This window comes from Equus quagga, chromosome 6, assembly GCF_021613505.1.
Source record: "Equus quagga isolate Etosha38 chromosome 6, UCLA_HA_Equagga_1.0, whole genome shotgun sequence".
In the NCBI taxonomy this organism is placed as follows: domain Eukaryota; kingdom Metazoa; phylum Chordata; class Mammalia; order Perissodactyla; family Equidae; genus Equus; species Equus quagga.
Window position 1 is genome coordinate 131,526,401 of NC_060272.1, and position 144,179 is coordinate 131,670,579.

Sequence of the window (144,179 nt, forward strand, 5' to 3'; positions counted from 1 at the left end):
GTTGCCAGGGGTTGGGAGGAGGGGGAAAAAGGGAGCTGTCAGTCCATGGGTATAAGATTTCAGTTATGCAAGACGAGTAAGTTCTAGCGGTCTGCTGTACGACATTGTGCCTATAGTTAACGATATTGTAGTGAACACTCAAAAATTGTTAAGAGGGTTATCTCATGTTAAGTGTTCTAACAATGACGACAACACCACCACCAACAAAGAAGCACAAAGAAACCTTGGAGATAGAGATACATCTATTAGCTTGATGGCACATTTGTCCAAGCTCATCAAATTGAATACATTAACTATGCACATCAATTGCACCTAAATGAACCTGTTTCAAATAAGTAAATAAAATAAAATGTCTATTAAAATAACTGATAGATTTCCTGTTTTCCTGAGTGGAGCCAGACCTATATCCAAAGGTTCCTCAACAATAGAAAGGAACATTATACAGAAGTACAGTTGGACATATTATGACTGCACGTGGATGAAACTCACAAACTCAATACTGTGACATGAAAGAACTTATACAGGGGACGGCCTGGTGGCGCAGCGGTTAAGTTCGCATGTTCCACTTCTCGGCGTCCCGGGGTTCACTGGTTCGGATCCCGGGTGCGGAGATGGCACCGCCTGGCAAAAGCCATGCTGTGGTAGGCGTCCCACGTATAAAGTAGAGGAAGATGGGCACGGATGTTAACTCAGGGCCAGTCTTCCTCAGCAAAAACAGGACGATTGGCAATAGTTAGCTCAGGGCTAATCTTCCTCAAAAAAAAAAAGAACTTCTACAGCGTGATTCCACTCACATGCATTCTAAAATTAAGTCCTATTGTTTAGGGATGCATATACCGAGTGTAAAAACACGAGAGAAAGAGGAAGTCAGTGCCGTGAGCAGCAGGGTGGTCCCCAGCAGAGAGAGAGCCCTTGCGACCCAGAAGGGCGCAGCTCCGGGGCGTCAGCCGTTTCGCAGCCCCCAGCTGAGTGGGGGGTCACACTGTGTTTGATCCACTTTTATGTATATGTGTCATAGCTCCCAACGTAAAATATTTTGCTGGTTATTTTAGTTGTAATAGAGATGGCTTTACAGCTTACAAAAACTTGCAGCCTTACTTTCCACTAACACCTGTCTTTTTCCTTGTGCTTGTGTCAAGCCCCCAGTCCTCTCACGTGGAATGATACGAAAACAGGTTTAGCACAAGACGGAAGCGCTATTTTGAGAACATCAGTGACTTCTGAAGCGCCTGTAGAACATACTCATGAAGCTTAGGACTTACCTCACATGGAACCACAGCATTGCTGGTTGTACTAAAGCCTGCCGAGGAAGATGAGCTTGAGTCTTGTTGCACTATACCTGGAAAACAATAGCAAACATTTTTTAAGCTAGAAAATTGAAACTAACAATCATGCCTTTTTCAGTCTTAATCTGTTTAAAATTGTTCTCAGATCGTATTTTTCAGAGATAATCTGATTTTTCATGTATACATATTTAAATCAAAATATGTTCTTATATTTTATATATTACATATTAAACGTATTTAGTGTATCTTAGCATTCTGCATCTTAAATGAAACAATTTTTGGCAAATTCTTGGTAAACTTATAATGAAAGTACATAAGTAAATTATATACATTTGCACAAATTATTTAACTCCTGTGTATTGAATCATTGCTTTCTTTTCCCCAATAGCATTACATTTAAATAAAACTTGAAACATTTTTGGAAGACCGAAGGGGAGTTCAGGAATACAGTCATACCAATGATGGCTGCTCTTTCTATGCTAGTTTCTCCCCACTCCAGGAGTCAATTTCAAATTACTCCCCCCAGGTACCCAGTATGCACTTTTTAACCTAAGTTATCCGTAATAAGAACATAGGCAGGTATAAAACAAATATTAATTACACTTAAAACTTTTATCATAGTATCAAGGTGTTATTTATTTAGACAGAATAAATTATCCAACTACAAGGTTTTTTCTTCAAGGGAATTTTAAAGAAATTCCAAACTTTGTCATCTAGCAATTGTACGAACTTTAAATATATGGTATTCAAAATGAAGTCTTAAAGTATAATTATGATTCCTTTCAAATATCAGAGAAGAAAAAGTACAAAGTTAGACTTTCTCTAACAAGCATACCTTTAGCAACTGACATGGCCAGGAGTGTCAGCTTTTCAGCTATAAATCACTAATAAGATTGCTTAGAGGTCGAATAAGGAAATGTGTTCAGAAATGTCACCTAACACTGCACAAGGATTTTATTGCTCTGCACCATTCAGAGAGAAAATAATGAGAAAAATAAAACTCTAGGTTGAAATGTTAACTTCATAAAGCATGATGATAATATATGGTCTTTTCTTTTAGATTCCTTCTAAAAACCGTCAAGCCTATTAGTACTCCCACCAATCAACGTTTTTGGACCCTAAGTACCCCGTCCACAGAACCCCGCGTTCTGTAGTGAGCAACGCTCCGGCCTTGACTTCTCTGTAGGAGCATCTGCCCTGGGGCCACCACCATCTGATGGCTCTACACCAGCCATCCCACGTTCTGTGCCTCCTTACACCTCTCTTTAATTAGAACCTATCTTGATTCTCATCTTTGCAAAGGTACCCAAGTTCTCTTTAACTGCTTCTTCTATAGTCCATGAAAAAGTCAACCCACAAGTATTTACTGGTCAGCCACTGCTTTCCGGAGTTTGCCTATCCTCAGTTCCTTATTAGTCTACCCTCTGCCCTCCAGAATATTCATCAGCTGGTGCAGGCCCACGCTGCTCTGATGCAGTCAAATGTGAGCCACAGAGCTGGGGCGGTTGAAAGAAGAGGAGCTCAAACATACAAAAGAAGGTCCAGTGACTACTTTGTATAAGAAATGGCCTCTGTTAAGAGGCTAGAACATCCCTTCGCTTAAAGGGAACAGCCACAGTTTATTTTTACTAAGTTCTCTTGTCATTAATACCTTCATAATGAAAGGAAATTTAAGAAATTCTTGTGTTAAGTGTGACATATTCTTAGCTTCCAGATTCACGGGAAAATGTCTAGGAGATCTTAATGGAGGAAAACAAAAGTCGTTTCAACTAATAAAGAGTTGAAAATGGCTTAAAGCAGGCACTCACGGAGGATGGTCATGAGCACCCCGATGCAAGTCTGAGCGAGTCTTCCATGCTGTCTCCTCAGCTGCACGTTTCAGTCTCCCCACAGGGTCTGGGACAGCCCTGAACACACAGACACGTGTCCCCTCCGCCCTCTCCAGTATAAGTGTTAGCTGACTTCCACATCACCCGAGTGGCTTTGCCTCACGCTGCGGCTCGTGGGAACATTCCCAAACTGGGAAGTGAATGGTATGAAATAAAAAATGTTTATCTATTACAAGAACATTTTCTTGTAATAGAAAAAAGGTAGTTCCACTTAAAGCAAAATCTGTTGCTTTTAATATGATAGAAAAATCTCTAAATTGTGTAAAATAAAACCAAACAAAATGGTTCTTTAAAAGGTGTGGTATATATGTACAATGGAACACTACTCAGCCATAAAAAAAGACAAAATCATCCCATTTGCAACCACATGGATGGATCTTGAGGGCATCATGTTAAGCGAAATAAGCCAGACAAACACCATATGATTTCACTCACATGTGGAAGATAACCAAACTTACAGACGAGAACAAATCAGTGGTTACCAGGGGAAGGAGGTGGAGGGCGGGCACAAGGGATGAAGGGGCACAATTATACGGTGTATGACAAACAATAATGTACAGCTGAAATCCCACTATGTGGTAAGCTATTATGACCACATAAAAAAAATAGACGGCCTATCCTAAATGCCAAAAAAATGGCTCTTTGAACATTTTATTGAATACGAGTGGATACACACACACATACACACACTAGCCTCGGGCTCCAGGCTCGCTTATGAGAGCTACTTTCCCATCTGTGTAGTAAGCTGGCTCTTGTGTGGGCAAGTGGACCCAGCGGAGGGGAGTGCAATAGGTCCTGTTTTAGGTAACAATTAGCCCCGTACCCTTTTAGATCCGAGCTCCTCACCCTTATTCAGGTGTTCAATTTCTAACCACAGGTCGGATTGGCACTTCTCTTTGGCTTTCATTTTACTGAAAGAAGCAGAAAGAAGGGAAGACGTCATTAAGTGCTAAGTGTGGAGACTGACCTATGTTTGGAGGCCCCACAATTGCGACGTGGGGCTACTGCAGGTAGGACCCTCAGTCAAGGAGAGTTTCGTATTTGAAACACTCCAAATAAGAGAGATTTGGTAATTGCATCAGGATTTGTTTCACAGGGAACCAAAATAATGGAGCAAATAAATGAATATATATACTATTTTCCATTTGATTCACATGCCTGCTTTTGAGCAAACGTGTGGATTGAGATGCCCTGAGCATAAGACGAAATAACATGTTTATTCTGCAAGACTACTCAGACGTCATTCGACAGCTCTTTACACTGTATCATTCACATACCAAGAAATGTCTTTTCCTTTTCATATTTAAATAAAATGCACTGATCTTAGAACTGGATCATTTGTAACATATAAAGTTTTTGGCTTTACAGTAGTTAAATTTCTTGCATTGAAATTGATCCAAATGTTAATGACTACAGTTAAGTGAATAAGGTTTTAGGCGTGAAAGGTGGCCCTCAAAGGCTTCCTTTCTTCTCCTGTTGCTAAATGACTCTTGTGGAGCGCATTTATGTTGAAACAGATGTCACATTTATATTTTCACACTGGCTTGAATTTTTTTTTTCTCTTTACTCTCCAATATTACACCATCTCACCTACATTGCTGTATGCATTAGCTACGTTTATTGTCTCTTTGTATGTTTATCATATCGTCATTCACATGGTTGGAGTTTAATTTGCTCTATTTTTGTGGTAAGAACGGGATAAAATGCTCCACTAACCAGTAAACAAAATAGGGAGAGGCAGCAGTTAAAAAATACGCATATTGAAACATACAATGCAAGTTAGAAGTTATAATTAAAAATATGTAAAAACTAAGATCAGCAGACGCTTCAGAAGTAAAAGGTCTGTGGGAAATAGGCCACAATTTTTAGTTTGCCTCAACCTATTTTCATTAAAAAATGTTTTTTCTACATGTGCAAGACATTCCTTATGAGGGAATTTTGGATGTTTGTGAACCAAAGAAATTTTGCAAACAAGGAGGAGAAAACAAGAGAAACTTCATTCACAGGTGTATCAGTTTTCAGTATTATTGACACCATTTTGTGGAGATGCCAGAATCAATTAAAGCCTGTTGAAAGGACATGTGTTAAAAGCAACTAATTGCTTTCAAATTTTCATCAGTTTTCATTTCGTCGAAGAAATCTATTCTCTTTGGGGGAAAACTAAACTTTATGTCACAGGAAGAGACTGAATCTGCAACTTCACTGTAAATACTTTGCACCCAGCCTGGAAGTCGTCCTGAGAATGGCGTTGTCAGGCTTACCAGGCCAGAGCGACCGCGGCGGCCTCCGAGAGGGCCTGCCTGGAAGTCTGCTCTCTGTGCAGGGCCGACTCCCACGTGAGCATCGCTGACGCGTCCCGTTTATCAAACCGCTGCATCGCCCCCAGCGCGTTCTACAAAATCAGGTGAGTAGGTTTTCATTTCCATCTCATATTTACATTTTAAATCACATCCAGAAAAGCTTAAGAGGTGCTCGGGACTCTTATTTTTCTTGAATAGTAAATAGGAAATTTCCTTATTAAAATATAGTACTTTTCGTTGTAATTGAGGGCAGTAATTAAAGATTCTCATGAACAGTCCAGTTTTTACACTTATCACCATGACACCTTCCCCTCCCCCCAAGCAGGGCCGCTTTCTTATGAAAAGGCTTTTTGTAGGTTGAGACCTACAGAAACTGACATAATTCAGCAACTTCATCATCATGATTTTCACCTGTTCTTTTTTCCATTCTGTGAGCCTTCCTGGGCTGTGACTGACGCTCACTCTTGCTCCTGTGACCAAGCTGGAATTTCTAAAAGACTCCACTTCTTTGGTTATTTCTAAGGTCAAGCCCTGGACATCCTTTTCATCCCCGATGCTAACATATAGAAAGTAAAAGACACATATGAATGCAAAAGTGGAAAACATGTCAGCCTAAATAAAGATATAAGAAACATACTTGACAGTAAATCTTACCATAAGACTTTTAAGGATTTATTTAAAAAATTTGCTACCAACAGAAAAGAGTAAAAATCTAGAGATGCTACCAAAATGTATAGACTTGGATTTTCACAAAGCTCTTAGAAAATGTGAAGTGGCTGGCTAAACGTAAGACACATTGGGCAGGAATAGACTGCTTCTTAGGTTCAACTCATATAGTTAGAGAAATCATTAGTTCTTTCAAGGCAAAGACAGTTTTATTGACTTAATTAAGAAAGGTCACTATTCCAAACTTTATATTCTTAATCAGAGATTAATTTAAAAATTGATGTAGGCATTGAAATTCCACACTCTGTCCATCTGTAAATAACTTATCGATAAGCATATGTGCAATGCACATCACTTATTAATGTAACAGCATTAACCTCCATTCCCAGAAGGATCGCCCAGTCCCTGGGTGGTTAGTCCCATCGCTCCCCAGTAAGTTCTGTGGCCGGCAAATGAGAATTCCCGAGTACAAGCAAACCAAAGACACTTTTGGACATGCAAAGAGATAGAAAGGTTACTACACACAGACTTTTCTGAAAGAATTCCTCCAGAATGCTCTCTAGTGCAAAACAAAAACTGAATTCGAAAAAAGGAAAAATAGGACACAAAAATAGTGACAACATAACTAGGTAACATGATTAAGTCTAAAGTAGTATCAATAAATAGTAATCTGGGTCTAAAATCCCACGTGATGCTGGCATTAGGACTGGAGTGGAGCTATCACAGTTCTTGACCAAACGCAGAGGGAATATAACAAGAACCCCACTCTCAGCGTCTCCACTGGCCACGTGTGCGACCTTTGTGAGGGCAGCAGTCCTCGAAGAATAGTGACTCTTCTGAATCAGAGTCAATGCCTACCGGGAAATAAGCAAATTTCTTGAGCACCTGAGAAAAGATATGCCCTAAAGAAACCAATTACACAATTTTGAATATTTTTATTCCTAGTGAAAACTTAGAGCATCTTGTATCTTTAACCATAAGAGGAAATATCATAGATTCTTATATAACTGAACTCGATGTACTTGGAAAATATATTTCTTTGAATCTGATCGACAGAGACTTTGTTGGGCTCAATTACGATGCTTTTATACTACATGTCATTATAATAGAACTTGAAATCAGGCCGCATCTCAAATATATTTATTTGTGTTACATGATATGAAGGGCTTTTAGGAGAAAAAATATTTTCTGCTGTGGGCTTTCCTCTATGTTAATAATCAAAGACGCAAACTGGGCGCAATGCTTGAACAAATTCTTACAGGAATTAAAAGGAAATAACTGCCAATGAACAAATCACAATGAAAAGAGCTTAGACAAGACAGACTCAAACCAACACATGTGCCGGGAAGAAACTTAGTGAGAATAGCGCAGGCTCTGGGTCACACGGTCCTGGGAACCAACTTGGTTCTAGCTTCTAGGAGTTATGTAGCTTAGACAAGTTACAAAACATCTCTGAACTGAAGGCGTGAAATGGGGTATTAATACATATTTAACTGGCAGAGTAGTTAGAAGCATTCAAAATATATACATACATATATTATGTATGTGTGTGTACACATATTAGCAGATATACATGTATATATATCTCTTTTGATGCCTAAATATAGTGGGCACACAACTTTTTGCTGTATATTATTAATGCACACAGAAAGGAATTAGCTTACAGAAATTGTCATAATTTTAAGCCTCAGTCCAAACCTTAGACTTGATAAATCAGGAAAGTGAACTGAAGAATGTTTAGGAATTATAAACCCAGTTAGTTTCCTAATTTATCAATTTCGTGATGTGTTTTAAACATAGTGCTACTTGTATTTTAAAGCACCATTTCCTGTTACAATTTTTAAGAGAAGAAAATACAAATTTATCTTAAAAAAAGAAATATTCATTTGAAAGCAGAAGCCCTGAAACTCAAAGCGCAGAGAGTATTATAGGTGTAAAAAGCATACTCGGTTTATTACTGGTATTAACAGGGAAATAACTGTGGACAGGGGCCTTCCTTACCTTCCTGAGGCATTCTGCAGGAGCCTGTAATCCTTCATCCTACAGAATAAGGGGGTTCTCTCTTTGCTCATAGTGACACGAACACTCCCAGCCATTCCCCTCCCGGAGATCTTGGTGGAGCAGGGAGACCTGAAAATCTAATTCCTCATCCTCCAACAGTCCAAAGGAGCTGCTGGTTTAGGGCAACTGCTGCTGCCTGGAGCTGGAAGGGTCCTGCCCCAGGATTCCAAGGATGGCTCCCGAGTGGCAGTTAAACATGTTGACTCAACTGTGCAGGCTTGATGGGCACCCATGTGTAAAGACCCAATGTGGGGGAAAGGAGGAACCCCTTCCCTGGACAGTAGTGAGGGAGAAAAATCCAGGAGGGTATTCTAGTGATGACATTGTGATGCTGGATCATTAGACACAGCCTTTGAATTACGAACTTTCATATATATATATATATGGTCCGATATATCAGATCACCACTGGGGCCCAGGTTTGTTCCCCGGTGAGAGAACCACACCACCCGTCTATCAGTTGTCATACTGTGGTGGCTGCGTGTTGCTGTGATGCTGAAAGCTATGCCACTGGTAATTCAAATACCAGCAGGGTCACTGACGGTGGACAGTTTTCAGTGGAGCTTCCAGATTAAGACAGACCGTGAAGGAGGACCTGGCCACCCACTTCTGAAAAAATTGGCCATGAAACTCTATGAATAGCAGCAGAGTATCGTCTGATACGGGGCGGAAGGTGAGAGGATGGCACAAAAAGACCGGGCAGGGTTCTGCTCTGCTGTGCACAGGGGTGCTAGGAGTCACAATCAACTCAATGGCACTGACAACAACATGTATATTTTTTGAGCATTTAGCCCCATTTACTTTCTTTCTCTCTCACTCTCTCTCTCCCCATATTTGTAATATGTCTGTCTTTTTTTTTCTGAGCCATTTGAAAATAAGTTGCAGACACTGGGCCTTGTTACCTCTTAAATATTAAAAATAAGAGCACCTCTTACATGACCACAGTACAGGGATAAAAACCTGGAAATTCAACATTGACACAACACTATTAACTAAAACGCAGCCCGTATTCAAATTTTGTCAATTGTCCCGGTAATGTCCTTCATAACGATTTTTTTTCTGGGTTCCGGATCGCATCCAGGCTCGCTCATTGCATTCAGTTGACATGTCCTTTAATCTGGAGGTGCTCCTCGGTCTATCTTTGTCCTATATGACCTTGAGACCTTGAGGAATATAGCCCAACTACTTTCAGTCTGGGTTAATCTGACATTTCCACATGACTAGATCCATGTTAGCAGTTTGGGGAGGAATTCCATAAAACTGAAGTTCTGTCCTTATTGCACCCTGTGGAATGGCACGCACCCCAACACCATGCACCCCCGGGACATGTGATGTCCGTTTGTCCCGTTACTGCTGATATAAACTTTGATCGCTTGGGTAACCAGGTTTCTCCACTGTAAATTTCCTTTTTTCTATTTGTAACCAGTAAGTTATTTTGCGGGAATATATTTCAAGACTAAGTAGGCATCCTGTCCCTCATCAAACTTTCATCCACTAATCATCCTTACTATTATGCTTGCGAGACAGGGCTCCATTCCTTCTACGTTTATTAATTGGCACTCATTATAAGGAACAGCTTTTCCTTTTCTCTCACTTATTATTTATTCATGACTTTATTTACATCAGTATGCACTCATGGGCTCCTATTTCATCTTATTCCTTGTTCCTTAATTACTTTGATGCTCAGTGGTTTCTTGTGTTAGTCAGCTCAGGCTCCTCTAACAGAATACCATAGACTGGGGGGCTTACAAAACAGAAATTTATTTCTCACAGCTCTGGAGGTTACAAGTCCAAGATCGAGGTGCTCTCGAGGCAGGTTTCATCCTGAGGCCTCTTCTCTTGGCTTACAGGTGGCCCCCATTTTGCTGTGTGCTCACACGGCCTCTACTTTATGCTCACTTGGGGCGGGGAGAGAGAGAGAGCTGGGGGGAGAGAGCTCACGTCTCTTCTTATAAGGGCCCCACCCTCATGACCTTGTCTAAACCTAATCACCTCCCAAAGGCCCCACCTTCAAATCCATCACATTGAGGGTTAGGATTTCAAACATACGAATTGAGGGGAGGACACAAACATTCTGCGCATAACATAACATCTGGTCAGTTACCTATTGGCCAGAGGGAGACACTTCAATCGGACTCCTGTGTCCTTTCACATGCTCCAGTATTATTTGAGGACTTGATTGTTTTCTGGCATAAGATGTACCAAGTCATCTTGTACATTCTCTGTCCTGGATATGGAGTCAAGGCATTTTCCAAGGATCCTTGTTTCTTCTTATGGGGAGTGGTGTTTAGAAAATAATATATGCATGCTATGTGATCTCATTGCTACTGGCTTATTATTGCTTCCAGGCCCGCTCAGCAGAAAGGACTAGGTGACATAAACATGCACACACATGCACACACATACGCACGCCACACACTCATACAGGCATCCCTCACACACTCAGCGGCACAGACCTATACACATGCATGTAAGCTTTAAAAATAATAAAATGAAACACGAAACAGCCATTTAAAATCTCATTTCTGAGCCTGACACTGTCATAGAACCCCATCTCTTAAGAAACAGAATAGGGGCCTGGTGATACAGTGGACACACCTCATAGAATCAGGAGTCATGGTCTTTCACCACACTTGTTCACCTCAGAAACGGCATGATCCGCGCCAAGCAAAGTGGCTGCTCTATCTCTGAGCAATACCTTGAATCGGAAATGTTCTGTGTTTCAAAATCTCTAAGTTCTCCTCCTTAAGTCACAAAGGTCATTCACACTTACTTTAATGTTGGAATGAATACGGCTATATAATAATAACTCCTAGTCTGTAAAATCTAGAGACGGATGCTCGTGTTCTCTGGGGGCTCTGCAAGTGTGAGGCTTTCATTTGGTAGGGCTGGTACTGAACAATGCGGAAAGAGGCAGGCAATGGACAAAGGGGAGGCAAGGCTTCATGGGCCAAATGTAGTCCCTTATTCTCAGCTCTAGACAACATGGAAATCCTCATTTCAATTTCTATTTGTTCGTTCAATTCTCTTAGCAATATTAAATTCATACAAAGAAGGCAAGAAACACAATAGAATTATCAGCTTTATACTCATCAGGGAAATACAAATTAAAACTGTAGTATGATACTGCTACAAACCACCAAGGCTAAAATTAAAAAGACAGAAAACACCAAGAGTCAGTGAGGACATGGAACAACTAGAACTTACGTACATTGCTCGCATAGGGAGAGTGTAAATCAATGAAACTACCTTGGAAAATTCTGTAGAAGAATCTTCTGAAGCTGAACATATGCATAACTTATGACCCAGCAATTCCACGCCTTCAAACATGATCAAAATGTCTAAATATGTACACCAAAAGACAGGCACAAATTCTTTCATAAGAGCCCAAAATTAGAAATAATGTAGGCATCAATCAAAAATAGAATACATTTTTACAAATGTGAAATATTTATACGATTGAATACAACAGCAGTAAGAAAGAGAAAATATTACTACATACTACTTCATGGGTAAATCTCTGAGACATCATATTGGGGAGAAAAAGTCAGATGTACAATGATACGTAGTGTATGATTCTATTTATAGCACTCAAAAACAGTCAGAAGAGTGACTACCCTGGGGTGGATGGGGACCACTGTCACTTGATTTGTAACAATTACAAACTCACATACTCTTTTACTCAGTCATTCCACTTCTAGGAATTTATGCTACAAGTAAGCTCTCAGAGGTTTGAAAGAATGTATGGGTAACATTATTTACTGTAGCTTTGTTTTTAAGGATAGTAAATGGTTACATAAATTTTGGTACTTTGACCCAATGCAACACTAAGCAGCCACACCAAAGAAATGCACATGTATTGATAGATTGATCTCCACTATATTCTTTAAGCGAAAAAAGCAGAATGTATAACAGAGTATATAGTGTGCTATCTTTTGTGAAAAGGAGAGTATAAAAGTACATATTAGTATTTGTTTGTATATGCATAAATTTTCTTTGAACAAGTATATTAGAAATTAATAATAGTGTTTGCCAGCAGGGAAGGGAAATAAAAAAGTGGTGAACAGTGGAATAAGGGAGATCATTTTTTATTCTATACTCTCTTGTACTATGTAAATGAATTATTTCTTCTGTCTACTTTAAAATTTTTTAAATAAACAATGGAAGTTTCTAGTTCTGGTGAAGATGGAATAAACACACTCCACCTTGTTTCTCCTCTTGGATGCAACTAAAATCCTTGGACAGAATACACAGAACAGGTATGTGAGGACTCTGAAATGTAAATGGTAGCAGGTGTATTGAAGAAAGAAACCAGATCCCAGGTAAGAACAATCCAGCAGTGAGGTCCTTAGATTTTTTTTCCTTTGGTATCCTCTAGCCTGGATTCAAAGGCAGCTTGAAACCTGAAATCGTGTAGCAGGTGTGAGTGAAATGAATCCCCAAAGAAGTCTTCTCTTTCTAATCTACCTTTCACAATAAAGAAAGGATGACTCAGTGGAGAGAATCAAGAGCCAAGAGGTGGGACAAAGGGCCCAGGAGAGTTATTCCCAGGCTGTGAAAACTAATTGAGCAACTCCTGACACTTGCCAGGCTGGCTTTCAGAACCTCTGCGAATCAATGACTCCTTTTTTATTTTCCTTTTTTCCCTTTTTTGAATCAGAATGTCTATAGCTGTTATCCTGTGCCTGATTCACTATTGTATTTTGGGTGTGTTGGGGGCAGATAACTTGTCTCTAGTTTCACAGGTCTGCAGATGGAGAGGAGGAATTGTACCCTAGGAACTGTACTTAATGTATTAAACCCAAGATCTTATATACATATACCACCTGGACTTGACTGAGATGATGAGATTTTGGGATGAGATGATGTTATAATGAGATGAGACTCTTGGGAACTTTGGGAGATGACTGATGTATTTTTCATTTAAGAGAGACGCGAATAATTGGAGGCCAGAGGAATGGACTGTGACAGACAGACCCTAAAGTGACCTTCTCAATGATTCCTATCTTCTGGTTTTGGTATTCATGCCTTTGTATAATCCCATCCTCTTGAGGGTGGGGGGGACGTGTGACTTCCTGTTAGCCTATAGAATATGCCAAAAGTGATGGGATGTCACACTTGTGATGATATTACATTGTATAAGACTCCATCTTCTTGGAGACTAGAGCTATGGATTCTCCTTCAGGACCTGACGAAGTAAGTATCCACGCTGGAGATGCTCACATGACAAAACCAGATGGCCTCTAGATGTGAGGGCAGCCTCCAGCTCACAGCCACCAGAAAGTCATACAGCTGCAAGGAAATGAATTCTGCCAACAACACGAATGAAGTTGGAAATAGATGCCTTCCTAGTCGAGCCTCCAGATAAGAATGCAGCCTGACCAACACTTTGATTGAAGCCATATGAGACCCCGAGCAGACGGCCCAGCTAAATTGTGTCTGGACTCCTGACCTATGTAAAGTGTGAGATAGTAAACCTATGTGCTGTTTTAGGCCACTAAGTTTATGGTAATTTGTTACGCAGTAGTAGAAAACTGAATACAGTGGACAGAAACACACAGAACAACAGAGAGAAAAATTTGGAAAACAAAAAGGGAACAGAGCTTCAGACCTATTGGACAATACCAAAAGTTTTAATATTCACTTCACTGGAGTCCCAGGTGAGAGGAGAGTGTGCTGCAGAAAAAATATTTTAAGAAATAATGACGGAAAACTTCCTAACACTGGCAAAAGATATAAACTTCCAGATGCAAAAAACTCAGTGAATCCAAATAAATCCGTGCTCAGATGCATCACAATCAAATTGCTGAAAACTAAAGAAAAAAAGAGGGAAAAATAATGCACAGTGGTTTGAATGATGATGTTTCACATAAAAAACCATAGATGTCAGAAGACAATGGAACATATTTTATGCTGGAAGAAAAGAACTGTCAACCTGGAAATCCATACCCAGTTAAAATATCCCTCAGGAATTGAGGGAATATAGACATTTTCTCAGATGAAGGAAAACTAAGAGAATTCGTCACCAGCAAACCTGCTGTAAAAGAAATGCTAATAGAAGTTCATGTGAAATGATGCCCAAAGAAAATATATAATTTCAGGAACAAAAGGAGAGAAAAAGAAATCTAAATATCTATGTAAATATAATAGATTATTTTTCTCTTCTTAAGTTCTTTTAAATATGTGTGACAAATTAAAATCAGAAGTTATTACATTGTCTTATAGGGTTTTGAATGTATGTAGAGTTCGGATCCTTGGCATGAACCTACACACCACTTGTCAAGCCATGCTGTGGCAGGCGTTGCACATATAAAGTAGAGAAAGGTGGGCATGGGTGCTAGCTCAGGGTCAATCTTCCTCAAAAAAAAAAAAAGGACTTTTGTATATTTTCTGTATATCCTCAAATATTCCTTGAATCTTTACAAGGACGCATTCAGGTATTACTTACACAATAAAGACAACCAGACTTCTGGTTTCTGGTCCAGCATGTGAGGAGCTTAGAAACTGACACTCCATCCTAACAATAGAAAGCTGAACAAACTGAATAATCCACAACTCTTCTTAGGTCCGCCACTGAAGTGAGGTCACAGGGCAACTTCCCCCCAGATTGGAGAGACAGACAGGCAGATACAAAGAATCAGAACTTACTGGAGCAGAAACTCACAAGCAGAAACCTCTGTGGGAACAGTGCCAAGTTGGAAAAACTGAACTGTAATTGGCGGGTTGCTGGCCGCTCAGTGCGGACAAGTCTAAGAAGTAAAAACTCCTCGGGAACCCAGTCATTAGGGGGCCTTCATGCTTTTGTGAGTTTTTTCTCCAGGAACTATCAGGTTCTCACAGTAAGACTGGAGAAAGTTTCCCTCATGCTTCAGACGGGAGGAAGAGAAAAGAACTAACTTTGAAATAAGCCAGAGCACTCTGTTCTTCACAAGGCCTGCCCTCAGGAGAAACGATCTAATCAGAGCCAGACCTGCTGGGCTTTTATCAGAGTCTAAGTGACCTGAGGGAAGGGAAATACTCAATTCCAGCCCTCTCTGGTGTTTCTGTCCCACCTAAGAGGTGGGGGGACTGAAAAGCATGTGTGAAGTTCACGGTCCAGGTGCACAGGCCCACCAAAAGCCTGAAACCTAATCCTAGAGCTATAGAAGGCTTTCCCTCTCCCCACACCTCACCAAGACATTACTACAGGTCTGTTTACTCAGTACACCATGTCCAGCCATCAGGAAAAAATTTCAAGCCATACTAAAAGGCAAGAAACACAGTTTGAAGAGACACAGCCAGCATCAAGCACCAGATTCAGATATGGCAGGAATGTTGGGATGATCACACGGGGAACTTGAAAACAACCGTGAATAACATGCTAAGGGCTTTAATGGAGAAAGTAGACAGCATGCATAGTAATGCATGTAATGATGGGCATTGTAAGCAGAGAGATGGAAATTCTAAGAATCAAAAGAAATGCCAGAGATCAAAAACTTTCTAACAGGATTGAAGAATGCCTTTGATGGACCCTTTAGCAGACTGGACATGGCTGAGGAAAGAATCTCTGAGCTTGAGGATGTGACAATAGAAACTTCCAAAACTGCAAAGCAAAGAGAAAAAAGACTGAAAAAAAAATAGAAAAGAATATCCAAGGACTGTGGGACAACTACAAAAGGGTGTAAAATACGTGTAATGGGGATGCCAGAAGGAGAAGAAAGAGAGAAAGGAATAGAAACAATATTTGAAGCAGTAATGACTGAGAATTTCCCCAAATTAATGTCAGACACCCAACCACAGATCCAAGAAGCTCAGAGAACACCAAATGTCCAAAATAAAAACTACACTTAGGAGCCAGCCCTGATGGCCTAGCAGTTAAAGTTCAACGAACTCTGCTTTGGTGGCCTGGGTTCAGTTCCCAGGCGCAGAACCAACCACTTGTCTGTCAGCAGCCATGCTGAGGTGACGGCTCACGCAGAAGAACTAGAAGGGCTTACAACTAGAATACACAACCATGCACTGGGGCTGTGGGGAGGGAAAAAAAAAGAGAGAGGAAGATTGGCAACAAATGTTAGCTCAGGGCGAATCTTTCCCAGCAAAATAAATAAATAAGTAAATAAAACCTACACTTAGGCATAACATATTCAAACTTCAAAAAATCAAAGATAAACAAAATATCCTGAAAGAAGCCAGAGGCAAAAATACCTGACCCACAGAGGAGCAAAGATAACAATCACATCCGACTTCTCCTCGGAAGCCCTGCAAGCAGGAAGAGAGTGGAGTGAAGTGTCTGAAGTGTTGAAAGAAAAAAGCCACCAGCCTGGCATTCTGTACCCTGTGAAGTCATCCTTCAAAAGTGAAGGAGATATAAAGACTTTCTCAAACAAACAAAAATTGAGGGAATTTGTTGCAAGTAGACCTGCCTTGTAAGAAATGTTAGATAAGTCCAGGGAAAAGGAAAATGATATAGATCAGAAACTCAGATCTATGTAAAGAGCACCAGAGAATGAATAAGTTGAAGGTAAAATAAAAACTTTTGTTTTCCTTAATTGATCTAACAGGTAATAGTTTGTTCAAAATACTAATGGCAACAATGTATTCAATTATGTATGCTCATATAGGTATGTATATATACTAAACATACTCTTCCCACACAATCCAACAACTGTGCTCGTTAATATTTACCCAAACAAATTGAAAGTTTATGACCACACAAAAACCTGCACACAGATATTGATAGCGGCTTTATTCATAATTGCCAAAACTTAAAAGCAACCAAGTAGGTGAACGGATAAGTAAACCGTGGTACATCCAGACAATGGAATATCATTCAGGGCTAAAAGAAATGAGCTAGCAAGTCACAGAAAGACATGGAGGAAACTTAAATACACATCAGTAAGTGAAAGAAATCAATCTGTAAAGGCTACATACTGTATGATTCCAACTCTATGTCATTCTGGAAAAGGCAAAACTATGGAGAGAGTGAAAGATCAGCGGTTGTCAGGGGAGGTGGGGACGATGCACAGGTGGAGCACAGAGGATTTTTCGGGCGGTGAAACTGGTCTACACAGTGCTACCGTGGTGGAAACATGTCATCATACATTCGTCCAAACCCGTGGGATGCACAGTATTTCAGGTAAACTATGGTCTTCGGGTGATTATGACGAGTCAGTGTAGGTTCCTCAGTTGTGGTAAATATACCGCTCTGGTGGGGGATGTTGATAATGGATTTTGATAGTGGGGGAGGCTGTGCCTGTGTGGGGACGGGGGTATAAGGGAAATTTCTGTGCTTTCTGCTCAGTTTTGCTATGAACATAACACCGCTTTAAAAAATAGTTTATTAGTTTAAAAAGAAAACATAACCATGAGTAACAAAGACACGAATAACATTGCTCTGCAGTTATTTCTGTGGTGATTATGCTGCTGATTTTCCTCAAAGGGAGTGAGGAAGTGTTTCAGATACGTTATTCAGTAAATTTCTAACCACCTGCTCAGGATTCTGAAAGTTTTAGAACTCGTGTGTCAACAACAATGGCTTGAATTGGAAAACTACTTACTCTCCTTAGAAATTCAGTTCCAGGATTTAAATCCACATTGAATCCCAGGAATAAAAAGGGAATACAGTGTTAAAATGGGTAGACTTGTAAGCCTCTTGAATGCTATTGTGCAAACCTGCTGTTGAGAAATCCAACTCGAAAGAACGCAGCAAAGGAGCTCATGATGTTATGTTGTCAAACTCGTCCTGCTCCTCGTGGATCCTGAACATTGGACTCCAGAAACCCAGCACTTAATTCCAATCAAGATATTCAAGAAGACACAGGACACTCCTACTTTCCCGGGCTCCTCCACCAATTCCTACCTCAACCAGATGCACTCTGGGTCCAGGCCCAGCATTGCCACACACCTGAACACCCTCATGTTTGGAATGAAGAAAGAGTGGTTGTTGTTTTCCTCCAGTCTGTGACATAAAGACCACTCATTCTGCTTGAGAGCTTGAGGTTGCAGATAAAAAGCACAATAGAGTTTCACATTAAAAATCAAGTTGGGGGCTGGCCCCGTGGCCGAGTGGTTGAGCTCGCATGCTCTGCTTCAGGTGGCCCAGTGTTTCGTTGGTTCGAATCCTGGGCTCGGACATGGCACTGCTCATCAAGCCACGCTGAGGTGGCGTCCCATGTGCCACAGCTAGAAGGACCCACAACAAAGAATGTACAACTATGTACTGGGGGGCTTTGGGGAGAAAAAGGAAAAAAAAAATCGAATTGACTCCAGCTCAGTCCAGACTTTGGGTGAAAGAGAGACTTTGGCGACCCTCTTGGGATGGGGCTGGACCTTGTATTTGGAGGGTACATTGTACAAGATGGAGAACAACCCAACTTTCCAAATCAAGGAATGCTGAGGAGTAGGGGAAAATTATAGGAATTATGAGGGGTTTAGAGCCCCCCGGGGCTCCCCTTGGCATTGCCCTGTTCCACGAGCTCTTCTTTGAGCTCCTCTCTGAGTCCCTACTGATTGGACCAACGTGGCAGCTCATGATGGGCTCTTATGTTGCCCTCCATTCATTTCACACTTGGCTGACTCCACCTTGTCTCCCAGGTAGATTCAATTCACGTCAGCCAATCCCAAGGCTCATCTGGGGAGTCAAAGGCCGCAAAGGTGAGTCAATGGTAGGGAATCTAAGCAAACCCCCTCGGTGTACAGGTTAGGAAAGGAACCAAGGTCAAGAAAGGTGGAATGACTCACCTGAGGGCACCAAGCACCTGAGCTCCAAGCACCGAAGGGTGGTCAGTCAGCAAAGGGTTACACTTGTTCACTGTGCCGAAAAGTGAACTACGGCAAGTGTCTGGCTGCTTCCTTTGAACCCTGCTCCCGATGTGGGAGGAAGAAAGGAGATGAAATCAGAAGCTTGTCCTGGAGGCCTTTCGCCTTATCCCCCATCATGTTTGTGAATGCTTTCTTCATCCTAGATGACCCAGATGAAGTCACCAGTACAAATGTCTAGTCTCTTCTCAGCTAGGGATGCTGTTGGGTCACCTGGTCACCCCCTGAACTGGCTCTGGACGCATCCTCCAACATCCTGGTAAAGGGTCCCTGCCCTTCTGTCCCCAGTGAAACTGGAATTTTCCAGTGATAACAACACCAGTTCTTACTGTTACTGCATTAGGTGCTTCACGTTTACTAAGCCATTTGATCTTCGTGATAACCCAAGAGGGCATTCCCATTCCCATGGTACAGATGAGAAAAGCGAAAAAGCAGAGGGATTTTTAAAAATGTGCTGAGAGCCTAAAAGCTAGGACTGAAGGCCAGACCCATCCAGCCGGGCTTCTCCTGCTCTGGGGACTGTGGCCTCCGGTTCCAGCTCCAGCTCCCAGATGGGGGCCTGCCACCCTCCTAAAAGAATCCAACTTAAATTCTTTTTTCTAATTCCATGCTCACATCACACCTGGAATCCAAGCAAGATCCCCAGCCCCGGGCTCCTTGACTGTCTAACAGGGAGAACTGACACCATTACTTTGTTTCAGGGTCTTAGTCTAACAAAGAAATGTAATAGATGGAAAAGGACAGAGAAGAAAGGAGGAGGGGAGGCAGGGCGAGAGAAAGATACTAAAGCAAAACCTCCTTATGTCAGGATATCTCCTTGCTCTGAGGTATTCGTAGTGGTGCCTAGTAGCACATCAATTCAAACACACACAAATGTGTGTATATATGTATATATGCAGGGGTGTGTAGATACGTGAATATACAGATATCGTGTGTATTTCACTCCAATGGATAAAACCAGTAAGCATTCTGCGGTAGGTGATTGAGTCATTTTGAAATGGAAATGCTGAAAGCATCTGAAAGCTGCTTCCTGAATGACAGATGCAAGTCACCGGTCTCCACCAGTGGAGCAGGAAGAGGGGACTCTTGGGCAACCCGTGACCACCTGGTGGGATCTGCGTAGCCCTGACTTCTCTTCCTCCTTGTCCTCGGGGAAAGTCATGACTGCGGGGTGGAAAGTGCCCCATCCCTGCCCTGTGTCTCTGCCCATGCTTTCCCCATCCTCTGAAAACCTCATGCCCAAGCCCCTACTCACCCCCTCTCAGTTCACGCTCTGCCTCCTTACAGGGCCCAGCTTCAGTCTTGTCTACTCCAGAAGGTTTTCCCTGGCCACACAAGCTCTCAATTCGACTTTTTTTGGCTGAAACCCTATGTGACCTGTAAAGGTCTCTGCTGTTACTGTTGAGGTTGTTATGAGGGGTCACGAAGATAAGCTATGTAAGAACTCCCAGCATCGATGCCTAAAACATGACAGGGACTCAGAAATGAAGACTGCTGTGACTGTTGAAAAGCATATAGAACAGGAAACAAAGTAAAAGTAAAAATGTCAGTTTTTTTGTAGACAGTTCTCATTTTAAAGCATCAGGGTTTCTTTTGGACATCATCCGAGGAAAGGGCCAGTGAGTGCTGGCTGCGTGTCTGGCGTGGTTCTGAGCAGTGAGTGGGTGCCCGTCTGGTTTACCCCCAGTCAACCCAGGAGGCGACTTCTACCCGCACCCCTGACAAGTGAGGAAGCAAGGCCCACAGGCTTTAAAAACTCGCCCAGTTCACACAGCTGGGAAGGGGGGATGTGGGGCGCCCCCTCCTGCTCTCCCTGACACTGAGCACAGAACTCGTGGGGTCTCAGGGCTCACCTGTGAAATAGCACCTCCTTCTGTGCAGGCCCCAGGCCCCTGGCGCTTTGAAGTTCACTGACCTGTCCCTGTGACCAGTAGAGTTGAAACCCGAAGTTTGCCTGGGGCTCTGCGTGAAAACAGCCCACCTCCCACGCCCAGAACAAGGACGCCATGCCCGAGGACAACGGGCACAATCCACAGGGCTTTTTCTCTTACATGCCTTCATTCTAGCAGTTCAAATTCATTTTTAAAGTTTCCTGCAGGCACTTTCTTTGTTAAATTGGACGCATCAGACCTCACGTGAACTCTGCAGTCTTTTCTCCTTCCCTAGGAAATTAGATTTCTTAATTTTGTTTTGTAGATTAGATTTTCATTAAACTTTGTTTCCTTTGAAAGAATAAAGAGGTGTTCACGCTGGAGAAGCAGGTAAAATTCTGTTCTTTGCAGCCGGCGGAGGGAGGTTCAGCACCAGAACCCAGGGCGGATCTGGGCCGATTCCAGGCCACCGCTGGGCCCTCTGCCCGGCCTGACTCAGGAGCAAGCGCCCTGCGCAGCGCTTCGTCTGGGAGACGAAATCCCATGAGTGTTCCTGGGGTGAGTCCCGCAGCAGCCCCGCGTCCAGGTCAGACACGGCTGGCTCGCTCTGGGGTCGCACTGGTCACAATATCCCAAATGTTTGTCTGATACAGTAGAACTTGAGCTTTTCATAGATATTCTCTTTAATAGTAGTATTAAAGATCACTGAGTAAAAGAAAACTGATTCTGGGGGCCGGCCCAGTGGCACAGCAGTTAAGTTCACACTTTCTGCTTCAGCCAGGTTTGCCTATTAGGATCCAGGGTGCAGAAATGGCACCACTTGGCAAGCCACGCTGTGGTAGGTGTCCCACATATAAAGTAGAAGAAGATGGGCACGGATGTTAGCTCAGGGCCAGTCTTCCTCAGCAAAAACAGGATGATTGGCAGCAGATGTTAGCTCAGGGCTAATCTTCCTCAAAAAAAAATGAAGGCTGATTCTCCTTAAAAACCAATATAGTCATTTGAAAGAATGTTTGTATTCTGCCCATCACAGGGAACAGAGATAGAGATTTGCTAAGGACCCAGGACTTCTGGCCCTGGGAGCCTTGAGGTGGCCTCAGGACCAGAGTCTCCAGAGCTGCCCCAGTCCATTGGCTCCTCCTCTTTAGAGGACCAGAGAAAACTCAACGTGGGTGACAGGGCTTCCGAAAGTCCGTGAAGGGTTGGAGGTACTGGCTCACGCAGCTGACTCACCTCTGCTTCTCTGGCCCTCGCTGGGTAGCAGAGGACCACAGACGTGTTAGCAACTCCTGGAATAAAAGGCTGTTGCATTATAACACAATGTAAATATGCTAAAACAAAATATATCATCATAAAACTCAGAGACGCACAGTGGTGTCTCTGTCTCTAACTAGCTGGGTGACTGTGAACAAGTCACTGTGTCCCCTCTCCTTCCGCCCCTGAACTGTTTCCTTTGAAAAATGACTGAACTTGAACTCAATGGCTTCTGAGTGCCCTGCAGGCCCAGGTGCTCTGTCCTGCCATGTGTGAGTGATGGCTTCTTGGCGGCTGAGGTGTCAGGTGAGAGCAGTCACAGCTTGCGTTAATTTAGCCCTCGTTTCATGAGGTGGGTGTTAATGACCCCATTACACAGATGAGAATACAGAGGTTCAGAGCGGTTACTATTTCACCAAGGGTCCTGAGCTGGTCGAGTGGTGGAGCAGGGGTTCAAACCTTCAAAACTCATGCTTTGGGTGATACCGCGTTGAGATCCTGACTCTGCGCTGCACACTGGCGCTTACCAGGGCCAGCCCCTGTTCTAGGCACTGGGCGTGGACTGACTTGCCTAATTCTCACAGCAGTCTCATCGCCATTTCACAACTGAGGAAACTGGGGCACAGAGAGTTTAAGCAACATGCTTAAGGTCACAGAGCTGGTATGGGCAGGAGGGATGTTTGTAAGCACAAACCATAACTTAGGATGGCACTTCCCCTTCATTATAACAAAGTGTGGAAATAGTATTCTTAACATCTATCTGTAGAATATTGGCATGGAAGTTTCGAGACTTCCTCCAATACAAAGAGTTAGCTCCCCCAGAAATCCGGTCACAGGGTCACCCCTGAGCACTGCAGCTTGGGTTTATTAAGAAAATACATTAGTTTCCAGAACAATCAGCTTAGTCCTTCTTAAACGGGACTCTTCTAATCATGTTAATCTGCACTTTTTAAAAAATGTATAACATGGTTATCCAAGACTTGAAAGATGAATAAGATTTCGTATCATTATAAGTTGCTTATTTCTGGTATCCTGAACTGAAACCTAAAAATTTCATAAAGCATAAAATAAGGTCCTGTTTAAGCAAAATGGAGCTTATTGTATGGACAATCTAAGACCACCCTCTTGAAGCTTTTCAGCATTTAGGATGCAGAATAGGTTTTAAAATGACTCCAGTGCTGAGCCAGCCCCAGCGGCCTAGTGGTTAAAGCTCAGTGCACTCTGCTTCAGCGGACGGGGCCCGGTTCCTGGGGGCAGAACCATACCACTCGTCTGTCAGTTGCCACGCTGGGGTGGTGGCTCCCATAGAAGAACTAGATGGATTACAACTAGAATATGCAACTATGTACTAGGACGTTGGGGAGGGAGAAAAAAAAGAGAGAGAGGAACATTGGCAACAGATGTTAGCTCAGGGCGAATCTTACCCAGCAAAGGAAGAAAAAGTTGAGAGCACTTTAAAATGACTCTGGTGTTTATACAACACCAGCATAGTGAGGTGTGGGTGAAGTGGAGGGAGCAAAATGTGGTTTTTCATACATTTGGTAATTACTTATCGACTATCTACTAGATACTTGCGAACATAGCAACAGAAGTATTGTCCCAGCTTCTCTCTTTGTCTGTGGGGAAGGCAGGTGGTAATACATACATCACAATTGTGCGTTCAGGTGTATTACATGAAGCCAAGAATTGCAGGGTCCAAGAGAGCCGAGAACTTGAGACGGGGGCTTCCTGAGAAAGTGGTGTTTGTGCTGAGATCTAAGGACACATGTCTCTCGGCTGGGAGAAGAAAGCATTCTAGGAACAGAGTGTGTGTTCCCGGTACAGGTGCCAAGGTGTGCAGACAGGAAGAAGGGAAACGCTAAGTGGGGATGGGGCCAGAACAAGGGATGGTTAAGGACTGGACTTTCTCTAATGGTGTGGCAGGCACTGTGACCTATCCAATGCCACTCCTCTTTCCTGAAAACAGAACCCCATTTTATTCAGGCAGAGACCCCTTGATCTCAGGGAGGGTAGGTCGAGCCCTCAGCCCCAGAAGATGAGTCAAAATTGGTTGCTAATTCTATCCTCTCTTTCCCAGTGACTGGTCAGGGGTGGGCATGCCGGCAGTTCCCCCTACTCAAGTGTAAATGGAAGAATGCTGGAGGGCTCTTGGGAAAAATCAGGTTTCCAGACAAAGCCTCAGAGCTCAAGAGGAGAGGTCCTTTCTGCCCTGCTCCTCTAGTCCTAACTGCATGTGATTGTGTGGCACTGTGGCCATCTGGAGTTGGTGGCAATCCCAATGACACAAAGTCACCGTGCTGAGGATGGCAGGAGGAAACAGAGAAAGAGTTTGGGTCCTTGACATTGCTGAGCCCCTGAACGAATCCTGGAACTGCCTCCCCAGGCTTCTTGGTACGTGGGGTCCTCAAAGGCCTTTGTCCAAGTCATCGCTGGCCAGGGACCCTGTCACTCACAGCCAAAGGCAACCTAAACTGATATTCTATGGGAAGGCATTGGTTTCAGTTATGTATTGCTAAACCACAAACCATTCTAGAATTTAACGGCTAAAACACCTATTTATTATTCTTCTCTCTCACAGCTCTGCAGGTTGACTGCGCCCAGCTGGGCAGTTCTCACTCGAGGTCTCAGGGGCGGTTGTGGTCATGGGGAAGCTGGAGCTGCAGTCATCTGAAGGCCCAACTGGGCTGGATGCCCAAGGTGACCCACTCACATGGCTGTTGTCTAGGAGCTCAGCTGTGGCTGTCAGCCGTTGTGCCTACACATGGCCACTTCATGTGGCTTTGGTGTCTCACAGTATGGTGGATGGTTTCCTAGAGAGAGTATTCCCTAAAAGAGTATTCCTAGAGGCTCAAGCAGAAACAGCAAAGTTTTTGATGACCCAGCTTCAGAAGGCACAAGCCATCATTGGTCAAAAGCAAATCACGGAGCCAACCCAGATTCAAGGTGAGAATACCGGGAGGTGTAATTCAGTGGCAGGGCCATCTTTGAAGACCAGCTACCACACCACTGAGGGAGTTTAGGTGATGAGTGACATAGTCAGATGGTTGCGGTGTTGAATGGACTGGAGGAAAGCAAGATAAAATGAGGAGACCAGTGAGGTAGCTTTAGAAGGTTGTGACTGACTCCCAGTCACCATCCCCTCCCACTCGTTGTGTAGCAATGAGTCACCCCTTCTCTCCTTTATGCCAAATGATTCAGCAGTGGACAGATCCAAGCCAATTTGGGCCAAGGAGACTTGAGCAGAGCTCTGAGGGTTTCTGAGAAAGTTGATTTCTTACTCTTAAGAAAAACACCTTGCGGCCAGCCCTGTAGCCTAGTGGTTAAGTTCAGCATGCTCCAATTCAGCGGCCTGGGTTCAGTTCCTGGATCTGGACCTACACCACTCATTGGTGGCCATGCTCTGGCAGCAACCCACACATGAGAGAGAGGAAGACTGGCGCAGATGTTAGCTCAGGGAAAAAAAAACCTTCAGGAAACCAGTCTCTCTCTTCACCTGGACATGAACATGGAGTCACGCAGAACTACTTACCATTGGTTGCTGTCTTACAGCCAGTGAGGGGAACTGGTCTTAAAATGATCTTGATATTGATCTTAAAAAGAATTAATACTCTGGGTAGCGAAGCAAAGATCTCAGAAGAACTAGAGTCTTTGGTGGCTTTGCTGAGCCATAGGACCACAGCTATCCAGCGATGACCTGAACCTCACTTTTTCAATTTTTCATGAATGATTTGAGCAATGATTGTCACTGCATATTTTGCAAGGCTGCAAGTGTACTTCAAGACATTAGAGTGGGTGTCCAGAAGGACATGGGCTGGGAGTGGGAGGGGGGACCTGGGACACAAGGGGGAAGTGAACAGATGGATGAGTCAATAGACCGTAAGTATTATGCACTTAGCAGTCTGAGCAACTCAACTTTATTCCCCTACAATAAACAAAAATAATAATGAATGGAGAAGCCTTCAGAAACTTTATCTAAGGAAGAGTTGCAGGAATGGATTCAAGGGTGTGTATGCAAACCACGTTTGATATACTGTAGAGAAATGGAGATTTAAGGGATTTCCAGAGTTAATTTTATTATGTTAACGAATCTATTTGATTTTGGGTCCAAACAGAAATCATTCCACATCCACAGTAAGATATTAGTCCACTGTTTAATACACGTAAATCACTAACGACAGTGACTTACACGTAATGGTAAACATGTTAGGGAGAATATTGTAAAGGACAATTAAAGATACAATTTTGGTTTAATTTTTATTTTTCTCCTAGAATTACATATATTATAGCTTAAGAATTCAAATAAAAGCACGAGGTTTATAATAAAAAAACATTAGTCCTGGCCCACGCTTCTCCACCCCAGATTCCCATTTCCCCAAGGCAACCACTTCTTTTAGTCACTTCTTCTGAAAATGTCCTCACATTTTTAATCAGCATACTATTCTGTTTATGACGTTTTCATTTCCCATGTTTCATTAACAATTTACTACGGAGGATGAAGGTTCAGGTGTCTTACATTGCCCCTCACACTCACTTCACCAAGTCCTGTCTCCTCAGCACAGTTTTAGCCCATTTCTTGGTTGAGTTCTTTCAGAGTGTTTCATCATTAGATGGCGAGAGCCGTGGGCATTTCTTTGTCTCTCTTACTTGGCCTTTCAGCAGCAGTTGCACAGATGGCCACTCTCTCATCCTTGAACCACTTTCTGCTTTGGCTTCCAGGACACCACGTTCTGCTCTCTGCGTTTTCCTCTGAACTTCCTGATGCTCCATTCAGGCCCTTTGTCTGGCTCTGCCCTGCTGCTCCGCCCTGAGCCTCTTCCTTTTCCATTCCTCCCTTAGGCATCTCATCAGTGTGTTTAAATACCGCACAGTCTGTCTGACGACAACTCCCAGATTTACATCTTCGGTCCGGATCCCTCCCCTCCTCTCCAAACCTGTTCACACAAGTGGGTACTTGGCATCTCCCTGGCAGACTCCCAGATATCCCATACCCAGCACCTGACATTTCTCCCCAAACCTGCTCCTCCTGCCTCCTTCCTCGCCTCAGTCATTGGCAACGCCATTCTTCTCATTCCTCCGGACTCGACTCCTGTCTTTTCCTCACACCCTTCGTCTGGTCCATCAGCGAATCTTGCTCTTAATTTCAAAGTAAGCCTTCAGCACGCCACCATTTCCCTACAACCTCCCTTGCCTGCACCCCTACAAATCACCTGGGTTGATGTAAGGGGGGGGGGTCTTTTTTTTCTTTAAAGATGTGCACCTGAGCTAAAATCTGTTGCCAATCTTCTTTTTTTCTCTTTTCTTCTTCTCTCCAAAGCCCCCAGCTACATAGTTGTCTATTCTAGTTGTGAATGCCCCTGGTTGTGCTATGTTGGACGCCGCCTCAGCGTGGCCTGATGAGCGGTGCCATGTCCGCACCCAGGATCAGAACCAGTGAAACCCCGGGCCGCAGAAGCAGAGCACACGAACTTAACTGCTGGGCCTCGGAGCGGCCCCTGTAAGGGGATCTTAACCAGTCTCCCTGCTCACACTGGGCCTGGGCCCACTGTCCTCAGAGTCGCCCTCATCCTTTCCCCACCTCCACTCCGCTCTGCTCAGCATCGTGCCTGCCTCCCTCCCCTTTCTTGGCTTCCTGCTGTGAGGATCTCTGGGCTGCCCTCCCTTTTTTTTTTTTTTTTTTTTTTACCTCTTTTTGGCTTCTTCCATTGCCTCTGTTAAAATCCCTCTGCTTTAAATACTGTTGAAAAGAAAACAAACAAAACCCTGCAATTGCTAGGGAGTCCGGCTCTCAAAAGAGCTGGCTCTTGGGTTAAAGTTGATAGTGTTATTGAAAAGAAGAGACAGAGGAGTTACTCAATTTGTTTCTCATTCTCTTTGGTGGAAAACAGCAGTTTCCTCACATGGTGATTATATCTGTGTTGGTCGTTAAGTCAGAAATAAAGTGGCTATCCTCTAGGGATTAGAGCGTGCAGGAAACAGGGCCGTGTGCCAGCGCTAGGCTTGATCATCGTAAGAAGAGACAAGTGTTCCTGTTTCTTGTTTGCATGTTTGTTTTGTGGTTTCTCCTGAAATGCAAGGCTTTTCTTGATTGAATGGTTTCCCCCCAGAAAACACAGTCTCAGACAAGGGGGTGCCCCCAGCAAGGTTTGGGAACAAGCTCTCAGTAGAGGAGCGGGGACAGAGAGTGTGAGAGAGGAAAGGAAAGAAAGCCAGAACAAGGGTTTGTTTGCTTTTGTTTATTTGTTAAGTTGGAAGAGAGGAGTGGGGGGCCCCAGAGAGTGCCAGCTCCCTGGTGTGTCCTGGTTGCATCCGGACAAAAATGCCGGACTGCTTCTAGACAAGTCCACACATTGGCCCCAGGTCAGAAAGGAAGAGATGCAAGATGCGCTGAGGGAGATGCTGTCGGGTTGTGCCTGAGCAGAGCGGCTTGCTCAGGTGGCAACTACCAGTAAAGTTGCCTAAAGAACTGGAGGCAGGACAGACCTGACGTGCAGCAGGACTTGGCCCAGAGCAAGGTGTCAGGTTTGCTTTCTCAAAACTGAAGTGGCTTATTTTTCCTGGTTTGACCCTGACTGATCCACTGTTTCTAACCTTGATGCGATCAGTCAATTCTCAACACAGCAGGCAGAGCAATCCAGGCAAATGCAAGTCAGAGCATGTCACTCCTCTGTTCAGAATCCTCCCACAGCCCTCATGTCATCTGGGAAAGGGCAGATCCTGAGTGATGCTCACACCCCATAAGACCCGGTTCCCTCCTCATTCCTACCCTTACCTCCTACTCCACTCCTTTTGGTTCACTCATGTCCAGCCACGTGGGCCTCCTCGTTCTGCCTTGGACATTCTGCAAATGTTCAAACCTCAGGGCCTTTGCACCTGCTAGTTCCTCTATCTGCAAAGTTCATAGAAGCTGAGAAATCCTTGTAGTATGCAGTGCAAAACGACAAAGATATTGATTAGCTATCTGCATGGCTACCTCCCTCAATTCTAACTAATATTTAAGTCAAAAGTCGGCTTCCCAGTAAGGCTTCCCTGGTATCCTATCTAAAATTTTCCCCCTCCAACAATTTATATCCCCCTTCCCTGCTTTATTTTTTTCTCTCTAGCATTTCCCATGATGTAAGGTACTATATATTCTACTTCTCCATCTTGCTTCTCTCTAGTTCCCTTAGGAGAATATAAACTCCAGGAAGGAAGAGATTTTTGACTGTTTTTTTCACTTCTTTGTCCTCACGATCATTGTGGATACTCAGTAAACATCGGTTGGATAAGTAAATGAAGAGAAATGTCGACTCGTGGAAGTTGCCCAACCCATGAACAACCAGCAGCATGGAAAATAAAACTCAGTGAGGTATCATTTTATCTCCATTAAATTGGCAAAAATTTTAGAGAGACTGATAACATCCATCACGGGCTAGAGTGTGGATACACTTTCAAACATTTTAAATTGATTGAGCCATTCTGGAGAGCAGTATGGCAGTATTTATTAAAATTAATAATGTTCATACTCTCTAATTAAAATTCCACTTTGAGGAAACTTCCTAAGAAACACTTTGACAAGCACAGAATGATACATGCACATGGATTTACTGCAGCATTGTAACGAGGGAAAAAGTGGAAAAAACCTAAATGTTCACCAACAGGAGCATGTTTAAATAAAATCGAATGAGAAATATATATAACAAATTATTCCAAGATATAGTCCTCTACAGCCATTAAAAATACAAGATTTATAGACCAAAAAAAAAAAAAAAACAAGAAAAAAATAACAGAAAAAAGCAACTTGTGAAATAATATTGTCCTTATGATCCCAGCTATATTTAAGAAACCCAATCCAAATAAGCGTGTGTGCACACCACGTTTGCTTATGCCTCCGAAGGCCCTAGAAGGTAGCACACCAAACTGCTCTGACCTGCAAAGCCTGAAACTATGCCTAACACGTGTAAGCGCTACAGGTGTAAGAGTTGGCTATTTTTGTTTATATTTCTGTATTTTTATGATGATCCGTTCCTGGATTACTTACGTAGTTTAAAAGTAAAGACTATGTTTGTGATTAAGTTATAACACTACTTGCACCCAACTACCCGGCGAGGGCAAGAGCCATTCATTATTAATCCCTCCATCTCGAGAGCCCAGCACGTCAACGCCCTGTGGGAACTCCTGCCAGGGGATCCAGCCTGCTGTTTCCCGTCTCTGCCCGAAACCAAAACGGACCCCAAGCTAAAAACAGCCTCCACAATAGAGCCCCAGGCCTCCCGCTTCCCGCCCAGTGCGCAAGCGCCAGTAGGCGGTGCCTAACGCCCGGCCGCCCCTCCCCCTAGGGGTGAAGACGTCACTAGGCCGCGCCGCGCACCGCTTGACGTGCTTGCGGCCCGCCTTCCGGAAGGAAGCGCCAGCGGCTGACTATGGCGACCGCCGCGGAGCAGTGGGTGCTTGTGGAGATGGTACAGGCGCTCTACGAGGTGAGCTCAGCGGCCCGAAGGCCCACACAGCACCCGACCCTGGGCAGGTGGGACGACTCGTGTGGATTTGTGGTCGGAGGCCTGGGGGGCTCGGTCGGTCACACCCGCACCCTCGGCTGTCCTCGCTGGAAGGGCTCGGGGGCGAACACCGTCCCGGCGACGGAGGGTAGGGAGGGACGGGCGGGAGCCGGCCCCGAGGGTCTCGATTTGAGCGCTGGCTGGCGCGGAGCCCGCTCTGGGTCCTGTCGGGGCGCAGGCAGGGAGCGCGTGGGAGGGGGCGCGGGAGAAAGGCTGGTCCTCAGAAACCGGAGTTGAGACGGATGGTGGAATGAGGTGGTGAAAATAGAGTGGGAGGTCTCAGTTTGGGGAGGTCCTAGGGGAGTCAGGTGCTTGGAACTGTGGAGCAAGTAATAGGGGAAGGAATTGTAATAAGTTGGAGTTTGTCCGTTTTTGTCGGAGAGTGGGGTTAGAAAAGAAGCCCAATGATTTAGAATTTAGGAATATGAAGTAGTTTGTCTTTCTTCCGCATATGTCCGTTTTCTGTCTTGTCAAGATACAGATGTTTGAGTAGATTTTTAAAGGAAGAGTAGTTAAGAAGTTTTTGAAAGGCTGGTTATTTCAGGTATGTTAGATAATAATGAAATCAGAATCTCAGCCTCAGAGAATGTTCATTCATTTGACATGTATTTCCTGAGCTTCGCTGCGCTGTCCAGTAGAACTTTCTGCGTGTTCTCTGAGCTATTCAACACAGTAGCCACATGTGGCTGTTAGGCACTTGAAATGTGTGTAGGTGCAACCGAGGGACTAAATTTTCATATCATTTCACTTAGATGTATATTTAGTTACATGGTGACTAGTGGCTCTGGCATCGGACAGCACGGATCTAGACTGGGAATAGTGCAGTGAACAGGCAAGAGGTAGGCCCTGTGCTTAGAGAACTCACATTCATTTAAGTGAATCTTGGTCTTCTTTTGATAATTTCATTTAAACTTACCATTGCTGCTTACTGGCAGGGGTGATGATGGTGTCCTCCATTTCAAGACTTGTCAGAACTTCCTGAACAACAGGTGACTGAGCAGAGGTGACATAAGCGATGTCCAGCATTAGCTGAATTATAGTAACTAAAATAAGAGCCACTAAAATTGAATGATTGTTTTTAGAAATGAATAATTTTCTGTGATACGTTGTTGTTGCCCTTTTGAAGACTGCATAATTGACTGAGAGTGAGTTTTGGGAGAAGTCGTCCTGGGTGTAACATTTCCAGGAAAAGAAGATGCATTTGTGATTTTTATTAATTCACTAGACAGTACCTCAATTTTTCTTAGGATGATTTCTTTATAGAGTGGGGTGTTTAACTCTTGCCTTGGGCAGATGTTTGCCTGCTAGAATCCAATTACTGAGAAAACCAAAAGGATATTTAGACTAGAGCCCTTGTTCTTAAATGAATTATATTCAAGGGGGATCAGCAATTTTAAAAAATCATCTTAAAGATTTCTGTTCTCGATCCCAGTTTCTATGCACTGGGTATATAGAATTTGAGGAGTCTTGTATAGTGTACCCAAAAAAGAAATAACCGTGTGTGTATGTAACGTATGTGTGTAGTTTGAAAGTTATTTGTACATTGACCTGGAAGTTTACATATGAATGTGTCAGCAGTTTTCCTGTCTCCACATGCTGCAGTTTTTTTTAACTGTTGTGAATCATCCTTGCTTTCTTTCTGTCTAATGTTTGAAAATAATTTGTTTGTTTCTAAATGTCTCATTTATTTATTTGTTTATTTATAAAGATTGGCCCTGAGCTAACATCTGTTGCCAATCTTCTTTTCTTGTTTTTCTCGCCCAAGCCCCCCAGTACATAGTTGTATATTCTAGTTGTAGGTCCTTCTAGTTGTGGCATGTGGGATGCTGCCTCAGCATGGCTTGATGAGTGGTGTCATGTCCGCACCCAGGATCCAAACTGGTGAAACCCTGGGCCGCTGAAGCAGAGTGCACAAACTTAACCACTCGGCCACAGGGCTGGCCCCTAAATACCTCTTTTAAATGATTTTCCAGTGACAACCAATTAGAATAAAGCACCCTGTAACTGACTGAGGTTTAGTTGATATCTGGAATCTTCCACATGCACTTAGTGTGTCTAGTTGCATAAAACATAAAAGTCAACCTTGCCTTTATCCTAGAAACATAGAGTTGGAAAGAAGACCTGACGTGGATGTTTCATTATGGCGTCTTTATGGCTGTTGACATGGAAAACACTACATACTTTTGGGGAACTACAGTAGAAAAAAGATCTGCTATTCCTTTAAGCATTATAAAGTCTTTTTTTCTCTCTGCCATGTTCCAAGAAAGATTTAAAGAGGCTTAAAAGGGGTACAGAAAATATACTAAGATGTGGAAAATTCTTTAAGAATTGTGGAAACTGGTTTCCAAGTAGCTGTCTTAAGTCATCCGTGGTAGATGGGGGTAGCAGAAGGCTTGTGAAGCTGTGAAATGTTTGTTACGGTCATTTCCCACCAGTAAAAATTTAAATGACCTGGAGGATCTGATCGTTGATGTTGTTTGACATATTGGGATTCTGTGTCAGATTTTATTTTAAAAATTAATTTTTTTCCTTTAAAAATTTTGCAGTTTTAAAGGTAGAGTATTAGAGGTTTTCCATGTGTAGGAGAAATTGCCTAGTGTTAGAAATGGGGAAAGGAATGCGTAGAAATGAAAGGAACTTTGAAAGTAAATTTTAAGAAGTAATAGTTTAAAGGTCATGGGAGGCAGTATATGCGGGTGCATCACATTTTATGTGCAGGTTTTAGAAGGGTTTATTTCATTTCTTTTTTGTATTTCACTCATAGGCTCCTGCTTACCATCTTATTTTGGAAGGAATTCTAATACTCTGGATAATCAGACTTCTTTTCTCTAAAACTTACAAATTACAGGAACGATCTGATCTTACAGTCAAGGTAAGATTAAATCTGTTTTATTATTCAGTATATGATTATAGTTACTGCGTCTTTCCAAAAAGGATTTGTGGCCCCTCAACTATATATGTTAAAATGTTTTCTGTAAGGTAGGGAAATCAGGGGGAATGAAGTATCAGGGTAGACAAAGCATGGGATGCCAGGGATGAAGTCAGTACCCTGAAGAGTACTGTGTTACCGGGCTCTGTGCCTTGCTAGGGGTGAACAGCAGTCTGGTGAATAGATGGTGGAAGGGCAGCATGGGCAGCTGCTGCATTTCGAATGTTCATTTGCAAGATTGCATGAGTTGCTCAGGAAAAGCACCACCATTTCTGAAACCTAAGTGAAAGTGCTTCCTGTGGTCTTCATAAAGGAAATTCGGAGTTGGAAAGAATCCCGCCCCACCCCAAATCGAATTATACTGTGTTCTGAGGGCCCAGCTGAAGGCCAAGTGGGACGAACCTTAGGGAGCAAAAGTGTCTGGCGGGTCTGTGCTGAGGCCCACTTGCAGTCCATTAGTACAGGGACGCGGGGGCTTGAGGGACGGCAGCTTACCCTTCGCTCAGGTTGCAGCACTGGGGAGCTGGGCCCCAGTGTGAGGGGAAAGAGCAGTTTTGGCTGCAGCATGGTTTCTGTCACTTGGATCCTTTCCCTGTGCAGCCCCTAGAGCCTTGTGCCAGAATGCTCAGGGAGACAGGGTCTGGGAGAGATGTTTTCCCACAAAAATCTCTAAAAATTTTGGTTCACAAGGCAGCATTGAGTACAGCACAGAGATGAAGCTCTGGGCTTTACTTGCTGGAGCATTCACAGGAGAAAGTTTGAGTGGAGTGGAATTACCACAGCAATGTGGCGATTGCCTCCCTGTTTTTGCTGACTGGCTGCTGCTGTCCTGATCATCAATATTAATCATGAGACAGTCAGGCAGTGTGCCCTAGGGGACATGCAGCAAATGGTTCTTAGGGCAAATAAGTTTTGGAAACCTGGGTAAAGCAGAGTGAAGATTGTCTCATCACATGATTTCTTTTTTTTCTTAAAGATTGGCACCTGAGCTAACATCTGTTGTCAGTCTTCCTTTTTTCCCCCCCACTTCTTCTCCCTGAAGCGCCCCCCCCATACCTAGTTGTATATTCTAGTTGTAGGTCCTTCTAGTTCTGCTATGTGGGACACCGCCTCAGCATGGCCTGACGAGTGCTGCTAGGTCTGTGCCCAGGTGCCATGTCCCCACCCACGATCTGAACTGGCAGAACCCCGGGCCTTCAAAGCAAGTGCCTGAACTTAACCACTCAGCCACGGGGCTGGGGCCCTGCATAATTTCTTATGACCTTTAATATGGCAGTGGATATTTGAACCTCTCTTTGAAGGGATGCCCTAAACTTCACCACAGTTCCTCCCTTCCTTTTTTGTGAATACCTTGTGGCATTAGGCTGCCATGGAGCAGTCTTTCAATAGCATTACAGTAAGACTGGGCCATGTAGGTCAGAAATCCTGTCTCTCCTTTTTTCCCTTGGTATTTAGGAACTCCTTGTGAATGATTATGTGGCCATGAAACAGATTTCTAGCCCAGATTTGTAAGAGCTGATCAATCCTAATATTCTTAGTTTTAATTTAAACATTTCAATTAGAGTTGGAAGCAATCCTCCTCACCCCGCTACTCCCCACCTCCCCACCTAGACTGAATTGTGATGTGTTCTCTATGGGACTTAGCTCAAGGCATGCTGGGCGAGCCTTAGGAAGCAGAAGTGTCTAAAGAATCCACACATATATACATTTTTAAAAAGAATGATACCTGAAAATAATTTTAGAATAATCCTTGAAAGCAAAACTTAGCTGAAGCAAGATTCAGTCATCAGTGACATCTTACCCTGAAAGCTGTGGAAGGAAGAAAAAAACTGTGAGTGTTTTTAAAGCTTCACTTATGGCAATGTAGACGAAATGCCCTTCTCAGTTTTATAAATCTGCAGAGGCTCTTGAATACCAAGGGATCTTGAGTTGATTCTAATGTCTCTCTCCATGGTAGCAAGTGGATGGTCTGCTGGACCCATACCCCAGGCTTGTGTGGGCTACAGTTCTCTCCCATGCGGTCAGTGGCAGAGACAGATGAGGAATTTATTGGTTGATTTGTTCAGCCAGTGTTTTTGAGTGCCTCAGCATCAGGTGAAGCAGGTGAATCAGGCTCTTGGCCCCGCCCTGGAGTTAGCTCTCAGGAGAAAAATGCACAGAAGCATGTGACAGAAGTATGAGAACAGAACCATTGAGAGTGGGCCTGTCTGTAAGGCAAGAATGGCTGTGACTGTTAGGTTAATTTAGGTACCTCGTGTTATCTTGTACATCCAGACTACATTTTCCAGGTTACCTTTTTTTCTGATTCAAGAAAGGATAAGAAACTCAAATAGTCAAGGTAGTTGTCATGCATGAAGTAACGGACAAAAGAGATAGAGTGGCTTTTTATGAGAAATTTCCGAGCAACTAAGTCCCATTATAATAATAATTATAAGAGAGTCTTTTTCTATATTTCAGCTACTTCTGAATCCCTGCCAATGGCTCGTGGAAAACAGTGCTTTGTGGTCTAGATGGTCCCTTCCCATGACTGGCATCTGTAAGGACTTAGGGTCTGGCTATCTGTAATATCATGGAACGGGCTGAGCTCACTACCCACGGTCGTGCGTCTCACCTTTGTGTTGTAGACTTCTTTTTGTCTTGCTGTCAGTATAAGTTATATTTCCTACTTCCCACAGTGCAAAATCCTGAGCAGAGAGATAAAGTTTTCTTAACTTTTGCAGTCACACACAAAGCTACATGGAAAAAGAGCCTTTAGCCTGTGATGAGGAAAGAGGCGAGGGGTTAAGCGCAGAAAATTCACTAGTGATTTCCAGCCACAACAGCTGGACCTCTGTTTCTAGCTATGTGTTCGTTATGACGGTTCCCTTTCAACAAACAATTTGGGTACTGCTGGAGTTGCTGTCCAGTGATGCACTGTGCTGTGTTTTAACTCCTTATCTCCTGTAGGAAAAGGAAGAATTGATTGAAGAGTGGCAACCAGAACCTCTTGTTCCTCCTGTCCCAAAAGACCATCCTGCTCTCAACTACAACATCGTTTCCGGGTAAATTGGTTCGCTACTCGAAGGACTTGTGTATTGGTTCCTGTAGGTGTGCTCGCCGACGTGTACAGTGCTTTCTAGTGTAGTATTTCTTTCTTAACTAAAAAAAAACATTCAGAAATTTCTAGAGATCACTGCTTTAGTCCCCAATATAAAGCTTTCTTTTAGGGATGGTATGGGCATTTTTTATAGTCTCTAATTTAGGCATTACAGTTTGTTCCTTTTTTCTATTAAAAAAAGATCTTTTGTCAGAGTACTATACACACATGATATTTCAGATGGTCATTTAAAATGAAAACACTCCTGCTTGGTCCCACTGGGGTGCTCTGTTCTTCTTGTTTTTTTTTTTTTAAAGATCGGCACATGAGCTATCAACCGTTGCCAATATTCTTTTTTTTTTTTTCTGCTTTATCCCCCCAAACCCCCCCATACATAGTTGTATATCTTAGTTGCAGGTCCTTCTAGTTGTGGGATGTGGGACGCCCCCTCAACGTGGCCTGACGGGCGGTGCCATGTCCACGCCCAGGATCTGAACCCTGGGCCGCCGCAGCAGAGTGTGCAAACTTAACCACTCGGCCACGGAGCCGGCCCCGGGTGCTCTGTTCTTTATTTCCTTCATCCTGAGCGCCCACATCCATTCTCCTCCCCACTGAGGCACCCACTGTGATACTTTCATTATGCTTCCTATTAACATTTCGTGTGTTATATATTTCCATGCTATTAAAATGATATGTTTTAGTATTTTGATGTATGTGTCTTTGAAACCACACAGTCTTGATATTTTATGAATGTGTATTTTTAATTTTATGCTCTAGACTTCGTTCTGATTTTTTACAAGATTTTTACTCAAAACATTTTCCGACAAATATTTGAGTGCCTACTATGTTTAAGGAATGTGCTGAGCAGATTAGTTTATAGTAATAAATCAAAATCTTTGTTCTCCTGGGGCAGACAGACCAACAATGAAGTGATTAGAAGGTTAGCTGTGTTAAGGGGTGTGAAGAAATAGCAGAGCAGGGCAAACAGAGTGAGGGGGTTGCTAGATGTGCCTCTTGTTTGTTTCTTCTCCCTGCTGCATAATATTCTGTTGTGTGTTGTCACCGCCTTCCACTTAGCCGTTTTTCTCAAGTGGGTACCTAAGCTGCCCCACTCCCCACTGCACAGAAAATCCTGTGATAATATCCCCTTGCAGACTGAGTCTCCTGGGTGGTGTCGAACCCGGAGTGTGTGCTGATTTATGGCCGTCTCATTTCCCTGTGGGACTTTTTAACGTTGTGATCCACCTGTCTGTGCTCCCCTGAGTTTGTATATGGGGATTCCGGTTTTCCTCACAGCCCTGTCTGGCAACATTGTTTTATTTTACATTTCTCTCATTATTTGAACCTTTGAGTATCATTTCATCTACTTATTAGCTGCTGGCGTTTTCTCCTTCTGTGAATGCCTCTTCGTATCTTGTACCTCTTTTTCTACCTGATTCCCAGCTGGTCTTTTGATTAGCAAGGCTCCTATATACTTCGTAGGTTTTAATCCTTGGTCAGTTTTTGATGTTGATTCTAAAACACGTTTTTTTCCTGTATTAATATCTCTAAAATGGGGGTGGATCTTGTAGCTGCCGAGAGTTGTCGTCAGCCAGGGGGGTTGTCACTGCCTGTGTACCGATGAACCGGCTCACGGCTCTGCTTGCTGCCAGCGCTTAGTTGGGTTATGACTGCTGCTGGTAAGTCAGTCAGCTGATGGCGGGGGAAATGGCCAGACCCCTGTGAGCAGATGAACAGAGGTGGCTGTGACTAAGGCTGTGAACATCCCTTTCTGCTGCCTTTGGATAATAGCAGCTTACTTTTTAGAAGCATGTGGTTCGATTGGGGAAAGGTGAAACTAGGAGTTTAACGTAGAGAATGGGTGACACTAATTTGTTGGGTAATCTCAGAGATGAAAGTGGAGCGTCCTCCTGAGCAATGCTGGGATACTCCTGATGGCGGGGAGGAGAATACTGTGTGAATCCCCGTGGTATCCGTGGCTTCACAGGGGAGCAGATGGCCAGAACTCGGGTAATAAGCTTAGGAATGTCTTGACTGATTTATCTTGCTTATATTTTCCTTTATGTAAGTAAAAAAGTAGCGTGACAAAAATCTCTGTCTATGAACGCCTAATAGAACTTTTCATTAAATATAAATAAAAAATTCTAGATGAAAAGAAAACGTAGTTACATTTTAATGGGCACTGTTTTTCTTCCTTAGTGGTAGATAAAATACAGTTGATACCATCTGAAGTACAAGAAATCTCTTTATCACCCACCTGTTAACTTTGTCTTTGGTATCTTCATTGAACAAAACTTCTTAATTTTAACTTTAGACCTGGGGAGCATGTCCCACTTATTCTTTTAGTGGCTTCCTATAAATAACAGGTATTTTTAAACCGCGTAACTGTCAGATCGTAACTTGCTCTGCTTAGTCTTGCTTTTGCTCTTGATCTTTTTATATTTCCTCCCTGTTTGTCGTATTCCAGATTTTTTTCTGAGGTACCTTATTTAGCTGCTTCTTTCTTAAGTGAGTTTTAAGACCAAAGCAGAGATTTGCCATTCATCTATCCACCTTGGAATTTATTTAAGTAGTACAGGGTAGACTAGTAAGAACATTTGAATTAAATCTGATTTTTTTAATACCGTTTTCTAATTTTTCCTTTTAAAAATGAAAAATAAAAGCTAGGAGCCTGGTATGCAAATAGGGTACCAGAACAACACTCATGTGACCTGTCTGCCTCCAGGGTAAGGTGACAGGGTGCGCCCTGTCCCAGAATGTCTGCTGATGTGTGCCATTCTTGTCTCTTCCCCAGCCCTCCAAGCCACAGCATCGTGGTGAATGGAAAAAAGTGTGTAAACTTTGCCTCATTTAATTTTCTTGGACTCTTGGATAATCCTAGGGTCAAGGTAAGTAGCACATATACTGAAGTGGACCAATAGCCTCACTGACGTAGAATAAGGGACAAAGGCAGCATGTCGGAGAGGTCTGTGTGAGTGAGTGCCGTTATTCTTCTGACAGCTGTAGCCTGGGTTTTGACAAAGGGTAGCAAGAGGGTCTGAAGTGGCTTAGTGATGGGTGACAGCCAGAGAACTGTGTGTGCCAGACCTGGCTCATAGTCAGAGATGTGTCTAGGAAATGGCCCCATCTTCTGTTGGGATTCTGGGCCAGTGAACATTTTTGAGGAAAAGCTTATGTCCATAAACGCCAAAAAAGTATAAAGGCATCGTGTTGACCAGATTTTGATAATCGAGCTAAAGTACAACTTGTCTGTGTTTTAAGTCATAAACCTAAATCATTATGTCTGTCTTTTCTTTATATCCTGTTGTTAGAATTGTCATAGTTCTAAGAAAGGAAGGAGAGCTGGGGAGGGAGGAAAGAGGAGCCATGTGGGTTCGAGAATAGGAAATGTCAGTTTCGAACTCTTAACGTAAATCATTAAAATCTAATTTTTTTTTACTTCCACAAAGGCAGCAGCTTTGGCGTCTCTGAAGAAGTATGGTGTGGGGACTTGTGGACCTAGAGGATTTTATGGCACATTTGGTATGTTTCTGTCGTGTTTTTCAGACTGCTACTTTCGAGAATTAAGATTGTTTGATTTCAAAACTCCTTAGAAAAGATATCCTCAATTAGTTGTGGTGTTAAGCTGGTGAGTGCTATTTCTTATCCAGCTTTCTAGAACATTTCCTGTTGGGAACCGTTGGTGGGAGGTGCGTTGGTCTGGGTTGAATGTCACTTGTGGAGAGGAGCCGCAGGTGCCTCAGGTACGCTGTCTTGGTCGGCTGAAGCCTGAGCTGCTGTCGCAGTGCCCCCAGAGACGGGTGTGAGGAGGCACAGTCGGGCATGCACGGCAGGGGGATGGGGAAGGGTCTGGTATTGGGTGGCTCTGCTCTTCACAGCTGTGCAGGAGCCCGGATCTTCCCGTCTCGTTGCTCTAGTGCCAAAGGCGCCGGCCTTCGTGACGAGCCACGTGGTGCGGGTGAGAGAGCAGGAGTGCAGGGCGGCAGAACCCTATTGGGCGGGCGGCTTGCACATCACTGCCCACAGTCCACTGGTGAGAACACAGCCCGGGCCATGCCTCGCTGCAAAGGGGGCTAGGAGCTAGCTCCAGCTGGGCAGCTGCCACGTGCAGGGGAGAAAGGCAAGAACAAACTGGGAGGCGATCGACTACGTAGCTCTTTTCTTTCTAGGATGAAAATGAAGGATCCTTGATTTCCTTGTGTGGATGACCGGGGACAGGCTAACTATGTACTAGGATGAGAGTGTGATTTCATACACTGCGAACTCCCTAACTCAGAGGCATCGCAGAAGACCTGGCATTTTGTGGTTATTTTTATAAAGTGTATGTTGTTCTTTGCTTCTGGGAACTTTGAACATGTTAAATAATTGTTCAAATGAATATATTACTGGAAATAATATTCTGGCTTACAAAATGTCAGAGTGTAGGGAAAGTAGAGCAAGGAAAGTCTCTTCTGTCCTCTGTCCTCTTTTCCATTTCTGGGTCTTTCTGTGTTTTTTTCACTTTAACAATTCAGATATTTTTAAGAGAGTGCCTTTCTTCATTCCTTAGCTAGTTTAGTGGTTAAATTATTTGTACTGGAAACAGATGATTGGGGGTTAGTGTCCAAGAATCTACAGCTGTAAAGGATCTTAAAAATCTTGTATTCCAGCATCCCAGCTATTCGAAGAAGAATGGAAAGCCCAGAGAGGTTGAGTGACTTCCTCATGGACACACAGCTCATTAATTTCAGCCCTAAAACTAGAAACCAAGTGTCTTGACTCCCAATCTTAATGGCAAGATCAAAGACTTAAGCTCAAAGCAGTGTCTCCTCTCCTCTAGTCTAGTGCAAACCTGGGTTGTTTGCTTGGTTTTTATGGGTAGGGAATTATTTCCTTGATAAGTATTAGAAAACTAGAAAAGGCGTTTTTTTTTTAATGGGGTTGTTTGTTGTAATCTGATCAACAAGGCTTGCTTTCCGTGATCTGCTTGCTAGGGTAAAGAAGTTGCTTTCTTAAAAGCCTCTTTTTCTAGTGGATTTTATTTGCATGTGTGACATTGGCCCCTGCTTGGGAGTTAATCTGAGAAGACAGATAAGAGATTTATTGCTAAATCAAGACGTGGAAAAAAAAAATTCAAATCTTTGAGACAATTTTTCCCAGAGCAGTGGAAATATATTGTTAAAACAGCCCAGTCAGCTTTTCATTTGGATCACCTGAAGTTTTGAATGTATAGTAGGGTGCTTTGTGCTTCCAAATGTAGGGTCTTTAGATGAATGGTTTTCAAATTAATTTTCTTGATTGAATAATTTGGTCCATGATATAAAATTCAAAAGGTTTACAGAGATGGAGAGTGAAGTCTCCCCACCACCATCCACTCTCAAAAGACCACTCTCAGTGGTTTCTCGTTCATTCTTCCGAAGACTTTTTTTCAGCTGATGCAAACCACTTCCATACATACATTTCCCCCCTTCTTTTTACAAATATGATAGCATATCACATATGTGTTCTGTCCCTTGCCGTTGGATTGAGTTTGTTTTAAATTTAAATTGGATTGATCTTTCCAGTGTCTGAATGGGTCACCACAGTGGCGTAATGAACACATAGCTGTGTACGAACTCCTCTATCAACTGTCTTATTGGTCACTGAGTCCTTATCCTAACTGCGGTTGAAGGTTCAGACAGACTGTGGCATCTGGACAAAGGTTGGAGGTTAATTTGCATTGTGGTGGTTTTGTAACAAGACACCAAACAACAGCTTGTCTTAAGGTAACACCCTCCAAGTGTGTCAGCCTCTGATAAGCACACCGCGTTCCATTGGAACAGTTGCCCATGCTTACTTGTCATCTTCCTTTCTTTCTTTATAATATTGTCCATATTTTTCGTTTTTGGTTTTCCAACAGGATATTTTCAGTGTTTTTCCTTATTCTGGAAGTAATTACTTAAATTATTGTAGTTACATTAAATTACCTTGAAATTTCAGTGTTAGATAAGATCAGAGAAGCTACTTGAGGTCAGCTAAGGCTGAATTTTAAATCTCTAAAATACCCTCCACAATTAAATTATTCTAAATATTTAGGGTATGTTTGCCCTTTGAGCTACATAAAGCAGATGTGAGGACCCCTTTCCTCTCGTTTGAAGATGCTTGTGCATTCGTGAGGCCTGGGGTCTCTTTTCTGAACCCCAAAAGCTTGCTTTTGATTTTGTCTTTTTTTTTCTTGAAGTGTTACGTTCAGGCATCCATTTTCAAAGATGTAAATTCTCTCCGATCTTTGCTCAACTTTTCAGATCATGAATGTAAATCACTTGTAAAAGTAAATTTCTGTGTTAAAACATTCTCTCTTTTTATTTCACTATAACGTGTACATGACATTAGATGATTAATACAGAAAAAGAAAATTGAACAACGATTGAGTTAAAATTCATCTAGTTTCTTAGGCTAAACGTTCTCCTGCCTCCTAAAGGCCTGGCAGGTAGAAGTAAACAAGTTCTTATGACATTCTTACAAGGACTATGTGATCAGAAGGTTTTCTGCCTTCTCATTTTATTGTTTTAGTGTGGATTTTAGAACCAAGCAAGTGGTTTTATCAGGTTGTGGAGCCTTCCTTTCCTCTAAGGCCAATGGGATCCCAGTGTACTTTCATAGTTTCTGGTTGAACTTCTTCGTTTATTTGTTTTGTTTTTAATACATTCAGATCTCGTTTACCTGTGGTTTATCACTGGTGCCCCAGGATCTACTTTGCATATACAATGCCTCCTTGGCTCTTTGGTCTTAAACTAGATCAAAAGATAATGGCAGGGTTTCATGGTGAGCGATAGTGGCATTTGTTTTCTGGAGCCAATAGTAAACAATTGTTCATTTGTTTATTTTTAAAAATATTTTCTTTCTTTGTTTTAGCACGGTCAACTGAACCATGACTGCATATTTTAGTAGGAAGAACATTTGGTCATAAAATTCCTGGATCTGCCACTTCTTCCTCCCAGTCATGGGACTGTAGTTTTCACAGTGTAGTGGGGGAACAGCCTTCTTTGCACAGCTTAGAACATTTTGGTAAGAATCACATAAGATTCTGTGTGTGAAAACATTCACTGTATTTATGTTCTGATGAGTGTATAAATGATATTGTTTTTACTTTTAATAAAAATTGTCCAAGTCTCAAGGGACTTTTAAAAAAAGTGTGTAACACAAAAATATGGAGTCCTTAGGAGAAAATGTAGTTGGTTGATTGTTTTTAGACTGTTCTAAAGTTGACAGTTTAATGGGCTTTCCTCTGCAAAACAACCAAGAAGGCTCTAACATCTCTTCTTCTTCTGAGCAGATGTCATATAAATGGGAAGCTGAACAAGGGGCTTTAATGTGAGATAGTCCTCAAGTATTTGGGATTTGGATGACTTAATTAGAAGATAGTGCAACTTTTTTCCTTTTAAAAGAAGATCTTTTCTTTTATTCTACAAATATTGATTTAGTTGATTAAACACTTACACAGCCTATTCCACGCCAGGCTTTGTTCTGAGTGTTTTATAAGCATTAACTCATGCAGGTCTCGTAAGAATCCTTGAGGTGGGTATAGCTGTTACCCATTTGCTAGAGGAAGGACCTGAGAGACACAGCAGTTTCAGGCCTGTCCAGGGTCCACATCTGGTGATGAGGTAGCCCAGATCTGAACCCCCTGTGATGACCGCCATGGTCAGGCCCTGCGCTGGGTGCTGGGCATCCCATACTGGCCCTGCCTTCCATCTCTTACGTTCTGGTGAGGGAGCAGATGGGAGAAAGGACAGCGAGTGGCTTTCCGGCCACCTCCTTCCATGGCCTTCCCTATTGCAATCATTCCTGGCAGTGAATTGGAGAATGTAGCTAGCACTTTACTTGCATTCCATGCAAATCTATGGCCAATCAGTAAAATGGATCATACACACAGAAGACAACATCAGAAGTCGGGGAATATGCCCTGGCAGTTTTCCTGTTTGCTGCCTCCCCCTCCCTTGGGTTGAGAGTTTCTTTGTTGCCCAGAGTAGCTATCATACATCGAGAGAAGTTATGCAGCTCTCCATACTTATCTATCACAAAACCAGCTTTCCAAGGCTGACAGCAGCGAAAACCCAATGTGTTTAGATAGGAGGAGGAAAAAAGGCCAGTCTTTTTTAAACTTTTGGGATTAGGCAAGAGCCAATAAGTCATTGATTTATTGTATAGAGATTCTTCTTACCTCTTTATGGCAACAACATAAAAACGGTTATGAGTATATATAACGATGAGAATACTCCGAAAATACAGTTTTCATCCCCTGGGCAGCTAACTCTAAAGCCCTGAAACAAAGCCAGGATTGTCTTAGTGCATCCTTGCTAATCCATGAGAAGATCATTTCAGAAGTCTACAGGATGATTTGACATCCCTTTTGTAGTTAGCAAAGATAGTTTGCATCCATAGGATGTTTTTTCTTTTTGAAATGGAGCTGTTGAATGAAAGCAATTCATTGTGGCTTGTGTTGTCCATCTGCTAGCTAAATTGTGGAGATTTGGCGTAGATAGTCCCAATTGAGAGGTGCATTGCAATTTGAAGGAGGCGTCCTGTGGGGGCTCTGCCCTCACCTCTGATCAGAAGAGAGAGGCAGTGGGGTGGCGGGTCCTGCCTGAAGGGAGGGTGCTCAGCACTCAAGCCGAGGAAAGGGTAGGCCTGGGTGAGGGGTGTCTGTGCTCGGCTGCATGGGGGCGGCTGGTTCTCTGGTGCTCTGCTGCTTTCCTCGTGTTTGTCAGATTTTGCCTGAAACTTTCCCTGGCAGCATCACTCATAGATGAGTGGACAGTCAGGTGCAGGGTCGAGTCCTCAGACTTTGTGGTGTCGATGTCTCATATCTGATGCTTGAAGAGCTAAGGGCCTTTTTGGTACCATTTTGATCAAATGGAATACATTCTTCTTAACTTCATTATTGTAGAAGCCCACATTTATTTAATGTTGATATATTGAAAGTGTCATTTTTACAAAATGACTATCACCGATTGGTAATGGAAATCAAATGGTAATTCTTGTGTTTTTAGCATAATAGACTATGTTGGTACACATTTAAACTGACAAATAGGAAGAAGCATGCTTAGTTTTTTATCATCACTTGATTGCCGTGGGATAGATAGTTGATTTTCACAGTTCTGTAACATCCTTGAAGAAGTCTATAAATAAAATGGGCTTCAATTTATTTTTTTTTCTGGATATTGCTGCTGAATGTTCTAATTCCTCACTATATCTCTCTTGCCTTCAAATTGGGGTTTAATTTAGACCATCTGTGTCCTCTGCTCCCTCGCTCACTGGCTGGTTCCCACCCCAGCCTTTGGTTTACAGTCTAGTGTTCTGTCTTCAGTCAGAAACCACTGTGGATGTGTTGTAGTTCTGAGTGTGGGAGGGACCCCGGGGCTTCAGACCAGTAGGTGAGAGGCACAGCGTAGCCTTGTACCCGCTCTCCGGGCCTCAAGCTCTCCAATGACAGCTGCCAGGTGCCTCTCTCAGCTACGTCACTTTGTCAGTGGCAGAAATTCTGTATTTCTCCCTGATCCAGTGCTTATCAGAGTATCTGTCTTTATGTGGTATTACTAAATGTTTGATTAATAAATGAATTAACCAAGAAGAGTGTTGGACCCCGCTCATCTCCTTTTTAAAATGCAGTCCTTTGTGAAGTTGCAACTTTTATATTTCTTAATTTTGCCTTTTACAATAGTCCTCCCTTATCCAGTGGACGCCTGAAGTCACGGATAGTATTGAACCTATATATACTATGTTTTTTCCTGAACATACATACCTTTGGTAAAGTTTAATTTATAAATTAGGCACACTAAGAAATTAGCAACAATACCTAATATTAAATAAAACTGTTATAACAATATACTGTAATAAAAGTTACCATAGATCTTAGCAACCTCAGCATATGATTTTTTCCTTTCCTTATTAAGTTGAGAACTCAATTTTTTTCACTTAAAGGAAGCACTTTACGGCTTCTCTTTGGCATATCTGAATTGCCAGCATCACTGATCTTATGCTTTGGGGCCATTATTAAGTGAAATAAGGGTTCCATGAACGCAAGCCCTGCAGTACAGAGACAGTCGATCTGATAGCCGAGATGGCTACTAAGTGACTAACGGCGGGTGGCCTCTACAGCGTGGACCTGCTGGACAGAGGGATGATTCACGTCCTGGGCAGGATGGAGGGGGATGGCGTGAGATTTCATCGCACTAATCAGAGTGATGCACAGTTTACAACTTATGAATTGTTTATTTCTGGAGTTTTTCATTTAATATTTTCGGGCTGAGGTTGACTGCGGGTATCTGAAACCTCAGAAAGCGAAGCTGCAGACGGGGGGAGTGCTGTCCTAGTCAGAAGCATCACAGTAAGATTAGCTTGCCTCTGACGAGTCAGTGCGTGGGTTTACAGATTTTAGATGTTTTATTCAGTTGTGCTAAGAAGTTGTTTCTTTGTTTCCTGTGCCTGAACTGGCCTTACTCACTTGTCCCTTCCTGGAAGGTGGTGGAAACCCTACCCTTGACACTTAACCCTGTCTCTGTCCTTACAGTGGAAATACTTAGTCCACTCAAAATCAAGCTTTGTACCCAGCTGGGTTAAGTCATCTCTTTTGTGTTTCTCAGTCCTTCGGGTCTTGTCCCTCTCCCGCTTCCCACTAAGAAGGCTTCTGGGGGTGAGGTGGCATCCCTGTCCTTCTGGAGCAGGAAGGGGCAGGGCCCGGCCTTCTCCCTGGTCTCTGCAGTGAGGCGCCAGTGCTGGTGCTCCCTGAAGGGAAGGCTCATGCTGAGGGGCGGCAGTTCACCGGTCTCCTGGAGTGATGCCCCCACCCATGGGACCCCGACATCTGGGTGGGAGGGCTCTGCCAGGCCATCAGCCCTCCCCACCACCCCTCAGTGGGGAGCGTCTGAGTCCCCTGCAACTGCCTCAACTTCCAAGTTCCCCTCAGGGCACGTGCCGCGGCTCCCTCTTCCATGGTCTCAAAATGTGTCTTTACCACCTCTGTTTCCCCTCTTCTCTCATGAATCTGCAAGACTGGAGGGGCCTGGCTGCACCCTCCCTGTGTCACCTTCTGAGTTCTCCTTGCACAGGGCATGTGGAAAAACTCTCATCTAATTCTCAGGCTCGGGTCTTGCTGTTAAAAGAGCTAAAGGAAGTTTTAAAAATCCTTTTGTCTCCTGGGAGACGCCTCCTTTGAAAACCACTTTGAAGTTTTCAGGTTCAGAGTCAGTCAGCACACTGTTCATGCTAGACGTCGCTGGTCCCTCCAGCCCAGGGTGTGAAGGCTCCTGGCTTAGCCTGGCAAGGTGAAAGGCTGCAAGGAACTGTGATGTAAGAGAGGGAAAAAGTACCAGTTTAGTGGTTATGATTTATCCCCATTATTACATCAACATTCTTCTTAAGCTGCTTCTATAAAAGGACCATGTTTTCTTTGTACTGTGAACTTGATTCCCCAGTACACTTAAAAAGAAATTCAGACAGAAGCTCAGTCCTGCAGAGTGATGGCAGGTGCCACAACTAAGTGCTGACACAGACTGTTGGAGGGGTGACCACCACCGTTCCGGCTCTCACTGTCTTGATGCAGAGTGTGCCGGGTTCTCTTCGAATGAACTACTTTTCTTTTTTCTTTTGTTTCCTTTTGAAAGCTAGTTGATATTTGCCTGGTTTGGTACCATCTGCTAAAATGCAAAAGGGTGTTGATAAAACAAATGTCTTACACTGATAAAGCCTCAGTGTTGTTGGCTGAGGGAAGTTAAAGCAGGTAAAGTCACTGGGCCTCGAGTTCTTGTGGTTGAGGGATATGAAAGCAAGACCCGGAGTGGGAGCTGCCCCAGGACATGTTTTTTGGAGAGATGAGGAGCTGATTCAGTTCACAGATTCTATAAATTGTTTTGGCCCAGAAGTATCTTAGTAGATTGTATAATTTGTAATTTAAAGTATAACTTAAAAGTAATTTCATTTTGGCCATAAGGTGAAAGTATTAATAACTAAACTGCTTTACGTTACTTTCTTTGTTTCGTAGTTGAATAAAAAGAATTATAAGGCAGTTTAACCATTTAACTTTTTATTATTGAAATAGATGTGCACTTGGATCTGGAAGACCGCCTGGCAAAATTTATGAAGACAGAAGAAGCCATCATATACTCGTATGGGTTTGCCACTATAGCCAGTGCTATTCCTGCTTACTCTAAAAGAGGGGACATTGTGTTTGCGTAAGTAACCTTTACCTACATTTCAAATCGAAATTCCTTTGGAGATAGTGTTGACCCTCCTGGGGAGTTCCTTTGTTAGAGGTCATCTGCCTAAAATAAGATTTATTTTTTGTTTTTAAAGAAATATTTAGTCACCCCAGCAACTAATTCTACACAGTTTGAGAGACCATCACTAGAAGGATTCCTAGAAGTGTCGGTACTCAGTTATCGACCGTTATAATTTTATTTATTGATGTCAAGAAGGCCAGACTTACCCAGGTTGAGGCCACCCATCTTCCTTCCCTGTGTGGCTCTGTGACAGTGTGGCTTCCTGTGAGTCTGTGGTCACAACCCATGTGGTCACTCACACCATGTGGCAAAGTCACTCCTCTTCTCAATATCCCCACCGCAAACTCCTGGTCTCTGCTGATCTTGCTTTATGGCTGTTAAGAACATAGGAGCCATGAGGTGGGGACTGCTTAACTTTCCATGAGCAAATCTACACTTGTGTGCTGTGCACTGGATGCGTGGACTGCTGTTTACCATGGAGCGGAGTAGAGCGAGGGCAGGTGTAGTCCAGGCAGCTGGTTATACCCGTCAGAAGCACCTGCCTCTAGCCTAAGCCTTTGTCATCTTTTTTTTTTTTTGTGAGGAAGACTGTCCCTGAGCTAACATCTGTGCCAGTCTCCCTCTATTTTATGTGGGATGCCACCACAGCGTGGCTTGGCAAGCAGTGCTAGGTCCATGCCCTGGATCTGAACCTGGGAACCCTGGGTCACAGAAGCGAAGCACGGGAACTTCACCACTACACCGCTGGCCCAGCCCCTCTGTCATCTTTTGAGTGGGCTATTAAATGCCTTTTTTAATTTTAGGTCTCAAGTTTACTTTTATTTCGTTTTTTTTCTTTTTAACACCACAGCCAGAATAATCCTTTTATTTGTGCCTGCTTCTCACTCACTCTTGGAACTCCTGCTCATGCAGCAGGCTCAGGCACATGCTACGGTGCTGGCTCTGCCTGGGGCTTTTCAGGACTCGTGTGGCCCATTTTCCCCATAGCCCAGCAACAACCTGGGAGCATTCCAGCATGTGGCCTGAGCCTGAGTAGTATCGTTTCCTGATGTGAACATGAAAATGAATGTTTTTATTAATTTTTTGCACATACTTAGAAATCAAATACAGTTGTGTGCTGCATAACGACATTTCAGTCAATGAAGGACCACATATATGACAGTGGTCCCATAAGGTTGGTACCATGTAGCCTAGGTGTGTAGTAGGCTGTACCATGAGGTTTGTGTAAGTGCAGTCTGTGATGTTCGCACGACCACAAAATCACCTAATGATGCATTTCTTAGAACGTCTCCCCATCGTTAAGTGGCACATGACTGTAATAAGAAAGACTCAGCAGAAGCTCGAGAACTGCTGGTTTCGACAGTGTCTCTAGGTGTTCAGTACAGCATAGTTAACAGACAGCTACAGGGGCATCCAGTCTCACTTTGTACGAGCCCCGCCGTGAATCCCTTCTTGAGATTTAAGTCCAGAGAAAGTTTACAGCTACGCTTGAGCTTGTGTGCTTTTGTCAGATGAGAAATACTGTATTGCCCTTTTGGTTTTACCTGCTAGGAAACCTGGGCTAAATTCCCTTTCAAACGTTACACCCATTGTCTTACAACTTCAGTTTCTAGCGAGTCGTTAGACAACTGAACTATTTCTCTTATACAAAATTTTAAATATTCTGCCTGAAATTAATTTGACGAAAGTAGGAACACTAGAGGTGAAGATGCCGTTTAGTAAATTGCTTGATAAATGGTTTTTGATAAATTTATTAGACATAGACAACATGTCTGATGCTTCGTTTCTTCCTTTTAGTAACTAGCGGTAGTGTTTTGCCAATAGTAGGTCTCAGCACAGTGGTTGTTCATGTGCTTGAGTCTGTCCTGGTCACCCTACTAAGTCTATGTTCGTATTAAACATGTACTTTTTCTTAATGAAATGTTTTATATTGAGATCATCGTGGATTCACGCTTATAAGAAGTAATTCTGTGTGCTTTTATCGAGTCTACCCCAGCGGTCACCTCTTAGAAAACTAGAATACAATTTTACAGCTGTGAGATTGACACTGATGAAGTCAAGAGACAGAAGATTTCCATCACCACAAGGATCCCTTATGTTGCCATACCCGTGTCCCTCCCACCATACCCACTGCTTAACCCTGGCAACCACTGATCTGTTCTCCATTGCTATAATTTTGTCGTTTCAAGATTGTCCTACAAATGCAGTCGTATCAGTGGGTAGCATTTTGAGATTTGCTTTTTTCACTCAGCATTATTTTTCTGGAGATTCATTTAAGTTGTTGCATGGATCAAGTGTTTGTTCCTTTTGATTGCTGAGTCGTAGTTCCTGGTATGGATGCAGTGGTTTGTTGAAGCATTCTCCTCTTAACGACAGCTGAGTTGTTTCCAGTTTGAGGCTGTTACAAATAAAGCTGCTGTAAACATTCACGTACAGGTTTTTCTGTGAACGTAAGTTTTTCTTTCTCTGGGATATATGCCAAGGAGTATGGTTGCTGGGTCGTATGGTATTACATGTTTAGTTTTTTAAGAAATTGCCAAACTGTTTTCCAGAGTGGCTGCACCATTTTATATTCCCATCAGTGTACAAGTGATCTAATTTCTCCACATCCTCAGCATTTGGTGTTGTCACTGTTTTTTTATTTTGGCCATTCTGGTGGGTATGTAGAGATACCTTATTGTGGTTTTAATTTACATTTCCTGGATGGCTAGCGGTGTTTACTTTGTTTTGGACTTTGTCTAGTCTTGACATCAGGCTAATACTTCCTAAAATCAACTGAGAAGTCTCCAGAAAAAATTTTCTGGAGAAATTGTGTAAAATTGTTAATTCCTTAAACATTTCATAGAATTCTCCAGTAAAACCACTGGGCCTGGAGATTTATTCTTTGGAAGTATTTTAATTATGAATTCAACTTCCTTAGTATTCATAAGGCTATTCAAATTATCTGTCATATTGGGTGAGTTGAGGAATTGGTCCATTTTGGACCATTTTCAAGGAATTGATCCATTACTTCTGAGTTGTCAAATGTCTGCAGAGCCTGCAGCGATATCCCTTGTTTCATTCCTGACTGGTGATTTGTGTCTACTCTTTTTTTTGTCAGTCTTGCTACAGGCTTATTAATTTTATTGATCTTTTCAGAGATCAGCTCTTTGTTTCACTGATTTTTCTCCATTGTATTTTTGTTTTCAACTCTATTGATTTCTGGTGCTATTTCCTGCCTTCTGCTTATTTTTAGCTCATTTTGCTCTTTTTTTCCCTAGATTCTTGAGGTGGGAACTTCGATCATTGCTTTGAGACTTTTCCTCTTTTCTAATGCAATTAATGCTGTGAATTTCCCTCTCAGCATTGCTTTAGTCATGTCCCACGAATTTTGATGTGTTTATTTGCATTTTCATTTAGTTCATTGTATTTTATTTCCCTGTAAACTTTCTCTTTGACCCATGGATTATTCAGAAATATGTTATTTAGTTTCCAAATGATTAGAGATTTTTAATTTGTTGCAGTTTGTTTTATGGCTCATGATGTGGTCTGTCTTGGAAGATGTTACATGATCACTTAAGAAAGAATATTCTGCTGTTGTTCAGTGGAGCTTTTTATAAATGACAGTTAGATCTTGTTGGTTATGGTGTTGTTGAGTTCTATAATATCGTTGCTGATTTTCTGTCTAGTAGTTCTGTCAATTGTCATAGTTGTGATCTATTTCTCCTTTCATTTTTATCAGTTTTTGCATCTCACCTTTTGCAGCTCTGTTGTTTGGTGCATATTTAAGATAAGTTTTCGTGGTTAATTGACCTTGTTATCATTATGTAATGTCATTCTCTGTCTCTGGTAATTTTCTCTGTTCCAAAGTCTACTTTATCAGATACTAACATAGGCGTTTCGCTTTCCCTTGATGATTGTTTGCATGTATGTATACACTCACTACCTATATTTCATATAGCATCTATATGCCCTCCTACCTATATCATTACATTTGAAGTAAGTTTCTTACAGACAGCATATGGTGGGTCGTGTTTAGTCCCCTCTGCCAATCTCTGTCTTTAAATTGTATATTTTGGCCATTACTTATAATGTAATTATGGGTGATGTGTGAGGACTTAAATCTGCCATTTTAGTTTTTGTTTCTTGTTTCTTCTGTTTTTTGTTTTTCTGTTTTCTTTTTCCTGCCTTTCTTTGGGTTAGTTGAACATTTTTATTTATCCGTAGTGTTTTAGACTGTTTCTCTTTGTGTAGTTTTTTTAATCATTCCTTCCTCTAAATATATACATAAATTATCACATTCTACTGGTGTTATCATTTTAGCAGTTCAAGTATAGAAACCTTTACCTTCCTTTACATTCCTTTAGTTTCCTTGTTTGTCATTGTTTTACATGTTTCCTGTATATACATGGAGAACCACATCAGACAGTGTTATAATTTCTACTTTAACCATTGAAAATAACTTAGAAAACTCAAGAGGGCAAGAAAAGCCTAGTGTGTTTATCCATATTTTTACTTACTGTGTTCTTTCGTATTTCCTGATAATCGAAGATTCTTTTCTTTTCTTTTCCTTATTTTTTCTATGTAGAGAACTTCAGTTAGCCATTCTCTCAGTTTTCCTTCAACTGTGAATATGTTGATTTCCCCTTCACTCCTAAAGAATATTTTTGTTACTTATAGGATTCTTGGTTTGCAGTTCTTTTCTTTCAGCATTTGAAATATATTGTGACACTTTTTTCTAGTCTCTCTTGTTTTTGATGAGAAATCTGTTGTTACTCAAATTGTTTTTCTCTTATTTGTGAGGTGTCGTTTTCCTTGGGGTGCTTTCAAGATTTTTTCTTTGTCTTTAGTTTTCAGAAGGTTGACTTTTATTGTTTTGGCATTTGTTTGGATTTATCTGTTGGAGTTTCGCTCAGCTTCTTTATTCTGTAGATTTAAGCCTCTTGCCAAATTTGGGACATTTTCAGCCATTATTTCTCTGAGTACCTTTTTAGCTCCACCCTCTTTCTCTTCTCTGAAAGCCCACTGGCGTGAATGTTGCATCTTTTATTGTATCCCACAGGTCCCTGAGGCTCTGTTCTTTTCTTTCTAGTCTGTTTTCTGTCTAGTTTACGTTGACTAATTTCTGTTGTTACATCTTTCAGTTCACTGATTCTTTCCTCTCTCTCCTCCATTCTGCTTCTGAGCCCGTCCACTGAGCTTTTCCTTTTCGTTATTTTGTTTTTTGGTTCTAACATCTCTACAGGAGTCTTCTTTGTATCCTCTATTTCTTTGCTGAGGCTTTTTGTTTTTTCATTTGTTTTGAACATGTTTATAATTACTCATTGAAATAATTTTATCATGATTGCTCTAAAATCATTGTCAGATAATCCTGACATCTCTGTCATCTCAATATTGGCATTTGTTGATTGTTTTCTTTCATTCTGTTGATATCTTCTGGTTCTTGGTATTGTCATAGTGATATCACTGGCAAATGATATTTGATTGAAACCTGGACATTTTCATGTTATGCTATTACGGTTTCTGCTTTATTTAAACCTTCTGTTTTAATTGGATTTCTCTGACACTCTTCCACAGGGGCAGGGGGGCACCGCTGCCTTTTACTGCCAGGCAGAGGTACAAGTCCGGGGTCCTCACTCAGCCTCCATTGACACCGAGGTGGGGTGTTTTCATTTCCACAGCTGTTGATGAGAGTCTCTCCCTGGAGCCTTCTCTGACACAGCCGGAGCCAAGAGAGAGAGGATGCTCCTCACTGCATGGAGGTGGAAGTTGTGGCTCTCCACGTGGTCTGCACTGACACCACAGTGGGGGCCACTTGTTACCGTTCGGCAGGGTTAAAAGTCCTGGCTCCCTTCTCTGACACCACCCTGGGGGGTGTTGGCTTACCTTCTGATAGCTCCTAAGGGTTAGTCTACGTTCCCCTCAGGCTTTGCTGGTGTTGGGGGGAGTGGGCCCAGGTTTTTCTGTGGTTTGGCTGCAGTGGAGCCATTGTTGTTTGCTGGGCTGCCCCTTCCTGTCCTGTTGCCTGTAAGAGCTTTTGTGTCTGTGCCCTTTGGCATTTCCACTTGGCCAGTTTCATCATCTCCAAGTTGGGAAAATGCAGGAAATTCATTTTATGTCATTTCTCAGCTGCCTGGCCAGTCTGCCTTTTCTCTCCACCTTTCAGAGTCGTCTTATGTTTGTTTTATGTGTAATGTCCAGGGTTTTTTATTGTACCTAGTGAGGAAAATGGGGAAAGTATGTCTACTCCATCTTCCCAGAAATCTTGCATATACTTTTAAATAATACAACTGAATTACAAAAATATTAACCCCTAATTAACTCCTCTAATTAACCCAATTTAGAAGAAAGAGCTTACTGAAGTTTAATCTGCAAGACCCAGAGTTCTCCCCTGGGTTATGTAGAGTCAACGATCCAGTATTGCTTCTCATGAGAAAGTAATGGCAGAGTAGCGTGCCAGTCAAATCAGAGATGTTAGTGATGGCGAGATGCACCGAAAGTTCATGTATTTCTTAGAAAGAAAATTACTAGGAGTATACTGATATTCCATCCATTGTAAGATGCATGCTGATTTCTGAGAGGTTAAAATATGCTAAGAGTGTGCTTCTGGGAATAGAACCAATGCGGTCGTTATGTGAAAAGGACTTGCAGAGGGAAGTGCAAACAACAACGTATAAATGTTCAGAGGTGGTATTTATTTGCCATGTTCAAGTTAACAAGTGGATCTTGGTCAGCTTGGAAAAGCAAGCACTCCTTTCTGAGAATGTTGACAAGGCCCTTTAAACCCCACTTTGGTGGGTCTCTCTTCCTTGCAGAGATAGAGCTGCCTGCTTTGCTATTCAGAAGGGATTGCAAGCATCACGCAGTGACATTAAGTTATTTAAGCATAATGATATGGCTGACCTGGAGCGACTACTAAAAGAACAAGAGATCGAAGATCAAAAGGTATGATTCTTTTGAAGAAAATTATACAGTTCTTTTGTACTTTCTAGCCACCTAAATTATATATGAAATGGTAATTTGTCATGAAAACTTGCCTGCAGATCACATTTGGATATCAAGGGCGTTCCTGCTTATTAAATGTACTTCGTGTTAGAGAGCCAAGTCTGATTGTAATTGCCTTGTCATTGCTGTAATTATATATGGCAAATTTGGGGGAAGGTAATCCAGGCAGCTTTCTAGAAGAGAGGGAGAAAAACCTTGTGCACTTTTGGGGTGGGAGGAATGTATATTCTCAACTCTACAGAAGTAACACCAGAACTCATTAGGGCGTTATTGAGATGTACCTAGTGAATTCAAAACAGGCTTATTCATATCAGAATGAATCGTATATCAATTAACTGGAAGAAACAACGGCAGCAGATCTGAGTTTATGAATTTATGAAGAAAGTGAGACTTTTTCTCCCCACTCCACCTTCATCCTGGAGCTCTGAGCAGCTGCTACCTGTGGGAAACAACTGCCCCAGCCAGGTTTCCTTCCGCCTTGCAGCTCATTTACACTTCTTCCCCAGCCCCTGCGGAGCCCCTTGGGGAGGGCGGAGAGGTGGGACTAGCTCTTTGGTGTTCTGAGTAGAGAGTGTCGCAGAGGATATGTGTTCAAAGCATCACCGTTAGATTTATCTTTTATTTTCCCCTGATGACTTGGGCGGAAAAGGTAGTTCTGGTCTGTGGTTCTGCAGCAGGAACCATTATGTGTGGACTGTACTGGGAACCTGGTCACCACATCCTTTGTTTCAAGCACCACTTTCAGGAGGAATTTTTCAGTGCAGCTCATTTATTACCAGAGTAACTGATAAAAATGCTTATCGTGTTTATTAATTTTGTGTTAATTTCCATCTTCCCAGATATTTGCGTTATTCCTTTAGGATTCTCTCATCTTTGTTTAGGTGACAGCCTAAGAGCAGCACTTCATGAATATACACATTCTCGTAATGAATATGCATAGACGCTTGCTATTTTATGCTGGACGTGCTTTAGGCCAGTGTTTCATAGTTACACAATTTGGAAGAATCTGTAGGGAATCTTCAGATTGAGACCGTTTCACTGATGAATTTCTTTCTACAAATTGTAAAAAAAATGGCCTTTGTTCTGATTCAGTAATAGAATGCTGCCAGATTGAAGAACACTGCCTTGGAAAGTGTGACCAATGAACCAGTCTGCTGTAGAGTTTATTTTACCAAGTTAGTATTGTACAAATTTGGAAAGCATCATATTCAAGTTTTGTGTGTGTGTGTGTTTTACAAGATTTATAATCAGTGGAACTTTTTTTATGAGTAACAAGAAATACAATTATCTTGAATTTTATTTCCATTTTATAGTTTTTACCTTTTTACTAATTAATTTTTACCACATTTTCCTGCCAAAAAGAGGCTTCCTAAGTAACTTTACATTTTGGTTTTTAGAAATAATTCTTTTTCACTTTCATTTTTGCATTGTAATAAATGTTAAATGCTTGTCTTTCCTTTGAAAGTGAATTAAAATGTTGCAGTTTAACCCAGATTTGGGTCAAACGTTTTTTGGTCAAATTCACAAGTATTGTGGTTCATAAATGGTTTTCCATTCCTTTTCCTCTAGGATTCTCTTGTTCCGTATTAATTTTTCTTAAAAAAAAAAAAAAGCACAGTAGTTAAAAACAGCAGTCCATAGAAAAAATACAAATAACTAGGAGCAAGTAAAAAATAACCTGGCCTCACTAATAATGAGAGAAATTAGGCTAGAAGTTTTTGCCTGTCCAATTAGGGAACATTTTTAATAGTAATAATCAGAGCCAACACTGATGTGTGTGATGAGACAAAGGCCCTCCTGGAACTCTGGGGAGAGTTTCAATTGGCACAGCTTTTCTAGAGGGTAAACGGGCAAATAGTCGAGGATTCTTACATATCCATGCCCTTGGACCTATATTTGGGGTGCTGTCTTCAGAGGATAATCACAAGTGATGTCAAAGAGTGAAGGATAGTCACAATGCGATGTGAAAGGGACAAAATGAGGGAAACAACCTAAATCCAACATTAGGGGGATAGTTAAATAATTTCTGGTATGTCCACAAGTGTAATATGATATCTCCATTAAAATCATGTTTTAAATAATATTAAGATTGCGGAAATGCTCACAACATAATATTTTTAATACTCAGGTCCTGAAACTGTTGCAGTGAAATCTTGATTTGAACAAAGTAACTTATAAAGTTACGTATTTACAAGAAAGACAAAATATCAATGTGTGGTGTGGTGAGCTAATTTGTAAATTCTTTTTTGTAGTTTTCAATTTCTCAAGATTCCTACATTGACTATTTTAAAATCATAAGAAAAATATGCCTTTCATTTTTGAAAGGCAGGGAGAGGCAGGATGCCCCATGTCCTTATCCGTGACCCCCAGCAGACCCACGGCCTTTGGGTTTGAGTTGACGACAGAGTGAAGACAACCAAGAAAACTCAGCCATGCATACTTGTGCACACTTCAGCAGACGCTTTTCTAAGTGTAATGTCTGTGGGTTCTAAAACACCCCTGAAAGCAGAGTTTCTTGTTGTGCATTAGACAGAAGCTTAGAGGCAAGAAGCCTTTGAATCAGAAGGTAGTGGCAAACTCTATCTATGGGTCTCAGTGTTTTTTCAGCCCGGCATATCTGCAGCATCTATACATTCAGCAGTGCTAGTGGTTTATCAGTGACTTGCCATCAGTGGGGTGTGGGAAGATGCATGTTGTTTGAAAAAGCCTCTCCACCCCACTGCCTTCAGACATCACTGGATGAGGTCAGAGGTCATAGTCTAGTTTTACTTGACCCTGTGTTGAGGAGTAAGGAAGGAAAAGGGTTCCATTTGGTTTTTTGGTAGATAAGGGAGAGCAGGGTTTGTCTGTTTAACTTTTTATTATGGAAAATTTCTGGCACATTCAAAGGAAACACGATAGTATAGTGAAGCCCCTTATAGCCTTCTCCCAGCTTTGTTATCAACATTCCACCGTTCATCTGTCATCTGAACCTCCATCTAACTTCCCACTCCATCTCTATGATGATGATGCTTGTCATCATTATAATTCTTTTTATTTTAGGCAAAATTGGCAAATGTTGAAATCCACAAACTCTAACCATACAATTTTGACCAATGGTTATACCCGTGTAACCCAGGCATCATGGCCCCATCATGACCTGAAATATCACCATCCCCCCAGAAAGTTCCCTTGGGCCCCTTTCCCATCATTCCGGGCTTAGAGTGTTTATTTGTATTTTAGTGTTCTCAGAAGGCCTAAGTAGTTTGTGCATGTGAGGTTGCCTAGTTCATAGTGTGAACTGAAAAATGTCAGAGAAGAAAGCACTGTTTTTTGTTTCAAAATAATGGGATCTCAAACCTTGAGCTTGAAATTCATTCAAACGATTGATTGATTGATTTTGATGACTAAATCTTATAAGGTGAAAATGCTAGGGAACATGAAACAGATTTTGTGTTTGGAGTTACTGAAATTTAAAACATCCTTTTTTTCCTTTTAAAGAATCCTCGCAAGGCTCGTGTGACCCGACGTTTCATTGTGGCCGAAGGGCTGTATGTGAATACTGGAGCTATCTGTCCTCTTCCAGAATTGGTGAGCAGCTGTGTGTATTCATTATTTTACTATTCGGACTGTTTGGCAGATAGGCCTTCTGTGTGGGTCACCAGCACAGCATGGCTGCCGACGAGTGGTGTAGGTCCACACCTGGGAACTGAACCTGGGCTGCCAAAGCAGAGCGTGCCGAACTTAACCGTTAGGTTAGAGTGCCAGCCCTGATAATCACTGTATTTTAATTCAGTTGTGACATCCTACAGGGGTAACTCAGTTAAACATTAGGGGGAAAAAACCCATACACAAACATGCATATATTCAGCTTCCCGATGTGTAAACAAAAAAGAAAAAAAGAAATAATTAGGAGTACATATAGATAAATAAGCATCTAAACCTTTGATGAGAAAGGAGTTTCTTATAAGCTTCAAAGCAAAGGGAAAAACAGATTGAAAAACATATTAATGAAAACAACTTCTATGTTAAGAAATGCTATGAATCCAAATTAAAACACGGTGCCACTGAGGGAAGAATACGTGTAGCATTTCCCCAGGAGTTTTTATGTGTTATCATACCAGTATTTAACAGATAGATTGTTGTCTATACTCATAAGGTCTTAACATCTCCCTCCTTAGAAATTGGCACTGTGCAATCTGTATTGCTGAGTTAAACTGAATCATTTTAGAGCAGCTAAAGTACAGTGGATTCTTGGGGCCAGCCCCGTGCCTGAGTGGTTCAGTTCACACACTCTGCTTTGGCGGCTCAGGGTTTCACTGGTTTGGGTCCTGGGTGCAGGCCTAGCACTGCTCATCAAGCCATGCTGAGGCGGCGTCCCACATAGCAGGACCAGAAGGACCTGCAACTAGAATATACAACTATGTACTGGGAGGCTTTGGGGAGAAGAAGAAGAAGATTGGTAACAGATGTTAGCTCAGGTGCCAATCTTTAAAAAAAAATAAATATAAGGCCAGCCTGGTGGCTCAGCAGTTAAGTTTGCACGTTCCACTTCAGTGGCCTGGGGTTCGCTGGTTTGGATCCTGGGTGCAGACATGGCACTGCTTGGCAAGCCACGCTGTGGTATGCGTCCCACATATAAAGTGGAGGAAGATGGGCACAGATGTTAGCTCAGGGCCAGACTTCCTCAGCAAAAAGAGGAGGATTGGCAGTAGATGTTAGCTCAGGGCTAGTCTTCCTCAAATAAATAAATAGAAGTACAGTGGATTCTCATTCTTCATGGCAGTTATGTCCTGTAAAGTATATATAGTTATGCTCTATGAACATGTTGCAAATACTGAATTACCAAATACTGAACTGTCGCCCCCGGGGCAAAAACAGAGTTAGTTTTCTGCTTGCCTCTGGTCACGTTTTTGTCAGTCGCTCAGTACATAACCTTGCTTCATGTGTGTTTCTGCTTACACACACCTTATTTAATATGTGTTGTTGATTCATTCACACTGAGCTCACAGGCAGCAGCGCTGTGACTTATGCCAGAAGGAAGCATCTCCATAAGGCCCGTCAAAGCTTCCTTGCCCTTCGGAACGCTGCACAGCACTGCAGCACTATGCTTGGGGCCATTGTAAACAACAAAAAGCACACAAGGTGAAAAGCATGGCAGTAAACAGACTGTGAGCAGTGCTCTTGTTCACGGTCTGAGCTGAAGCAGCAGCCTGTGCAACTCGGTGGGAACGCGCGCGTCAGGAGACTCCATGTGTTCACTGCTCTGTGCACATGCCCTGAGTATGGATTTTGGGGTTACAGATTTGGAGACTCACAAATACGAATTCACCAATATTGAGGATCAACTGTACATGCTTTTTTTTCCTCCCTTTTATCTTAGGTTTAATTTCATTCTTCCCAGTATATTTTATATGGTGAATATATGTGCCAGTGTTTTAAATATATATGTATTTTTAAATATATATGTATTTTATTTACCACTTAGGTTAAGTTGAAATACAAATACAAAGCAAGGATCTTTCTGGAGGAAAGCCTTTCATTTGGAGTACTGGGGGAGCATGGCCGAGGAGTCACCGAACATTTTGGAATCAATGTAAGTTCTCCCTTTTTGGAACATCCCCTCATATAGAAAACATGAAGTTCCATCCTGCTGGGCAGGTTTCGTAGGTGGAAGACAGTGCTCCTCATCGACGTGCAGGGTCGTGTAACTTTGGTGTCTGTCACTTTGCAGAGCCCACAGAGGATCCGGTCAGCCAGACCAGGGGCCCCCATCTTCCCTCGGAGCCTGTAAACTCAGAGCGGCCAATCATAGAATTTGTGTTCTGTTTACGTGGCGGCATTTGATCCTGACTTTCAATGTCTCTTCTCTAGAAGTAGTTAAATTTGCCTTCTGTCTTTTTCTTAAAATTAGTAAGAATTTCCTAAGTAGTCCTTTAGAAAGTATTTTTGATGGCAGTGGAAGGATAATCTTTCTAATCTTTAAAATTCTGTATTCTCTGTAATTTGTGTGTATGGGGTTGATAGAGTCCCACCTCTTTTCATATGTACATATTTATACCTATGGTGTCAGAAACACCACTGCCACAGATTCAGCAAAGCCCCTCAAGATCCCAGACGACTGGAGTGAGTTTGTCATGTTTTCTTTTGCTGAAGGGAAATGAGCCCCAACTGCCCCCAGTCTTAGTGGTTTGTGCTCCTGGAGCCTCAGCAAAGAGTGACATCGGTCCATCTGCAGGACCTGTCTTCACCCACCACTGTGTGGGTGGGTGGAAGGAAGTTTTTCTCCAAATCGTGTGCATGAAAGTTTTGCAACCTCTGTTAAAGATTTGAACTATAAAACATAAAATCATCCTAGAACAGCTGCAGTCCTAGAGAGAAACGTAGAGCAGAATGCGTGTCACACACAGTTAGGTTGAAGCATAGCCTCAGAGACACACTGACATTTGGCAGTTAAGTGTGCTGAGGGATTTAAGGTAAGTGGAGATGTAATTCAAGCAAAATTTACACTAGAGCAATTTATTTTTTTTTGAGAAAGATTAGCCCTGAGCTAACATCTGCCACCAAACCTCCTCTTTTTGCTGAGGAAGATTGGTTCTGAGCTGACATCTGGCCCACCTTCCTCTATTTTATGTGGGACGCCTGCCACAGCATGGCTTAACAAGCAGTGGGTAGGTCTGCACCCCGGATCCGAACCAGTGAACCCCAGGTCACCAAAGCGGAATGTGAAAACTTAACCGCCCGCCACCAGACCGGCCCCTAGAGCAATTTTTAAGGCATGAAAATTTTAAAGAAGAAAAAAGCACTGTCTAACTCACTGTTCTAGTTTTCTGCTTTCAGCAGTTGTCATGGAGGTAATATTTACAAGGGCTTGAGTTGAGTGCAGAATGTATGGACCCTGTTTGGATCCTGATTCAAACAAATACTGTAAAAAACAAGCTTTGTTAGGGCCAGCCGGTGGTGTAGTGGTTAAGTTTGCACACTCTGCGTCAGTGGACCGGGTTTCACAGGTTTGGATTCTGGGCGCAGACCTACACTCTGCTTGTCAAGCCATGCTGTGGTGGCGTCCCACGTACAAAATAGAGGAAGATGGGCACAGATGTTAGCTCAGGGATAATCTTCCTCAAGCACAAGGAGGAAGATGAGCAACAGACGTTAGCTCACACACATGAAAAAAACAACAAGCTTTGTTAGAGATTTTTAACAGTGAATATTTGATAATATTAAGAAATTTTTCAGTTTTTAAGTGTGATAATAGTTTATGATTATGTTTTTGAAAGAATCCATATCTTTCAGAAGTGCCCACTAAAATATTTATAGATGAAACCATGTGAAGTCTGGGATTTGCTCCAAAGAAATGATGAGGGCAGTAGGAATCTGTACATGGAACAAGATTGTCCATGAGTTGATAATTATTGAATCTGAGTGGTGGGAATTCTTTATTCTGTTCTCTCTGCTTTTGTATATGTTTGCGTTTTTTCATAATAAAAGCTTTTTAAAAAAGAAAAGAATAAGAGGACTCAGGTTTCCTTGTTGGATCTCTGGAACACTTAGAAAAACACCAGATGTGATTTGACCAGTCATTATCACAGCCATCAGTGAGTAATTATTGTATGGCTGCTGTGTACCAGGATGGAACTTGGCGCTGGAGGCTGGAGCAGAAGGTGAGGATCAGAGGAGTCCTGAGGAGTTGAGAGGATAGTGGGTACTCAGAAGGTGAGGATCAGAGGCATCCTGAGGAGTTGAGAGGATAGTGGGAACTCAGAAGCCCACGGGCCGCATTAGATTCTCCACTGCCCAGTTGGTCCACTTTGGTCAAAGATTCAATTGCTATGATGTTCGGATAAATTGGTTTCACTTCTGAAAAGATGAAGGGTAAATCGAATGTGGGAAAAAGTGCTCAAAACTGATAGGTTTGTTTTTATTTGTCTCAGGTACCTTTTATGGGGAAGGCCAGCTATACCACTGTTATAGCAAGAGGTATTTTGTACCTCTGAATGTTTTTAGTATTGAACAGTTTTGGATTTCATCTTCTTTTAACTTATCTCTTCCACTGTGAATAAATTGTCAGTGCATGCTGAAATGGCAAAAAAAGTATAAAGTGAGACACTTTGAGAGGCAGGCTTTGAAACATCATCAGTCCTTTTAACAATAGACTTTGTATGGTTTTTCCTTTGTTTTCACGCAGTTTGTCTGAATCCAGATGTTGACATGAGTAGTGATTTTGTCTCTAGGCTTGTCATTGGTCTTTTTCTTTTTCTTTAAATTGGGGAATAACTACCACTGTCTCTCTTCTCTGGCAGATTGATGATATTGATCTTATCAGTGCCAACATGGAGAATTCACTCGCTTCTATCGGGGGTTTCTGCTGTGGCAGGTCTTTTGTAATTGACCATCAGGTGGGTTCTTTTTAAGAATAAAAGCAAAAACTGAAACTAATTGCTCCATTAGTCACCTCAGAATTTCAACTTCTAATTACAGAATTTAATTCTAACTTAGTTTATAAGGCGATTTCTTAAAACATCACTCAAAATATTTATATTTAGAAATTATCTCCCTTTTTAAAAAAGCCTCATGTTGGTTGCATGTATGACTTTTATACATACCTGGATCTTCCTTCTTACCTCTTGTACACTGTCCAGGAGGTGGTGCAGAGATTGGTTACTTTAGATTTTTGTTTTTAATTTGTTTGTTTCTTCTCAGCGACTTTCCGGCCAGGGATACTGCTTCTCAGCTTCATTGCCTCCCCTGTTAGCTGCTGCAGCCATCGAGGCCCTCAACATCATGGAGGAGAATCCAGGTATCACCTTCTAAACTTGGGATATCAAAGACCTTGCAGCTTACATTAGCCGTGCTACTGGTGTGCTTTTGGAGGTACTAACCACAAGAAATTATTTACCAGACAAAGCTCTGGCTCTAAATTACATTATCATCTGGCATTTATAAGAATGGCAGTGGAGGTGTCCCTCTCTCGGGGTTCAGTTTAGAGCTTCTCTCCTGTTCCTGGAGCTGGAGCCAAAGTGCGGCTGGCTCCCTTGGTGGGTGGAGATGCCTGAAGGACAGCTCAGCTCCAGGCCACTCATCCTTTGGTTTGTTGTTTTTTGAGAAATTAGCTGAAATGTACTACTCATTTTTGGTATATGTAATTTTATAACTGTTGTCTAGTTTTCCCCCTCAGCCTTTGAATCATCATTGGGTACTGAGGCCAAACCTGGTTTACCAACCATTAAACTTACTTAACAGGCAAAGTCAGCTAAATTTAAAATGTGGCTTTTGGCTGTGATCACACCTCCTCACCAAAGCCTGAAATGAAAATGGAAAAAGCAGCCTTACTTGGTATTTCTAAATTTTAAGTTTTCTAAATTTCTAAATTTTCAACATTGGTTTTAAGTCAGAGAATCAGGAAGCATGTGTGTGTCTATGTGCACATTCATGTGCTTGCTAGTCAGGTGGCCTGGCACTCTCGCCTCCTATGCAGCTATTATAATTTTTGAATTTTCCTCCAATAAAGTGAAAATATCAAGGAAAAGATCATAAACATTACTGCAGTGTCTATTTTTTACCAAATTGTTTAGGGTCCAGAAATAAGTAATATATTTGTTCCCCTTTACTCTTAGCCAGATTATTTATAGAATCTTGATAAGAGCAAGAGCCATTGTTTTGTTGTGAAAAACCTCATCCTAGGTTTTGCTGAGAGTGGGGTGCAGAGGCGCCAGTTGGTATGTGCCAAAGACGAGAGCTGGGGCCTTCAGAGAGTTACTGGCTGTCCGTTTGTGTGTTATTAGTATGTGGAAGGATTTGCAGCATTTTAAATTGATGAACTTGAACTAAATCTTTAAACATATTTTGAATTAGTAAAATCAGATCTTTCAAATATACTATCAAATGTATTTCTTTTTCAGGCCTTTTTGCAGTGTTGAAGGAAAAGTGCAAACGGATTCACAAAGCTTTACAAGGGTAAGTTTCATATGTTTTCAGCCAACCTAAAGTTTGCACCACATTTAAACAACAAATGAATAATTTTGACTGTCACCTCTTTGGTTTTGGGTATATTTTATAGGCTTGGGTCAATTTGACTGAATTGCAACTAAGAAACCAAAAACTCAGTTCACGCAAATTGGTCTGTGTATGTAAAATCAGAGCATTCACTTTGTCATTATTTTAAAGAATCGTGACTTTGTTTTTCTAAAAATGATACAAGCTCATTAATAATAATATAATAATATATATGTAATATAATGTATATTATAAAAATGTTATATATAATATATATTATAAAAATATAATATAATTAATAATAATAAAGTACTATAGCAATACAGAAGATACAAAAATGAAAATAATTAACTCAACATCCTACCACGAGAAATAACCATTGGAGAATCTCTCTACATCTATACAGATAAAAAGATATAATCGTATGCTGTGTAATTAGATAACATTGGGTTCATACTGTCCATGTCACCCTTTAGAAGGTTACTGTTTTATTTTAAATTCATACAAGAAAAGAAGTGAAATTGAAGCGAACCTTGTGAATATTTTTGTTTGTTTTAACTACACAAGAGTAGTTCTTTAAGATTCCTCTAGAGCTGAGAAAAAAATTGAGTCTAGTAACATCCTCAGGCAGATTTCTGGCCCTAAAGAAAATTATCTCATGTTGCCCAAAGTGTTTCTTTTTGCCTTTCCTAAGATGAAACGTGCCTTTTCGGTCATGAAAGTCCTATCTCTATTGCCAGATAGGGAAACTTGAGACTTTACTAAAAGGAAAGGACAGTTGATAAATGAGCAGATCACACCTGTTCCAGATAAAGTAGAGGCAGAAATAATTAAAGTTCTGGGTGTGTCTATGTGATAGTAAAAAAGTTCTTGCATGATTTATGGGAGAGGAATATTATTTGTATTGGTTCCAGTTACATTGGTTTATGAAATATTAATGTATCAATACAGCCCTTTGGAGTCACTGTAAATTCAGAACACCAGCCAGCTTCTCCTTGTAGCTGATGTTTTCCAGAGTTGTTTCTGCCTTCTCCACATCTTTGCCTCTCATTTACACTTGAAGCCGCTGAAATCTGCCTCGACTCTTACACTTGGCCCAGACCGTTCCTTTGGAGGTCACCGGTGACTGCCGTGTGGCTAAGTCCATCGGGTGCTCTTCAAAGCCCATCTTGTTTGCCTCATTCGCTTTCAGCACGGTTGGCCACCCTTTCCTTCTTACAGCTCTTTCTTCCTTGGCTTCCGTTATGCCGCCACACTTCTAGTTTTTCTTCTGCCTCTTTGAACTGTTTCATCTCAGTCTCCTCTGAAGGCTTTCTTTTAACATCCTCCTCTTCAGGGCTTAGTCCTTGCCCCTCTTTTCGCTGTTACCTTCTTGGAGAACCGTCTTCTTCCACACCTGGAGCTTCAAGTCATTTCATAACATCTCTACATGGGCAGCTCACAAATTTGTGTCTCCAGTCTATCCCGCTCTTTAGGGCACCAGGTCCCACATCCAGTGGCTTATTCAGTATCTCTACTTGGAGGACTCCACAGGCACCTCATACCAAACGCAGTAAAGGGGGTGTGGGAGCACGTTGTGCAGGTGTCTAGATGTTTAGAGGGAACTGGAAACGAAACAGCAAGGAGGCCACTGTGGCAAGAGGGGAGAGGTGGGGGCACCTAGTAGAAGAGAAGGGCCAGATAACAGGGGCCAGAGTATGCAGGGCCCTGTTGGCCACGACAAGAACCTGGCTCAGAGAGGAAGCCTTCTCTTGGTTCTGAGCAAGAGTGGCATGACATGACTAAATTTATGTCTCAGCAAAATTACTCTTAGGTGGTGTGAAGAGTAGACTACATGGTGACAAGTACAGAGGCAAGGAGACCAGCGAGGAGACTGTTGGAGTGCTGTGTGCGTAAGATGATGGTGACTCTGACGTCATAGTAGCAGTGGGAAGTGTTTGGATTTGGGGTGTACTTTGAGGAGAGAGCCAGCTGGATTTGCCTGAAGTTCCTGTGCAGGGTGAGTGAGAAAGAGAAGACTCGAAGTTGATCTTAAGGTCTTTGTTCTGAGCAGCTAGATGGAGTTGCTAGAGAGTGAGATGGGTAGAACTGTTTGGGGAGGTTCCTTTGTTGGAGAAGTCCGTGGTGGGTATGTTAAGCTTGAAGAGCTTTCAGACATCTCGTAGAGAGCAGCATTTGGCTATTCAATTTGAAGTTTAAGGGAGAGGCCTGAGCTTGAGATACACTTTTGAGTCGTTAGCATATAGAGAGTATTTCAAGCATTTCAGTGTGAAGAAGTCAGAAACCAGCCAAGGAGGTGGAGAGTGGCCAGTGAGGAAGAGGCAAACCAGAAGAGTCTAAGGTTCTGGAAGCCAAGTGAAGACTGTGCGTCAGTAGCAGGTCAGCCGTGCTGTGCTGATAGAGCAGATAAGAGAACTGAGAATTGATCCTTTGATTCTGTAGTGTGGAGATGATTGCAACTTGATGAGCAATTTCAGGGCAGTGGTGGAGGCAGAAGGCCTCGTCAAAGCAGGTTCCAGAAAGACTGGGAAGGAGGAATTGGACACAGCTTAGATAACCATTTTGAGGAGTTTTGCCATGAAGAGGAATGGAGAAATGGGATAGTGGGTAGAGGAAGAAATGGGATCAAGACAGGGATGTCTGGTTTGTTTTAAGACTAGTGTGGTCAGGTTGTAAATATCACCTAAACACCACATCCGTTCTTGTATTGATTGGTGCTGCCTACTGTCTCTGTCATGTACCAGTTTCCCATTTTTACCTGGATCTGGTGTTTTGGTGAGTTTTTTTGTTTGCTGAGGGAGATTAGCCCTGAGCTAACCTCTCTTGCCAATCCTCCTCTTTTATTTGCTTAGGAAGATTAGCCCTGAGCTAACATCTGTGTCAGTCTTCCTCCACTTTATATGTGAGTTACCATCACAGCATGGCTGACAGGTGGTGCAAGTCCATGCCCAGGATCCAAATCCACAAACCTGGGCTGCCAAAGAGGAGTGCACTGAGCTTAACTGCTATGCCATGGGGCTGGCCCTTGGATCTGTTTTTTGACTCTCCCTTCCACTTCATTGGTTTATTTGCTCAATCCTCAGACTTTTTATTGCTATATCTGTTTTTATCACTATATAAGTTTTGGAATAAATTCAAGTTCGATTGAAAAATTTCTAGAATTTTAATTGTAATTGCATCAAATTTTCTGATTAATATGGAGAGAATTTTGCATCCATGAACGTGATCTCTCCACCTGCTTGAATCTTCTTTTGTGTCCTTTAATGGAATCCGAAAATTTTTCCCTGAAACCTTTGTATCTTTATGGGACCTCTAAGGGGAATTTCTAGATAACCTATAGATTTTGTTGCTCTAATGAATGGGGTTGTTTTTTCTCTTATATTTTCTACTTCATTATTGCTGATTTATAAGAATATTATTTTCTCTAAACTGATCTCATATCCATCAGACTTCTAGGCTTGTTTTTTTCTTCACAGTTGGAAGAAATTGGAAATTATTTCTTCAGAGCAGGACCCCCTCTATGGATCTCTAGGTTTGGGGCCTTTGGGTTGGGCCTCCTTTGCAATTCTCTCTCTTGAGTCTATATTATTTCCCCTTTTTATTTTCTATTTCTGTCTTTTCCATTTTTATGATAACCTTTCCAGGATTTTGCCTACCACAATTTTTTAAGTTTGATTTTGTTCAGTTTTTTGTTTATTATATTTATTTTCTTAATTGATTTCTTCCATATTTTTCTTGTTTCATTGAATTGTGTTCTTACTCTTTGCTTCTTATATTTAGGTTGTTGGTTTTATTTCTTATTTTCCAATAAATATCTAAAAGATAAATATTTTCAAAGGCAGTGTTTTCAGTGTTCTAGGTGATTCTTTTAGTGTCCTCTGGTCAGTGATTCACTTTTCTCATCTCTGAGGTTGCTTTTGGAGGAGGAAGTCAGCAGCCTGTGCTAGTTTGACTCCTTGCTGGAAACTTGAAGAGTCCCCAGGTTCTAACAGATAGTTATCCATGTCAGCACTCTCGCCACACTGAGCAGGTGATGGAGACCATGTCTGAACTGCTGACTGCTCTCTCCCTGCACCTTGCCCTCTGCTTAGTATTTACCCATTTGGATAAAATAAGACTCGCCCAAATTTTTCTTTAAAAAGTATAATAGGCTCTGAAACACAGCTTCTGAGTTTCTGAATCGACCTGTACTTTGGTGTCCATTTGGTTGTAGTTAAACTTTTATCTGACATTCGGCATCCAGGCAGCCAGAAAGAGGGCATCTTGTGTCATTCCTATTCACACCAGCCTGCCCCCCTCAACATGTGAGATGAGCCTGTTTGATCGAATAACAAGCTCCACTGGGCTGCAGGTGCCTTTTATGTATTAAGGAAAATCCAGGCAATTTAATGCATACGAAGTGCTATTTGAAAAGCAATTTTTTAAGTTCTCCCTGAGAGTACAGGACCTAAAACAATTGATACTTCTTTATGTACAAGTTTAACACATGCAGAATTCACCTAGGAAATGGAGTTTGGAAGCATATTGCTTAGTTTCTACATTAGTAAAACAACTAATCTAGAAGGTTCCCCCACATTCCAGAAGCCCTAGATTGTAGGATTCTGTGATTCAAATCTGCCATCTGGTTTATTGAGAGATCTTAGCGTGATTATTACATTTGAAGAGAGGAGCCACAAATTGGTAACGCTCAGGGGTGCTTTGAATGGCAGGTGAGGTGAGCTTCCGCCACCTCACGTGATACTTGGCACACAGTAGTCATTCAGTAAAAGCTTGTTAAGTCCTAAACATATTTGAGGAATAAAATATGCAACCAAGTGCTTTTTGTGCTCATTTCATTATAAAAGAAAGGCAAGTCTTTCTATGTAAAACAAAACTAAATGAAAGCAATCTAAAATATTTCACCCAATTTCAAATAGACATGTATCACCATTTGTGTCCTAGGAGGGAGGTCAAAAATCAAACAATATTTTTATTATAGAATAAAAATGGACTTTAAATGAGCCTAACTAGATAATATGGCCTACAGTTCTCATGACATCTGTAATAATCATTTGAAAATATAGGATTTCACTCCTAAAGAAGTGTCTCTTCCTGCCTGAGAAGCAGCAGATTTCTACGCTGTTAATCTTAAAAAAGAAAATAATCATAATTCAAGTAAAATTTAAAATTAAACATGCAAATGAGAAGGAAACTTGACAATCTAAGCATATTGCTGGTGACCAAATATAACATCTTCACTGTGAGGAATCATCCCTGTAGTTTATGAAAGACAAGATAAAAAACTGCAGACGGAGGTGATAAGCAGGGAGATGTCACATGATCGGTTGTAGTAAGTAGTCCGTGCAGGAAACAGTGAGTGACAGACATTGGCGACACAGACTTTTCCCTAAAGTGAGGGATGAGGGAAGCCCCCGGGGATGGTGGGGAGCCGGCCTGTGAGGAGGGGGCCATCTGAGCGCAGGTGGGTGAGGGAGCAGGGCCTGCAGATCTCCTGATGGGAGACCGGGGGTGACTCTTGTATTTTCTGTGAGGTGTGAGCCCGAGACATCTCCTGGGACGGAGCCTTCTTCCCACCCATGCTCACAGAATTAGCATTGCAGGGTGTCCTAGATTGGAAGCACTGCCCAGAGCACGCAGGTCACCTTTCTCTGTCACCATTAGAGTCCCACCACAGGATGTTTCTGGTAAAAGTCACAAGTTTCTCTTACATTCATTCATGCAGTCTTTGTAAAATTATTTCTGTGTCAGTTGTCTGAGCCTGGAAGGGATTTATGCTTGTGTGTGTGTTTCCTCCTTTAGCATTTCTGGATTGAAAGTGGTAGGAGAGTCATTTTCTCCAGCCTTGCACCTGCAGCTAGAAGAGAGCACTGGGTCACGAGAAAAGGACATTAAGCTACTTCAGGAAATTGTAAATCAAGTAAGTACCTAGTTATTTGAGTGAATCTCTTCGTACCACGTCTAGCCTGAACCCAAGCAGTTTTTAAGTGTCATTTTTAAGAATGATCTCTTTGCTCTAAGAGATAAGGGTATGATGGAAGTCACTGGTCACCCCTCTGGTGACAGAGAATTGTTCTTCTGGGGCGCCTTCCAGATGTCTGGCCCACCCAGTGGGGTCTGTAGCACGTCCCTGCTCACAGGCTGCAGCTTATCCCGTTGGGTCCACTTTCAGCTCACACTGAAGTTCTGTCCTATGCCATGTCATACGAAAAGATACTTTGCTTCTGCTCTGAATAATGAGCCTTCTAGAAAACCCATTGCTTACCATGTACAAAGCCAGGCTTTCATACATGTAGGTGGGGACAGCATTGCGTGTGGTGATTGCACACAACACTGGACAGCTGGCTGGCTGGGGGTGAACCCCAACATAGCTCAGAAACAGGTCAAAATATTCTTGTCACCAAAAGGGAAGGAAGAAGGACGACCATGCCTGATTTGGGAGGCTGATTTAGATGGCTTTGTCTTCTGAAGGTCATTTTACTGCTATTTGCTATTGGTGGCTTTGCTGTTAAGTGTTCGGTAGAGCGGTGTCTGCTGGCATGCTGCCCGCCTCGCTCTCCTCCGGGTTCTCCTCCTGCTCCTTGTAGAGCAATGTCAAACAGCCCTGCAACACTGCGCGTGCGCCCGGGGGCAGCACTGCCTTTCACTTGACTCTGAAATACATCGAGTATGTATTTGAGAATGTAAACAGGCTTCCTTCTGCTTCCTTGTCCTGCTCATTCCTGCTGACGGTTCTTTCTGGGGGCTCCTGCTCGGAGTCCTGCTGCCAGGTGTCAGGGTAATAGTGATGGCTGTCATCTGTCGTGTGTCTTTGCCCATTTGTGGCTCGGGAAGGTCAGGCCCTTGTCCACAGTTACGTGACTGCTCAGTAGGGGGACCGCAGTGTGAAGCCAACCACATCGTCTGGAATAACAAATTTGTGGAAAGCTTCATGCAATTGTGGCCTTCGAGAGTCAGTAGTCTTAAAAAAACAAAATAAAACCAAACCCAGATTCTGAGATTCCTAATTAAGGAAATGTGTCAGATTATGAGTGATTGGGCTGGAGTAGCTCTGACTTTGCTGGGTGAGGAAATGTCATAGATGAGGAAATGTCATAGATGTCCCCTCAGGTACAGCTCTCCAGACAAGAAAAGAGGCAGACTCTCCTTAAAGGGAAAAAACATCCCACAGACCCATTTGACTGCCATGGTGTTTTTATCGTAATGGTGCTTAGCTGTGTACAGATGTAAAAGGAGCTACAGTATCCTTGTGATTATAGTTCTCATACAATTGTGGTACTGAAAGAATTGATAAATGAAATATAAGCTAAATGGACACACCGGTAGAAGTCAATTCGTCACATTCCCTTTGTGTGACAGCCGAATATTCTTTGTAGACTGGACTGCTGCCAAGCAGGCCTTGGGGCCGTGTGTCCGTGTTGGAGTCCACGGTGATGCCCCATTCCTCCTGAGTCTCCCTCGACCCCCTCAGGACGGTTCTCCACACGGGCTTCATGTCATGGGATGTGGACCTTCTCTAGATGCCAGGGTGTCGATTACTTCGTAAATCCACCTCTTCTTTCCTCACTAGATCGCAGCACGTTAGGTCTTACTGCTACTTGGTCCCACAGAGACACAGAGGAGGGCACGTGAATGAGATGACTCGATACTGGTATCCTGCACTGGCCTAGATTAGTTATCCTCCTAATGAAAAGAGGAGGTGGGAGTCCACGGACAGCTCCCAGCTCCCCAGATCCTCTCTGTGCCTCCCAGCTCGGTGCAGGCCGTTCTCAGGAATGCATCCTGAGAGCTGGGTGGGAGGAGAACAGGGTCTCCGGGGGAGGACAGAGGACTCTGCAGACTGTGTCTGGAAGAAGGAAGAAGAAAGCTCTCGCGGTTTCTTTGCATCTCACAGCTCCCACTTAAAAATCTTTTGTCCCGCTCTTCTCCGCTTTTTCTTTTTAATATTTGAGGGAGAGAAGAGAATCACGGTACTGTAGCTCTTGTTCAAGCTTTGTAGAACTGAGAGGTTTTGCCAGGTTTTTGTTGAGTTGCTTGACAAACCCCTGTTTTTACAAACTGAGCCATGGTTTATAGTGTTTCTTAACTAGCCAGGGCTAGAGACAGAGCCGGTGCGGGTGTTTGCAGGAGGAGGCCATGTTCCCAAGCACACATCTGGAGTGTGGAATGGGCAGAGGTCTGGCATTGTTGCCTGGTGGCGTTTCCACCTTGTGCTAGCCGAGGACAGCCTGCCTCACAGCACACTGAGCGGCCCCTCTTCAAGCAGACGCCTCAGCTGCCACGCGCTGGGAGTGGCTGTTCTTTCCTCTGCACTGCCCCTGGCTCTGATTGACTTTTTTAAAAACATGATTCAGATACTGCAGAATTCACCCTTTTAAAGGGTACAATTGAGTAGTTTTTAGTATATGTTGCACAACATGAGGTTGTGCACCCATCACTATCTAATTCCGAAACATTCTCATCACCCAAAAAAGATGCCCTCGTAACCTATTACCTTAATCTGGTTTTTATGCTTTCTTTATTTTGGTGAAGAATGTTTTAATTTTCTTACGAATTTGGCAGGTGGTTAATGTCTAGGAAAGCTGTGTAGAAAATGTGTGACAGCGGAGGCCCTGTGCCTGGTAGCACCTGGCCAGATGTAGCACACGGGAATCAGAGGTGTCACTAACATGTGAAGGGTGAGCAGTTTCTCTCTGAAATGATGCTGCTGGTGTCATGCTTGAGTCCAACTCTTGGTTTGCCTGCTACTGTTCCCCCCTGTCCTAACTCTGCTTTGTCTAAAATGGTAACCTGGGGCTACCTGTGGCTATTTAAATTTAAATTAAGTAAAACTAAAAGTCCAGTCTCTCGGTGGTTCTCGCCATGTCTCCCAGTGCTCACATGCCGCTTGGGCTCCTGGCTCCTGGCCTGGACAGCGTGGCACAAACACCCGGTCATGGCATAGTTTGCAGACAGTGCTGCTCGCGATGATGCCGTGGTGCTGTAGTGTCTTCTAGCACTTGTCGCCTGGAAACATGAATTAAAGCTGCCGTTGAGGAGGGCATTGCAGTGTGCCTTCCTGTTCTAGTCCCCGCAGCGCCTGCTGTCCAGGTGGCAGACGTTTTCCTTTTCTTCATACAGTGCATGAGCAGAAGCATCGCCTTGACTCAGGCGCGCTACCTGGAGAAGGAAGAGAAGTGCCTCCCTCCGCCCAGGTTGGTGGACATGCAAATATGACCTTACTGTTCTTTCCTACTTTAAACTCTGTGTGAGATTATGATTTGAAAATTTTTGACACTGCCTCAGGATAAGGAAGAATGTGTATCATTGAAACATAGTACATCACCTGTTTTCTGTTCTTAAACTGGGCGTTTTCAAGTTTTAACTGAGAAGCCCTCAGGACCCTGCCCCCACCCCCACCCCCCAAGTTAACTCAACAAGCTCTCTGAGACCCAGGGAATGAACTGGGAAGCTGCAGTCCCATCGACAGGTACTGCCCCCTGCGCCGCGACATCGCGCCCCGGGCCAGCAGTGTCCAGCACGAGGGCAGTCCCGCAGGAGGGGCACATCTGGTGGCGGTGCTCATCCCGCCGCTGGCCGGAGCGCCGTGGCATGCTCTAGTGGGCAAACACTTGTAAACCGCCCCGGGGAAGCAAAGCAACAGTAGGTGACATCCAGAGAGGTTCTAGAAGCCCTGCATGGGAAGGTGCCGCGACTCCTGATTTTAAAATTGGAGTGCCTTCAACAAAACGTCCTGCTTCTCTCCTCTGAGCACCTACAGCCTAGTCAGAGGAGCTAGACGTCCCAGGCGTGAGGGTTCAGGGTCATGGTGTGGGGTCAATGAGGACCCGGAGGAGGAGGGCGTGATTGCTTCTGGCCTGGGAGGGACTCAGGCTTCCCAGAGCAGGTGATGCTTCAGCCTAACCCAGTGTGTCACACATGCTTGTTGGCACCTGGTGGGCGTTGTGCCTTCCAGCAAGGCTTGCCGTGGCGCGGAGACCTCCAGGCACATCTGGGGAGCCAGACACATGTTTGAGAGGCAGCGGGGGGAGGGAGCCTGGAGGACCCAGAGAGCACGTGGATTTGGAGCGCTGTGCAGACGTGGAGCACTGGGTGAGGGTTCTGGAAGGCCGCTCTGACAGCGACTCGACAGCACCCAGAGGATCCTGCCCTCGGGTCTCCTTGCACCATCCCGAGGTGCGGCGCTGCATTTCTGGACGGGCCACGTTTGCTGTGAGCCTGAGACTGCAGGCCCAGCACAGCACAGGTCAATAAACGTGTCCAGTGGGTGAAGCGATGTTCGCAGAGGGAAGTGAGGGGCAAAGGTAGGATTACCTAGTCAATCTGTTGTTTGTCTTCAGTTTCCTGAAAACTTGTAACTTCTCCCTTGCCTTACAGAATTACAGAACTTTCACATGACTTATTGAATTATAAACCACTCATTAATTTGAGAAATTTCAGTTCCTTCTTTGAGCCTGGTACTGCTTGAAGCAGCAGATTGTTTAAAGGACAGTTTCCTGGCATCCCCAGGCCCTGCGTGCTTGCCTTGACTGCACGCACAGCGGTACTCCGGAGCGGCGGGCTGCCTCTACACACAGCAGAGAGGAACGCCCTGGACCTGTGGGGCGCTGAGGTGGCAGCTGGGCACAGTGGGGCGCGGGGGTTGGGCCGTGCACCAGTTGCGCGCCCTCCGGCAGGGCAGGTGACAGCCAACCCTCGGCATAGACTCTCACTTGGCGTTTTGTGTCCTTCCTTGTTTCTCAGCATTAGGGTTGTGGTCACCGTGGAACAGACAGAAGAGGAGCTGGAGCGAGCTGCGGCCACCATCAAGGAGGTGGCCCAGGCTGTGCTGCTTTAGTCTCGTGGCCTGGTGGCCGCGCGCCACACAGCGCGCTCACAAGCCTCGGTCACCGCCGAGGGAGCCACAAGAGGCCTGCGGATGCCTGACGGGTGTGACCAGGCGGTGTGGATGTGGACTCGGTGTGTGACCCAGAGAAAGATGCTGGCTATTTTTAAAAAGAAAACACATCTAAAAGCCCGGGAACTGATTTTTTTAAAGAGGAAAACTAATGATAGCATATAACTAGTATTTAAATTGTGCTATTTAGTACTATTTAAATGTTTTATTATACTAGTATTTTATATTCTTTTTTGTTGTCATTGTTTTGAAATGGAACTTCAGTTGATCTTCTCTCCCTTCCCGCAGGAAAGGTTCTGTAAGCACTCCTTAGTGTTTCTTAGCAAAGGGTCTGCGGCGGGAAAGCTTAGCACAGCGCTGCGGCCTGGGAGAAGCGTGTCCCTGAGGCTCCAGGGCAGCCGCGTCTTCTCCAGTCTTCATCGCGTGAAGCTCGGTGGTGGCTAATCTGGAAAGGAACACTTTTTGTGCGATTACTATAAACTTTTCATTATAATATATTTGAATCCAAGAATTTTTATATACACTAAATATTGATGTTATACCATTTCTAACAGCTAATCTTAGCATCCCTGCCCACAGAATAGTCATTATACTTCCTAAGTGAGCAATAATTTAAATCAGATCCTGTTTTACTTTAATATAACTGACCTTTCCATTTATTATGTGTTGACTTCTAATCTGTTTTAGGAAGGGGGCTATTGTGATGATCCCAGAGTATAAATCATGTCCTTGAGATTTCAGAATATCTTGAATGCCGTCCTTTTTTGGATAGTGGGTTTGCCTAGGGACATATAACTACAGGCTTTTTCTAAGCTAATGAAAATGAGGATTCTTTTTCTTTTCAGCTTATGAATTCCAAATAGCTAAGAAGGATGTGAGAGCGCTAAAAATAAAAATTTTAGCTGTACTTTAGCTATCTGTTTTTTCTTTAGCAAACCAAGTCAGGGGGTATAAATGTCTGTGATATGTGCCATCAGATAGTGCATAAGTATTACACCATTGTCTTATTAAAGGTAAAGGAATACAATTGTAAAACTAAATAAATAATGTCATTTTTATAATCTGTGTTCATATTAACGAATGATCTTCAACATCTTTTTTAAATAACATATTTTTTAACGTTGAGTTTCTATTTTGCTTGAGGTATTTCGTACATCTGTGCCTTGTGATTGCTGCTGCTTTAAAGGAATATACAGTACTGGGGGGGGGTGAAGCTGTTTTGTTTGTTTTTTAATGAAATAAATCTACCTTCCTGATAATCAGTCTATTAGTATATGTAATGTGTTTAACAGCATAGTCTCTTGATTCTACCTTTTTTGCAAACCTAGGATGGTATTCTTTGTGTGTGCTGAGGACAGGAAGGTTTGAAAGATAGTAATTTGATTTCTTAGTGCCTTCTTCAATGTATAGTATCTGAAATTTCCTAGGTTCCTACTGATTTAAATCTTGGCCACATAGGGCTAGAAAAATATCAGAAACCTTTATAAACAGACAGGAATAGTGACTTTCCAGCTACTTTTATAATACTTTCTAAATCAAAATTGCAACATCTAGATGTTTATTGCTACTTTAAAAAAATGATCAGATGGGGCTGGCCCCGTGGCCGAGTGGTTAAGTTCACGTGCTCCACTGCAGGCGGCCCAGTGTTTCGTTGGTTCAAATCCTGGGCACGGACATGGCACTGCTCATCGAGCCACGCTGAGGCGACGTCCCACATGCCACAACTAGAAGGACCCACAATGAAGAATATACAACTATGTACCAGGGGACTTTGGGGAGAAAAAGGAAAAAAAAATAAAGTCTTAAAAAAAATCAGACATTCCTGGGAAAGATGGTGGAACAGCATACGGTGTTTAATCTCAATCCTTGAAATACACCAACACTGTAAACAAAAATAAAGTCTTTCTGTTAAAACTGTAGAGTGACCACAATCCAGTAATGTACACTACAAAAAAAAATCTGCTGGAGACGATAAATGTATATCAAAATGAGGCAAAATGCTGAGAAAAAACGGTCATCTCAGATCTGAAGCAGGTTACACATTTCTCTAGAAACAGTGAGAGATTCTAAAGCGTGCTCTAGTAATCTTGTGGAGAAAGGCAGTGGCTGGGGTGAGCAGCGTGGAAACTATTTGGAGCCCATTTCTACTCAACACGGTTGCCCACAGAGGGGGAAGAACCACACAGCTGCTCCCTTTCTGTTGTCTACAGCGAGGTTCCAGCTCAGAAGAGTGAGGCGTGGAGACAGGTTAGGGCAGACAAGACAGCAGTACTTCATCAAATTCAGGACTCTGCAAATTGGACCGTGTGTGTTTATGTACCACTGAAAGAACAAAACTCCCTGTGATCTGTAATATGCCATCCGTTGTAACATGTATTTCAATATCAGAAATATAATGTGGATGGAAAAGGTGAATCTTAAAACTGATGCAATAAGACAGTGCTAATCTGATGTGTGGGCCTGATGCCGTCTTTCCTTGTGGACATAAAACCTGAATCCCAGGAGATAGAGATGTTGGAGCCTAGTTGTGGCTGCCTCAATCTGCAAGTCTTCATCCCTATGACGACGTCAAATAAAATCATCCCTAACCGGGGCTGGCCCCGTGGCCGAGTGGTTAAGTTCGCGCGCTCCGCTGCAGGCGGCCCAGTGTTTCGTTGGTTCGAATCCTGGGCGTGGACATGGCACTGCTCATCAAACCATGCTGAGGCAGCGTCCCACATGGCACAGCTAGAAGGACCCACAACGAAGAATGTACAACTATGTACTGGGGGGCTTTGGGGAGAAAAAGGAAAAAAAATAAAATCTTAAAAAAAAAAAAAATCCCTAACCGACACCCACAGTGCGGATTATGCTGTAGAGGACGCTGCAGCTTTCTTCCCCTGCTTGCTGCCTGGTGGAGGAGGAAGGGCCAGGAGGCTAAGGGTCAGGGACGCAGGGAAGTAGTCACATCTCACCAGCAACGCACACACCAGAACAAAGTGGAGCAGCATTTTCAAGACATTCAAAGGAAAAAGAAATGTGAATCAAGCAGTTTATATTCAGAAAAGCTGTCTTTCAAGGAACTAGTTTATAGAAAAAGAATTTAAAATTAGAGCTCTGCTGTGTTCGTGAACCCTTCCTGAGGAAATCTGCTAGGGACAGCTTCATCTAATCAAGAAGTAAGTGGGGAAGTTTCATCAGAAGAACAGCTATGAGTAGTGAATATATTTAGATATAAGACTAAAGATAGAAGGCGGGGCAAGTGGAAGAATAATATGTGACTGGTACACATGGACAAAATGGAAATGATGCCACCGAAATAGGGGAGGAGGGGGCAGAGGGAAAGCAGAATCAGCTCAGTGAGTCGAGAATGGGATACAGGGATGGCATTTACAAGTGATGAAATACTAGATTAAGAAAAGAGGAATTAAGGACATTATAAAAGGTATGAGAGTAAAGATAACTAGTAGAGCAAAACACACTTTCCCAGATTCTTTTTTTTAAAAAAAGCAAAATAAATTAGACCTCACAGAGGGAAAAATAAGCAGTAAGTATAACGTCTTAGAAAATACAATAAAAACAGTGTGAGTTGAGACCAAATATGTTAATCATACCAGTAAATGTGCAATCACTTAATGCCTTACTCCAAGAAAAAATTTCAAGTTGGTTCACAAAGTGAAGTGTAAGACTATGCTATATACGAGAGACACCTAAACTCAATGACTCAGAAAGGCTAAACATAAAGAAAAATGGAAACAGAAGAAAACAGAGGTAGTAATCCTGATGTCTCTAGGTAGAATTCAGGCCAATAGACATTAAGCATGTAATGCTAAAAGACACAGTTCAAAATAATGATATAACAGTTACGAATAATTTTGCATTGAATATCACAATCCACATTCACAAAGCAGGTACTATAGAGATTCAAGGAAAAATAGAAATGCACTAAGGATAGGAGGTTTGAACTTGTATCCCAGAAGAGTCAAGTGGGCAAAAAATAAATAGAGCTACAGATGACCTAAACGATATAAGATAGATTGTATGGCAATGTATCAAGCTTTACTCCCAGAAAGTAAAGAATAAGCTTATTCTCAAACACACATGAAATTTCACAGTTGTTGATCATACATTAGAAAGCATGAATTAATTTCATAGATTACAGGGTTTGCAAAGAAATGAGCAAGTGTGACCTATACTCAGGAAAAATAAAAAGCACCCAATAGAATCTATCTTGATTGTCACCAGATGTTAGATTTAGCAAAGATTTCAAGGCAATTACTACTAATAAATTCAAAGAACTATAGGAAACCATGGTTATAAAAATTAAAGTATGACAACAATGACTCAATAAATCTCAACAAAGAAATTATTTTAAAAGAGTAAAATGGAAATTCTGGAGTTGAAAAATAAAATAACTGAAATAATTCATTGAGGGACACAACAGAGGATCAGTGAACTTGAAGCTAGGTAAGTAGAAAATAGCCACTCTGAAGAAGAGAGTGCATAACCAGTGAAGGAGAATGGAGAGAGCCTCAGACACCTGTGGGGCAATGTCAAGAACACCAACATGTTTGTATGGGAGAAGACGAGGAGACGAAAAGAGAAAGGGGCAAAAAAATATATTTGAAGAAATAATGGCCAAAAACTTCTCAAATTTTATTTTCATTCTTACACATTTTCAGTATAATTATTAGTGTCTGGATGGCTCTTAAATTGAGATATTTGCTTTAACTCTTTGAAAGATATGGATGAGGCTATTTGACATTAGTTCTTTTCCTTTTAAAATTTAAAAATGTCAGCAAAGTAATACATACACATGGTTAAAAAAATCAAATTGTATTGAAGAATTTCCATCCCAACTGTTCCAGTCTTCAGCCATGCTCTCAAGAGCCAACCACTTAAACCATTTGCTCTTTGTTTCTTCTCGAGAACCAAATATTTGTCTAAATAATATTATGCCTGTATTTCTCATTTATCAACTCTAAGCAGTACGTAGGATCTCCTATTTTGATTTTTTTTTTTTTGAGGAAGATTAGCCCTGAGCTAACATCTACCACCAAGCCTCCTCTTTTTGCTGAGGAAGACTGGCCCTGAGCTGACATCCATGCTCATCTTCCTCTACTTTATATGTGGGACGCCTGCTACAGCATGGCTTGCCAAGCAGTGCATAGGTCCGCACCTGGGATCTGAACCAGCGAACTGAAGCAGAATGTAATTTTTTGGTTTTATTTTTTAACTTCGAGACTTCCTCTTTGATCCCTGGATTATTTAGAAGTGTGTTGTTCAATTTCCAATTATCCGGAGACTTTTCTGTTGTCTTTCAGTTATTGGTTTCTAATTTGACTCTGTTATGGTCAGAAAACATACTCTCTATTTCAATTCTTTCAATTGGTTAAGGTTTCTTGTATGACCCAGATATGGTCTGCATGGTGAATGTTCCATGAGCACCTGAATGGAGTGTGTATTTGCTGTTGTTGGGTGGAGAGTTCTAGAAATGTCTGCTAGATCCAGCAGACCAGTGGTGGTGTTCCTTCTACTCCTGCTGATTTGGTCTCTAGTAGTTCTGTTGATTGCCGCGAGTTAGGCTTTGAAATCCCCAGTACAGTTGTGAGTTTGTCCATTTCCATCTTCATCTCTGTCAGTTTTGCCTCATGTGTTTTGGCACTCTGCTGTGCTACGCACACACTTTGGATCGCTATGTCTTGGTGGACTGATTGATCCTTTATCATTATGTAATGCCTGCTGTTGTTTCTAATAATTTCCTTTGAAGTTTACATTCTTTGACGTTGTAGTCATTCTTTCCTTTCTTCTTACTCACATTTGCATGATGTGTCTTTTCCATCCTTTCATTCCCTGCGTATCTATGTTATTATTTGTGCAGTTATTTTCTCACCGACTGCGTGTAATTGAGTCCTGTTATCCACTCTTTTTTTAATTTTTAATTTTTTCCAACTTTTATGAGGAATAATTGACGTCTGTCTTTAAGTGATGTGTTTATACTACTTATATTTAAATTAATCATTAATGTGTTAGAGCTTAAGTCCGCTGTTTTAGTTTTGTTTTTTATTTATCCCCTTTGTTTTTCATTCCTCTGGGGGTTTTTTTCTTCTTTCTTTCTTGTGAGATACTTGAACATTTTTTAGCATTCGATTCTTCTTTATTTACATTTTTTCTTATACCACTTTGTATAATTTTATTGATGGTTGCTCTAGGTATTACCTGATACCTGTGTAATTTATCCCGCTAGGGTTAGTGTTTTATTGTTACTGATGCCAGGGCGTCAGTGTTTTAGCCTTTGAGTGAAGTTAGGAACCATACTTCCATTTAGACCCCCTTTTCCTTCCCCGCTGTTTAAATATAATTGTCTTCAGTGTTTCCACTACGTACATCGAGCACCACATCAGTTGGTGAAACTTTTGCTTCCAACATAACCGTTAAAGAAACTCCAGAGGTGAAGAACAGTCTGTTATGTTCACCTCTGTATCTCGTTATTCCATTGTTCTTCCTTTCCTCTCTGAAGGTCCCATCATTTGTCTGTTGTCATTTTCTGTATGAGTTTGCTAGGGCCGCCATGACAGGTACCACTGACTGGGTGGCTTAAGAAACAGAAATTCATTTCCCGGTTCTGGAGGCTTGAAATCTAAGATCAAGATGTTGGCAAGTTTAGTTTCCACTCAGGCCTCTCTCCTTGGCTTGTAGATGCCCATCTTTGTGCTGTGTCCTCGCACAGCCTTTTATATGTGCGCATGCCCCTGATGTCTCTTCCTCCAGGAAGAGTCCTATCAGTCCTATCAGATTTAGGGCCCCACCCTTGTGACCTTACTTAAACTTAATTACGTCCTTAAAAGGTCCTATCTCCAAATACAGTCTCCTTGGGGGTTAGGATTTTAACATGAATTTTCAGGGGACACAATTCATTCCATAACATTTCTTTGTTTGGGGAGCCTCCTTTAGCCAATCTTTAAAGGTGGGTCTGCTAGCAACAAATTCTCTTCATTTTCCTTCATCTGAGAAGTCTTATTTCCCTTTCATTTTTGAAGGATAGTTTTGCTAGATAAAAGATTCATTATTGACAGTTCTTTTGTTTCATCACATGAAAAATGTTGAGCCACTAACTTCTGGACTTGATGGTTTCTCACAAGAAATCTGGTGTCATTAATTTGGTCTGATATGGATAATGCACAATTTCTCTCTGGTTGTTTTTAAGATTTTGTTGTTGTCGTCTTTAGTTTTTCAGAAGTTTAATGATGTTGTGTCTCTGTTTGGATTTCTTTGGGTTTCTCCTGTTTGGGTTTCACTCAGCTTCTTGAGTCTGTAGCTTTATGTCTCTTGCCAAATTTAGGAAATTGTCAACCATTATTTCTTTGAGTATTTTTTCAGCCACACTCTCTTTCTCTTTCCTTCTGGGACTCTGATGATAGAATGTTAGCTATTTTAGGTATTTACTTAGATACCTGTTTCACGGATCTCTGAGGCTCCATTCATTTTTTTCAGTGTATTTTTTCTGTTTTGTTCAGATTGAATAAACTCAACTAACAAGCCTTCAGGTTCGTGGATTCTATTCACTGTCATCCCCCCTGTACTACTGACTCCGTCCAGTGAGGTTTCTTATTTTAGTTATTGTATTTTTCAGTTCTACAATTTCCATATGGCTCTTTTTTATAACTTCTGTTTCTTTGCTGAGATTTTCTATTTTTTCATTTGTTTCAAGAGAATTCATGATTGCTTGTTGAAACATTTTTATTACAACTGTTTTAAAATCCTCGTCAAATAACTTCAATATCGTATTCATTTCAGTGTTGGCATCAGTTGATTCTTTTTCTTGTGAAAAGCGGGTTTTTCCTGGTGCTTGGTATGAAGAGTGAATTTTTATTTGTCTCCTGAACATTTTGGTATTATGTTAGGAGACTCTTAGTGCTGTGTAAATCTTTTTTTTTAAGCAGGCAGTCAGTCACTCTTCTTAAGTTCAGCGTCTAGATCTGGCCTCCTTTTGTGGGCTGTGGGTCCAGCCACAGTTCAGTCTTCAGAGCCCTTGCAGTTGCATTCTGCTCTGCCCTGTTCTTCTGGTATGTCTGGGGCTCTCACTCAGTCCCTGCTGGTGCTGCCTGAAGGGTGGAAGTTGCTTCCCTGGGCCACCTGGTGTTGGGAGGTCACCTTCTGCCATGGGAGGTGGGAAGGGTGAAGCCACTGGGCCTGTGTCTTCTCATGCCACTGAGTGGAGGGCGGAGAGATGCTTGGCTGTGCTGCTGCTGCTGCTCGGTGGACCAGCCCACTCCCCAGTACCCAAGTGTGCAGTAGGGTTGGGTCAGCCCCCTGGGACTTTGAAGGCCAATTGGGCCTGCTGCTGTGCCCCACTGTGAGGTGGGGGTTAGCGCCCCCCATTTGGGTTCTGTCAGGTTTCTCCTTTCCTTGTTCTTTGGTCAGGCCTTTCTTGTTTGTTTGTTTGTTTGTCTCTGCCGGTTGGTGGTTCCAGGTTTCAGGCCTCTCTGGTGCCCATGTGGGGCATATAGGAGATAAAGGTACTCACGTCCTGATCCCTGAAGTCCTGCGGTCTCTAACCAGTCCACCTTCTTCTTTCCAGGTTTCACAACCCTCTATCATTGTTTGTTGGATTATTTCCAGGCTATTTAATTGTTTTTAGGAGGAAGAGGGATAAGTGAGTCTACGCTTTCTTGTTCTGGAACTGGAAGTGCCGTTTAAGGCTTTGCAAATGGAAACGGGGATGAATCATTTGAATTCCATGGCCGTGAGAGTTGCCGCTGGGCATTGGTACACAGTGGACAGTCTGTAATAATCTTGGTTGAATGAATGAGTGAGTGGAGTTTTCATACTTTAATTTCACTATCCTGAAGGCATTTTTAAGACAGAGCACCATGTCTCTGAATTCTTGGATAAGTACTTCTCAGGAGGTTTAGGCTGTGTCTTTCTGAGAAAAGACCACATTGCACTGGGAGTCTGAAGTAGGAGATTGCTATTTTCCAAAAGCTGAGGGCGCTACTATTTACTTACATCTGTCCATTTGTCTATCCATCCATCTGTCTGTCTGTCTGTATATATGTATTTCCCTATCTAACCACCTTGATGATCATTCTTCTTTTCTCTTTTCCAAAAAGAAGAAAACTTGTTATTCAGTATCTAGACATACTTAGCGTAGCAAGTCAGGACTCAAAACACCCCGGTAGCTGGAATCTTTCTTCAGGAAAGAGGCCAATATATAACATATAGAAATGACAAAATTTGGGGGCCGGCCCTGTGGCCGAGTGGTTAAGTTCGTGCGCTTCGCTTCAGTGGCCCAGGGTTTTGCCAGTTTGGATCCTGGGCGTGGACATGGCACCGCTCGTCAGGCCATGTTGAGGTGGCGTCCCACATAGCAGAGCCAGAAGGACCTACAACTAGAATACACAACTATGTACTGGGGGGCTTTGGGGAGAAGAAGAAATATTGGCAACAGATTTTAGCTCAGGTGCCAAACTTAAAAAAAAAAAAAGAGGGGCCGGCCCAGTGGCACAGCAGCTAAGTTCGCACGTTCCGCTTCTCGGAGGCCCAGGGTTCACTGGTTCAGATCCCAGGTGTGGACATGGCACTGCTGTGGCAGGCATCCCACATATAAAGTAGAGGAAGACCGGCACGGATGTTAGCTCAGGGCCAGGCTTCCTCAGCAGAAAGGGGATGACAGGCAGTAGTTAGCTCAGGGCTAATCTTCCTCAAAAAAAAAAAGAAAGAAATGACAAAATTTTAAAAATTTTGCTCTTAATAGAACCAGATTCACATGACAACCAGTCAGCACTTTTTAAAGACTTAAATGTTGAGATCTCCTTCAGCTTCTGCTCGCTTTTCTCTGTAACACTCGCCTGCCTCTCCACTGTGGCTTTCTGAATGAGGCATCATGGGGAAGCAGCACATAACTGCCGGGAGAGCATCAGCTGCGGGCGAGCTTCACCAGGATCTGCCCGCAGCCTTTGTGTTTGTAAATCTGAATTTTACTCCCCAACAGATACCCCACTTTTTGTATTCAGGAGATGAAATACATAAGGAATTCATTAAGAAATCAGGCTTGGGTGGGACAGCTTTGATTTGACGGTTTTGAAATATGATCCAGGTCACGGTGGGGAAGGGTGCAAACCTCTTTTTTGGCAACAGCATCTGGACCTGGTTATTTTAGATTAGGTTGTGGGGTGCCGGTGTCCACTCTCTGTGAAACTGCTACTGCGGGCGGCCCTGGTGTCCCGAGATGATGTGGGAAATTAATATGAGTTCTGAATACTTGGAAGAAAACTTTTCTGTTAACTCTTGACTTTGCTGTGTCAGTTTCCCATTGTTATAAGGTTTTAGAATGTCACCTTTTGTGTTTCATCAGTAATGATGGCTTTCATGCCAAAGAAAAAGGAAACCTGGAGCATTTTATTAGTGTTTAATTTCCTCCCTTGGAAGCATAAGTGACACTAAATAGGTGCTTCAATGAATATTATTAATTGAATGAAAATTACTCTAAAATAGCCTACCATTAAGAACGTGCGTGTGTGTCCCGGGAGGTCTGTCAGCGGCTTGGTGGCCCCCTGCACACGTTGTCCCCGGGCTTTCTCGCTTCTCCTCTCCAGTCGTCAGGAGTTCAAAGCCAAATGAGAGGGTGTCAAGTTGGGTTTAAACCCAGTTTTTAGCAGCTAATATGTGCAGTTTTCTGATTTCAGGAATGTTTATATTTGAAAGTTTATTTTTCAGAATCAGAGTGTGGTTAAAAGAGAAAGGAAAAAAGAAAACCACTTTCGCATCTAGAGAGCTTACCGACTGTCTGTGTTCCCTCTTTTATGTTGTTCCAGAAATACGCACACTGCCATTTCTCAAATAATTTCACAGTCGCCAAATTCCAAGTGCTTCATGTTTCAAAGATGAATGGGGCACTCTGACGAGCTTTCATATTTGGAGAGGGCTGCATAACAAACATTTGGGGAAGAGATTCTGCACCAAGAAGATCCGGAATGCAGATCCTCATTTGTACACACACAGCAGGGTGACCCAATCTGCGCCCACTTACTCTTCTCCTCAGACTTAGCGTAAAGTCACCCACGGATGTAAAATATTAGCATCTGCAGTGTCATGTCTCAAAGCTCTTTAAGAAATTGCATCTCATTCAACCCCCCACAAAATCTACTTACAGATGAGAAAACAGACACAGACTAACTTGCCTGTCGTCCCACAGCCAGGATGTCACCCAGACCCGCTCAGGCCTCCCATTTTTTCCGCTTGCTATGCTCCTCTGTCCACCACACGGCAATCCAAAATGGGCTAAAAATAGCCCTGGAAGAGAAAACCTGGGAAAACATTAATTTCCGAAAGGGCCCTTGAATCTGCTTTGGCTTCTAACCCAGCATGACTTTCCTTTGTTCCACTGAACTGTGACATGCTCTTGTGCCATTCACCACCTTCTACTTCTAAATTTGGGATTTTTTCCCTTCAAATCATGGTGTTTATTTTGCTTATCAAAAATGACTCCTATAAACCACAAAGTGAGATAAACTGATCTATTTGTTAGAGAAGAGGTGTTCAGTCTCAGGAACATCACTGATATTCCTGGGGCCATTTTCATCGCTTTCTGTTCAGGCAGAGCAGACTTTTCCATGTTGAGAACAGAGGACTTGGGAGTGAGGAAGAGAGAATTTTGATGCCCGCCTCCCAGGTTCTGAGCTGTGTGACCTCAGGCAATGTTTCGAGCCTCAGTGTCCTCGTCTGTGACATGAAGTGGGACTGCCTGCCTCACAGGGCTGTGGGGCAACTCCACAAGGGCAGAGGGACAGGGAACTCATCCCAGGTGGGGCGGCCGCGCTGACCCTGCAGCAGCCTGCCAGCACAAATGATGCCCAGCACCAGCGCTCAGGCCCGGCTCCGACTCAGAATGCCCACAGGCCGTCTGACTTGCTAGCTGAGTGTCTGCTGACTGTGGCCCAGTTTGCTCCCTCAGAAGCCGACCCTGAGATATATGAGGATTAAAGTGACAGCAGTTTGTCTGGGAGGCGGTCCCCGGATGCACCTGCAGGGGGCCGCAGTCACCGGCAGGAAGGTCAGGGACCTGCAGACATGAACTCCGAGGGGAGGTGGACACCCGCGGGGTCTGCCACGATGCTATTACAGATTTTGCAAAAGAGACTTCAGCATTTACCGGGTCCCCGTGTGACGCTGATCACTCCCAGCAGAGTTCAGCCGAGGCCGCCGGCTCCCTGTGCTGCCCCTCCTGTGCCTGCACGGCAAGCCCGGGCATAGGCACAACACAGCCCGAGGATGCTCAGCTCCATCAGGCTCTGGACCGGGCAGCCGGGGAAGCACAGCCGAGCTGAGGGACTCCTTACAACTGAGGCAGACCCTGAAGGAGCTCACAGCTGGGGGCAAGAAGCTCTTCTTAGCAGGAGTGACTGGATGGTGTGTCTGTCCAGCACATTCGCCTATCTTGCTTCTAGAATTCCAGCAGGCAGGCTCTCAATGCCCAGCGCCACCCCCTCCAGGGCCCTTCTTTGGAGAAAAGGCCTCCAGGTGCTGACAGGTGGAGGGAGAGAGTTGGCTCCCTGCCGGCAAACTCCAGGGGGCCACCAGGCCCCACCTGCCCTCACACACAGTCAGCCGGCTCCCAACATCCACCTCTTCAGGATGAAGGGACGGCCAGGATTGTCATCGCAGGAGAGACCAAAAACATGAACAAGAAGAACAGACCATTCAGAGAACAGAATTATTCACACACACACCCTCTATGGTTGGATATCATCAGAAATAGAAAAGTCTGCATTCATGAATTGAGGATAATCATCAGAGACCAAAAATAGCCTGCATTAACTTTTTTACAAGTTCAGTGGGTGGACTGGAAGATAAAGCTAAGGAAAAATCAGGATGAGAGGGAGGGAAAAATGGAAAATAAAAGAGAAAATATAAGAAAATTAGAGACTCATTCTAGGAGGTAAAATATCTAACTAACTGCAGGCATAGAAAGAAAGAACAGAAAAAAATTTTAAACTGAAAGCTTGTCTAACTAAAATGTTAGTTAGAACTCGGAATTTCTAGAATGATTAATAGATAAGTGGATAGATAACCTAGGCTTCTCATTCCTCAAAAATTAACAAGTGGGAATTTTCCAGAACCAGGGGCATGAGTTTCCATGTTGAAAAAGCTCATCAAACACCTCAGAAAATGAGCCCCACACCAAAGCACGTCATTATGAAATTTAAAATATCATAACAAATTGAGTTTCTGAATTGTGTTTCAAAGTTAGAGTCATGTTATTTATTTATAAATACGTATTCATAAAAGGCTGTGCCTTGAACGCTGTTGCTGATTTTCAGAGGATGGGCGCTGTCCTCCTTCAGACTGAGGTGTTCAGAGGGAGAGTGAATCGGAGTGAGGCTCCCCGGCCCGTGAGCAAAGTGAGCCTTTAGGAAGATACAGTTCACAACCTCAAGGGAATGGACACCACTGTCCGCACCAAGAAGTCGAAAGCCGTGGACTGTCTCGTGACAAACACTCTAGTCTCAAGCTTACAATAAAACAGTCCCTGGAACTGTGGACGCTCCGCCATCAATGCGGCCAGAAAGCCCTTTACACTTCTCATTGGAAGACTCAGCCGGAGCTTGCCTTTCCGCTGGTGGGACGTGGAACATGTGCTCATTTTACAGGTTTGTCCTGGAACTTTCCCTCATCCCTCTGAAAAATAGCTGAGGTCTGGCTCAGGCTGGTTCTTGTAAAAGTATCTGTTTCACAGATTCCTGTTCTCTCAGGGTTTTTCATTAAATGCCTGCACCTCGGTTAAATGTTCAGCCAAGGATGAGTGACAGGCTATGGGGCTTAGAGCTCTCTACTTCCACCCAAAACACCAGAGAGAAGTGATAACCCTCCACACATTTCAGATCCTCTATGTGACAGACGCTGTGATGTCTGCCAATCAGCCCTTCCCCTTTCTGGCTTGTTAGAACCCAGATTTGGAGGCCAAGTCTGGCCCCTCCCAGGGCAGGAATCATGACAGGGCAGGTGTGGTCATCTAGGGCCCCTTGGACAGTTACTGGACTGGGTGTGGTGTGGCACAGCCCTGACCAAGGAAATGCAGGGAGACGTCTGCTGGGCATGGTTTAATCTTATTGCTACTCTTCTTGTGACTCAGGCTGTGATGTTTGGAGCTAGTGCAGCCATTTTATCCCAGTGAAGAGCAACGTTGCTGACACACTGAGGATGGAAGAGCAGAGAGCTGGATGAGCCCTGATGAGTGTGGGAGGTGCCAATCCAACCTTGGGATTGCTTACTTCCAGACCTTCCATTAAGGGAACAGTCAACATGCTCCTCCTATTTTCTGACAGGTACTGTGTTCCGAAGGGGATCAGAACATGACACCCACAAATATGCCACTTTGGCATAAGGATTATTTTGAACTGAAGGCAACTGAGAAGCAGCAGACATAGGAAAAGCTCTCTGCCCAAAAACCAGGCGTAAATTCCCCTTGTGAAGGTGCCCCCTTCCCCTACCAGGAAGAGAAGAACGACTTTTATCACTGGGGATGGAGACGGCACCAAGATGAATCTGCATAAACAAACCTACTAAATAACCCTTCTCTTCCACTGCTTTCCCCCCGTATATTTACCTTCCCATAATTTACTGCCTCTAGAAGCCCAGACTCCTTTCTTTTGTCCAGCTGCATCTCCACGTTTTATCACCCTTTGTTAAAATGACATATAAGCCCCTAGGTCTAACTGCTCCTTTGAGTCTTTACTTCTTTTGTATGAAGGCCTCTGTGTACACATTAAAATTAAAATTAACATCAAATAAAATTTGTGTGCCTTTTCTCTTGTTTCTTGTTAATTTGTCTTTTGTCAGTTTAATTTGCAAACTGCAGCTACAGAACCTAAGAGGGTAGAGGAAAATTTTTCCTGTCCTCTCCTACAGTTCCTTGCTACCCAAAGCATCTTAATTAAAACACACACAAAGAATCCAAAATCATAGAAGCACAGGACTTTTCAGCAGCAATGTGGGAAGTTAGAAGATAGTAGACGGACATCTTTGGAGCTCAGAAGGACTATCAATCACCTGGAGTGGAGAGCAGCCCCATTTTCCTCTGTCCTCGCCAGCACTTCTGCTGGAGATCCAGGGGTACCTCACCGTCATTTTAATCTGCATTTGCTGATACCCGGTGAGCATCTATCACGGATTTATTGGCATGTGGGTTTCTTCTTCTAGGAACTGTCTGTTCTTTTCATATTCTTTGAATTCCTTGTCTGTTTCCTTACTGAGGGGTAAGCTTGTTTTGTATCCTGATGCTAATCCCTTGTTCTTTGGGTTGCAAATAACTTCTCCCTGTCTGTGATCTGGGCACGTGCACGTGTGCATTCTGGGGCTGTGTCATCTTTGGACTGAACCCACCACCATGTGATCTTTGGCGAGTTACTCAACTTGGGTCTCCTCTCTGTCTAGCCAGTGACATAACCTGACTCACAGGATTGGTCGGAGCATTAAGTGAAATAAAACATGTCCACAGAGCGGTAGATTAATATACAAAAATAGTTTTTGTGTTATCAAGACTCACAGATTCTTAGAGCAGGAAGGGACGTTAGAAATCATTGTTTCCATTGATCATTGAATTAGTGATATTTAGACAGCACTTACCAAGGACCGGGGCTGTTTGGAGAGTTATGCACATTGTACACTTTTACAGTGAAGAAAGCTCCATTTTCCCTGAGCAGCAGGGGCTCCTTGAGTGAGTTTTACTTGTGTGGAGAAAGGAGAGCCAAAAGGTGGTGTAGGGGAGGAGATGACTTTTTCCTCACCCTTTTAGGTTCAGTACCGGAGGTCCTGCAAATTAAACTGACAAAAGACAGATTAACAGGAGGAAAAGGTTGATTTCCCTATCTATATGAGGGGCCTCACAGAAGTGAAATGAAAATCCCAAAGAAGCAGTTGGGCCTGAGAGCTTACCATTCCATTTTTAACAAAGAGCAATAAATTGTGGAGACAAGACAAAGCAAAAGGAGTTCGAGCTTCTAGGAGCAGTAAATTATGGGAAGGTAACTATATGGGGAAAACTGTTGGAAGAGAAGGGTTGCTTTAGCAAGGTTGATTTGTGCAAATCCATCTCGTTGCTGACTCTCTCTCTCAGGTGATAAGGATGTGCTCCTCTTCTTGGCGCAGGCAGGGCACTTTCTCATGGGAAGTTTTATGACCTGCTTCTTGGTAGAAAGGAGGAGGCCCGAGAGCCCTTCCTGCGTCTGCTGTTTCTCAAGTGCCTTCAGCTCAGAATCGTCAACATACCAAAGTGGCATAATTGGGGGGGGGGGGGTGGCATGCTCTGATGCCTTTGGCAGGGAGGGTCCCCATGCTCTTCCCTCTTCCCTCTACCTGCATCCCACCAGCCTTCTCCCAGGGCGGGGTCAGGAGCCCTCACAGAGCAAGTAAACAGCCCGGAGATTTTAACCAGGATGCAAATCCTATGCTAATAAGTGCTCTGGAGACATGGAGGAGCTGTGTTTGCTGCCGTGCCAGAGTGTGAGAGGCCTTGGAATGGGACCCTGCTGAGGACCTTCCCAGGGTCGCACCCCTGGCCACTCCACGTGGGCGTCACCTGAACTGTCAGGGATACGGCCTGCAGACCCTTAGTTCCTTCCGCCTCAACTGCAGCTCAGCTGGGCGGCTTTATTGCAAATGTTTTCTTGAATAACGGTGCTTTCAAGGTTGACTTCTGTAGAAAGAGTTTTCCGAGTTAAACCCATTTAGGTTAAAACTCCATTCACGGTTTTAGCAGAGCATGGTGAGCGGCTGCTGCCTCACCGTGGCCTGGGCTCCCCCGCGGTTACGCTTCCCTAAGGAGACGCTGTGCCTTTAATTTAATCCAGGGCTTGGCCCACGACTCTCCAAGGTCTTGAGGGAGTTTGTTTAAGCAATCCTGTTTCTCCAAGCCAAAACGTAAGTAAATTAAGATTCTTTATTCTATTGGGGAAATTATAACAGATCACATTTTCCTGGCGGTGCTATTTTCAAAAGGAGCACTATGAATAAAATTGTGTGTATTTTACAAGCTAACGAAATAATCCTCCTGACACCGTTCTAACGTGTACACTAAGGAGGGCGTGTGCCCGAGGGGAAGGACCGCGCCTCTCAACACGAGGAACTAATGAAAAAGCATCTGTCTCTTCAACAAAGGGAGACTTCTCCTCCGCTGTGAGCAGGGTTTAAGTGTTACATTATAAAATACTTTAAATAATGTTTTATTATCATGGAAGAAATACATGTTCATTGTATAAAAACCGTAAAGTTCAGGAAAGTCTCAAGTACAGAAATCACCCTTAATCCCACCACACAGAGTAACCGCCAGATTCCGATTAAGACGCGAAAGCAGTAAGCTCACTAGCGGCAGAGTGAGTGCACGGAGTGGGGGAGCAGTCTGTAAGGAGGAAATGTTTGAAGATGGTCCACTTAATACTTAAAAACAAAATAATAATAATTATAATTATATATATATATATTTTTTTAATTCTGTGCAGTAGGTTTCTCCCCATTCTGTAAACGAGACATTTTTTCTGAACGGATTTCTGCCGGCATCTTTATGAACCATCCTGTTGGTAATTATACTGCACCTGCAAGATGAGAGCAACCACAGTCATCGTGATTAGTGATTAAGGAGCCCCGACAGTTTGCCCAGCCCTTGTTTGATTCCCTCAAAAAGCAGGCAAAACCTCACACAAACCTTTTATGATGAATAAACTTAATCATTAAATTGAGATAAATTAGTAGAATATTATACGAAGATGTTAGAAAAACCTGGTGACTTCTGCGTGGAACACCGGTTGGAGAGGTAATTAACGTGAAAGAAAGGCCACCTCTGATTTCAGGACCATTTTGCACCAGCTACGCACACCCGGAGAGAGACGCAGCCCTGAGTCAGGCCCCGGGGGTGACGGAGCAACAGAGTAGATACTGGTGGTCACCGAGCCTCACCCTTAGAGGAAACACCCGGGAGTCCACATTGGTACAAATAAAAACCTGAATGAGAAAATGAAGGGGAAAGTGTGAACATCTCTTTCTGACAGATGAATTCCAGTTAACAAAGGCAGAAGGAAGGAGGGAAATGGAAAACCATCGGTAGGCAGATGCTGAAGTAGTAATTGTAGGCAAGCCCCACCCTGTGCTGAAATTAGTGGGGGAAAAGTTCGAGAAGATGGGGAATATTGGCATCGTCTCAAAATATGTCCCCTCTAATAATGTCACTGCACAGCAGAGACCCCGACAGACAACCTCACTGAAGGGTGCCATCACCGAGGAGCAGACAGACCAACATGCTGCACCCTGAGGGGGCACCTCGCACTGAGAAAGGCTCAGCGTGGTGTTCTGCCACACGCCCAGCTGGGGGAGCAGTGCGGATAGGTTGCTGAGAGACTGAAGAGGAAACCCCGAGACAGCGAATGAGACATATGGGTTATTGGGAGTTACTTACAGGGAAGGTCCAGTGGCTGCCGGCTGGACAGCAACGTGCACCTGCTACCACCCCCTGAGAGAAGCTGGCTTAAGTAGGCAGAGGAACAGAGGCTGCGTGCTTGCCAAGGGGGATCGTCCCTGAATGACCTGCATTCCAAGGACCTAAGCCCCCCCACCCCAGGGCCTCCGTGTTCCCTCAGACCCTGAGGGTCTTGGTGCTAACTCTCCCTCGAGAAAGCAGCTGGGTTGGCCAAGCCCAGGACTGTTATCACCGTGAGTGCTGGCACACAGCCCAGACAGGAGCCTCAAGGACGCATGGTTTTTACAGGGGCATGCCAGCTAACGCCCCTACACGTGGCTTGTGTGATATTGTCCCTGAAAATCCATTCAGGAAAAACCTCAATCTACTCCTGAGACAACATCAGACGAACTCCCATCAAGAGACATTCCGTAGAAATATCTGACTAGCGCTCTTCAAACGTGTGTCAGGGCCACAGAGGACAAAGAAGACAGAGGAACTAGTCTTCCCCCAGCACACAGGAGGCCAAGCAGCCATGAAAACTAAACTCAAGGTGGGATCCTGAAACAGAAAAGGGACATCGGAGGGAAAGCTGGTGAAATTCAAGCAAGGTCTGCAGTCTGTTTGGTAGCATCCTGTCAATGCTACTTTGCCGGATTTGATCCTTGCGGTTTGGAAGATGTTGACTTTAGAGGACCTTGGTGAGGGCACGCAGAACACTGAGTCCTATTGTACAGCTTTTCTGTAAGTCTGAAATTATTTCAAAATAAAAGATGTAAAGAAAAGAAGCAATGGCAACAGAGAGAATGGTTTCCTCCCGCTTGAGCGCCGAATGACGTGCCCTCTGGGAGGCCGCTCTCCTACTGGTGGCACGGAGTGGTGGCCAGTGATCTGGCTGCTTCTCTCAAGGGCGGCTGGAGCAGTCCCAGGAGAATCGTGTTTGGGATTTCTTCATCTTGTGCAAAATAGGAAGGTGCTAGTTAGGATTAATACGAGAATTGGCCTTTGCTCACCAGGACTGGCATCTGACTTCAGCAGAAAGTTGAATTAAGGAATCTCCAAAGATATGCAGGCAAGTGGACTAACATGTGCTCATAATTTAAAATTTATAGTATGTACCATGTTCTCAAGCTCATGTTGAGGTTTGGGGAGGGGGCAACAAATAACACCCCTCTTTTCTCCTCTCGACTTCTGAAACAAATGAGAGAATCAGAGATCAGAATGTTTCACTAGTGTTAAAGCTGATTGGCGAAAAGGATTTTTCCTCTACTTTCTAGGGGCTTTTTAAAAATATTCTCCCCGAGCCCCATCTAGTCCCAGGCGGATCTGAGCAACCGACCGCAGCCCCTGGGAAGGTGGAGGAGCTCAAAGACCAGATCTGGAGAGCCTGTCACCTCCGCATCGTGGATGAGCCAGGCACTCTCAGCTTTCCCCAAACACCCATCGGAGAAGTCCCCCTCCTGCCTCGGGCCAGGTGGAGTGAGGGGGAACAGACTCCTTGTTCATGGGCTAAACTCGGGATGCTGAGGAACGAGGGAAAACAGCTTCCCTCCAGCTTATACCTAAAAGTCTAGCACAAATCCACGAATTAAGGTTGCCAGGGGCTGGGGGAGGGTGAATGAGGAGTTAGGGTTTGATGGGGACGGAGTCTCAGTTTTGCAAGATAAGAAGGGTTCTGTGGATGGGGGTGACAACAATGTGAATGTACTTAATGCCGCTGAACTCTACGCTTGTTAAGGTGGTAAATTTTGTGTTATGTGTAACTTACCACAACTGAAAACTTTTTTAAATTAAACAATGAAAGAAAAAAAAGGTGCCTGAATTAATAACACGACCACAGATCCATTACGGCTTTCCCACATCAGTACTGTTCCAAAGCGGAATAAAGCGCCATCGCTCTGTCTGCACGTGCGTCTGCTCTGCAGAGAAGCATAAAATGGTCTCAGAAACCTCTTTCAGTGACTCCCTCTGCAAGGACGACAGCGTCCAGACAACCCAGACGTCTTCCTTTGAGCCTCCTCCTGGCCACAGGAGCGAGTGAGTGAGAGGAGGCTGGGGTTTCCCAGCGACGCACAGCCAAGAAGCTAATCCAGGGATCAGAGCAAAGGTGAAGTCCGTGGAGACAGGGGACTGTGGGCAAATCCTTCACCACGGTGTTTCGCTCCGCGTCAGAGGCGCTGACAAGAGAGCCAGGCCCTGATCAGGGTGCACGGTGAGGTGGAGAAGGCCCCGGGTCCCTTCCCCAGCATCCTGTCTTCACTCCTTCAGATCCGAAGTGGCTCTGAGACGGCTCCAGATGGAGCCTGAACCCGTGACCTCTCCACATAAAGACATCCCTGACACCCACCATGCCATCTGGGGCTCATAAAACCGCATTCTCTATCTTTTCTTGGCTCTCGGGCTATTCAAAAGCTGAAGGGCAATATTTGGGACCGCTCTGGTTTATTCGTGGGCTTTAATTCAGAACACATTTCCACAAAGAGAGGCAGAACAAAGCACAATAGCGCTAAAGTTCAATTTACATTCTCAGTCAGTGAAACAAAATGGAAATGAAAAACAGTTGTGTGGGAGTCATTTATAACCAAACTGTGGCTCCGAAAGCGCCTTTCCCATAATGTCATGGAATAAAAAACATTTTTAAACCACCAGCAAAAAAGCTTATGTAACCAAAAAAGGAGAGGTGAAGGCTTTCTATTAAAAAAATTAAATGAGGGGCCAGCCTGGTGGCGCAGCGGTTAAGTGCGCACGTTCCGCTTTTCGGTGGCCCAGGGTTCACCGGTTCGGATCCTGGGTACGGACGTGGCACCGCTTGGCACGCCATGCTGTAGGAGGCGTCCCATGTATAAAGTGGAGGAAGATAGGCATGGATGTTAGCTCAGGGCCAGTCTTCCTCAGCAAAAAGAGGAGGACTGGCAGCAGTTAGCTCAGGGCTAATCTTCAAAAAAAAAAAATTAAGTGAAATTAGAGCACTGATGACAGTGTGCAATCTCTGTCTCCTGATCTGGCAGATACAAAGTTATTTCCACAATTCCTGATTTGAAGTCTTTTCCTCCCGGGAGTGGTTTGTTTTGGTGCCCCTGGTCATCGGGCTGCCGGCGGTGGACCAGGAACGCCCGCCCGTGAACACAGGTCATGTCACAGCTGGGTGAGGCCCTCGGAGACCACAGAATTCATCTGCCGTCACATCACCATGATTTCCAGGTACAAATTTGCTGTAGGAAGTTATGTCTGGCTTGCTCTGCCAAAAAACATACCAGGTGCTAGCAGGTGGCTGCGATTCCAACCACATCAGCTACACAGCCAAGCACCAGTGTACCAGGCACGTGTGCTTCTCCTGGGCTGGAAAAGGTTCTAGGATGGAGCGATAAATAAGGGGCTCCCCGAGTTAAGTTTCAAAGTTGATCTCACACAGCTGATCAGCAGCAGAACCGGAAGTAGACGCCTGTCTCCATGTCTCGCACATTTTCAGCAAAGCTGAAAAATGGACATTCTTTGAAGAACACGTACAAACCCTCACAGGAGTGGCCCCATTAAGCCGTTCACAGCTCCTCTGGTGCCAAGCTGTCCTCGTCACCAGGCCCTCACTTGTGCCGAATTTTCTCTAACACATTTCTGAGTCCCCCAGCTATTTGATCCCTGCCTGTTCAGTGTTCCCTGAGTAGGCTCTTTCCCACATTAGATTGTGACTTTGTTCGCAGGCCTGTTTCCACTGTGGTGCTGTAAACTTTCTAAGGATGGGGAACATCTCTCATTCATCTTTGTCTCCTGGGTTTACAGCTGAGAGCTTGGTGTGCAGCTGGGGCCTTGTTAAATGTTTATGGAGGGAATTAATGCTCCATCCATACTAAATTCCATCTTGTCAATGCTTCATTTTCCTGTAATTTGTGTGTGGATTCTTGCTAAAGAAATCTACTTAGAATATACCCTTCGCTATTGTAGGAAGTGATTGGAGGTAAACCCTGTTTGTTCATTCCTCCAGAACCCAATTCTTAACCCCTCCTCCTTTGCTTGCTCCCAAGAGAGGTTTGAATGGTAAAATACTGGTTTCCCAGACTCCCTTGCAGCTCAGGGGGCCGTGGGACTAGTTATGGCCAAAGATATGTCAGGGAAAGTCCCTGGGGGGGCTTCTGCGGCCAGTGGTACCCTGTTCGCCTTCTTCCGCTGAAAGCCGCTGCAGCCGCGTGCAGCCAGGAGGCGGCAAACGTGAATGTGACATCCGTCACACCACGGATGAGGGGCAGGGAGACAGAAAGACCCAGAGCTCTGGAGGACGTCGTGGAGCAGCTGAGCCCATGCTGGCCACTGCTGTCTCCAGACTTCTCGTTCTGTAAGAAAAGTAAGCCCTTCTTTATTCAAGCCATTTTTAGCCCAAAAGTGGCCTAATGTCTTTGAACATTTTCAGTTCAACAAGAAATAATGGAGCACTTGCTCTGAGCAGAGCACTGTGCTAGTTTGAGGGGAAATACACCGCTTGACTAAGATGAAGCAGCAAAGAAGATGTTTTTAGAATTTATAGGAAAGACTATTTGAGAGTTTTGTCATGTTCCCAAGTCTTAGTATATTTTGTTTTTTTCTGCTATGACCTGCCAACATAAGGCTATGTCTATATTTTTTTCTGAATCATTATAAAATAGGTTACAACTTTCATCACAGCCCTGAATACTTCATCCTACACTTCCAAAAAAATAAGGATTTTCTCCTTTATAACCATAATACCATTATCATATTTAATAATTCCCAAATGTAATAATGCCCAGTCCATGTTCAAATTTCCCCAATAGCCCACCCCAAGTGTCTTCTATAGTTGCTTTTTCAGAACCACCATCCAATCACTGCATTACGTTTTTATCTAAACTAACCCTCCCCCACCGCCGTATTTCTGTGTGACATTAGCTAGTTGGAGAGACCAGACCAGTTGTCGTGAAAAGTGTCTCACTTCAAGGATTTTGTCAGTTGTTTCCTAGTGGTGTCATTTCGTTGTTCCTCTCTCCTCATATTCCTGTAACTGGAGTTATGTTGAAAGGCTTGATGAGATTAGAGTTAAAATGTTTTTGGCAAGAACACAGTAGGAGATCTGTATGGATATTTATCATGCTTTCTTCTCGCCCCATGGAACTATGTCCCACCTCCTACACCCAGACACGTTTTTCAGCCATTGATCTTGTGCCTCTTCTCCTGTCCAGAGCTGGACACTGTCCCTGTCCCTGATCTGACACGTCTCTTCGTGGTCCCATGCCTCCACCCCATGTGAGCTGTGCTCTGTGCAGAGGTCATCTTTCTCCTGTAGGCAGGGTCCGCAGTCATAGGCACAGTAGACACAGACCTTGTGAGTGGGCAGGACCAGGGACTTGCTTCTGACCAGTAGAATACAGCCCAGATGAAGGGATGTCACTGCCCTGGTTAGGTTGCCTACAATAGTGACTTCCATCTAGCTAGCAGATTCTCTCTTACTTAGTTTAATGAAGCAAACTGCCATGTTGGAGCTCACATGGCAAGGAACCGAGCACAGCATTCACTAACAGCCAGCAAGAAATGTGGCCCTCAGGGATCTGAAACCTGCTGAGAACCATGCACATGAGCCTGGAAGTGACTCTTTCCCCATCTGAGCCTTCAGAAGACACCCCAGCCCTGGCTACTACCTTGACTGTAGCCTCAGGAGAGACCCTGAGCCAGATCACTGAGCTGAGCTGCGCTTGGATTCCAGACCCAGAGAAACTGTGAGATAATAAATGTGTGTTGTTTTAAACTGCTAAGTCTTGGGGTAATTTGTTGCATAGCAATGGATAATGAGTAATCCTACCTGTCTCAATTCCGTATTTCAAGCCTAGTCAGTCTTCAAGGCCCAGCCTAGATACCTTAGTCCCCTTCGTCCCCTTAGTCCCCTCATGCTCTGAGTCCCTGCTGATCCCTCATTGACGGAACCACACGTTCACGTCTCACCCCACACCAGGGGACCATCAGTATTATCCCTCCAACTGGACTGCATGTTCTTCGCAGGCAGGAGCCACATTTAAAGGTTGTATCTCCCACATTTAGCAGCATGTTGCATACATAGGAGGTGCTCATTGAACACTTGTTACTAACAGCAGTAGCAGTTATTATATTCAACAATCTGTACCAGTGAAGAGTCACCATCATCCTGCTTACCACGTTACCAATCGCTGTGTTACCAATAGCTGTAATCAAATATGTCTATAATAAGCAAAGATGTTGACCCTGCAAAAGAAAACATTGTTACTTGAGATTTCCTTTTGTTTTTTATTTCCTGGGAAAACAATACAAATGGAGTGAGTCAGTGATCACGATATTTTCTAGAAGTTCTCTAGATAAGACAATAAGAAATATAAACAAGTCTTATTTTTTCCTGAGAAAATTCTGATAATAAGTTCAGTCTTTAACCAATTGATCCTCCCCAAACGCACATTCCCCAGCTCGCTGTGCTGAGCACAGGAAAGGATCCGCCTACTGGTGAAAGCACTTCGGAGCTCCCTCTTCACGATGGCGTCCTCACGCAGTGCGTCTTCCCTCGGAAATCCCACTGAAACGAGACGAAACTCATTTTTACATGAACAAATCCATGGACTTGCTGAAAAACAGCACAAGGACTTCTCAGAGAGTCAAATGTTTTGCCTAATCACAAAGAAGAAAGTGGCAGCTGGCAATGGAGGTGTTTGTCTCAAAACTAAAGCCCCAAGCTCATCTCTCTAGAGTCTAAACAACGCAGACATCTGACAGTCTGGATATTTTTCTCTCAAAGAAGCAGGGAAAGAATGAGGTAATTTTGGACTAACAGGAAATTGGAAGGAAAAATGAAGACATCTCACCTCTAGGGTAAGAAATAAATGAACGTACATCACCCCCTGAATGAAACCCTCCATTGACAATTTGGGGCTCCCTGCCATGCCTACCTGCTCCCCAGCGCACCTCCAGGAAAGGCGCCCGATGGGAAGTCTGCAAAGGAAACACATGAGAAGGCTCACTTGGCCACGTCTGTCATTAAAACACATGGAACATGCATGAAAGAGAAGGACCGAGATGGGCAAACACAACGGACTGGGAAGGGAACAGACAATAAAGGAGCAGGGGGTGCTTGACAGGCTACTGTCAGCAGGTGTCAACAACACTTTCATCGATGGTCTTCACACGGCCACAGAGCCAGGAGCCACTTTCCCAGAATCTCCTTCCCTGGATGGTCCTGCGATAGTGTCTGCCCACGAAAGACACTTGCAAGAGATTAGGTAGACAGAAGAGGAGAGACCATTATTCAAACGTGACCGTGATACCAGAACACATGACCAGATGTTGAACTCAGCATCCTCCCAGATTGCTCTGCAGAACCCCACCCCGCCCGACCCCCTCACTTCTGAGAGGGAAAGTTGATTGGAGCTTCCAAAAATTCATGAGAGTCGCAGCAGCTTCCTGGGACTCTCCTGAGAATCACCCGTTTGGGGGAGTCAGGCTACGATTTTCAGTGGCTACTTCACTTACCTTTATTCCTTCCACCTTTCAAAGTTATGTGAGCCCCTGAATCTTTATATTAAAAGTCTTAATATCTGGAAAACATACAATGACTTAAAAAAAAAAACCTGGCCAATATGAATTGCAATCATGACCATTAGATAGATTCAAGTGCATATTACATTAGTAAAACAAGAATGGGCTTCTATGAAAAGGGAGCAATCAAAGCAAAAGTTGTTAGTATTTTTAAAAATTATATATGTTATATAGAAAACTATGTATGTGTGTGATTATTAAAACTGAAGATTTCACTTGAAATTTCAAATTATTGATTGATCATAGGTAAAGATGGAATTCCTTGTGGTCTGTAAGGTGAAATCTAGGAAATCAGAAATAAGGGAAAACTTACTAGATGTAGAAATATAAACAGAAGTCAATCAAATCTATTAGATTCTTTGAAGAGAGAAGAAAGTCAATAGGCAGACAGGGAACAATAAAAGAAATAATTAATGTAAGAAAATTTCATAGAGATGAACAAAAACTCAAATTTTGAGATTTAAAAAACCCTCCAGGTGCCAAACAAAAATTTGAAAGACACACGTAGATACGAGAGGAGAAACTGCTACCGTCAAGGATGGAGAGAAAACCCTAAACCTTTCAGAGAAGAAAAGCGATTTAGTTCATAAACAACAAGCAGCAGACTGAGGTCGTATCTGATGCTGTGTCTGACGTTTGAACAGAAGGAAACAGTGCTTCCTTCTCAGCAGAAATTATTTTGAACTCAGACTCCCGTATAGCCAAAATCTCCATGAAGTGAGGGGGAAAACAAAGACGAGGTTGGACTCGGAAAGCTGAGCTTTTGACTGCAAGTAGCGTGGCCTCAGAGGTGGGGTGGATGTCATGTGGAGGTGCTTCAGTGCTCAAGGAGCCATTAGAGGCTGTTCCAGTCTGTCAGTCTCTCCATTCAGCCATCTTTACTGTCTGCTTCTTTCTAAGACTCGCTCCCAGGTTAGGGCGTCAGGTTTCCTGGTTTATGTGCATCAGGAGAGAAGGAGGGACAGCTTTGCTTCCAGGAACAGAATATCAGCCCTTCTCTTCAATGTGATTGGACTGACTCGGGGTCTGTGTGCCCTACACAACATAACACATGCTGATTGTCTTAGAGTGACCCACAAACGGGGAATGGCGATCACTTACCCTGATTCATGTGATCTAAGCAGGAGAGGGGTGAATACCTGAACAAAATGGGTTTTCTGGGAAAGAAAGAAGGGAAAAAGGATCCTGCATTGCCAAATAACAATGTCCACTACACGCTCTTGCATCCCTTATGAAAAAATTACTTGAGGATATACTCCAAGAAAATGGAAAAGAAGTTCAGGAGGAAGGATGACACACAAATCAAAGAAGAATGGTGAGCAAAGAAATTAGAGTTACATCTCACAACTGTTGATGACATGGCTACAAAGTGGACTTTAGTTGTTTAATAAGGATTCCTTAAAAAGTAGAAGCTCGTGTTATTTTTTAAAATAAAAAGTAATCTATAACTGAAACTTTCATGTATTTCAATGAAATACAGGAGAAAGGGGTAAAAAAAGGAGGGAGGATAGTCAAAAGTCAAAGCCAACAAACACGCTGGTGAACTTGTCTTGAAAGGTAGGAGAGTAAACAAATATATTGATTCTTGAAATTAGGAAAAATATGTATTTGCCTTAGTGGTAGTGGTGAAATTATGAATATAGAAAAATAACAAACTTTTCCTCGTTAGTAATCAAGGAGAAAAGCAGAGTAAAATGACAAGGAGAAACCATTTCTTCATCCATCATTTTGGCAAATACTTATTTTGACGATCTTGAGTTTTGGTAAAGGGAAATATACCCTTTCAGAAGTGAGCTGTCTGGGAGACAATTTACTGTCTCAAATATTCAATCACATGTGCACATTTAACCAGCAGTTCCTCATCTAAGAAACTTTCTGACAGAAATATTTGCACTCACTCACACAAATAAATGCTGATGATGATCCATGCAATATTACTTAAAAATAACGAAAAAGGATAAAGGAGCTGTACACCCTGAAATCAAGGAATGACTGAACAAAATGTTGAACATACATACCACAGAATCTTCTGCAACAGTTTGAAGCAGAGTTCGATAAGTTTTTTCAGTAAAGGGCCAGACAGTAAATATTTTAGGCTTTGGGTGCCTTATGGTCTTTTTTGCAAATATTCAGCTGTGCCATTGGGATGGGCAGCAAAGGCAACCACCGGCGATACTGAAGTGAGTGCACACGGCCGTGTCTCAGTAAGAGTTTGTTTATAAAAAGAGGCAGTGGGCTGGATTTGACCGACAGGCCACAGACCACCTGCCCTTAGTTTAAAAGACTTCATTCGATCTACATGTTGCCCGTATGAAAATGGCTCCATCATGCATTCATTTAAAAAATCAAATTGGAAAATAATGTATTATATGGTGCGATTTTGAAAATGATGTGTGAATTTGTGTACCTATACCATCGATTCTCATTATTCGTGATAGTTGTGTTCTATAAAGTCACCGCAAACAATGAATTAGCGAACATGGACTGGTTTGTTCTTAGGGGAAATACAGAGTTAGGTTCCTGTGAGCCTCTGGTCACATTTTCATCAACCACTCAGTACACGGCTTTGTTTTCTGTGTGTTTCCATTTAAAGGCACTTGATATACATTGTTGACTTCTTCACACCGAACGCGCACCAGCAGCACTGTAGCTTACGCCTGAGGGAAGCTAGTCTCACACTCGTGTTTCTCTGGAAGGCGCGTCGTCACAGCCTTCTTGTGCTTAGGAACACGAGACAGCCCTGCAGCACCGTGCCTGGGCCATTCACACAGCAAAACCACCAGCAAAGGCACAAAAATGAGAAAAAATATGGCACTAAATAGACAGCAAAAAGGCTGCGAAAGTGCCCCAAGTATTGATTTTGGGGTTACAGATAAATTTTAGGGAGTAGATAAATTTGCAAATATGGAATCCATGAATAATGAAGATCAGCTGTATGTGTAAATGTAGAGGAAAACTTTAGGAAAAAAACTAGAAATAGAGAATTTACTTCTAGGAAGGAAAGGAGAATTGGAGGACGTGGAAGGGTTTTCAGTTTTTCTCATCAACTGTTCTGTAATGTTTTAATTTTTCACGAGCCTGTATTACTTTTGCAGTATTCAAAACAACTTAAAGTTTTGTTTTTGTGTGTTTGAGGAAGATTGGCCTTGAGCTAACATCTGTTGCCAATCTTCCTCATTTTTTTTTTATTTGTGAAGAAGATTGGCCCTGAGCTAACATCTGTTGGTAATCTTCCTCTTCTTGCTTGAGGAAGATTGTTGCGGAGCTAACATCTGGGGCAATCTTCCTCTATTTTTTTGTGTGTGGGATGCTGCCACAGCATGGCTTGATGAGTGTGCATAGGTCCCCGCCTGGGATCTGAACCCATGAACCCTGGGCCTCTGAAGTAGAGCATGCTAACTTAACCACTATGCCGCCAGGCCAGCCTCTAAAGATTTTTTAAAGTAATTGAGAACATGGCTTGGGTTCAAAATATTTTAAAGGTAGCCTAGAAATTAACTTTAAAATTTCAACAAGTACCCAAATGTCCATCAGCTGATGAATGGACAAACAAAATGTGATCTATCCATAGAATGGAAAATTATTGAACAATAAAAAGAAATGAAGCACTGACACACACTCCAACATGCAGAAACCACGAGAACATTTTGCCAAGTCAAAGAAGCTGGCCTTAAAAGACCACATATTGTATGATTGCATTTATTTGAAATTTCAGAATAGGCCAATCCACAGAGACAGAAAGTCGATTAGTGGTTCCCTAGGGCTGGGAGGTTTGGGGGAAAAGGGGCTGGGAGGTTTTCTTTTAGGGGAGACAAATGTTTTAAAATTAGATTGTGGTGAGGCTGTATTTGCAGCCCTGTGGCTATGCTAAAATCACTGAGCGCTACACTTTAAATGAGTGAATTGTACGGGGTGTGAATTATATCCTAATAAAACTATTTTTAAAAAAATTTCAGTGAGTTATTGTCCTCCAACTCAAATTTAACTTCTTGCATATTTTCCTCCGAGGCCTCTGTGTTCTTTTCTCTGATTTTGTTTTCCTTTTTATCCACCTAATTAAGAGGGAGCATTGAAAAGCGTCTGAAAAGTCGTGAGCTGGAAAGGAACAGTGGCTGGCTTCGCACGACGGCAGCGTGAAAGGAGGTCTTCATTTTCTACTTCAGGCCCTTCCTTTGGATTCTAAGTTTCCTACAATGAGCCTTTATTACTTTAAACACATTGCTAGTTCTCTTATTACAAAGGCAGGAGCCTTCTTTGTACCACCTCTGCGTTTAAAGACCGCTCGAAAGGTAGATCTCAGACTTCCCGGGCCACTTGTTTTGGATTTAACTCCAATTTCCAAATAAAAAGTCTTTATAGTTTTTGGAAATTTGTTTCATTTTTTTTCTTGATTTGCCACTCTGGAATGAAAGGAAAAGATTCCTGTGTGCCTCCTGCAGTACGCCTTCCTGGATGGAGCACAGACAGCAAAGGGACGGTTTAATCTTCTGGCGAAGCCCCCCCGAGCCTGCCATTTGGGAGGGGCCTTCACGTGGGCGCCGAAGGTCTGGACGCGGTCAGGGAACTAAGCGCCAGTATTTGCTAAAGAGGGTGGGACCCCCTCTTGGCGTTGGTGGGAGACTGTGATCCCGCCCCCTCTGAAGCCCGCCTGTGTCCAGGCCCCTCTGCGAACTGAGGACGGCGCTCTCCCAACCAGGTGTGGAGGCTGTTTTCCCTGCCCTGTGAATCTGGGCTGGCCGCGTGATTTGCTCTGACCGGCAGAAGGTGGCAGAAGTGACAGTGCCAGATCCAGAGCCAAGAGGCCCGCCATGCTGGCTCTTGGCTGGTGGAACCAGGAGACTGCCCTGTCTGCCCTGCATTGGTTGGAGAACTGAGTTGCCCCAGCCCATAGCTGGCATCTGTGAGTGAGGCCTTTGGGGACCTACCTGCCCAGGTGACCTAGGAGGAACCAGCAGAAGATCCACCCAGCCCATCCATAGAATCGTGGAAAACAAATCATTGCTGTTTGAAGCCCTTAAGCCATTTTGGGGTGCTGTGTTTTACAGCAATAGATAACTGATCCAATATTTGAGGACCTAAAAGGAGAGAATTTCGGCCCTGAGGGAGAAAGGAGAGTTCAGAAGGCCAGAGCACTGCTTTGAGGAGAGGGAGCTCTGAGCCCAGCAGGGTGTCAGTCCTGGGAGGTGCCAGGCTCAGAGCGTGGGTGACATGCATCATGCCATGGCCTGAGACTAGGGGGCCGTTCCAGCCCCGTAGCCTCCATACAGCCCTGCCACCTACTCGGCCTCTGCTAACTGGATGAGTTGGAGCCAAGCAGTTGTCCTGTGGATGTGCCATCTTGAGTTTCCCATCAAATCTCTAAAATGCAACTGAGCAACAGCCTTGGCCATGAAAGACTGGACCTTCCAGCACAAGCCTGGACTCACCCTGGAGGACCCCTGGACATCTTATGCGTGGGGGCCTAATTGTTGCTTTGTGCTGTCACCAGCCAATGGGTGGGAAGCTCCAGGCCACCTGTGTGCATGCTCTGGAGCTCGTTTGAACCCTTGGGGATGGACAATGGAGATGGTGACCACTCCTCTGAAAACACTTCAGCCTGCTTTCCATGACAGATTGAGCAAACGTTGACAGTCTCCTCGCTTCCTGCTGCATCTGATCCTCTCTGACCCAGAGCGCACTTTAGCGGACACGCCACCTATTCTACTGTGTGTGTTATTTACTAGGGCTTCTGTGATGGTTAGTTTGCTATGTCAACTTGGCTAGGCCACAGTACCCAGTTTTTGGTCAAATACCTGTCCAGATGTTGCTGTGAAGGTAGTTTTTAGTTGTGATTAATATTTAAATCAGTAGACTTTGAGTAAACCCGATTACCCTTTATAATGTGTGTGGGCCTCATCCAATCAGTTGAAGGCCTTAAGAAAGAAAGACTCAGGCCCCCAAGGAAGAAGGAGTTCTGCCTCCAGACTGCCTTGAGACTCCAGCCTTCAGCTCTTCCCTGGGTCTCCAGCTTGACGGCCTGCTCTGCAGAATTTGGACTTGCCAGCCTCCACGATCCCATGAGCCAATTCCTTAAAATGGATATCTCTGTCTCTGTCTCTGTCTCCCTCTCTGTTTATCTCCTGTTGGTTCTGTTTCTCTGGAGAACTCTGAGGAAGAGAACTGCTGTAACGAAGAACCACAGGCTCCAACAACAGAGATTTATTGTTTCGTAGTTCTGGAGGCCGGAAGTCTGAGCCCCGTGTGTCGGCAGGGTTGGTTCCTTCTGGGCTGTGAGGGACCATCTGTTCCAGGCCGCTCTCCTAGCTCCTGCTGGTTTGCTGGCGATCTGTGACGTTCTTTGCCTGTCACCCTGATCTCTACCTTCATCTCCCTATATGAGTGTCTGTCTCCCAATTTCTCCTTTCCATAAGGACACCAGTCATATTGGATTAGGGCCCATCCTAATGACCTCATTTTAATTTAATCACCTCTCTAAAGGCCTTATCTCTAAATAGGGTCACTTTCTGAGCTTCTGGGTGTTAGGGCTTCAATATATGAATTATAGGGGCACACAGTTCAATCCGTTGTACTCTACCATCATATATGAATTACCTCAACTTTCCTCCCACAAGTTTTAACTTTCTGTCCTTTTAGTCACACTTCCTACCTGTAGTGGGCATTTAGATTTGTTTGCCTAACAAACACTTCCTATCCCAAATGGTTCCTGACATCTTTTGGAGAACTACTGTCCCCTGCTGTGTGCTGATGCAGCCTCATTCAAATACACCCCCTTCCACTGCAAAAGCCAAAGGAGACGGTTCTCGCTATGGCTGGTGCCGGTGCAACCTGGAGGAGAGGCCTGGGCACTAAGTCCAGCCAGCTGGGTGCCTTCTCCCAGGGCTCGAGATGCAATGACAGAAGGAGTGATTGGAGGTTATGCATTGCAGCAGGTCGTACTCATCACTCTCCCTATTCTAGAACTAATGCGGTGAGTGATTCCAAGTGTAGGGCATATGGAACTCCATTGGTTTCCGATGATTTCCAAGTCTGGTCCTCTAGGCTCCTGTCCATTCCTTGATATTCTTCCATACAAATTCCCATTTGCCTAAGGAAACCTGAGTTTATTTCTCTTCCTTCCAAGAAATAAGCCCTAAGTAACACAAAAATTAGCACCAGTACTGGGGCAAATGCATATGGCAGGTTAAAGATGGCCGCAAATTCTTTGATTCTTCTCCCATAGATGTGAGACTCTTTCTCTTCCCCTTGGATCTGGGCTGTCCTGTGACTACTTTGACCAATGGAGCGTGGCAGACGTGAAGCTATGCCAGTTCCAGGAACAGCCTTTAAGACCAGTAGCTATTATCTTGCTCTCCTGGATACCTGAGCTGCCTTGTAAGAAGTCTGACTATCTCAAGGCCACCATGATACAAGAAGCCCAAGCAATGTGAAGAAGGCTTGGAAGAGCTCACCTGGGTAGTTAGTCTCTGAGCTACACAGGGTCCCCCAGGTGCCTGGGGCTGGGCGTTTCCTTACAGATGACTTCTTTACTCACATGTCTCTGTGCTCACTGGCCTTACTTGGCCTTTTCCCTCTCTTCCAAAGTCCCTGACCCACGATATCATGAACAAAATTAAATGGTTGTTTTAAAACCAATAGTTCTTTTTAAATTATTGTTTAAAATCAAGTGGTTGTTATAAGCCACTAAGTTTTGGCGTTACGTAAGTTTTATGTTATGTAGCAATAGGTAATGGGAAGAAAGTGACAGACCCTCAGGAAAAAATGGGTGTGGGAAGGGATGGAAGACCGTGACGTTCGATGGGAATAGAAGAGCCAATGACATTCCATGGCAAAACTTGCGTTCCTGGCATAAACTCCACTTGGTCGTGATGTGTTATCCTTTTTACCTCTGAAGGATTTGGCCTGCTAAAATATTGCTTAGACTATCTTACGTCTAGTTCCTGAGAGACATTGGTCTATAGTTTGTTTTTTTGTGATGTCTTTGTATTGCTTTGGTGTTAGGGTAAGGCTGGCTGAGCAGTGTTTCCTGCTCTCCGATTATACAGAAGGCTGGATGCAGAATCGGTGTTCTTTCTTTCTTCAGCAATTTGTAGAATTCACCGTGGGAGTCATCTGATTCTGGCATTTTCTCTGGGAGGAAGTTTTTAACTATAATTTCAATTTCTTTGCTAGATACAGAGTTATTCAGTTTATCCATTTCTTCCAGAATAAACTTTGGTAGTTTGTATCTTTCAAATAACCAGCCTAATATAGCTAAGTTGTTGAAATTATTGGCATAAAGTTGTTCAAAATATTGCTCTATTATCCTGTTTTTTTAAAAGTTTTTTTGTTGCGGTAACATTGGATTATAACATTATATAACTTTCAGGTGTACATTATAATATCTTTCGAATTCTGTGTAGATTGCATCATGTTCACCACCCAAAGACTAATTACAATCCTTTACCACACACCTGTGCCTAATGACCCTTTTCGCCCTCCTCCCTCCCTCCTTCCCCTCTGGTAACCATCAGTCCAATCTCTGTTGCTATGTGTTTGTTTGTCGTTGTTTTTATTTTCTACTTATGAGCGAGATCATATGGTATTTGACTTTCTCCCTCTGACTTATTTCACTTAGCTTAATACCCTCAAGGTCCATCCATGTTGTCACAAATGGCCAGATTTCATCATTTCTTATGGCTGAGTAGTATTCCATTGTGTATATACCACATCTTTATCCATTCGTCCCTTGATGGGCACCTAGGTTGCTTCCAAGGCTTGGATATTGTGAATAATGCTGCAATGATCACAGGGGTGCATGTATCTTTATGCCTTTGTGTTTTCAAGTTCTTTGGATAAATACCCAGCAGTGGAATAGCTGGATCATATGGTAGATCTATTCTTAATTTTCTGAGGAATCTCCATAATGGCTGCACCAGTTTGCACTGCCACCAGCAGTGAACAAGGGTTCCCTTCTCTCCACATCCTCTCCAACACTTGTTGTTTCCTGTCTTGTTAATTATAACCATTCTGACGGGAGTGAGTTGATATCTCATTGTAGTTTTGATTTGCATTTCCCTGATAGTTAATGATGTTGAACATCTTTTCACGTGTCTGTTGGCCATTCGTATATCTTCTTTGGAGAAATCTCTGTTCAGATCTTTGGCCCATTTTTTAAAATTGGGTTTTTGGTTTTTTTGTTGTTGAGACGTATGAGTTCTTTGTGTGTTTTGGATATTAATCCTTATCTGATAATGGTTTGCAAGAATCTTCTCCCAGTTGTTAGGTTGTCGTATCCTTTTAATGTCTTTATAATCTGTAATGATGTCACCTCTCTCATTCCTGACATTAGTAATTTGTGTCACTCTGGCTAGAGATTTATAAATTTTATTGATCTTCTCAAAGATTTGATTTTATTGATTTTCTGTGTCTGTTTCATTCAATTCCTCTTTGATCTTTATTATTTCCCTCCTTCTGCTTACTTTGGGTTTAATTTGCCCTCTTATTTCTAGTTCGTTATGGTAGAAATTGAGGTCATTGATTTAAGACCTTTCTTCTTTTCTAACATAGGCATCTATGCTATTGATTTCCATGTAAGTATTTAAGTAAGTAAGCAGCATCCCCACAAATTTTGATATATGGTGTTTTCATTTGCGTTCAATTCAAAATACTTTCTGTTCTTTTTTTATTTCTTCTTTATGCCATGGATCACTTAGAAGAGTGCTATTTAGTTCCTAAATATTTGGGGGATTTTCCAGAGATATTTCTGTTACTGATTTCTAATGTAATCCATTGTGGTCAGAGAATATACTTTGCATGACTTGAGCCCTTTTAAATGTATAAAGACTTGTGTTATGGTACAGAATGTAGTCTATCTTCACGGTTTTCTTGTGAACTTGAAAAGAATGTTGCCTGGAGCGTCCTGTAAATATCAAGCAGATCAAGTTAAATGATGGGTTGTTCCGGTCTTCAATATCTTTACTGATTTTCTGTCTACTTCTATCAGTTATTGAGAGAGGGCTATTGAAACCTCTGACTATAATTATGAATTTGTCTTTTTACCCTTTCAGTTTTTGCATCAATTATTTTGAAGCTCTGTTATTTGGTGCATAAATATTTACAATTAAGAATTTTAGCATTGTCATGTCCTCTTGATGAATTGGCCCTTTTATTATTATCAAATATCTTCCTTATCCTTGGTAATATCTGTTGTTCTGAAATTTACTTTGTTGGATATTAATATAGCCATTCCAGCCCTTTTTTTGACTAGTGTTAGTGAGGTATATCTTTCTCCATCCTTTTACTTTTCACTTGTCTGTGTCTTTTTATTTAAAGTGCATTTTTTGTAAGGCGCATGTAGTTGGGTCTTGCTTTTCTATTCACTCTGATGGTCTCTTTTACTTATGGGATTTAGCCATTTATACTTGATGTGATTATTAATTTGATTACATTTAAGTCAATCATCTTGCTCTTTGTTTTCTATTTGTCCCATGAACTCTTTAATCCCTTTTTTCTCTTTTTCTGGCTTCTTTTGGATTAATTGAATGTTTTTTATGATTTTATTTTATCTCTTTCATTGGCTGATGAGCTACAGTTCTTTGTTTTGTTAGATTAGTGGTCGTTTTAGGGTTCATAGTGTACATCTTCAATTCATCACAATCTTCTTACAAGTGATGCTACGCCACTTCACGTATATGATGAGAACCTTATAATATTATACTTCCATTTTCTTGTTCTTCTTTCTTCTGTTATTCTATTTGATCTTTATCCTATTGTTGTCATACATTTTACTTCTATATATGTTATAAACCCCACAAACTGTTCTATCACATAGTCTTAGAGCCTAGAATGTTTGATCCAAAGTCCATTCTCTTAATCTACGTGCTAAACACTCAACAAAACAAAACAAGAAAAAAAACACACAAAAATTCACAGTCAAATCTGGGTTTTGATAAGCCTCAGCTAGGAAAGGTTGTGTTGGTTAAACGTGAGGCAGATCCTGGCTACAATGCAACACAGTCAGGAAATTCAACTGCACGTTGGCATGGATTCTTCGTGGTTTCAACAATGCATGTTCATTTAAGACTCAAAAAGTTCTAAAATAGATTTGGGGATAAAATTGGTAGAGTTACAGGGTAATGTTACTATAAACTAATTTTTAATGTGGGAAGTAAAATGCGTAATGTAGCACACAGCTTTGTGTTCTATAATGAATAGTAATTGCTTACACATATGGCGCTTACAGTATGCTAGACACCATTCTAAGTGTTGTACATATATTAATTTATTTAACCTTACATCATTGTAAAGTGTCCATTTACAACAGGGCAGTGAGAATTGCTATATATGGCGATTCAGAAAATGTTTAACTTGAGAGTGTAATCAATTTCGAGGATGGTATGCATCCTGTTATATTACTTTACTACATTGGTTAGATCGAGATTTACCAAGAAGGATTTAGTTTCCATCCCATGTGAATACTAAATTTCTTTCTCTCCTTAAAAAGAAAAACACTTTGCCTTTTATTATTTCAACAAGTTCTCAAGCTTATTGTTTCAACTAGTCCCAATAAATTTTAGTTGTTACTGTTCATATCATTTTTATGATATGGCATCAGACTCTCAAATAAATACTGACAGGAGCAGGGCTGGAATTCGTGGCATAATACATTGTTTGTATAATGTACACCTCCTAAGAGATGAATAAATCATACATTCCTTTGTAGCAGGACAGAAGGAGTTCCCACATGCATGCCCCCACAAAGAACCTCTGAGCACATCTGTGGAATGTCAGAGCCTTGGTTCAGGAGGACAAGACCACTTGAGGTGGCAGTTCCATGGCTAAGGGCACAGACTCCAAAGGAAGTTGATGGCATATCACTCCAAAAGGCCAGATGGGACCAGGGGGCGGACCAATCCCTCCATCCCACCAATGATGCTACTGGGCTCTCGGTATAGATCTGAGGCCTCTTCTCCCCACTCCTCACGTCAGGATGCAGTAAGCTATACTCATGCTCCTGGACAATGTCTTATGGAAGAGAAGAGGTGAAATCTGAAAAAAAAACCATTTGGATCAGCTTTTATGGGGAGCTGAGTAAACGCTCAGTAATACTAAGTAAAATGTATAGTTTTATTGATAGTGATACACTAAAGAGAAAAAGTACAGCAGATAAGGGAGATAGGAACGGTCAGCTTTGGGAATAGGGCAGTCAGAGAAGGTGCAACTGAGAAGGTGACATTTGAGCAGAATCTGAAGGAGGGGAAGAAGCATGCCCTACACCTCTTACAGGACTGCTTTCCAGGCACTGGGGGCCACTGGGCCCAGCCTGTTGAGAAAGACTAAGGAAGCCAGTGAGGAAGGAGTGAGGGAGGGACAGGGAGAGCCATAGGAGCAGAGCATACATGGGGAGCAGAGGGCCGGATCATATGGCATCTATGGGCCACTGGAAGGGTGTTTGCTTTTCCTACGTATGGGGACTATTGCAGAGGAAGTTAAAGGTGTGAGTTGGACTTTAAATGCATCGTCCTGGCTGCCATGTTGAGAATAGACTTAGCAGGGTAAGGATAAAGCAGAGGGAGCAGATAGGAAGCTATTGCGCTGATTCAGCTGAGAGAGAACGGAGGCCCGGGCCGTGGTAGAGGTCATAAAATTGGTTGGTTTAGGGATATATTCTTAAGATAGAGTTAACGTGTTTGCTGATGGATTTGATGTGGCATGTGGGAGAAAACAAAGAGTGAAGGATGACCTCAGAGTCTCTGGCCTGAGGAATATTTATGGAGATAGGAAAGATTGTGGGAGAAGTAGGCTGGGGATCAGCAGTTGCGTTTTGGACACTTTTACGTTGGATATGCTCTCAAAAATTCAAGTGGAAATATTGAGTATGTTGTTGGACGTAGAACATTAGCGTTTAGGGGCGGGATCCAGCTGGAGATGCTCTTTTAGTAGCAGTCTACAGTTGGCATTTACAGACATGAGACGATGTACCGTTACCAAGGCATTGAGACATTCAACATTTAGAAGTTAGGGAGATGAGAAGAAACAGAAAAGGAGAGGGAGAACGAGTGGCCAGGATGGTCAGAGGAAAACCAGGGGAATGAGGTGTTCAGGAAGCGAAGTGAAGAAAGTGCTTCAGGAAGGTGCGGGTCAAATGCTACTAAGAAGTCAAATAAGATCAGGACCTATGATTGACCCTTGGAATTAGAACCACAGAAATCACTGAAGACCTTGTCAAGAGCAGCTTTTGTGGAGAGGTAGAGGTGAGATCCTTGCAGAAGTGAGTTCAAGGTCAGCGAAAATGGTGGAATAAGGACTTCTGAAAATTCTCTACTCCATAAAAGCAATGAGAAAACTGGCAAAATTGTCAGGATCAACTTTCTAAGAACCCTAGAAATTAACCAAAGACTTGTAGCAATCCAGGGAGCAATTATGCCAGACCAGCGACCAAGTCTCAGTAAGAACAGAAAGCTTTGAGGAGCTTTAACTCACTCTATTCCCGTCTCCTTCTCTCCAGCTTTGCAGAAGCCTTGAAAACCAGCAGCCTGACAGCCACCAGGGAGGGCAAAATGGAAGTGGAACTTCTTCAGAGCCCCACTCTCAGCCAGCGGTCATTATTTGATTTGTCTGTGGGTTTCCTGCAAGAACCGACTTGAAAGGTTTTCTTTGGTTGACCTGATTCAGAGCTTCCCCAGTGAGAAAAGCCTTGTACCAGAGGCGTTTGTGGAAAATATTTAGGGTTAATTGTCTAACTTCACAACTGCACCAAGTTGGGGCAAACAATAGGCTAACAAAAAAGCTTGAAAGGGAAGACTGGAGAATGAGAAATCCACAGGGGCTTTGAAAAGCACCAACACATTCCAGGGAATCTGGAAGGCTATGCACATGCATAGGGCTGTGTGCATGCTCAGGAATGACCTCAGAAGACCTTCAGTTCTCCCCTCTGACTGGCTTTGAGGCTCTGTGTCGGCAGGAAGTGAAGGCTAAGGCAGAGTTGTCAGCTGCCTGGCCAAGTGTTGAAGGCATGTCCCAACGTGTATACAGAGCCCCTGGCAAAGACTGGGAGACTCCTCGTTGATTCCAGGTGTTTAAGAACATGTCTGGTCCAATTATGAGCTGACCACTAAGGTAGTCAAGCAGAGACTTACTTCAGCGGCCACACACGACAAAGAATGTAGACAAAATTAGTTCAGAAAAGTCGTTAAACACACACACAGCAACAAAAGCAAGCAGCAACAAGAAAAACCCTAGAGACAGAGGAGAATATGATTTCCAGAGTTGCCACATTATATTATTTAAAATGTCCAATTTTAACAAAAAAATTGGGGGCGTATAAAGAAACAAGGAAGTATGGTCCACACACAGAAAAAAAGCAACCAATAGAAACTGTCCCTGAGGAGGCCTGGACATTGGAGCGACTAGACAAAGATTTGAAAGCAGCTATTTGAAATATACTCAAAGAACTAAAGGGAGCCATGTCTAAAGAAATAAAGAAAAGTAAGAGAATGACGTCTTACCAAATAGAGAATACCAATAAAAATGTATAAAGTATAAAAAAGAAGTGGCTTCAAAACGGCACAGCAAGAGGGAAATTGATGTGAAGGGAAACTCCAGAGATGGGGGACGGGTCACCGGCTTCCGGGGAGCGAGCGTACAGGAAGTGTCTCACCATAAAGGGCAGGACGAAGGGGTTTTTAGGGGCGATGAAACCATTCTGTATCCTGATTGGGGCAGTGATTATAGGATCTATATATGTATTAAAATTCTTAGAACTGTACCCCAAAATAGTGTCTATTTTACTGTACGATGATTTAAAAATAAAATTCAAAATCACTAAGTGCTGATTATAAAAATAATAAAAAGAAGACAAAATATTTATTTCACAAAAGCTAGGAATAAAATACCAGACGACATGATGTGAGAGAGAAATGGACTAGTTTAGAGCAGAGTTAAACTACGCTAAGTTCCTAGACTTACTCAGAAGGTCAGGCTACTCAGTAACTTCACACTTAAATTTAAGTATGCATGTTTGGTAAGGCTAATCAATTGAAAAATAGAAATATAGTGGATAACTTTCAAACAAGTAAAGATAGTAAAAAAATTTTTTAATTCAACAGACGTCAAAAAGGGAAAACAATGGAAACAAAGAGAAAACATAATAAATTGGAAGCCTGAAATAAGTTGTTAAAATAAGCTCTGATATATAATGTACATATTATATATATACACAGATTAATTGTATCTGAAGAGTTGGAGACAATTTGATTAGATATTAAAAATAAGAGGCACACATTAAATATGAGGGGGACGGCACCAAAAGGACACTTCAAGAAAAACAGAAAAGTTGAAAATAAATGAATAAAAAAGAATGTAAGAGGCAAGTATTGTATAATAAAAACAAAGCTGGCATAGCAATATTAATATCCTATAAGATATGATTTCAGGTATAGACCATAAAAATGGAAAAGAGGGGTCATTTCATACTCTTCCAATTAGGATATCGCAGGTGGCTGTAACAAAATCCAATAGTGGTGACTTCAACAAAAAGAGTTTATTTTAGCAATATAAGTAGTCCATTGCCAGGCAAACTAGACCCTGACTCAGGGGATGATGCTGTCAGCAATCTCCTGGCTTCCTTCTTTCTCTGTATTGTGTCATTCTTATGTCTCCCTCATGATCGTAAGATGTCCGCTTTACCTCCAGCCTCACTCCTGCATTCCAGAGAGGAAGAAGAAAAAGGAAATGCCAAGAAGGGGTGGTACCTACATCAGAAGTTATACACATGGCTACTCCTAAACAGAAAGGAAACCAGTCATTATAAATTATTAGCTGAGTATATTGCTCCATCAACCAAAATGGGGGTTTTGTTGCTAAGGAATAGGTAGAGACTATCTAGGAGGTAGGTCACAACCAGTGTTTACTACACACAGTGCCAAACAAAGTGTAGTCTAACTAGATAGAACTATGCTAAACTTGTATGCACCTAACAATGTTGCTGAGAAATACAAAAGGCAAAACATGACGTGGTTATAGGAACAAATTTACAACATCACAAGTTTTTAAACAAGCCTCTTTCAGACATTGATAAATCAAGCAGGCAAAAAATAAGTAAGAATAGGGGGCTGGCCCCGTGGCCGAGTGGTTAAGTTCACGCGCTCCGCTGCAGGCGGCCCAGTGTTTCGTTGGTTCGAATCCTGGGCGCGGACATGGCACTGCTCATCAAGCTACGCTGAGGCAGCGTCCCACATGCCACAACTAGAAGGACCCACAACGAAGAATACACAACTATGTACCCGGGGGGCTTTGGGGAGAAAAAGGAAAAAATAAAAAATCTTTAAAAAAAAAAAAAATAAGTAAGAATAAAGAAGATTTAAATGAGTGCTAGTCAGAGTTTAGTCTGTGTACCAGCGAGCTGCAAGGCTAGGAACTTACGCTGGGATGTAAATTATGCTCTCGAGGCCACTGTTTCGTTCAGCTAATAGCTTTTTTTATGGCAAAACTTTCTTAACGAAGGAAGCTGTGCATTGACTCACATTCTAGCACAAGCTCCTTACCCTGTCTCAGGCCTGAGAAAGTGCTTACAGACAGACCAGCTACTTTTTGAGTAACGTTGATTTAACTCTTCGTCCACACAGAACGATTTCTTCTTTGATCAGCTGCTTTGAGTAATGCTGGTTTAAATAATAGCAAGCTTGAACCCAACAACAGGTGATAATTATTTTTTCCTAAGAATTACTATATGCCAAGGCTTGATCCTGACAAAAACCCAAGGGCGCGCTCTGCCACTGTGCCCAGCGTGGTAGGGCAGCTCAGTGGTGGGGAGCCTAAGTCACAGCGCTCATTTCATCCTCCACGTAAACACTTCATCTTCGGCCAGTGTGTGAACAAGATCGGAGCAATTCACAGTTTCCATCACACGGAGAATGGCTGATGTGTTATAAGTTTAAAACACATTTCAATTTTACCTCGTTAGTTCCATCAGCTAAGCAAAATCCATTTACGAGGTTTATTTTCAGGAAGCCCTGGCCCTAGGATGGAGGAACAAAGATGTTCATTTCTTGTGCTGGAGAGGGACAAGCCAAAGGCTTGGGTGAGGTCTCATGCTATGTTGTAGAGCACATTGAGGAATGTAGAAAAGACACATCTTGACATTCCACAAACCTTTTCTGTGCTCAGTGTCATCCTTTCAGCTTCCTATGAATTGAGGGCAGACATCATTGTGAGGAAAATAAGAAAACAACTGGAATCATAGATATGACTTGCCCTTGCCCTTTACCTCAATCTCATTTCCTTTTCCGCATAGGCTGGCACTGTTTGCAGCTTAAATTGTATCCTTCAGGTCCCTATTCTATGCAGTCAGAGTGTGCAGATCAGGACTGGGGTTCATCTTTTATCATCATTATTTTACAAGAAATTCTATCTTGCTTTTATTGCGTTGTGACTTGCTTTTTTCACTTACAACATGTCTGGAAGGTTTATCTGTCAGTATATATATAGGTCTATCCCATCCTGTTATAACATATATATATGTTATAATGTTATATATAACATTCCCCTATTGATAGATATTTAGGTGATTTCTAACTTTTTGCTATAAAAAATAATACTGTGTGTAGTATTACCTAGTCTCCAAAGACGGCCCCCAACAAAGTTCACCTCCAGGTTCCATGTCCTCCTATAGTCCCCTCCCGCGCTGAATCTGGGCTGACACTGTGACTCGCCGTACCCGCCAGAATGCAGGGGAATTGGTGCTGTAAGAGCTGTAGAACTAAGCCTTAAGGAGGACCCGCAGCTTCCACTTGGAGCTGGCCACCACGTAAGAAGTCCAATACCCTCCTGCAGAGAGGCCAGAAGCAGAGGCCTTAGAGGAGGACATGCCCCACACTTCCCTGGAGGCAGAGGCCACATGGAGGAGCATGAGGGTGCCAGACGGTGTGAGTGAAGAAGCCGTCTTGAATGTTTTTTTTTTTTTTAAAAGTCAGAAGCTTTATTTATTTTTTTTTTTTTAAAGATTTTATTTTTTCCTTTTTCTCCCCAAAGCCCCCCGGTACATAGTTGTGTATTCTTTGTTGTGGGTTCTTCTAGTTGTGGCATGTGGGACGCTGCCTCAGCGTGGTCTGATGAGCAGTGCCATGTCCGCGCCCAGGATTCGAACCAACGAAACACTGGGCCGCCTGCAGTGGAGCGCGCGAACTTAACCACTCGGCCACGGGGCCAGCCCCCGTCTTGAATGTTTTTAATCCAAATGTTTAAGCCTCCAGAGTTCTACCGTCCAGTGGAAAACCATCTGGCTGAGCCCGGTCAACCCACAGAGCCCTGAGGGATAATCATGAGTTGTTGTTTTAAGCTACTGAATGTTGGGGTTTACTCTGTGGCAATAGATCAGCGACACTCTGCAATAAACAGCACAACTCCATTCCTTATCTCTCCGTATGTGGTGAACTGAATGGCTAGGTCATAGGGCCCACATATCAAATATTAATAAATCCTGCTGAGTTCCTCTCCAAAATGGCGGCACACCATTTTATATCCCCATCCACAATGACTGGGAGTGCCATTTTCCCTTAAAGTGCTTGCCAGATAAAAAATGGGATTTCATTTCATTTTCCATTTCTCTGATTACTAGTCAAGTTAAGTATTTGTTTTTCTTTGTTTGCTGGCCATTTGTGTTGACTTTTCTGTTAGCTGTCTGTCGGAGAAACCAACAGGATTTTCTGCTGGGTTGTCCTGTGGCTTCTCTTCCGATTGCCCTCCTGGGGCTGCTCCAAACCTCCACCTCCCAAGGTTGCCAGGTACTGTTTGCATTTGTATGCAACTCCTCACAGCTGACAGTCAGCTGCAACGTATTTATCTGCCTTGGCAAGGCCACTCTCATGTCTACAACAGCCCCATTGTCATACACTCAGGTGGACATCACCAATACTCTCCCAAAGTCTCAATAAAAAAGGAGAATGGCTGCGTGCAGCCCAAGCAGTCCCATCCTGGGATGATAGAGACCAGACACTGTGTACATCGTCTGGCTACTGGCCTTCTGAACTGTCAGGGAATTATGACCCTAAGCCCCTGTTCTGGCCACAATACCCCATCAGCTCACATTTGAGAACTGCCTAAGACCCAGAGACAGCCACTGCATCTTCTCAGCACTGAAGTACCAGGGTGGCCTCATTTGTATCTCTGTCAGACATGCCACACCTTGTGGGAGGGGTCGCATACCTAGAGCGCCCATCACATCCGGCACCACATAGTGGGATTTGCTACGTATGAAGACACCGCTCCCTCCGCGGGGCTGCATGTGTCACTCTCCTTGCCTAAAGTTGGAAGATCCAGTCTTTCCTGGAAGCTCTGGTTCTCACTCTGTTAGAGTCCTTGCAGTGGATCCAGTTCTGGAAGGGCCTAGTGAGCCCCAGAGAGCAAGAGCACCCACATGGACAAGGTGCTCACTGGACCAGCCCTCACTCCCTCCTGCAGGTGAAGGCACTGTGGCTTCGTTCCTCTAACACCAGAGAATGTGCGGGTGTGTCGATTTCATCCAGTTTAGAGAGTATATTGGACAATCTTGTGTTATGCTTAACAATCTTATCATTAATAGTAAGTAATTTGAAAGGACCCCCTCTTCTCTGTGTCCATTTATTACATCGAATGTGTCCTACAGCTGCCGTAACAAAGCTTCATAGGCTGGGTGGCTTAAACAACAAGATTCATTTTCTCAGGTTCTGGAGGCTGGAAATCTGAGATCAAGGAGTCGGCTGGGCGGGTTTCCTCTGCAGGCACTGGGGAAGGATCTGGTCCAGGCCTCTCTCCAGCTTCTGGTATCTCCTTGGCTGGTGGCAGTGCAACTCCAAATCTTCCCTATGTGTCTTCCCTCTCCACGTGTCTGTCCCTGTGCCCAAATGTCCCCTTTTCATGAGGACACAGTCATACCGGATTAGGGCCCACTCTGATGACCTCATCTTAACTTGAGAATCTGAAACGACCCTATTTCCTAATAAGGTCATATGCACAGGTACTGGGGTTAGGACTTCAACACCTTTCTGGGGACACAATGCAACCCATAACACACATCCAAACCAGCGGGGTGAACGTAAGGCAGCTCCCTGCAGGTCTCAGGTCGCCAAAGCTTGAACTGTGGAACCAGGACGGTTTTCTGTGTATTTCAGAGATTGCACTACATAGGAGAGGAGCTGGACGCATGAGCACTGTCCAATAAGACTGGTGATTTTTGATCCATAAATGATAGAGATTCTATATTTGCTTTTAAGATTGAGAAATAAATTATTTTAAAGGGGATTTTTGTAGATATTATAGGCATGAAACGTTGTTGAACAAAAACCTTAGCAGTATTAGTATTTTCATCCAATAATCCTATTCTAGTAACCATGGTGATATAAATATATCTTGGTTTTATTGACTTTTCTTTTCAAAAAAGAACAAACTATCATCTTTAACTGCTCTGCCAGGAAAAATATTCTGACCACATGTGTGGTATAATGGGAAATTTTTGGTCTTTGCCCCTGGTTCCTGGCACGGAGCTGCTAAAGCCCTTGGAATCTCCTGAATGACAGGAGTGTCTTGTGTTATTCATAACAAGGCCCTCTCAACCAGACCTGAGTTTGTGTTAATGAGGTGACTGCTGGAGAGCCCCTTAATAGCTTCATGGTGGAGGCTGGTCACCAGAAACACCAAGCCATGATTAGAGGGTTGGAACTTTCAGCCCCGCCCCTCAACCTCTGGGGAGAGGAGAGGGGCCAGAGATTGAGTTCAGTCACCAATGGCCAATGATTTAATCAATCATGCCTACATAGTGAAACCCCCACAGAAACCCCTAAATGAAGAGGTTCAGAGAGCTTCCAAGCTGGCGAACACATGGAGGTGCTGGGAGGGGGGTGCGCCTAGAGAGGGCGTGGAATGGCCACGCCCCCCCCAAGCCCATACCTTGCCCTATGCATCTCGTCCACTTGGCTATTCCTGAGCGGTGTCCTTTCTAATAAACTGAATATAGTAAGTAAAGTGCTTTCCTGAGTTCTGTGAGCTGTTCTAGCAAATTATCAAACCTGAGGAGGAGGCTGGGGGAATCCCGACTTGGCAGCCAAGTTGGACTGGAGTGTCAGTAATCTGGGCACTTGAGGCTGGCTCTGAGGGTATCTCATGGGACTGGGCCCTTAACCTGTACAGTCTGATGCTAACGGCGGGTAGAGTCAGGCTAGAATTAAATTGTGGGACTCCCAGGTGCTGTTCGGAGAAATGGAGGCTTGGTGTTGGAAAAGACCACACATTTGCTGTCAGGGGAGGAAGAAGACCTCTTAACATGATTAAGGAGATTCAGACCAGAGCTCCAACTAGTAGTGGCCTCCTCAAGATGACCACCTGCCAGGTGGGGATCATCTGTGGACAAAATGACGAGCAACAAGGGGCTGGCCCTGTGGCCCAGTGGTTAAGTTTGTGCGCTCCGGTGCAGGAGGCCCAGTGTTTCATTGGTTCGAATCCTGGGTGCAGACATGGCACTGCTCATCAAACCACGCTGAGGCAGCATCCCACATGCCACAACTAGAAGGACCCACAACGAAGAATGTACAACTATGTACTGGGGGGCTTTGGGGAGAAAAAGGAAAAAAATAAAATCTTTAAAAAAAAAAAAAGACGAGCGACAAAGGAAGGTATTGTTTCCTGCCAGTCTTCCCACTGCCCTCATTTCTTGACATAAAGATTGGAAATTTAAGATGAAGTTTCTTTGGTATATTGGTTGCACTCAAGCTTTGTGAACTTCTAAAGTTTGTACGTAGTGGTGAAAACTGGAATCTTTGTTCCATCGTACCTGAATCTGAATTTCTGGAAACCAGAAAGCCTATTTAAGCTGTATGTAGACACAAATGGTTTGAGATAAAATATACTTTACAAAGCCATTGTAGTTTTGGATGGATGTATAATTTCAGGATAAGCCTATAAAAAAATTCATTCAGTGATGTAAGTGTGAAATGGAGAACCTGCTAGCATTATGCTATAAAGATTCGCTACACATTAGAGAGAAAGGCACTGGGCCAGTAAATGAAGAATTTATTGTATTTGTCCTAAATCAGAGTTCAACACATGAGCATTTTTCTGCCTTACTTCCTGCCTCCCAGCCTCCCTCCTACATATGCTGCTACCACATCGCAGGCATTGGTGGGGATACACAGGCCGCTTTCCTATGGAGCTTCAGACCAGTAGGGAAAACAGACTTCAATCAATAAGCTTGCATCATACGGGTAAGATTATAACTGTGAAATGTGCCTCCAGGGGGCCCTAGGCTCTGTCTGCATGGAGCCGTGATCATCGTGGGGTGATGGAGCAAGAGGCAGCAGCCCTTAGGAAGTGACAGCCGAAGGGAGGAGTAGAAGGTACCCAAGTGAAGGAAGTCAGAGAGAGCATGTTCCAAGCAGAAAGAAGAGCTTGTGGAAAGGCCCCATGTGGAAGGGAACTTGGCTTCTTGAGGAAATGAGCAAGGACTGGAGCAGAATGAGGCTGGGCATATATGGGTCAGATCCTTTATGTAATGTAAAGGTTTCCATCTTTGACTTGAGAGCACTAGCAAGCCATGGGGCAGCAACGTAGTTAGACTTGAGTTTAAAAGATCTTTCCATATGTGTGTGGAGAGCAGACGAGCTGGGTGATGACAGAAATGGGAGACTAGTACGGAAGCTCTTATCCAGGCAAAAGATGAGATTATCTTGAGTTAGGGTGCTGGCAATGGGGACAGAGGACAGTAGGCAGAAGGCATGCAGAAGGTAAAACCAGTAGAACATGGTGGAGAGGCAGGTGGCAAGGATGAGGATTCAGGACAGGCAAGGAGAGTGGAGAGAGGAAATGGACCATCTTTTTTTTCTCCCTAAAGCCCCAGGACACAGTTATGCATTCTAGTTGCAGGTCCTTCTAGATCTTCTGTGTGAGCCACCACCACAGCATGGCTGCTGACAGACAAATGGTCTGGTTCTGTGCCCGGGAACCAGGCCCGAGCCGCCAAAGCAGAGTGCACCGAAAGTGAACCACTAGGCCCCCAGGGCTGGCTGGGAAACGGACCATCTTGTTTGACAAGCTGGGCTATTATCTTGTTTTGTCCTTGGACTTTTGTATCACTCGCTGCTAGTAGAGCAGAAGGGCATAATTCAGTTGAGGATTTTCCCAACTGAAAAAGAAATGAACAAGTGAAAAATCCCCTCACAGGGATGAGCGTGTATTCCACACAAAAGCCCGACAGGCAGAGGGTTGTGGACTGCAGGCACCTACTTTCCACAAAGTTTGGTATGCTCAAAGACTCCACTCTCACTGATTTTGTTTGGTCTGATCTAGCATTTAGTGAGACTCAAAAAGCACTACCTATAAGAGAAAACATTGATAAATTGGACCTCATCAATATGAGAAACAGCTGCTTATGAAAAGACACGGTTAAAAAATATTAAAAGACAAGCCAGAGACTGGGATAAAATATTATCTGTATCTACAGCTTTATCTGCCTGAAATGAACTTACATCCAAAACACGTAAAGAACTCTTGAAAATAAGGAGATATACAACCTAGTTGCAAGAGGAGCAAAGATTTGAACAGATATTTCACAAAAGAAGGTATGCAGGTGGCCAATAGGCTGCTCCTCAGATACCCTCAGACCCCTCGGCCTTGAAGCCTTGACATTGGCCAGACACTGCACCAGGAAGGTTTTTCCCCAGATGTCTGCGTCTCCCTCTCAAGCCTTCAATGGGTGCCTACCTTCTTCCTGCCACTCTTGCTGGCACACACCACGCTCATTTCCTGGCCCTCTTGCCTGTCCCGAGGCCAGCACGGCTGTGCTCCATGGAAGCGGTCAGTCTCCTAGGGTACACACCAATCTGCAGTCCCCTCTTAAATGAAGAGTGCCAGCATGTGACACAACAGGATACTGCGGAAATGGCTGTGCGTGAATTCGAAGGCTGAGTTATAAATGATATCGCAGCTGCCCCCTGGCTCTCTCTCTGGGGAAGCCAGCTGCCCTGTTGTGAGGATGCTCAAGGAGCCCTGTATCGAGGACCGGAGGCCTCCTGCCCCCCCCTCAGCACTAACTTGCCAGGCGTGTGAGCAAGCTGCCTTGTGAAGACCCTCCGGACCCGGTCAAGCCTTTGATGCAGCCCTGGCTGAGGTCTGACTGCGGCCTTGTAGCTGACCCCGGGCCAGACCTCGATAAGCCTCTCCTACATTCTTGACCCACAGAAGCCACGTGAAATTATAAAGTTTTCTGTTTTAAGCTGTTAGGTTTGGCGTGATATTTATGCAGCAATCGATAACTAATACAGGTGGGGGGAACAAGTGGCTGTAATTGGCTTTGGACCTAAGCTACATTCTGCTAACTGCTTAGAAAGCGCCTATTTTGGCCCCTCTCATTTATAAAGATAAACTTATTGTGTTTATCCTTCAGTTCTGAACCTGGAGAAAGGGGAGGAAGGACGGAGTGAGGGGGAGACAGGGGAGAGCCGGCTGGAGTTATAGATAGGGAAAATTTGGGGAAAGAGAAATGATGAAAAGATAATTTTTAAAAAGCTTTAAGGAATCATATGTGATATAACCCACATTTCTGACCCCACCCAAGAAACTGTCAGCAAAAATCGATGTTGATGTTTAAACTCTGGGGTCAGGTTTGTGAGGAACCCAGTCATGGAAAATTGCACACAGATGAGCTGCTGAGGCGTGATTAGGTCATTTCCCCTAGGTTCACACCGAGAATAAACGGCAGAGCTGCTGACCGTATGGTTCTGGAACTCCCGCCTCAAGCCACATGCAGTGCAGGGCCACAGGAGCACAGGCCCGTGTCAGGGACAAAGCGGTGCTGACCCACCGGTTTTTGAGGGCAAGGATCCCAGGACCCTTGCTGCCGCCAGGTCTGGTTTTCACGAGATCCAGAATGGCGGAGTCTGGAACTAAGTGCTTCAAGACCAACTCTTAAAGCCTTATTTACTCTTAAAGCATCCTTGAGGGCCCCCAAGGGAAGAAAAACCCAAAGATAAACACCTGGCAGTTCTTAAACAGCCCCCAGGAGAGCGGCACCAGCGCGGCAGAAGGACGGCCTGTGCGCCGGGCTGGGGGGCGCGTCTGGATAATGATTTTACCATCGTCTCCCTTTTCCCCCTGGATCCCCGGCGGCCTCTGGCCAGTCACAGTCGCAGGCTCTCCGGTCTGCATTAGGAATGAGAACTGTGTGGGCTGTTCCCCCAAACAGATTCGGCAGAGACAGTGAGAGGCCTTGATAATTTTAACAGGGGTAATGGCCGGGGCTGGCTCGGCCATGTTGTCAGCAGACCCCAGCAAGAGAACTTGTATTTCCTGCCCTGTGAGAGGTGGTGGAGGGTCAATTCCAGGGGGGCAAGCTCAGCCGCCTCAGGGTCTCGCACGCAAGGCCCGGGCTCTCCCTAATTCACCCCAACTAGCAGGAAATGGTGCTTGAGCAAAAAACGCCCAACAATCTGCCTGATAATCAGTTAAAAGATAAATCTCACAAAACAAACAACGGAGACGCTGGAGCTTCCAAATCCTTTCTCCAAGAGAGCAAAAACAAAGAAAATTCCTAACTTACAAACAGGAGGGTCAGGCCTTCCAATTCCAGACCTTGGCACGTGTTAAGCGAAACCAAGAATAAGCAAGAAAATATGCTATTTGAATTGCGTTCAAAATGTCTTTTACAAGTGAAGCAAATTACTTCTGCATGTTCTGGGGCTCTGCAGAGAACAAATAGTGTTCTGCCTTTAATAGGTAAAATTATACAATTTGCTTTTAACAGTCAACCAAAAGCCGCAGTGGCTTCAGATAGCATCGCGCTCCTGAGGGCTCCCTTCACGCAGCTGCACTCCCAGCGGTTTCTGAGCATCGTGGAGGGACGCGATTGTCCCGGAGGGCGCCGGCGGGGACGCAGCCTGTTTCTTTCCTTAAACGTTTCTTTTTTCCAAGCCCTCGCTTCTCTTGCTCCCGCGCCGCGGATTTGCCCCAGTGGAGGCTGGCGGGGCGCAGTGTCGTCCTGAGTTACTGATTTGTGACCAGGCCCCCGGGGGTCCCGCCCCCTGAAGGTGGGTGCTAACTGCTCCGGGCGCCTCTGCGGCGAGGGCAGCCCGGGCCAGGTCTAGCTGGACGCCCCCAAGGCGCCACCTTTGCGGCCAAGTGTCCTGGGGCGCAGGCCGGAGGCACGTCCGGGGAGGGAGCGGCGGCCCCCGGTGCCGGCCCCCAGCTTCCCGCGCGCCCCGCCCGCCGCAGGCGCGTCCCTCCGGCAGAGGGCGCCGGCGCCGGTCTCGCGCTGTCCATCGGGGCGGGCGAGCCGGGGACCCTGCCTCCTGCGCGCCCGCGGCCCGCCCCCCGCGCTCGTCCCGGCGGCCGGCGGGACGCCCGAGCCCGCGCCCCGGAGCCTCGCCGCCAGCCCGCGCCGTGGCCGGAGCCTCGCGGCGCATCCGGGCCGGGAGAGGAGGAGCGCCACGAGTTCCTCGAAAGGGACCAACTTGCGAAGCGCCCGGGAAACAGAGCAGCGGACGCGCGGCCGACAGGGGTGGTGGCTCCCGCGCCCCGGCCCGCACGGCCCGCGGCATGGCCCGGGGCTCGGCGCTGCCGCTGCTGTGCGTCCCCGCCGTCTGGGCGGCCGCCGCGCTCCTGCTCTCCGTGCCCCGGACCTCAGGTAGGACCCGCCGCCCCGCGCCTGCCGCCTCCGTGCGCCGGGGGAGGCTCGCGGCTCGTGCGTCCGTCCCTTCCTCCGCGCCCGTGCCCCCAGCGAGGGGCGCCTGGCAGGCCCCCCCGCGCCCGCCTCGCTCCGGCTCCCTGGCCCGCGCCCGGCGCCCCGCCGCCCGGGGCTGCTACCAATAAGGCGCGCTCTGGGGACGGCTAAGTGTTTCCAGAGGCCGGGGCGGGCGGCGCCGGCGCCTGCGGGGCGCCCCTCGCCGGGGGTTTCCGAGGGTTGTGAGTGTGGATGCGGCCCGGCCCGGGCTCCGCCGACGTGTCCCCAGGTTCTCAGGCCCTTGACTCGGCCCTCCTCCCCGAGGTTACCCTTCCAGGATTCCCGGCCACCGGGACCTCCATCTGCACCGGAGTCGCCCCCAGGGTGGGCGCCACGGTCGGGCGAGGCCCGGGGAAGGGGGCTCCCGACCCCTTGCCTCTGGGTCGAAGGGTCCTTGGCTTCCCTTTTGTTGGTCCTCTTCCCCCTCCCCCATCTCCGGGAGGAGGCCGAGGCAGCGTTTCCTGTGCCTGGGGTCGGGGGTCCTTGGGCTGCTTTTGGGCTGTTGGGGGCCAAGCCGCCTTCGGGCTGCACCCTTAGACCTGGGACCAGGGACAAGGCGCAGCTGGAGGGCGGGCTCAGCTCCTGGGTGTCGTTCTCCTCGAGGGGCACCCCCTGTCCCCCGGGGGCCCTGCGTGCGCTCGGCTCCATGGACCCCGGGGCGCGCAGGAGCTGCGGCGAGGCTCAGAGGCGGCGCGCGGGACCGGCCTGGGGTGGGAGGAGGCTGCGCTGGCCCACATCGGCCTGACCGGGAAGCACCTCCAGCCCGCGCGCCGCCTGGCCGGATTTGGGCACCCTGATGGTGGGGAGGGCGGCGGTGCGCCAGGTTTGGAGGCCGAGGAGGTTCGTCTCAAGTCCTAGAGATGTGAGCCGCCGCCTTACCCGTGAGTGGGTTCCAGCGTCGCCCACCGCATGCATCGCGCACCCCCTCCCCGCATTCCTGCGGGCAGGTGAGCATTAGGGGACCGGCGGGGGGGGGGGGGGGGGGGCTCAGCCCTGCTGCCCACTGCGCTCCAGGGACCGGTGCTCCGAATCAGGAATGCTGGGCGGCCTTTCCTGGGGGCCGTTCAAGCAGATGCTGATCACGTCGAACATTCCTGGTTACTTGACTTGGCTGGGGGTTTGCATTTATGTCTCTGCCCCTTAAAGCATAAACCGCTCAGGGTGCAGGCTGAAAAGGTGAGTGAGGTAGGACATTCTAAGTCAGTCTGTGGGATTCCACCACATCCCTGTGGATTTCTGCATCCCTGGCCCCGCAAGAGCCCCGCAGGAGCCCCTCTGCCCTTTAGAGTCAGGCTCCTCTTGCTGCGCTGTGGGAGGGGGACAGGAGGGGGCTAAAACCCGGGGACTCGACGTGCGCTCGCGCAGCGTTTGCTTGGCGGCCACGCCGGGGTTAATTCCTCCGCCAAACTCGGGCTCCCAGACGTGGGGCTGCGGGCGGTTCGGGTTGCGTTTGCGGGGGAGGTGCCGTAGGCAGGAATTCGAGGGGGGCGAAGCAGGAAAGGTGAGGGGTCTCCTGCTTACGTCGAGGTCTTAACAAGACTGGGAAAGTTGCTCGCGTTTCAGGGTGGAGAAGTTGAAACATTGCCCTCCTTTCCGTTCGAATTTAGGAAATCTCTGAGGAACAAAGCAATCCAGAGTCAATTTACTTAATTTTTGGACCCTAATTTTCTTTTTTCCAGTAAGGCAATAATAACCTCTATAGGGGAGGGAGTAGGAAAGCTGTTTATAATTCTCTTCCTTCTGGAATGCTAGATTAAGTGAAAATTCAAAGAATACGATCATCCATATTTAAGATATAAGAACAATTTTGTGATTACAGGAGATTTGAGTGTTAGGCATCTTTTCTCCTGTGAAGAGGGATCCCTGTAATTTGAGTGTATTTTGTACACTAAACGTGAGTTGCTATGTGAAAACAGGGAACGGGTATTTATTCTAAAAGGATATGTAAATTCTTATTCTGCATATTTATAGAAGGCTCTGTTCTCTAAGGAGATGAATACCGATTGCGGACTATGTGCCCCTTCTAGGTAGGGTAGGCTGGGACGTGCTGCGAGTGGGGGTTTGGGGGTCCTCCTTCCCCCCCCATATCGACAGAGTAGTGTTTACTTCTGGCCCAGATCCCTGGAGTGGTGGTCATAATAAATAATGATAGTGATCCTTCTAGAAGGAAATAAACGAAAACATCTTGAATAAGAAGACTTTGTGGAAAAAGAAAAGTTTTTATGTATATAGCAAGGCAACATGTTTTTCTTATTATGGCTGTGTACCAAGCAGGGAAGCAGCACACATCTGAAATGTTTCCGTTTTTAACGGTGGGAGTGAGTTTAACCCTGCGTCTGCGTGATGGAGAACGCCATCCTGAGACCCTGCACAAGCCGGCCGTGGGACCCCCGGTGTAAGCTGCTGTGTCCTGCGGTGGGAGACTGCTGAGTGGCTCTCATCAGGGAGGCTGAACTTTTCCTTAGTAAAGCAAGTCATGGTTAGAAAATGGACAAGAAATCTGCTTAATATTCTGCGTGCAAAAAAGCAACATGGGTTTAAAAATATGCGTTTACCAGGGGTAGTTTTTGGTGACGGTAATCTGCCCGTTTACGAGGCAATGTGATATAGCATTTCTGTTTTTATTGTGAAACCTTTTTTCTCTTTGGTCAAAGTACAGCCACAGTTGGCGTTTGTGTGTCACTCTCTGTTATGGTGTGATTTGTGGTGAATTACGTGTTCCCCATAAACGTGCAGCCTTGGTTTAACCCTGAGATATTTTAGCCTGGCAGAGTCTGGGTTTAACGCCGCTCTTGCCGTTGGAATCTTTTCCAAGATCAATGGGATAGAAATGCAGGAGTAGGGGAACGGCCCATCTGGTTGGTAGGGAAGATTAATCCCCTAAAGGGGGATTTCTAAAGCAAGATTTCAACTGGAGAAGTGGCGCGCCTTTAAAATGCGTTCCACGGGAGGCCAGGATGTGGAAAGTTATCATTATGATTGAAATGGAGACAGGGTGTGAGGGGCTTGGCCTCCCTGTGTTCGGCCCCCCGGCCAGTCTGATTAAGTACAGGAAGTTTGTGTACTCTGTGACTCTTTTCCCTGGGAGAGCTCTAAGTGCTCAAATCCAAGTTGTAGTCAGGGAAAAGAAAGTGGCCTACTGAGTGTTATCCCTACCCCGGGTTTATAACCATCTTCTAAATCATTCATTGATGTCAGAGGCCTTTTGGTGTTTATCTGGTCCATTCCCCAGGGGTCCCCCCGTAGGCCTCCCCCCCTCCCCCAGCATCCTGTGGTTACCACGTGCAGAAGGGCTGGATTTACCCTGCTGTGCCCCATGGGGGGCTCCTTACCGGCTGTGACTCTGTTCCTGGTAAAGAAAGTTGTCATTAAGATATTTCCTTCTTTGGGGACCCTGCAGTGACTGCCAAGTGGACCCCATGAGTATCATGCATGAAAGGTTTCAAAGCGAAGTAATCAGGGACTCTGCTTTCAGAGGAAGCTTTGCAGGTTAAGTCTGGATTTTGCTCGGGTGGGCAGTAGCAATTTCATGAAAGGACAGTTGGGCGAAAAGGACTAGTTTTGAAAACGCTGCTCAGTGACCCTCTGGGTTCTTTGGTTTTGTGTCGTTCGACTGCAGTGCTGTAACAGAAATGTTCGCAGTTCAGTGGGTAGTGTTGGCTTCTTGAGTTTCGAAGTAAAAATCTAAGCAACAAGAGTAGCTCCAGCCCATTAATTATGGCTGCAACTGGCTGGGGTTTGTACCAGCCTCTTTCTTCTAGTGTGTATTTATTTGGTTTTGTCGAGGACCTTGCCAAGTTGGAAAGAAGGGCGGGACAGCTCTGCTTGCCTGTGCAGTTGTCATGAAATGTGTCTGGGGTGTGATCTGTTTAAAATCATATTAACAGAGTGGCCAAAGAATTGTTGAACAATGTTGGAAATTTTCAGAAAGCTTTTCAAAAATAGGGAATTGTGTTGGTGTGGTCTGCACCATTTTTGGGATGTCTATTTTTTTCTTTTTAAAGTTCTGTCTCTGAAAGAACCAAAAAATCAAAAGCCAAAGGGAAGGAAATAATTACAAAAAAATTTAGCCTAATTATACTAAGTGGCTCGTCCTCTAGAATGTCTTGAGTTCCAGGGGGAAGTGGTATGTGTGTCTTTAATTGTCATTGGAATGAGCTTCAGTAAGCACTCTGTCACTTTTGAGATGTTATCTGGGGAGAATGTGGCTGCTTCTTCAAGGCCTCCTGAGTGGGGGAGGGTTTCCCCAAATCCAAAATGCTCCCGCCTGATGGTCTCCACACCCCAGCGCCCTCCCAGAGGGCTAGTTAAGCCACTATGCAGTTGAGTTACAGATAGCCTCATTGTAGACTGGTGCTGTGGAGCGTAGTAGCTGCTAAGTATGTGTAGCTGTTTAGGTTAAAATTAATTAAATTGAAATGAAACGAAAGATTCAGTTCTCTGACCCTGCAAGCTGCATTTTAGTAGTTGAATGAGGCCGGTGGCCTCACTCACAGAGAGGACGTTTCCATCCTTGCAGGAAGCTGTGTCTGCCACCACTGGAAGAGCTGGTCCTCCACTTTCTCCAGGGTCTGAGTGTTTGTCACTGTTGCTTCAAGAACATCTTGTAGACTCCAGAGCAAGGAGGGGCTTCACCTTTTTTGCTCAGAGTTGTGTTTGTTGACTGCGGGAGATTGGAAGGCAAAATGAACTGGATTGACTCTCATCTGTGGAACTCGAGGGCCCTGCCCTGAGAGGGGCTTAGCAGATGTGTGATGACCAAGGCACCAAACCCTTAGCGCTGTGCTTGCATACCAGACAGTGCTGATTTGGGGGAAATGTTAGTTTTTAAGCATTTGCATGTACCTTTTGGACACGGGGCTAAACAATATGAACATGTGTGTGCACACACATACGTGTGCATGTGTGCGTGTGTTTGGGAGGGGTGGCACCCTGCTTCAGGGCCATTAAAAGCCCATGAAGTGAGGATAGTGGCGACTGTTTACTTGAATTAGGCTGAGGCTGACGCAGTGGGAGCTCTTCAAGTGGTGGAAGGAAATGGATGTCATGGAAAGTGCAGATGTGAAGAGCACCAGCCGGGGGAAGGCCCAGGAAACCTCCCTGCTTACCTGTCAGGCCCCCGAGCTGTGCCAGGCGCCTTTCGGGGTGCAAACGCAGGCTCCCACGTGGAGACCGAGATCACAGGGCCGGAGGAAGAGGGAGAAGAGAGATGACACTGAGGACGTGTTCATGACGGATTCAGAATCAAGTCCGAACGGGAACGGAATCGAACGTGCATCAGCTGGGACGCGGTGGGGCCTTCCTGCCGGCGGGCAAGGAGATCTGAGATGAGACCGGCCACGTGGGACTCGTGGAACGTGTGTGCAGATGGGAAGGGGCTGAGGAGAGAGGAGGGCAGAGGAACTGAAAGCCCCCGAGCTCGGTGCTTGGAGCAGGGAAGTGGTGTGCAGTGAGGAGCGTCAGGATCTTGGCTGGCAGGGGGTTCGGGACGGGACCGGTGGGCCAGGATGGACCGGGCAGGGCAGGGGTGGCTGCTGCAGCCTGTTTGAGGGGGACAACTTGGCAGCCGCTGGTGGGGTTGTGGGGTAGTGTTTGTACCTAAGAAGGAAGGTGCGTGAAGAATCAAGGGGCCAGGTGTTGGACTTGTTGGGGAATCCCCAGGAAAGGTCCTGGGTGAGAAGCATCCTGAAGAAACTGAGGCAGGAGGAGAAGTCACTCAACCCTGAGGAATCTAGGGGAGGACGCACACAACGTTTTGGCTCCTGGAAGATAGCAGGCTTTGGAAAGGAGAATGAGTAGAGTTTTGGGCACGATGAGGAGTTGGGTGGGGACGTGCGGGTTCCATCTGGAAGGTGAGCCGCCCATGGAGGGACAGCCGAGGGACTAGGAAGGAGCGGGGCGCCGCAGGCTGAGGACGCCTTCGGGCACGTTCGGGGCAGTCCACCTTGTAGCCCTACTTAGGATGTGATTTTGTGTTTTCAACTCTTACAGAACATTTGGAAATGGGGAATCTTCGTTCTGACAGTGAGGGAACCCCCAGGTCACCGTATGGCAGTCTTTGTGTAACATTGGATACGTTTCTAGCCCGGTTTAGTGAAGGACTGGGGCCACGGGAGGTCTAGAGGAGGAGAATGAGACGGCAAGAGCTCCGTCTTCCGTGGGCGCGAGGGGAGGGTGCGGGGCAGGATGGGGGCCTGGCTGGTTGAGCATCTGTTTCCTTCTGCAAAAGAAACACAGGAGAAAGCAGAAAGTGACATAAGTTACCTGAGATCTTTTTTATTATTATTATGGTAATATATGCATAAAATAAACTCTTGATCATTTTCAAGTGTACAGTTCACTGGCATTGAGTGTATTTGCCTTGCTGTGCCACCATCACCACCATCCATCCCCAGAACTTTTTTCTCCTCCTCAAAATGAAGCTCTGTACCCATTAAACAATAACTCCATATTCCCTGTCCTTCCAGCCCAGGACAACCGCCATTCTACTTAGTGTCTCTGAACTGACTCCCGCGGGTGCCTCAGATAACTGGAATTCCAGGGCATTTGTCTCTCTGTAAGTGGCTTCTTTCACTTAGTGTAGTGTTTTCAAGGTTCGTCCATGTTGTAGTATGTGTCAGTATTTTCTTTCCTTTTAAGACTGAGTAATACTTCTTTCCATACAGACACACACACCCCATATATATACACTGCATTTTGTTTTTCTGTCTGTTGGGGGACATTTGGGTTGTTTCCACCTTTTGGCTGTTAATGAAGAATGCTGTTATGAACATGGGTGTAGAGACACCTGTTCCAGCGTCCCTGCTTTCCGTTCGTTCGGGTCTGTCCCCAGGAGTGGAATTGCTGGATCCTATGGTAGTTCTACTTTAAACTTTTTGAGGAACCACCATCCTGCCACCGCTTGTCATTTTCTGTTTTGTTGATAATAGCCATCATAATGAGTGTGAAGGGGTACCTCATTGTGGTTTTGGTTTGCATTTCTCTAATGACTAGTGATCTTGAGCATCTTGTTATGTCATTTGTATGTATTTCATGGCCATTTCTGTATCTTCTTTGGAGAAATGTCTGTTCAAATCCTTTGCCCGTTTTTTAATCAGATTGTTTGGATTCTTTTGGGTGAGTTGTAGGAATTCTGTATTTTGGATATTAACTTCTTATCATATGCATGACTTGCACATATTTTCTCCCATTCCGTGGGCTGTCTTTTCACTCTGTTGATGATGTCCTTTGATGCACAAAAGATTTTAAGTTTAATGAGTCCAGTGTATGTATTTTTTCTTGTTTTACCTGTGCTTTTAGTCTCATATCCAAGAAATCATTGCTAAATTCAGTGGCAGGAAGCTTTTCCCCTGTATTTTCTTCTAAAAGTTTTATAGTTTTAGCTCTTATGTTTTAGGTCGTTGATCCATTTTGAGTTAGTTTTTGTATATGGTGTAAGGTAAGGGTTCACCTTCACTCTTTTGAATGTGGATGTACAGTTTTCCCAGTATGCTTTGTTGAAAAGACCGTCCATTCTTCGTTGAATGGTCTTGGCACCCTTGTCATTTGCCATATATGTAGGGTTTATTCCTGGGCTCTCTGTTCTGTTCCACTGGTCTGTGTGTGTGTCTTATCCACTGTCTTGATTACTATAGCTTTCTAGTATGTTTTGAAATCAGGAAGTGTGAGCCCTCCCACTTTGTTTTATTTTTCTAGATTATTTTGGCTATTTGGGATCCCTTGAGAGTCCATCTGAATTTTAGGATGGATTTTCTATTTCTGCAAAAAAACATCACTGGGATTTTGGTAAGAACTGCACTGAATCTGTAGATCGCTCTGGGTAGTATGGACGTCTTCACAAGTCTCCTTCACAAACACAGGATCTCTTTCCATTTGTTTAGATCTTTAATCTCTCTCAACAGTGGTTTATAGTTTTTAGTGTACAAGTCTTTTGTCCGCTTGGTTAAATTTATTCCTAAGTATTTTATTCTTTTTGATGCTATTGTGAACGGAAGTGTTTTCTTAGTTTCCTTTTTGGATTGTTCTTTGTTAATGTGTGGAATGTACTGATCCTTGCCTGTTGATTTTGTATCCCGCAAGTTTGCTGAATACATTTATTGGCTCACATGGACTTTTTGTAGCTCTGTGTGTAAGATCTTGCCATCTGTGAACAGGCATAATTTTACTTCTTCCTTTCCAATTTTGGACACCTTTTATTTCTTTTAAAATTTTTTTCCTAATTGCTCTGTCTAGGCCTTCTAATGCCATGTTTAATAGAAGTGGTGAAAGTGGACACCCTTGTCTTGTTCCTGATCTTAGAGGAAAAGCCCTGAGCGTTTGCCCGTTGAGTCTGATGTTACCTGTGGGCTTGTCATGTATGGCCTTTATTATATTAAGGTAGTTTTCTTCTGTTCTTAGTTTAGTCTCATGTCTTTTTGTATAGTTTTGACTTTTGGAACATGTTGATGTTCTGCATGTTCAAAAAATAAAATTAAATCACTAGAGATAGCAGGAACCTAAACCTGAATTCAGGGAAGTAAATAAACCCAACTGTATTGCAAATGTCACATGACTACAGTGACGGAGAAGAAACATCGTTCATGTGAATGTGGACCCAGGAGTTTGACTGTATATGCTCAGTCTAGATGGAAAAACAAAACCTGAAAACAGATCTTGCATTTTTCTTAGTAGGTTTGTTTTTCATAGTGGTGTGGATATAGCAATTCTGAAACTGTTTTGTATGAGTTGTGGGATTAGGCAAATGAGAAGTGTGTTGATAGTGTTGGAGTCAGTGTTCCCGCTGTGGAAGAAGGAAGATGCAAATTTGGAGTGAGGGAAGGCCGGGAAGAACCTGGAGGGGCTGGACTGGAGTTGGAGAGATTGGTATAACTCATGATGTCATGTATATACGTAGACATACACACACGCATGTATACAAGATACACAGTGTGTATTATGTTAAGATTGTAAGCTCATGATTTATAAAATATGTATTTTCCTATACCTTACAGTTATTTCCTAGCTCCTCATTAGCAGTGAGCACTCTTAGTGCCCAGGCCTTGGTTTCTAAATGCTGTTACACGTTAAAGGAACTAAACCAGCTTGGGCGAGCCAAGAGCATGTTCTTGTGATAGAAAATAAGGGATCACAATAATGGTGACATATCAGTTGATTCTCTCATGGTTCTGGAAACTGGAAGTCCAAAATCAAAGTGTCAGCAGCCCATGCTGCCTCTGAAGGCCCGGAGGGAGAATTCTTTTTTGCCTCTTCTGGTTCCTGGTGGCTCCTGACGTTCACTGGCTTGTGGCAGCATCAGTCTGATATCTGCTTCATCTTTACATGACCTTCTTCTCTATGTGTCTCTGTGTGTCCCCGCCTCTTCTTTTTTTAAGTATGCTTTTTTTTTTTTGATGAGGAAGATTGGCCCTGAGATAATGTCTGTCGCCAGTCTTCCTCTGTTTTTTTCCCCTTCTCAAAGCCCCAGTACGTAGTTGTGTATCCTAGTTGTAGGTCATTCTAGTTCTTCTGTGTGAGACGCTACCCCAGCATGGCTTGATGAGTGGTGTGTAGGACCGTGCCCAGGATCCGACCTGGTGAACCCTGGGCCGCCGAAGTGGAGCGTGTGAACTTCAGCAGTTGGCCACAGGGCTGGTCCCCACCCCGTATGTGTAAGGACACTGGTCATTGCATTTAGGCCCACTTTATTTTTTTTAATTTTTATTTGTTTTAAAGATTGGCACCTGAGTTAACAACTGTTGCCAATGTTCTTTTCTTTTTTTTTTTCTTGCTTTTTCTTCCCAGATCCCCCCAGTACATAGTTGTGTATTTTAGCTGTGGGTCCTTCCAGTTGTGGTATGTGGGACGCCACCTCAGCGTGGCCTGATGAGCGGTGCCATGTCTGTGCCCAGGATCCGAACCAGCAAAACCCTGGGCCGCCAAAGCGCAGCGCGCAAACTTAACCACTTGGCCACGGGGCTGGCCCCCTAGGCCCACTTTAAATCCAGGATGATTTCGTCTCGAGATCCTTAATTCATTACTTCTGCAAAGACTGTTTCCAAATAAGGTCACATTTGAAGTTCTGGGTGGGTATGAGTTTTGGGGGGATATTATTTAACCTGCTACATTATATAAATAAATGGAAGGGCACTGCGAGAGGACTCTCCCTTACAGCAAAATGCCAACTAAGAAATTTGAGGTAAGTTAGAAAAATCACATTTTGCAAGAAGAAATTGTACAGATTGATTTGGGCAAGAGTTGTCAGTGAATGCTGAACCTAATTGATGGGAATGTTCATGGCTCAAAGTATTTCCCTCAGAGTCCTTATATGCAAGGGGACCATTAGTGACTGTAGACTAGAGAAGCTGCACGTCCCCCACACTGAGTGACCAAGGCTCGCACCACCAGTGCGTGCAGATGGACGTCGTCCTTCCGAGAAGGACATCCTTAGGTTGTGGTCCATCTGGGGAGGCAGAACCCGAATCTGATGGTGACAAAACCCAGCATGCCCAAATGGAGGGGCATTTTATGAAACACCTGGCCTGCAGTGGAAAACATCAGTGTCCTGAAGGACAGAAACAGCCGAGGAACGGGTCCAGCTTAAAGGAGACTCCAGGATGAGACAGCTAAATGCAGAGTGTCATTCCAGACGGGGCGAGAAGACACGCTGACGTGGATTCATTGGAGCATTTGATGAAGTTGGAACGAGGAGGTAAATTATTTAAAAGTGTCGTCACAGTTAGCTTTCCTGAATTTGGGATTGTGTGGAGGTTATGTAAGCAGATGTCCGTGCTCTTGAGAGGCATACGGCACGTGTTAAGGGATAAGGGCGTGGTATCTGCAGCCTGCTCAGGGGGTGCAGAATGGAAACAGTGTGCACGGAGAGGGGTGATGAAGCACATGGGGTGAAACGTGAAAAACTAGTGAATCTGGTAAAGGGCCTGGGGGAGTTTTGTGCATGAATCTTGCACCTTTCTGTAAATTTGAAATTATTTTGAAATAAAAAACTAAAAGTGTTCACTGGTACAAACGTGTGGCTGTAGCCAATGGAATCAACAAGAGAGTTCAGCAAATTCTCTTAGAAGAAAGACTCAAACGGTTCTAGTTTTGTTAGAAGTGGTGTCACACCTCACACGGGGAGGGGAGGGGCGGCATCCACGTGCTTTGGAGGCCAGGCAGCGTGTCCTGGACAGGACTGAAAATCACCAAATCTTAGTCTAGTTTCTGGATCGCCAGAACTCCTAACATGCTTTTCCTTAGCTTTTTATTATAGAAAACTTCACAAACATACATAAAAGTAGCCTAGGCCAGTGGACCCCTATCTCTTTTTCACCCAGTTTCCACAGTTCCGCCTTCTGTTACTTTGTTTCATTTCCCCTGGCCCACTGAATTTATACCTGTACTGCGCCAGCACGAACTGTAAGGACGGTTTTCCATATAATCTCAGTGCTCTTTCACAGGCAAGCATCATCTGATGCCCAGGCCTTGCCCAGTTTTCCCAGCTCTCTGGAAAATGGCCTTTTCCACGTGGTTTGTTTGCAGTGAGGTCCAGGCAAGGTGCGCCCGTTAACCTTGGTTTTCACCGTCAGAACGGCCTTCAGCCCGACCCCGGGCTTCCCGTTGGATCTGCAGCTCTGAATTCCAGCAGGTGCATTCCCAAAGCCGTGGGCTCTCGGAGCAAGAGGGAGCCCCGCAGAGCTGGGTCCTGGTTGCAGAGGCCCAGGGTGCCCCCTTGGAGGAGCGTGGTGTGTGGGGGTCCAGGGAGGGCCCCATGAGCTTTGTCTAGTCTGGGCCTTTCCCGTCCCTTCATTCTGGACCCCTCTTTTGGTGGGGTGCTCCTGTCACCACCTCCTGAAATGCCCTGCAGTGCCCCGTGTGGAGTGGGCCATCCCCACCTTTCTCAGAGCCCAGGGGCCTGTACGACAAAGGTTCTGAAGGAGGGGGAGGGTTTCGCTTTCAGGTGTGTACTGCCCCCCCCCCTTTTCTCAACAACAACAATAACACAGGACTCAGTTTTGTGCTTCCTGGTGTAGAGGGTTGGATGTCCCACTTGAAAATTCAGACTGTCGGATGAAGAGATTGAGTTTACACCATATCGGACAGATGAGGGGGTTTGTGTCCAGAATATGTAAAGAGCCCATAAGACAAATAAGAAAATAAACGCACCACTTTAAAGAGAGACACAGGGTACAGCAGAAAGTTTGCAGAACAACGCATACAAAAGGCCAAAAACTTAGGAAAAGATTGGACTTTATTAGGATTCAAGAAAATGCAAATTATGAGACAGTTATCCCAGTGTTCTGACCGAGCTTAGGCTGAAGTCAGAGGTGGGTAATGAGGAGCATGTCATCAATGATGTGGCGTGTGAATCGCCACCTTGGGAGCAGTGTGACATTTCCTGTTAATATTTAAAATGCACATATTCTGTGGTGTGCTGGCCTCGCTGCACCATTTCTAAGAGTGAGGAGTTGGAAGATCAGCTTGTCTCTTAATGGGAGCCAAGGAGGCACCATGTCTCAACTCTGGATTATTGTACAGTGGCCATAACGAATATGGAGACCTGTGAGTGCCAAAAGAGGGAGATTCAAGGAGAGGTTCTGGGTGGGGAGAAAATCAAGTCGCAGAAGGATATGTGCTGCCTGTGATTGATCTAAAAAATCCCAGCCCCATCCCCCCTTCCTGTGGGGCCGCCAGTCCCCAGAATAAGGTCTCTGATCCACGAGTCAGACCGACACCAGTGGGGGAAGATGGGCGGAGGTCATAGGAATCTTCAGGATCTTTTATACCATTATGCCCCCTCTGCTAGTGATGACTTTGTCGGATCCTTTCCTTAAGCCCCTAGGGAAGATGTTTAAGTAGGGCTGCTGCCACAGTTACTGCCTCTCTCCGATCGTCTTCCTCCTCGCTTTGTCAAAAGTCCTTGTCCGGCTCTGGCCAGAGGGGACTGTGAAGGGAGAACATGGGGAGTCAGTGTATTGAGGAGAGCGGTGCATCTTCAGGGCACGTCTTGATCTTTGGGGCGTCCTGTGAACAGGTAAAGAAATGGAAGGATGGAAGAGCAGGGAACTCATCTCAGCTCTTCTCTGGGTTTTCAGACTCTCCATGAGGGGCGTGTCTTGGCTTTATAGACATTTCGTCCACATCCCATGTTAGCCCTATTTAACATTTTCAGAGCTGTGATGGAAGCTTCTGCCTGAGGCTACTCATGCCAGCCCTGCGGTGCGTCCGCGGGCATCCTTGGGCCACCCTTGTTTGGTGCAGACGGGAGCAACCATCTCTGTTTACTCCTGGAATCCCGAGTTTGCACCCAGAGCTGTTGAAATACTTCTACCTTCTGTAAATGGCCCAAGAATCAGACTTCCCTTGATATTCTGAAACTAAAGCAAAATACAGGACATCTAAAAGGATGCTGAGGTGGAAATATGATTGGATCCGTCTTTCAAAACTTACAGTTTCAAGTTTTTATGGCTATTCAGATGGAGATTCATTGCTCTCACTTAATGACTTTTTATAAAGAGAATATTACACTGTTAGAGGTTGAATTGTGATTCCCCCTAAAAAGGTAGATTGGAGTCCTAACCCCCAGTACTTCAGAATGTGACCTTATTTGGAGAGAGGGCCTCTAGAGGTCATCAAGTTAACATGAGGTCATTAGGGTGGCCCTAACGCAGTATGACTGGTGTCCTTATGAAAAGGGGAAATTTAGACTCAGAGACAGACACGCACAGAAGGAACACAGTATGAAGACACAGGGAGATGACAGCCGTCTGCAAGCGCAGGAGAGAGGCCTCAGGAGAAACCAAGCCGGCTGACACCTCGATCTCAGACTTCCAGCCTCCAGAACTGGGAGATGGTGAGTGTCTGGGCTTTGTTACGACTCACGTGTACACATCTACACTGACTTGCGTGCTAAGCACGTGCTGCTTTCTGTTGATTTTATTTTTGGAGCATCTGCATAGGGATTTATTTGATAAAAAGCTTCCACTGCTCACCGACACCGCTTCTGTTCAGGAGCCCTCGGGGCTTGGGGTGGTAGCTAACTGGCTTGGTCCCAGGACTGGGTAGTGCTGTGGTCAGTAGTGGGGCACAGACTCAGGCACAGACTCACCAGGCCCAGCACGGGCCTCAGTCGGGGCGCCTCTTTGTGCCCCTGGCCTGACACGTTGAGTCACTTGGCATCAGAGGGCAGCTCCATCCTCCCGGAGAGACTGTCGTCTGGCACTGCTTCCCTGGATGGTGCTGCGGCCAGCCCCGTGTGGCCTGTGGGGCACCTCTGTGCGGCCGGCCGGGTCCAGGCCTGCTCGCTGGGTGGTTGGTCAGCTGCCCATCGTCTCCTTCACCTTCCTACCAGCTGCTTGCCTGCCTCTTGGGAGGGGACTTGAGGCTCTGACCCCCGGCCTCCCAGAGGTCCAGGCAGAGTGAGAGGCTGGCGCCTCGCGTGCTGCCCTCCCGGGCAAAGGCCCCGAGATGCCAGGCGCTGTCCAGGCCTTTGTTTCCTTTGGGGGAGCCTGGGTGACTACAAAAACAAACCCCAAGCGCACAGACATCCTCGGGCTGGGCCCGTGCGGCTGTCAGCATGTGTGATTTGTCCGCCCGGGAGCCTTTGAAGCGGGAGACGGCTGGACTCCTTGGAGGCCGGCACTGGGGAGGCTGGACGAGCCAGATGGAGAGGCAGGGGCCAGGCTGGCTCTCCGCGTCTGGGGCAGGGTCCCGGGAGGCTGCAGAGGGAAGGCGCTCGCTCGGAGGGGCC

General features: G+C 44.2%; 2 protein-coding genes across 3 annotated transcripts in view; both read left to right on the forward strand.

Annotated features, from left to right (window-relative positions):
* The first annotated feature begins 30,467 nt into the window (after positions 1-30,467).
* LOC124241035 (serine palmitoyltransferase 1) lies at positions 30,468-78,013 on the forward strand. The gene is made up of 15 exons (XM_046664519.1): positions 30,468-30,579; positions 33,422-33,529; positions 36,533-36,627; positions 39,457-39,550; positions 40,112-40,184; positions 48,721-48,853; positions 55,696-55,825; positions 59,366-59,455; positions 61,353-61,460; positions 64,168-64,263; positions 64,568-64,664; positions 65,767-65,821; positions 71,660-71,777; positions 74,978-75,051; positions 76,601-78,013. The coding sequence occupies exons 1-15, from the start codon at positions 30,523-30,525 to the stop codon at positions 76,692-76,694; spliced, it is 1,422 nt and encodes a 473-aa protein (XP_046520475.1). The 5' UTR covers positions 30,468-30,522; the 3' UTR covers positions 76,695-78,013.
* Positions 78,014-128,934: 50,921 nt separating this feature from the next.
* LOC124240570 (tyrosine-protein kinase transmembrane receptor ROR2-like) overlaps positions 128,935-144,179 on the forward strand; it is a 204,497-nt gene continuing 189,252 nt past the window's right edge. Inside the window, exon 1 of one of the 2 annotated variants that reach the window (XM_046663631.1) lies at positions 128,935-129,358. In XM_046663631.1, coding sequence (XP_046519587.1) covers positions 129,271-129,358 — 88 coding nt within the window. In that variant the 5' untranslated portion in view covers positions 128,935-129,270. The remainder of the gene's footprint in view (positions 129,359-144,179) is intronic. The other variant, XM_046663630.1, reaches the window with a different exon arrangement.

Coding starts and splice junctions, on each gene's coding strand:
- LOC124241035 (XM_046664519.1), top strand. CDS start 30,523: ATGGCGACCGCCGCGGAGCAGTGGGTGCTTGTGGAGATGGTACAGGCG. Junction 55,826..59,365: donor AAGAGATCGAAGATCAAAAG/GTATGATTCTTT, acceptor TTCCTTTTAAAG/AATCCTCGCAAGGCTCGTGT. Junction 64,264..64,567: donor CTTTTGTAATTGACCATCAG/GTGGGTTCTTTT, acceptor GTTTCTTCTCAG/CGACTTTCCGGCCAGGGATA.